This window comes from Asparagus officinalis, chromosome 4, assembly GCF_001876935.1.
Source record: "Asparagus officinalis chromosome 4, Aspof.V1, whole genome shotgun sequence".
Lineage (NCBI taxonomy): Eukaryota > Viridiplantae > Streptophyta > Magnoliopsida > Asparagales > Asparagaceae > Asparagus > Asparagus officinalis.
The window spans coordinates 33,971,101-34,115,279 of NC_033797.1; the positions used below are offsets into that span (position 1 = coordinate 33,971,101).

Consider the following 144,179-nt stretch of genomic DNA (forward strand, 5'->3'; position numbering starts at 1 on the left):
TCTACATGAAGAAACCAGAAGGACTTGATACTCCAGCTGGTAAGGTATGTAAACTTGTTAAGTCTTTATATGGACTTAAGCAGGCACCAAAACTCTGACATGAGAAGTTTGATGGGGTTGTTCGCAACAATGGGTATCAAGTCAGTGAATCTGACAAGTGCCTATACATCAAGGTCGCTGAAGGAAAGGTGGTGATCATCTGTCTTTATGTGGATGATATGCTCATCATCGGGAGTCATTTGGAGATAGTAACATCTACCAAAAAATTTCTCTCGGCAAAGTTCAGCATGAAGGATCTTGGACCTGCGGACGTGATTCTCGGAATCAAAATCATATACTCTAAAAAAGGTATTGGATTGTCTCAATCTCATTATGTCGAGAGCATGCTAAGAAAGTATGGCTACAACGACTTTCCAGAACTATCAGTACCATATGATTACAACAAGAAGCTTTGACCAAACACTGGAAGACCAGTAAAGCAGCTAAGGTACTCAAATATCATTGAGAGTCTCATGTACGCAATAAGCTGCACAAGGCCAGACATTGCATCGCTCTAGGAATGCTTAGTAGGTTCACAAGTAATCCTGGAAAGCTTCATTGGGATGCTGTCCAGATATTGATGAGATACTTAAAAGAAACTATAGGTATGGGGCTATTCTACACTGGATATCCGGCTATAATCGAAGGCTATTCAGATGCGAGCTGGTGCTCAGAACCTGATGCGTTCAGATCTACTGGAGGATTTGTCTTCACCATGGGTGGAGCTGTCGTCTCGTGAAAGTCTAAGGAGCAGACCATGATTGCACATTCATCGATGGAATCTGAGTTCTTCGCACTCTGTGCTGCAGGAGATGAAGCTGAATGACTCAGTTGTTTTCTCCAAGACCTTCCATTGACAGAATTACAAGGCGCAATTATTATCTATTGTGATAATCAAGCGACGAGTGTTGTGACAGCGAACTCGTTGTTCAATGGAAAAAAGCGAACCATTTGTCTGAAGCATGACTATTTGAGAGAGCTCATTTGTCAATGAGTTATCTCTGTGATTGACGTCCGATCTTCAGAGAATGTGGCTGATCCTTTGACTAAGGGTCTGAAAAAGGACATAGTCGAAAGGACGTCTGCTGGAATGAGTCTCAAAGTTTTGTAAGTCTTACAAATACTTACCATGTTTATTACATCAAGTTATTAGTTCAAAGCTTATGCTACTAATGACAAGATAAATGGTTCAAAAGTCAAGTAAGATTTACAAAGGGAGGGTTCAAGTTTTCTTGGATTAGTCGGTGTCTAAGGTAAGGTTTGGGGTTACGTAACGTGCTCCGCAAGGAACGAGGTACTTAATTGATCTTTGATCTACCTCTAATACTATCCTTACCTGGCTGAACTACCCAAGTAAAACTTTGATCTTTTCACCTAGAATTCTATCATGTAAAGGGGATGGCTATTAAGCCTTAATGAGTCTAAAGCATTTCGGATGCGGGGTGTTAGATAAGAAACACACCTAAAGGACTCACCTAGAATCCTATAATAAGAGAGGATGCCTATTAAGCCTTAATGAGTTCAAAGCATTTCGGATGTGAGATTTTTAATAGGAAACATGTCTAAAGAACTCACCTATGCATGGGTGGAGAGTTGGTCGTCTCCTATGGTGTTTTGTGAAAAGATACCTAGAGCCCTAGCAGAAACCAGGACATGCACAGAGTCATACATGTACAAAGACAAAGGCAAAGGTAAAGACAAGTGTGGTTCAAAGTGAAAACTACCACAGATAAGTTTGATCTTGTGTGATCGTTGAATTTTTAGACATGTGTTGGTTCAAGTCTCTGTGACACCATGCACCTATCTTTTATTCAGTTGGTCTAAGGGGATTCAAGTCCTTGTGACATCTACCTTATGCATAACGATTGAAACAACGGCACTGCTACACGACACTAGTTTAAAAACTTGTGGGGAATTATTGGATAGTTTTTAATTTTGATTAGGCCCCATAATGTTAGCCGTCCATGATGTTAGTCTAACTTTGAAAGCTTAAAATAAATAAATAAGCATGCTCACAGCCGCAAAGAAGGGAAAATAAAAAAATAAGGTGGGTCCCACACAATTTAAGAAAAATGTGGGCTGCTAAACGTTGAAATATTAGGACGTGGGCCCCACATGCATAGTAAAATAATATTATTAGTGTATAGTATTTTTCCAAACATTATAAATAGACTACAAATCCTTAAAGAAAATTCATTTTAAAAAACAACAATCAATATATATAGGAATAGCTAGTGCTCGTAGGAATAGTGCCTAGACCGAGAAGGTCTTATAGATCGAGGAGATGAGATCTTTGCCTGATAGATCGAGGAGATCTTTACCTTATAGATCGAGGAGATCTTGACAGTACTGGGTCGGTGCACACCAGAGTACTGGACTGTTATTCCTGGAAGCAATTTAACCTTGAGATCTTTGCATCGGAATAGGCCAAATAATGCTTTAAGCACAGCGTTTTACAAACGCACAACAGCTGAGTTAAAAATTTTTAAATTAATGTACTTCAGCTTTCTTTTAGTTATTTATTGTTTTATATCTGTATTATTCCAGATTTAACCACAGGCGCCAACATAATATTGGTCGAAGGACTGTGTAAGCCCGGATATGAAACTAAAATTAAGCATAAGCATGTTATAAATTCTTTACTTTTAGAGCACTATGATGTTAGTTTAGAGAGCTGTGAGACTGAATTTAATGTGATAATACGAGGAAAATAACTTGACAATTTTCTAACTGCACATTTCCATTAAGTTGTGTACTGCAATGTATAAATAATAACAATATCCAACCTAATTCCATCCAACTTGCTGTGTTTTTAAGTCAGGTTATAGAAGAAACAGATGGATCTTGAAAACTAGGATATGGCGCATGCAGCATAGACTGCGAGCACCCAATTCTAGCTGCTAATGAAGGATGTAGGTCATCTATACACTTAACCCATTTTGTGATCTTAAAAGCGATAGCTTAGTTGTGGAAGGTATCAACCACATGCATTTTTGCACATATAATTAATAAATAATAAGTACGATTCCAATACACACTGGATATAACTTAGTTACACACATTAAAAATATATGTTTGACCATCGATATTAAAGATTCACATCGTTCATTGTGATCTATGCATTAAAAACTTCATGGAGATAAAATATCACACACATTCAATATCTCTAGTTTATACATCTAATGAGCTAAAATGAATGGTCTGTAATTCTCTTCAATGTTGGTCATTTTGAGTTGCTTGAATTATAGGATAGAAAATTTTAAATCACATGATTTTTGATCCCATTACACTTGATGACATGTAGATAACAATGAACAGTGTGGATCATTATTATCGGTAGGCAAAAGTGTATTTTCACTGGTGTGTTACTAAGTTAGTTATAACCTCTGTGTATGGTAACCCTACACAGTTAATATATGCACATATATTTGAATGCACACATATATAAGGACATGTATGCAATAGATACAAATATGTGCGGAAGTCACTTTAATACTTACAAAGCATAACTAAGTTACTTATATCCACTTACAAAACTACATGATATGCCATTAATTTGGATGGTTTAATCATTTCATTTTGACCTACATATTTTGAATAGTCTAAAATAAAAAGCGGCTTTATGATATAAGATCCCAAATTTTCTTCATTTCTATATTAGACCCCCAAATCTTGATAATTCTTAATTAGACCCTCAAATCCTTTTAAGTTAATACAAAAAAGACCTCCTAGGTTCGATATAGCCTTAATTGCAAAATTTCTCTCTTAATGTTAGATATTTTTATTTATAGACCATTATGCCCACGCTCATACAAGATTTAGCACATTTAAATGGTTGTGTTCTTCCCCAACTCAACTTTCTCTCTCAAACTCATCATACTCATTATCTCTCTCTTATATTTCTCTTTCAATATAGTTTCTTCTCTCTCTAACTCCTCATACCCATTGTCCCTCTCATTTTTCTCCTTTAATCTACTTTATCTTTCTCTTTCAATATAGTTTCTTCTCTCTCAAAGTCCTCATATCCATTGTCCCTCTCATTTTTCTCCTTTAATCTACTTTATTTCTCCTCAAGTCTCTCTCTCCACGCTCTCCGGCTCTAGCAATCTATGAGAATTGAGTCCTTAAAGCTTAATAGGTTTGAGATTTTCCAAGGAAATAAGGAGAGATTAGGGGAAATATAGAAGAGAAACAAAGGAATTGAGAAACAAAGGTAACAGGAGTTTGGGCTCCAAAGGGTTATTATTGGTATTTTACTGTGTAATTAAGATTTAACATGCTTAGGTAAAGAATTTGGATGGTAATCATTCATGAGGTTCTTTTTCTAAACAACTAAAAGGAATTAGGGATCCTATTTAGAGATACCAAGTTTTGGGGGTTTAATATATAAATAAAGAAGATTTGGGTGGTCTTATTTCATAAACAAAGTAGGCACATTGATTTCTAATTATTCATACATCAAAAGATTGTAAAATTAATGTCTTACAACAACACAACTAAAGTTATTTGTCCAAAAAAACTACATTATAGCATGAAACATGGACTAGAAAGTCTTAAAACATTAATATTTCTCATTTATAGATTTTTTTAAGAAAGAATAGATCATCCATTGGAATAACCAAATTCATACACCGAGAGATCTCTTTAGTGTATCATAGGAACTAACCACTTAGACATGGATAATGTATGCCTAATTTCATGGTCCTTTTAGGAATGAACTTTTTACGAAATGTAGATAAAATTGACCAGAGTTGGTCATCCAATTATTGCACAATACACGTTTTCTGTAAGAGGGCATGACTCATGTAGTTATCCAAGGAGTAAGTATCAAGCTGCTCCTTATATAAATACATAAATAAATAGATAGATACATTGAGTCATCGACACCCACACACAAATAGAACCCTAAACACATGTATAAATGTGCATACACATAAATGAGTGCCTACGTGTGACTATTAGTTCGCATACATGTACACAAAGTGCACATAGGGGATGAGTTCAAACTTGAAATACAAGTTTGGAATTAAATATAATTTGAAATTATTATTTTTTTAATTCTAACTAGGGCACTTTTCACCTCTCTAAGCTGAATATTAAACTTCGTTTGGCATTTTCATAAAGCGACTGCTAACTAGGTGGATAGCTAGATTTCATCAGATGAGATGAGAAAGGTCAAACAAGAAGATGATTGAGAAGTACCAAATAATGCCAGAAACCTAACCCAATTTTGATTGGAAAATGCCCAATGATGCACAGAACCCTTACCTCAATTTTAGATCGCAGATCTTATTGGCTAGCTAGTTCCCTAGCTCACTCCTGAGGTTTCAAACGGAATCAGCATCAACTGCCGAAACATAATATAAGTTAAGAGAGAACAGTTATTTAAAGCTAGATTGCAAGGAATAAATCTGTATACATGCAAGTCTGCAATGCATGTAACATTAGTGTCAGATGACCATACAATAGATTAAAGTTAATGTAAACATCAGCATGTAGATAAGAGAGGCTACCGAAAAGCAATCAGAATTGTGAAAATTGAAAAAGTTCCGCGTGTTGTTCATATATTTATTCAATCAAAAAGAAAAAGAGTTTGGCATAATTGAAGAAACCATCAAAATCAACCCATAAATATTATATTTCCTAAGAAACTAGACAATATCATGAGATTTAAGACTTTTTTTACCATCAGGATTCACTCTATTCAGTATTTTAAAAAGCCTCCGCCTAGTCCGTCTAGGCGTACGCCTAGGCCTAGGCGGTACCTAGGCCGCCTAACTAGCGTCTGGCGCCTAGGCAGCACTTACGCTGCCCACCTAGGTTTTACGAATGTTTAGGGGAGCATTGTCTACTTACGTGGACTGCACCCTGTAGGTCTTGATTGTGATTTTATGTGTTGCAGCCTACACGTCCTCCAAACTCCATTAACCTCCAAATATGAACAGCTCCACTACCTCCTCTGACCTTCAGCAAAACCTCCTCGACCACCACTTAAATGAAGAAAGAAATCCACCTAGAGACCAGTCCCACATCTCAGCTTTCTATAACATCGACATTCACTATCAATTATTGTAATTAAAAAATAAAAAAAGAAAACGTCGTAGGCTCCAGCCTTGTTATTTATTATTTTGGCTATTTAGTATTTAAGTAGACATGATTTATTATGGAACTAAGATTGCTATCTTTTTTTTGGCAAATTTATATGAATTTAGTACATATTTTTATTAATTATTATTATTAAATAATTTTAAAAATAGCCAAATGCTTAGACGCCGACGCCGCTTATGGTTTAGGCTAGGGTCTAGGCGCTAGGCGCTCACTCAAACGTCTAGTCCGCCTTGCGTCTTCTGTAACATTGTCTCTATTGGACATGATGAGTAGGTATAGACACCAAGTGATTACATATTCCAAGTTTACCTTACATGTACCTAGTATGTAACAAGGACACTTAGATGGTCTTCATGACAATAAAGGTATATTCAAACATGGTATTCAAGACAATAAAGGTGTATTCAAAATATTGTTCACATGTTACAAAAAGAAACAGTTAAATCACATTGACACTGCTTTAGTGCTTTCCATGCTCAAGCTCAAGTTTAATAAGCAAAATCGTCACTGAAAGAAAACCGTGTGGAGTTCAATGAAACAGGAGGGAGAAATGCTCATACCAAGCAACGGCCAAAGCTTCCACGTCCAGATGCGCTCTCATAAGACTGCTTCAGAACTTTCTCTATTAACTCTTGCTTATGCAATAGTGTATCTTGCCCATGACTAATGATATATTCGGTATCCAATGCAAATAACTGAAAAAAAGATTAGATATTGCTTTAAAACTAACTTACTTAGATAAATTCAAATGCAGAATGCATAAAATATTTGAAATATAGATTAAAAGAACTTTTTTCCCATGATCTTTGAGTTTCAGGTGTCCGTAATACAAGCAGTAAAGTGGAAACGACAGCTATGAAAAGTAAAAGGTGCACATGGCATGCAGAAGAGGGTGTAACCATAATCACAGTATTCTTTAATAATTTGGGAATTCGTGAACAATAAATGAATCACAATATTAAGGGGCTGTTTGGTTGATGTATTTGGCATTGGGGATTGGGCAGAAAGCCTGCCAAAATAGCACTTTTGGCAGGTTTTCTGCCCAAAACGCCTCTTTTTAGAGGCGTTTTGGGCAGAAAGCCTGCCAAAAGAAAAAGAGGCGTTTTGGGCAGAAAACCTACCAAAAGTGCTCTTTTGGCAGGCTTTCTGCCCAACCCCCAATGCCAAATACATCAACCAAACAGCCCCTAAGCAACAATTCTACTTATGAATAATTTGGAATAGCTGAACTTTCAGGGAAGTACTTGTAAACAATGCAGAATTTAAATGTTAAATCCATGATTTTTTCATGATTTATTTCATAAGGATATGCAATTGAACATGCTTTTTGTTGCCATTATAATGTACTAACCATTGTTCTACACAGATAATTGTTACTAGGCATAACTACAAAGAATAATACTCCACAATATTAGCACTGAACTACTCTCAAATAATTTTTGGTCTTCTTAATCTTTCGCAAGTTCTGAACTTTTAACCTTCACCTAATAAATTCCCAAACACAGGACTTGTGACTATGAGTAATAGAGAGTCAGAGAGAACTTCTTACGAAATGAAGCCATAGCAATGTGGTTATGCTTCCTACTAGTGTGAAATGTGATATTGGCTAAAGTCTTCAAGATCTTGGCAGGGATAGATTCTCACATCGTTACAGTTGAAACCTCATCCCATTAAAATGCAGACGTCTGAGGACAATGATTCGAGTATGAGAAAGCTCCAGAAAACTAACCATTCGAATGAAACTGGCTATCCATGTGATTATGTTGTAGAAAGGATCATAGCCAGAGGCAACCATGGGCAGAAGAATGTGTCATAAATCTTCAAAAGCATGTTGAACAGTTAGTTTTCAGGTGCAGCCAAACAATTTTAGCGAGTAGGCTTCCATTAGCTCCCAATTGAAAGTTGTATTGATTTTAAGATTCCTCAAAAGGATATTTCCTGTTCAGGCATTGTTGTTGCTGATGGATCACTCGTTGACTTTTGTGACATTAAAAAAATCCACATAAACCTGCATGTTTGTGCAAAAAGCACCATAGATTTGAGCTCTTCGGGATAATTACTAGTTTGGTTTCATAAACCTACAAATTGGCACATACAATTAGATTCCACGCCTAGATCAAGTGGACAATGGGTATCTACCAAGGGTCCATGAGCATACCTTGCCCGAGCCATCCAGCCACACTAGCTGGCTCCACAACTACCAAAGTAAACATATTTTTCAATATAATTACATCCGTAATACTCAAAAGTACAGAAAATGGGAAAATCACTTTGTATCTAGCTAGCATTGAGTTGCTCTAAGAGGCTTGGTTAAATTGAGATTCTGAAAAATGGGCTCCATAAACAGGTCAACTGAACTGCCAAGGAATATTGGTATTAACCTCAACCTATCAAAAGCATAGTATCTACAGTACATTCTTTGCACGATTGGCTGATCAGTAATTACAAGTCCTTGTTTCAAATGAAACAGGGGTGTCCCCCCATGAATAAAATGCCACACAACTTATTAGCTATTGTATAACTCCTTTCAGCAAGGATTTAACAGTTTATTATTATATGTATTTCAGTGAACAAGGAATCAGACTTCCAGTATCTTCACTGTTTCTGAAATTTCCTATTTATGTAAGAGGTGTATTTCTACTATCAAATAACTAAATGTTGCCAAGTGAAGACAGAAAACTTGTAGCTAACTAGATTACCTAATTAATCCTCAAATATATAAAACCATCAAATCCAAAGCCAAGTTGAAAAAAGTTGCACACCTGATCAAATAAAGCTTTGTTCAAATTCACATTGTAATCTATATGCATATCTTTTAAACCACTGCTTAAAGCTTTGCTAAGTGGAAGTGCCCATCTCCAAAGATCTGCATTTTCAATAAATTTAAAAAGCCTATTTACCCTTTCCAGATCACTGTCTGGAACAAAGTTAACTCAATACCGGCACCTATGTTGCACGGAGACGGGTGCCGACACGGACACGGACACAGCTACAGACACGGGACACACCAAAACCGTAAAATTTAGAATACGAGGACATAGCTATATACATACATATTAGAATTAATAATCCATACAAGGTCAATCTTATTTTTCATGCACATGTTATGAGAACTAAAATCCTTATACCAAAATCCATATACCACTTGTTTTTTAACTAGATACCCAAGCGACCTTTTTAAATCATACTTATGAATTGGGTACATGCCAAAACGAGTCTGGTCGAGTCCAATGAGTTTTATAAATTTAAGATGAAATGCATGCTATATGTATCAAGAAGCGTACCACAATGTTTTTGAATTAAAGCGTGTTATATAATTGAGTACATGTCTGAGTTAATGTATGTATATTGATTCAAAAAGTGTCCAAGAGTGTCGGACATGGATACGTACACATACACGGACACGGGAACCTAAATGAACCTAAATGAAATGTCCACGTAACCTAGACCGGCACTATCACCCACTCTTGAAACATCAGCTTTTCCTAAAAGCTTTTCTTTGAAGTAGTCATAGGCAATTGTAGCCCCACTTCTCATCATATCGATTTACCTTAGTCATATTTGTGCCAATTGAAGCATTTTTAGATAAAGCTTCAAATGCAGTTTTATGATGGTCTAGGATTGATTCAAGAGTGTCCAAGAGTGTTGGACATGGATACGTACACATACACGGACACGGGAACCTAAATGAACCTAAATGAAATGTCCACGTAACCTAGACCGGCACTATCACCCACTCTTGAAACATCAGCTTTTCCTAAAAGCTTTTCTTTGAAGTAGTCATAGGCAATTGTAGCCCCACTTCTCATCATATCGATTTACCTTAGTCACATTTGTGCCAATTGAAGCATTTTCAGATAAAGCTTCAAATGCAGTTTTATGATGGTCTAGGATTGATTCAAGAGTGTCCAAGAGTGTTGGACATGGATACGTACACATACACGGACACGGGAACCTAAATGAACCTAAATGAAATGTCCACGTAACCTAGACCGGCACTATCACCCACTCTTGAAACATCAGCTTTTCCTAAAAGCTTTTCTTTGAAGTAGTCATAGGCAATTGTAGCCCCACTTCTCATCATATCGATTTACCTTAGTCACATTTGTGCCAATTGAAGCATTTTCAGATAAAGCTTCAAATGCAGTTTTATGATGGTCTAGGATTGATTCAAGAGTGTCCAAGAGTGTTGGACATGGATACGTACACATACACGGACACGGGAACCTAAATGAACCTAAATGAAATGTCCACGTAACCTAGACCGGCACTATCACCCACTCTTGAAACATCAGCTTTTCCTAAAAGCTTTTCTTTGAAGTAGTCATAGGCAATTGTAGCCCCACTTCTCATCATATCGATTTACCTTAGTCACATTTGTGCCAATTGAAGCATTTTCAGATAAAGCTTCAAATGCAGTTTTATGATGGTCTAGGATTGATTCAAGAGTGTCCAAGAGTGTTGGACATGGATACGTACGCATACACGGACACGGAAACCTAAATGAAATGTCAACGTAACCTAGACCAGCACTATCACCCACTCTTGAAACATCAGCTTTTCCTAAAAGCTTTTCTTTGAAGTAGTCATAGGCAATTGTAGCCCCGCTTCTCATCATATCGATTTACCGTAGTCACATTTGTGCCAATTGAAGCATTTTCAGATAAAGCTTCAAATGCAGTTTTATGATGGTCTAGGATTGTCACACTATAAAAAAGAGGGAAGGAAAAAAAGAATTAATTAATTAATTAAACTTAACATAAACAATAAAGACCTCAGAATTATAAACTACATTATTGTAATAATGTAACTTCCACATGCAAAACAGTGAGGATGTATACATTACACTATTAAATTAACTGGCATTGCTCTTAGTGCTGTTTGAACCTTTAGATGAAGGTTGTAAACTCTAGTACATGCTATTAGAACCTTTGAGCATGTACAAGCAATTTACGCTACTAACTTAATAGACAACGATAACAGTGTTACAAGATTGCTTCAAGTAGGCTATGATATGTGTGTGATACGCATCATAGAGAAGAGTTGAAAAAAATGGAAACAAGGATTAGGAGACAAACCTCTCAACTCTGTAGATATTTTAGCAACAAAACCAAAGTGTCCAACAGAATCTAAGAGATATACATCACCAAGCTCATCCACTGGAAGATTCTCAGCCCTGAAAAGAAAAGGAATAGTTTGAATTTAAGTTAGATCAGAAGTTTGGGCAATAATAATAAGGGTTATTTTGATATTAGCCCTCTAGATCTTCAATATTTCGATACCAGGCCTCCAAATCTTTGAAATTGATCTCAGGCCCCCCAAATCCTATTAGTATATTGAAATAAGACCTCCTAGTGAAAATGAGGTTAAAATGAGGGGAATATTCTGTTTACTTTAACTTTTTTGGTGATTTGTCAGTTATATCCCTCTCACACAAAACCAAACACATTAACCACTTTAACTTATATCCATTAAACTACTATGTTCGTTTAATAAAACTCTAACCCCAAAAATATTTTCCATTTTACCTTCCCAAACGTCTTCCCCACCAGCTCCCAAATTTGCAACGCATAGATTCCCGTTGAGGAAGATGTTTCAGAAGATGAAGTGGAAAATGAGTTCGAGTTAGAGTTTTATTAAATAGATTTGGTGAGCTTAACAGGGATAAGTAAGTTAAAGTGGTTAATGAGTGTGGGTTTGTGTGAGAGGACTATAATTGGCAAACCATCAAAAAAACTAAAGTAAACAAAATGTTCCCTCCAGTTTAACTAGATTTTTACTTGGGGGTTATTTCAACAATTCAACGTACTAATAGGATTTGGGGGCCCTAAGATCAATTTCAAAGATTTGGGGGGCTACTATCAAATTATTGAAGATTTGGGGGGGGGGCTAATATTTAAATAACCCTAATAATAAAGCTCTGTTTCAGTACCAAGTTTATTATCCTATAGTTGTACCACGTAATATAGCTGTAACACTCATTAAACTACATAAGAGGATGCTTTTCTTGTCATGGTGAAACTGATACACTTGTACATTTTACTTTATTGGTAGCTTTATGTTGGGCAGGTTCCCCAATGTGCAATCATTTTTCAATAAAAGGCATGTCATGGTTAAAGAGTTCTGGCAGGTTTCCATCATTGTGCTCTGATTCAAGATCCCATAAAAAGCATGGGTGGAGTTACATGGGCATCAGGTGGGGCATTTAGGGGCTGTTTGGTTAGAATTTTTTTTCTCTTGAAAGCCTGCCAAAGTGTCACTTTTTGGTAGGCTTTCAGCCCAAATCACCTTTAAAAAAGAAGATTTTGGCTGAAAGCCTGTCAAAAAGTGACATTTTTGACACTTTTGACAGGCTTTCAAGAGAAACTTTTCCTTAAAAACAGGGAACCAAACAGCCCCTTAGTACGTCGGACTCAGGAAAGATCACGCCAAAATTGAGAGCCTTAATCTCAATATCTAGATCTCGGCCAAATACCGAGCAACTTCATTGTTCGCCGCGGCCGCCGCCGATGCCTCCAAAGGCTCATGGTTGTTGTCTCTGTCACGACTCATGAACGACCATTGGTATGCCTCTATAAGCCTAATAAAATCCTCGCACGGCCCCTTGTGTGTAACAAACGCAAAGTCGAGATCACATGCAATGCAATAACTTGTCCCTTGTCCACACTGGCTCAACTCATCGTTGACCACCACATTGAATCACCGAGCCAACTTTACCGTTTTAGGCTTTATTTTTGTGCACGGTAATAGTTAGGTCTACGGGTTCCTAAGATTCGAATTTCAAAATTTCCGATCGACTTCTGGACAAATTGAGGAAAAATTACGTACTTGATGGGGTCATAGACAGTGTTGGGGAAGAAAGCGACGGGCAGAGACGCGGCTTTGAAGTAGAGATGGGCCGCTAGGGCTGCGAAAGCTCCGTCAGGGCACGGGTAGCGATACAGCACCGCTGATTTCTTCGCCGCTTTCGTGGCGAAATCACCAGAATTCGGGCCAATTTTAGCATTTATTGGTCTTTTGATTTATTTAAAACAGGGATTTTGATCCCCGACGGTGACGACGAAAGAACAGCGGTACGGATCGGACGCCGGGGCTGATGAAGCGGGCCGGATCCTTGTCGAACGGTTTAATCACTTGATTATTCGTACCCAATTTAAAACAGGGATCTTCTTATCGCCGCCATCTTTTCCAGCTATTTGCTGATTATACGAAGTTCTAAAGAGTTCTTTACCAGGGAAGCAAGTAAAACTTGAGGCGCCGCTAGAAGAATAATCTCTTTTCTTCAAAAAGCAACTTTTACTTTTATGTTTTTGAAACAAGTAGACGCGGTCCTTCATCCTTACGGATGCTATATATGCTTTACACTCTTGTTTTGATGTTTGGAGCTACGGGGGGCTGTTTGGTTGGTTTCCTGCTGTTTGTTTGCCTAAAAAAAAGAGGGAAATCAAAGAAAAAGAAACCTATTTCTAAGAAAAATAGGTTTTGGGATTGTTTGGTTGGCTAAAAAAAGAAGAAAAATCAAAGAAATGAAGATGAGATGAGATGAGTTGTCACCTTATTATAGGATGATGTGAGTGATTTTTTAAGAAAACTTGTTTTGATGTTGTTTGGTTGACGGAAAAAAATAAGAAAATGAATTATAAGAAAACTATTTCTTGTAATAGGTTGTTTTTTTTGTTTGGTTATTTCTTAAAAATAAGAAAATAGATGAGATGAGATGAGTTGTCATTATATTATTGGATGATGTGACCCACACTTAGGGAAATTGTTTTCTTAGCTTTTTGGGAGGAAAACAAAGAAATGAAATGTTAATGAGATGAGATGAGTTGTCACAATCTTATTGGATGATGTGAGTGATTTTTAAATATGAGATGAGATGAGTTGTGGATGAAAATAATCTTTTATTAGATGTGGTGGATGTGATGGATGAGTTGTTGGATGAAAATAATATTTTATTAGATGTGATGGATGAGTTGTTGGATAAAAATAATATTTTATTAGATGTTGTGGGTGAGTTTTAGGGATGGAAATGTGTGAAATTGTACTTTTTGAGATTTCTTGATTTTTATTTCTATTTTTTGGTTTTTTAGGAAATAACCAAACAGGCCCTAAAAAAAGGAAAATGGTACATGAAAATCAATAAAATATTATTTTTATCCATTTCCATCCCTAAAACTCATCACAACATCCAATAAAATATTATTTTTATCCCACAACTCATCTCATATCATCTCCTAAAAATAAACCAAACACAAGAAATTGGTCACATCATCCAACTCATCTCATCTCCATCACATCTCATCTTTAAAAATCACTCACATCATCTAATAATATGGTGACAACTTATCTCATCTCGTTAACATTTCATTTCCACACATTTCCTCCAAAAAAGCTAGGAAATCGATTTCCTTAAGTGTGAGTCACATCATCCAATAATATAATGACAACTCATCTCATCTTATCTATTTTCTTATTTTTATGAATGGACCAAACACAAGAAAAGAACCTATTACAGGAAATAGGTTTCTTATAATTTATTTCCTTATTTTTTTAGCCAACCAAACAACATTAAAACAAATTTTCTTAAAAAATCACCCACATCATCCAATAATAATGTGACAACTCATCACCCATTCTTTGATTTCCTTTTTTTAGCCAACCAAACAATTTCAAAACAATTTTTCTTAGAAATAGGTTTAATATTCTTTGATTTCCCTTTTTTTTAGGCAAACAAACAACCCCTTTGTGGAAACTTTGTTAATTTGTTGTTTGATCATGATGGATAATGAATTAATGATGCTTTCTTGTATAGTGTCTTTTGGGTTTACTACACTACTATAGAGAACCTTGTGAACCTCTGGGGAGTTGCAATAAACTCCATCAACTTTCTTTTGGGTTTACTACACTACTATAGAGAACCCTGTGAACCTTTGGGGAGTTGCAATAAACTCCATCAACTTTTTTTTTTGTTATCAGACAAATTCTCTCTGGACTTTGGAGTTATTGCACATATCTCAATAAACTATTTTATTTCGCTAAATTTTATACGAAAAATTCATTATTTTTAATTGTCATATTAGCACCATTAGCTCTGATATGTCAGTGGTATGCACATGAGGGGAAAAAAGGAGATGAAAATTCGTTCTTAGTTGCGAAAAAAGCCTTTTATTAAAAAAAAATTTGGTAATTTTTTGGAACTAATGAATTATTTTCATTTTTTAGCGCATGCTTGTGAGTGGGGGCCACAACCACATGAGGGCCACAACCACGTGATAGCCCCTTCCCCGCGTGAGTTCTCTTTCCATGTGAACAGACGCGCACATGTATACCGGGTACATGTGTTTCGAGTTTAATTTTTTTGACTGCATCTAGGCTATACATAGGAACCTGGTCTTTCTCCTAGGGTTGTGTGCAAGGAGAATTCGTGAGCAGAGACTTGGCGGCTGCAGCAGGTGGAGAAAAATTGCAGCAGCTTTTGTTAGGGTTTTGAGCATCCATTGGTGGAGATATTTGTGAGAGATTTGAGAGTTTGTGTGAGGGTTTAACTTGTGTGATTGTAAACCCTATTTGCATTTCTTTCTCTCTATTAGTAGATCTCCCCCCTCCTTGCCCCGTGGACGTAGGTAATTTGTCGAACCACGTAAAATTAGTTTGTCTCGCTGTTTGTATGATTTGTAATAGCTTATTTAGGTTCCCTCGACAGGTCAGTTCTAGAACTGATGAGACGAAGAGCTGATATTCCACTTTGTTGAGATATTTTACTTTTAGTTCTTGTTTCCTTAGTGAAACAAGAATTCCTGTTGTGATCTTACTCTCTTGTTACGCCGATGTGTTGTCAAAATTTCCACTGTGCATAACAGTTGGTATCGGAGCCCAGATTTCAGATCTAGGGTTTTGAAATTAGGTGGAGGAAGATTCTTGTGTGAAGCTTGGTTCTTGGAGTTCTATGCTTCGGTGGAGATAGCATTAGGAGTTGTCATTAGAGATTTCGCTTTCTTCGTGTGGACAAGAGATCTATTTGGAATCCGATCTATGGTTCAGTTGGGTAATTCTTAATTTCTATCAAAGTTTTGATTCTTTCTCTACAACTTGGAGTTAGTTTGCAATGGGAGAAGAAGGTGAAAGCAGCAAGATGATGACGAGTACAGTTCAAGTTGGTTTTCAGAGAACCAAAATTAGTGTGGTGAAGTATGACGGTAAAATCAACTTTGGTTTGTGGATGAGCGACGTACAGGATACGCTCAATGCTCAGAACTTAGAGGAGACTATCATGGTCCATGAGAGACCATCAAAATATGAAGAGGCGATATGAGAAAAGATGAATAGGAACGCTTGTGGGGTGATGAGGTCATGTTTGGAACATGAGCTGAAGTATGATGTGATTAGGGTGACGTCTGCGATGAAGATGTGGGAAATTCTCAACAATAAATACCTTACAAAGAGTGTTGAGAATAGGTTGTATTTGCTGTGTATGTTATTCAGATTCCAGATGTTCAGAGGCACCTCGCTTGCGGCTCATGTGAACAACTATACGAAGTTACTGTCGGACTTGACGAATGTTGATGAGAAGATTTCGGATGAGTACAAGGCTATTATCTTATTGGGCTCCTTACTGGATGAGAAGTATGATACATTTGTGCTTACTTTATTAAACGGAAGATCTTCTATCAGCTATAGTGAAGTTACTATTACATTGACGAATTATGATTTGAGGAGGAAGGACAAGAAGACTTTCTGTGCTAGTACTTCTAGCGAGGCTTTGTCGAAGAGAGATAGAAGCCCATATCCGAAAGGTGGTAATAGAGGGAAATCAAAGTCAAGAAACCATCACCAATTAGCAAAGAACCAATATGCATTCTGCAAGGAGCAGGGACGTTGGAAGAGAGACTGCCCGAAGCTCAAGGAGAAGGAGAATGACAAGAAAAAGGGCCCGATGGCCAATGAGGTGAATATTACGAAAGGCGATGATTCCGATGATTCGAGCTTTTCTCTACTGATTACTCCGAAGATGAACCACTTGGATGTATCAGATTGGATGCTTGATTCCGGTACTACCTATCATGTAACCCCTAGGCGAGATTGGTTTGCATCTTTTGAGAAGCTCGGTGGGGGAGTTGTAGTCATGGAAAATGATCAATCATGTGGTATTTATGGAATAGGTACCATGAGGATTCAGATGTACGATGGAGTAGTCTGTGAATTGAAAGAAGTGAGATGTATTCCTCAGCTGAAAAAGAATCTTATCTCAGTTAGAGCTTTGGAGGCAAAAGGATTCAAGGTGACCTTTGAAGACGTTGTAGCAAAGATTACTAAGAGATCTTTGGTGGTGATGAAGGGAATCCGCAATCGAAACCTGTATTATCTGAAGGGGAGCATCGAGATTGGCCAGGTTGCTTCAGCTATTTTAGAGGCGGACATGAGCAGAGGCTATTGAAGGGAGCCAAGAGTGGTAAAGTGGAGTTCTATGAGCATTGTGTACTTAGCAAAAAGACAAAGGTGATGTTCGGGACTACTATTCATAGGACGAGGGGCATCCTGGATTATGTGCATATAGATGTTTGGGGTCCCATCAAGACTGCATCACTTGGTGGTCGACATTGGTTCATCACGTTCATTGATGACTATTCTAGACGATGTTGGGTGTACACCATGACGAAGAAGAGTGAAGTCCTAGATTTTTTTGTGGAGTGAAAAAGAGATTGGAACTGCATACTAGGAGAAAGATCAAGACGTTACGATCCAATAACGATGGTGAATATACTTCAGACCCCTTTCTGCAGCTATGTCGAGACGAGGGCATAGAGAGGAATTTCACGGTTAGTCATACACCGCAGCAAAATAGGGTGACAGAGAGGTTAAATAGGTCTTTGCTGGAGAAGGTTCAATGTTTATTATCGCAGAGTGGTTTGGAGAAGATCTTTTGGGCTGAGGCACTTACATATGCGAGCCACCTCATTAATAGGTTGTCTTCATCTACGATTGAGGAGAAGACCCCTATGAAAATATGGTCGGGAGAGCCAGCACATGACTATGACCAGCTCAAGGTATTTGGGTGCCTTACATTTTATCATGTGAGAACAGATAAATTAAAACCACGAGCTAGAAAGACCATATTTGTAGGATTCAACCATGGTGTCAAGGGATACAAGCTATGAGATCCATTTGATAGAAAGATTGTTCTGAGTAGGGACGTCACATTCGATGATGCTTCTATCTTAAAGCTTCCTTGCTCTCATCAGGTGGAGAGTGACCCGATAGAGGAGATATCGCAGGTGGTGGAGATCGATGCAGCTCCACAGTGTCCAGATGGTATAGTATCCATTAGAGTGCCGACTGAGGTGACACCAGGCGAACATGACGGTGATATGGAGGATACAGGTACTGATGTTCAGGATCAGGGACCGACGGCTCAGGTTTAATATTCTATTGCGGTTCGGAGACAGAGGAGAGACATACAGATGCTAGCACGGTATACCGATACAGTAGTTGCATATGTACTTCCGGGGGAGAGTATCGATGAGTTGGTGCCTACTACGTTCAGAGATGCCGAGCAGAGTTCGGAGGCTGATTTGTGACAGGTATCTATGCAGAAGGAGATAGAGTCTCTTCACAAGAATGATACGTGGGAGCTTGTTGAGCTTCCAAAGGGGCAGAAGGCAATTGGTTGCAAGTGAGTATACACGAAGAAGGAGGGCATTGAAGGCACTTCATTGAGGTTCAAGGCTAGATTGGTTGCGAAGGGCTATGCACAAGAGGAAGGAATAGATTATAATGAGGTTTTCTCTCCGATGGTAAAGCATTCTTCAATTCGGATTTTGCTAGCTTTGGTGGCACAATATGGTTTGGAGTTAGATCAGTTGGATGTGAAGACGGTATTTCTTCATGGTGATCTTGATGAAGAAATATATATGACTCAACCATTAGGATTTCGAGCTGCAGGGAAGGAAAATTGGTTTGCAGATTGAAGAAATCGCTATACGGTTTGAAGCAGTCTCCTCGACAGTGGTATAGACGATTCGATGGTTTTTATGATTGGTCATTGATACACTCGGAGCCATCCTTACGTATATTTTCACAAGTTAAAAGGAGGTGCGTACATCTATTTGTTAATTTATGTTGATGACATGTTGGTTGCCTCTATTTTCAGATCTGCTATAGATGAGTTGAAGGCACAACTTTCAAAGGGGTTTGAGAAGAAAGATTTGGGTGAGGCGAAGCGCATTTTAGGGATGGAGATCGACAGAGACAAGAAGAAGAGCATAATTTATTTGACACAGGTGATTTATTTGAAGAAGGTTCTACAGCGATTTCATATTAGCATGGATACGAAGTCAGTTAGTGTACCATTAGGAGCCCATTTGAAACTTTTAGCTGATCTTTCACTGAAGACAATTGAAGATCGAGAGTTGATGTCGAAGACTCTATATGCAAGCGCGGTTGGGAGCTTGATGTATGTAATGGTATGTACGTGACCAGATTTGTCACAGGCGGTGAGCATGGTTTCGAGATACATACACGATCTAGGAGTGGGTCATTAGGATGCCGTGAGATGGATTTTGAGGTACATTCGAGGTACGCTCAATGTTGGGTCATTAGGATGCCGTGAGATGGATTTTGAGGTACATTCGAGGTACGCTCAATGTTGGTTTAGTTTATGAGCGGGACATTTTGAGGTACATTCGAGGTACGCTCAATGTTGGTTTAGTTTATGAGCGGGACACTACATGTGGGCAGTTATGTATTGGCTACGTTAATTCGGATTATGCCGGTGATTTAGATAAGCGCCGGTCTATGATGGAGTATGTGTTTACTTTGATCCGTACGCCGGTGTGTTGGAGATGCACTTTACAGTCTACGGTGGCTTTGTCTACGACGGAGGCAGAGTATATAACGATCACGGATGTTGTGAAGGAGGCTATTTGGCTTCGAGGACTTTTGGAGGAACTTGGTATATCGTAACGGTCTGTCACCATTCATTATGATAGCATGAGTACTATCTATTTGGCGAAAAATTAGGTTTTTCATGCGAGGAAGAAGCACATTGATGTTCGTTATCACTTCGTTCGGGATTTTCTTGAAGATGGCGATGTGGAGATTGTGAAAGTCCATACGAATGATAATCCGGTAGATATGCTCACTAAGGTGGTTCCGAGCAACAAGTTTGATCATTATCGAAACTTGTTGCATATTCGTGATTGTTGAGACCGTTGGCGGCCATTTGGGTGAACTATGTGAGGTTTGATTCCTTGTGCAAGAGGATATGTAGGCAGTCTTTACGATGTAGCCGAATTGGATTAGTTGATTTTGATGGGGGTGAGATTGTTTGGATTCTCGTTCGGGTTCCCGACATGTTGTGGATTGAGTCCATTGTCGTGAATTAACTTCACGACGTACTGGACACAACATGTGGGACATTTGGATGCTTTGGTGTCGGCTTAGTTTTGGAAGAAACTTTACCGAGGTGGAGAATTGTGAGTGGGGGCTACAACCACATGAGGGCCACAACCACGTGATAGCCCCTTCTCCGCGTGAGTTCTCTTTCCATGTGAACAGACACGCACTTGTACAACGGGTACATGGGTTTCAAGTTTAATTTTTTTGACTGCATCTAGGCTATAAATAGGAACCTGGTCTTTCTCCTAGGGTTGTGTGCAATGAGAATTCGTGAGCAGAGACTTGGCGGCTGCAGCAGGTGGAGAAAATTGTAGCAGCTTTTGTTAGGGTTTTGAGCATTCATTGGTGGAGATATTTGTGAGAGATTTGAGAGTTTGTATGAGGGTTTAACTTGTGTGATTGTAAACTCTATTTGTATTTTCTTTCTCTCTATTGGAAGATCTCCCCCTGCCTTGCCCCGTGGACGTAGGCAATTTGTCGAACCACGTAAAATTAGTTTGTCTCGCTGTTTGTATGATTTGTAATAGCTTATTTAGGTTCCTTCGACAGGTCAGTCCTAGAACTGATGAGAGGAAGAGCTGATATCTCACTTTGTTGAGATATTTTGCTTTTGGTTCTTGTTTCCTTAGTGAAACGAGAATTCCTATTGTGATCTTGCTCTATTGTTGCGCCAATGTTCTACCGAAATTTTCGCTGCACACAACAATGCTTACCGCATGAGATGCTAGAATTAATGGTGTTAATTTAAAGATCAAAGAAAAAAAATTCACATGAGATTTAATAAAATAGAATAGTTCATGGGTTACATATGTGCAACAACTTCTAAAGTTCATGAGGGTTTAGTGTGATAAAAAAAAAGTCAATTTGAGTTTACTGCAACTTCCCAAAAGTTCGTGAAGATTTTCTATGTTTAACCCTTTTTTTAACCTTCAGAGCTTGATCATTTCATTTCGATGTTATTCAGTTAATTATTATTTTTCTTTTATTGAAAGTTTCATATGCCAATCCCGGCCTTTAAGGCCTGTTTTGCAACCTCCTAAATGGGAATCTGAATGTCCGTCAATTGAGAAGAACCACGTTTGGGAAAAAAAATTGAATCAGTGTTAGATTTGTTGTCACCTTTTCTTTTTAACATGTTATATTTTTCTCGTGAATAAATGTAGTTTGTCTCCATTGTCTATATACCTTGTGGATTTTGGTTCGGAAATTAGCACATAATAATAACCTCTCCGCTCCCGATCATAGCAAAAACATCATTCTACATCCTCTCTGGAGGCTTTGGCCATTATATCAAATTGCTTAAATCTACTATTTATTCGCACATCAGTTATATGTGTAACTAGATGGGGGTTTATAATGGATTTGGGTTCCCTCCCTCTACAAATTAGCTTTTATGGGTGAGTTCCCTGAGCTCCCCTACAAATGGTATCAAAACCAACCGCACCTTCTGGTTGCAATCAAGCGGCACGGACGGTGACATTAGTATTGCAGTGTTTCTTACAGCGTTCAACCGGAACTAGATTAGTGCAAGGTCATCCCGCGTGGGTATCAGGATCGGAAAAAGGAAAATGACTTAAGGATCCAAAATATAGGACCAAGGGAGGGAACAAGTGAGGTGTCCCCTCCCTATTGCATAATGAGTTGGTCATGCCAACTCATTATGCAATAGGGAGGAGACACCTCACCTGTCTTCTCCCTTGGTCCTATATTTTGGGTCCCCGTAGCAGCACTCTATGTCAGGGTCATTTAGTCCCACATCAGTGGGGGTTTATAAGGGATTTGCGTTCCCTTCAACTACAAGCTAGATTTTAGGGGTGCGTCTCCTCAGTCCCAAATCGCCGTATTCACTTATGTTCTCCGATTTCATCAACCATCTAGCACTCCAAATTTAATCGTGCAAGACGATGCTCTTGAATCTTGATGTGGTGCCCAGCAACATACGATACCTTCTTATCGGCTAAGACCTTTATGTCCATGAATCCCGATTTAACATTCACTACTGTCACCATAAAACCCCAATCAAAAGGAAAAAAGCCTTAGCGTCAAATCTGAACCCCACCACAAAGAACATTATGCACAACTCTGAACATTGAACTGGACCCATCCATGTGAATTACAATTTAAATGTCTTACAATCTCTTGCTGGGTCAATAAACATAATGATCACAAATGGTGAGACATACTCTCACTTGAGAACAGATATCACCAATGAGCGCACAGAAATAGAATCAAAACATCGCCTTTGAAAGCTACTTTAAAGTACAGCATAATGCACAAAATCACATACTCCATCAAAGATGCATCCAAAACTGATGAATTTTTTCTCCTGGTAATTTCTCATAGTACAATAGTAATGAACAAAAGCATTATACATATTTAATTAGAATGGAAATTGCTTGCCGGTGTAAGTTTTGCCAAAGGTCCAATCTCTAGGTGCAACATTATAAGAGGAGAGTGTGACGCCATCGCTAGTTGTGAGCTCAAAGGATAGAGATTGGCCCTTGAGATCCGCGCTTATGTGCCAATTCTGTCCCCAATTTCGACCCATTTGAAGCCAACCTGTCATTGAACCTTTAATCTTTACTGCGGTCACATCTCCAGCTCCAGCTACATTGCTGATCAGAACGGTGTAGAAGAATTTACGGCCATCAATAGTGAATCGGACACCACCTTCTCTTATGCACTTTATTCTGAAATTGTTAAGCATATTCTTTCCAAGTTAATGATAATCACCCAAGAAACTTAATTGCACATTGTTCTGAAAATTTTAACGTTTTTTTGCATATTGTTTCCAAGTTAATGATAATCACACAATAAATAACATTTAGGCAAGATTCTTTGACATTTATTAATGTTTCCTAAGGATTATATTTATTGGTGTCAATTGAATGTTTACTGGCCTGCTAGCTAGGTGGAGAAAATATCAAATGACCCTAGGTGCATGGTATTAAATGTGCACCAAATAGATGTCAACCGTTAGATCATTGGACATCGCGATTCATGCATGTGATCCAATTGTTGACATCCATTTAGTGCATATTAAATTCTACGAACCATCCCTACTGGATACTTTCTCAGGCAGTGAAGTATCCGAGAACAAGTAATTACTAATTAGTTAAACTAGCAAGTAGCAACTATTTCCATGATTATTCAACTAAAGTAAGAAAGTTGGCAGAAAAGAGAGAGCAGGCTTTGAACATCTATAACCTCCTAATGAGCAAGGAAAAAGAGGTAATAAAAAAGATTAGACCTCAGCTTTTCATTTCTGGAGGTTTGGGTGAGTAACTTCTCATGTTGCTAGACCAAAAGTCTCGCTTCACTGAAAAATTGCTGCCCGACCACCCAATTTTAAAAGTTCCTTCCAGATCTCAAAACATGACCCTACCTGTAATTTTACACAACTGGCATTCCACATCATGGCATCTCTTAACATGAAATATGCATTTGGCAACACGGTCAGGAGTTGGTGGAGATTCGATCAATTCCGCTCACCAAGAGAGAGCACTTCAATTTACGTTTCCCTTAATCTAGACAGTTTCCCCCCCTCTAATGTGGTTTTGTGTCTATGAGAGGCGGTTCGAAGAGTGCAAATGGAGAACATTGTGTTGTGTTGGGTTGGGAAAACTTTAAAGTTTAGTAACATGAATCCAGCTCGATCTCTAAAAGGGATACGGGTGGATTGATCATGATCAAGTTTAATTGGGCTGGATCAGGTTGCAATGCATACCACTAAAACAGATGTTCTTTACCATGCAAAAATAAAATAGAGAAAATCTGCGAGTAATTGCATGTTTCAGAAATCAAGGTAAAACTCTCAAATCCACAACCTCAGATTGTATCCTCAAAATTCAAATAGAGATGAAAAAAAATCAGGTGGTTTGCTTTGGGTCAGTGATGGATCGGTTTCAGACATGATTCCCTTGGATTTCATGTCAACCCTCAGTCCAAACACAATCCAGAGTTTAAAAGCTTTAACCTAAACTTACCAATGAAGAGGTTGGCTTGGTTGGGTTCTAATCCAGCCAGACCATAAAGGCCTAAATGAATAGTTTCTTGTAGCCTTCTCATTGAGTATTCACTTTGTTGCTATGCCTCAACCATTGGCTTATCCATAGGATCTTATAACAATTTTCAACAAGGCAAGTTTGACAACATATAATTTAGGAAGTGACTGCTCCAACTTGCGGCAAAATGATGTGACATTCAAACGATAAGCTAAAGTAATATGAATGCAGCCTCTGTTCCAAGGCAGATGATACCCCTTTTTTATAAATGGTTTTTTAGTGGAAACCACCTTATATATACGGTCAATTTACATAAACCACCTTATATTTCCAATTTATACCTAAACCACCTACAAAACCTGTTTTTCATCCAATCAACCACCTGATCCCTATTTGCTGCTTTCATGAGATTCCAACAATATCCTCACATAATCTGACATGAAAAGCTTTCAGAGCACCAACAAGAGAGATTATGTGCTTTACACGTGAGAGTAAGTGAGGATATTGTTGGAATTTTAGGAAAACTTAAGAAGCAAAGTGGGTCAGGTGGTTGATTGGAATAAAAACTAACTCTGCAGATAGTTTAGGTATTAATTGAATATATATGGTGGTTTACATAAATTAATCTTAAAAATTTTCAGTCTGTGACCAGAAATTCATTTTTTCTAAGGTGGTTTTTAGGGAAAAAAGCTAGCTGGAAATAGAACTCTCGATGAAAAGGGTTTCCTGTGCATGCAGCAATTTGTAATAAAATATGCTCATCCCTTTAGTTGTATGGTAGATGGCCAGATAGGAACTGAAATATTTAAATTTCCCTCACCTCCGTTTTAAGTTATTAATTGTTAGGTTATAGAGATGATGTATTAGATATTACAGATTTTCCGTCTTAAAGTGGTCATGTACAACGCATGTAACCACAAATTGTTCGATGAGGAAGTACATCTTAACATAGTCACTTGGAACACGCGCAACTGCAGCCTGATACCAAAAGATCTACATGCATAAATGAACTTAAAACCAGGTTTCAGAAAAGCTGATGCAAAGAAACAGCTTAATACTGAAGTTCCAGCTGTTACGAGTCACAAAGAGGCTTTGAATCTTGATTTTAGCTCCTAGATCATTGAGCATGTGCATGTTCATGCTTTATTACACAGATTTAGATGGGAGACAACACTTTTATAAAAGTGTTCCATTGACTTTTACCATGTGCACCAGTTTCCCTATTGATAATCAGAGTAATTAGGGTAATAAAGGACTTTCTAGCAGTCAAAAAAAATGATCCTGGCTACTTTATTTCTCCTAGTGATTTTGAAGTCGGAAATGGGAACTTCATATCAGTCAAAGATGTTATTTATTTCGCTGAGGAGTTAGTTCATGTCAGAAGCTTGATGAAGATCTGTATGGAACTGAAAGATTATGGTGCAGCTTGATATGCAAAACATTTAGGTGCTAATCACTTTAATATTAAAGGGTCAGGATATACGTAAACAGAGAGGTGCCTTGTAATAGTGATCAATCCATCCTTCAGATAAGACAAAGAGAGGAAAGCCTAAGTGCTATAAACATATAATGCACATCTACAGTACACAGATGGCTGCAAAATAGTAGTGACTGTACATATTGTTCAAGGATATGCATGTTTTCTGGATATGGAAACAATCAAGCATACATGTGATGTGGGTATGTTAATGCCCATCATCCACAACATCAATGAATAAGAGTAGAATGCTAAATGAGCAGAAAATTTGTTATGTAATGAAAATCTGTGCTTACATGAATAATAGCCAAGATCCTTCCAAGAAAAAATTCTTACCAAGGAAGTGGAAATATTATAAAAGAAGTAAATACAAGAATCAAACAGAATCATGAAACCAAGTAATTTTGGGTGCATCTTTGATATCAAGGGTATGCTATAAAACACATCAGAAGTAGCATATGATAGTTGACCATCATGTTAGCAACAGATGTGTATCAAGGAATTAGATATAACTTACGAGTGAAGTGCTGCTCACTCAACCAGCTAAAGTACTTTGGCCCCAAAGTTTCTCTCCAACCCAGCATTCAGTCAAAAAAAATGCTCCGGGGCATTTTATTTTTGCTCGGTTTTAAAATAGGGGTCGGCTAAGTGCAAGGCTGAGTTAAACCTTAGGGCGTGTAAGTGCAATTTTAAGAAATTGAGATCTCACCGACGGTACTGAATGGGGATAACCCCGGCTTTCCAGATAGCGATCTTCTCGAACGCCGCGATCGGCATGACGAAGTGATGATTCGGCGGGTTACAAACCCCCCCCGGCGGTTAGCAGAACTTCTCGCTGGGCCGCGTCGCGCCGGCATGCCGAATCGGCGGTCAGCGGAGTAAGTTGGTGCGGCGTGGAACGAGTTTGTCGGGTCGGCGGCAGGGATGCAGTAGCTTGAGGGCTGCAATCGACGCACGGCTGATCTCGTAGGCAGCCCACAAGGCCTGGCGCCTTTTCGTACAGAGCCTCGCTGCAAAACAGCCGCGCCGTGCGCATTCCGCGTACACCGCTTTTGGCCCAGGATACCGCCGTACCGCAAGCTCCTCCTTGCGTTTTCAGTGCGAAAGAAAGAAAGCAAATAGCGGTTAAGTCTGGCGGTAAAAAGGTGGGGGTCCTATTTGGGGGAGGTTGGGGCAACCGACGTACTACCCTAGCGTGTCGAAACGTGGGTGCGGCGGCGCTAGTAGGTGGCACGTGCGGGGGCGCCACTCGGTGAGGGCGGAGGAGGAGTAGGAGGACTGGGCTCGACGCTATTAGGAGAACCAAGAGGGAGAGGAGGAGAGCCTTGGGGTTTTCGGACGCTGGGGGCCTCATTGGAGAGAGGCGGAGCTCCGGGGGCCTGGGCTCTCGGCGGTTCTTGAGTGTGGAGGAAGAGTAAAGGGCAGCAACTGGGGAGTGGGCTTTTACTTTTGGGTAACAATTCTCTCGATTATTAGCCCTTTGAACCTTTTTAATACTTTTGAAACTAGTACCTCAAATCAATCAGGTTCCCGACACGTCCGCGACTCTACTCGTGTCTTTCTACTGCAAGTCCTGACAACAGGAATACAAATTCATTAATTCCTCCTGAACCCAAATAGGTAACATAAGACATGGAACAGATGATGTGTCACTATCCGGTTGCATAAAATTTTTGACTATAAATAAAATAGTCAAAGCTTACAAACTAATCCTCTAATCCGATATGAATGGTATATATCACGCAACTCTACGCAAGTGTTCTCATAAACTCTCTCTATGATGAAAGGATTTAACTTTGATACGAATCATGCGAGCCGTGAGATATATCATTAATCCGAATGATCCAAGGGACTAATTTTGAAGGAGCTTATAAGAATTGTAGGACCTATAGTAATTGCGATGAATTCAGGACCTGATTTCATGCTACTAAAATATTTAAGAGGCTAATATCTGCTATTTATGGGCTATCCAGTGATCTGGCGCCCATTTATTAGTTGGATGAGATTAATTTACTTTACTTTAATAGGATATAAAATAATAGTGGGGCAGATAAAGGGGGTGCAAAAAGGAAAGAGATGTTGGAAGAAGAAGGTTGTGAAACGAGCTGCAATCATTTTGATTTAGTAAAGATGACAGATGAGGTGAAGTGAGGGCGCCAACAAGGTGATCGCAGACCGATAAAAGAAAGAATGGAGATGGAGAAAACAATCACAGAAAACAGAGATTTAGTTAAGATGTGACAATCAATGTGATTATTTGTGTTCTTAAATTATCACCAGGTCACAATTCCACTAATAATCAACAAATGATTGCGACAAAATCTCTAGAACACTCATTTCACAGTATAGATTCTATCAAAACACGCTTATGGAAAAGGATGATCTACGTCATTCACAAATAGCTGGACGGTTAGTTTGAAAATTTTAACTCTGTTGTCTATGATGCAGACCATCTCATTCTTATAGTGATAATTTTGATAGGATCCTTAGTGCTAATATCACCTCTCGGTCACTTTTGTTTGTCTCCGTAGAATGCAAAAATAGTAGGCGACTAAAATACATATCTATAGGCTAAAATATCAAATTGGTATTTAAAATAGACAATCTTAACCATAAGGTATTTAAAAAATCTCCGGCGACAATCGTGATATTTTATTTCATCCCCGTTTAGCTTAAAATTCCGCGAGGGGATTTCGTCCACCATTTTCTACATGGAAACTAGTTCATTTTCAACAGTAAAATGAACATACCTCTTCTTTTTCTCCCACCATTTTCTACATGGAAACTAGTTCAATTTCTACACTAAAATGAACATACCTCTTATTAGGTGTCCCCTTGTGCTCGACTTTGAATGGTATCCTCGGTGGTGAATAAGTGAGAAGAGTCCAGAGAAGCACTTGTTTTGGCCAAAGTTTTCTCGGACCTAACACAATTCAGTTGAATCTGAGCTCAAGTGGGCATCCAGCTTCGTTTCTAGATCATGGCCATGACCCAATTCGTTCACTAACACGTTCATATCCATGTCCATTGTCACGGCATTCTATAGTTTAAGTTTGGTTGTATGATTTGGAGAGTGAAAGAAATTATTTGTTTTTTAATAAATGAAAAGAAATGGGGGGAAAATAATGAAAAAAGAATAATTTTAGGTGTAGATTTAATAATTTTGAGTGGTCAAGGGTGGAAGAAATTTTCCCGCCAAATTTTCGAGAGAAGGGTCTTATTGGTAAACCAGGCCAAAATAAAATACCATAACGTCACCAAAGGTTTTTTTAAATAACCTATTGGTAAAAAAAGGTCTAGTTTAAATACCAATTTCATAGTTTAGCCCCTATTTATAGCATAATGTCTCTCCATAGGACCGAGAATATATTTATGTTTCTATCCATACGATCGAAAATATAAAAAATATTCATACCATATCAACCGTAAATTAAATTTTGCTTCCAAGGGTGCTAGCCCCTGAATCCAACTGTTGATTGGCCAAAGGATTGCACAAATAGATAACAATGAAGCCAAAAATCAAATGAGAGGGGATAATAAAGGGTAAATTACACTAAAAGTCCCATGAACTCTCGGTGTTTTGCACTAAATCCATATGAACTATCAAAATCACACTAAAGACCCCAATAGGTTTCTGCATTTTGCGAATAACCCCCATAAATTAGAACTAGAAGACAACATAAAAAGGCATTTTGAAAGTTATTAGGGATTTAGCATAATTCATCCAAAAGATATAGGGGTTTCTCTACGAAAATTATTGGGGTTTAGTACGATTTTGAAAGTTCATATGGGCTTACTGCAAAATGCGGAAAGTTCACGGGGGTTCAGTGTAATTTACCCTATAACAAATCTAACCAATAGATAACCACGAAATTAACAAAGTTTTAAGTTACATTTTGACCAAAGTGTGTAGTTAAAAAAGAAAAAGAAAAAGAAAAATCCAATGAGACGGGTACGATGTATTTAACTAATAGACAACAATGAAATAAAAATACAGACTGGCAAGCCAGTAGGCTTGTTGTCCACACTTCTACATTTTGATTATAGAAATAAACATTAACATTGAAGACAAGAATCCTACTTTCCATCCCTCAAACTTCCCTGCAGCCAACATGAACTTGAATTCTGATTCCGAAACCCTCATGTTAGACCCCCAAATCATTGTTAATTCTATATTAGACACCTAAATCTTTGTTAGTTCTATAATAGACCGTCAAATCGTCATATTAGTGCGAAATGTGGGTCTGAGATTTGGGGGTCTAATACATAATTAACAAAGATTTCTGGGTTTAATATGACAAAAACCCTTTTTTCCCATTCTAATTATTCTAATCAACATTGAGGTTCACCTCCAACTTTCCACCGTTCAAACTCCTGTGTGTCCAGCATGAAGGAACTTGCAGTCCTGTGCCCACCGCCTCCATATTCCTGTTCATTTAAAAATGTGAACAAATATTATGAACTATCTTCGTTATTATTCGAAGCATGAGTTCAAACTGAGAAACATGGTCAATGGACCTGTGAAATCGGTGTTGTATCTTCCGAGTCCAAACTTCTGAGGCTTATTTTCAGTATCCTGTCATTGTTGATCTCAGGTACTTTATACACCACAGCTCCAATACCCCTATATACAAGTTATATAGAAAATGCTAAACAAAAATGTGCCTAGAAAGTTTCGAGTATATTGAAGGTAAACATTATGTCATACTGGTCGAAGGACTGTGTTGCCTGCAGGTTAAACTAACCTTAAAACATAAGCATGTGATAAATTCTTTCCTCAGAGCACTATGTTGTAGTTTAGAGAGCTATGCGACTGCAACTTAATGGAAAATTACAAGGAAAAATGATTTCCATTTAGTTGTGTACTGCAATGTATAAATAATAACAATCCAGCCTATTTTCATCCGACTTGCTGTGTTTTTAAGTCAGGTGGCAAAAGAAACACATGGATCTGGAAATCTAGAATATGGCACATACAGCATAGATTGCGGCCAACTCAATGCTAGCATGCTAATGAAGCATGTAGGTCGTCCATTCAGTTGACTCATTTTGTGATCTTAAAGCGACAACTTAGTTGTGGAAGGCAGCGACCATAAACACTTTTTCATATACAGTTAACAACAGTTTTGCTCGTGCTCGCACGGGTGTGTCTTACATGTATGAACTACGGAGCTTTTACCAACCGCCGAAGTCTTCTTACATTTCAGTTTATTATAAAGATTTTTTCAGATTTGGTATGATTTTTTTTGCTTTTCAGCCTTTTCGTTCTCTTTCTTAGCTCGCTATGCTACCTTGAAGTTAGCTTTCTCACTAGTCTTAGCTGGAATATGAGATGAATGAGGGCTGATGCATCTCTTTTTGCTTTTCAGCCTTTTCGATCTCTCTCTTAGCTCTCTTTGTTACCTTGAAGTTAGCTTTCTCACTAGTCTAAGCTGGAATTTGAGATGAGCTAATGAGGTGTGATGCATCTGTTTTTGCTTTTCAGCCTTTTTCGATCTCTCTCTTAGCTCTCTATGTTACCTTGAATTTAGCTTTCTCACTAGGCTTAGCGTGATTTCAGTTAAAGATTTCTATTCATAGGCTTGTGGGCAGTATGCGTAGATCTTTATGCCTAAGTAATAATTTACATTCATCAGATATGGGCATGACAGTGGTAGCGCTTCAGGTAGATGATTTCGATATTTCTACCTAAGTTTCTGGCTTGGTTGCTGAAAAACACGGTGCATATTTACTGTCTGACTGATCACTGATATAGCAGACTAGTGTTCCTTGTTTTTTCGTATATGTAAACATGGTGCAAATTGCCTATGATCTTTATATGTTTGGTGTTGAAAGGTTCAATCTATTAAGATCTGCATTATCAATCATTCACATGTTAAGTACTGTATTCAGCTTTTGGTTGTCCTTAACTATTGCATGCAATTCATTTATTTCATATGTCTAGTCTCAATTTCCTAGCATCATTAGAAACTAGGCATCCATCCAGAAGTTTTTGCTAATCCTGATCCAAATCATATACGTTATCACATAGTGCTGCTAGCCTATTGGTTTGTCTGGTTTATAGTCTTAAAATATCCCGACTGCTTGAGGGAACCTACTCCACTCCCTGTTGTGCACTTTTTTCTTGAGTTGCTTAATTCTTTGTTGTTATGCATCTTTTTGTATATCATTCACTTCTTTGTTAAATTCCTGGTTCTCATGGTGCGAACATTTTATGCAATTTATGTGTCGTCTGCATTATCTCCTTTTACCAAGGTATGCTTATTTGATTCCTTTGCCTTATGCAATTTCTTACTGGATTAAAAATGAAGTTCACTACAATTGTCAGTAGGCCTTCTGGTGTTCTGGTTACCAAAGTTTTTGTCGACGAACTATGAAGTAGTCATTGTTCATTGGATATCATTCATTTTTCATCACTATCAAGTACTAACACATTAATATAATCTAAAACAATCATGCTTAAAAGCTAATTATCACATAATTACAATTTCATTAGAAAAGTATATGTGGTTTTAAAAACACTTATCCATAAAATAATCCTAATAACTCAATTATTTATTTTTAGAATAATCCTTAAAATCTATTAGAATTTCAAACTAATAATTAGAGAAAATAGATAAGATAGGGGGAATTCGAAATAATATATTGGGTAATTTGCGCATTTGATTTGTTTATCCTTTTTTGCGCATCTCAGAGAATATTTTTATAATAGGAAAGTTCTTAATTTTCATAGAGTGAAATAATTGAAGATCTTTACATGCTATAGGTTTTCTCAAAGATGGGATCTTGTGTTCTACTAATATTTTAATTTAAAGAGGGACACACATAAACTATTAATCCCTCTTTATAAAAATCACTAAAGACAGGATATTGAATCAATAAATACCAAAAAACATTTGACTAATCCATCAACTTTTTTAAGAATAAGACGAATCCATCAACTTTAAATATAGATTGACATGTGTATAATTTTGCATATATGATTTTATATAGAGAGACTCTCTCTCTGAGTTTTTTCTCCTTTAATTAGTATAACTAAATATATGATTACGAGATTTTTTTTAATTATGCATAGTTTAACTTGATTAGGATTAGCAAATATTTTATTATTATAATATTATATTGTGGATCGTTTTAATTAAATGAGGATTATTAATTAGGTGAAGATAATATTAAGCGCTCACATGTTATCTTCTGATAGGATAGAGAGGACACGTGACTATTTTTTAAAGACATATGTCAGTTATTTTGTACATTTAGGTGACACATGTCATTTTTATTGTTTTTAGGAGTATTACCAATTTCCCAATATATATAAAAGATGGCATATTATATATGTAGACGAATTTACATATACACATAAAATGACATATATGCAAAACATAAATGCATATATAGATACAAATATGCGGGAGTGCCTTTAATACTTCTGAGGCATAACTATACATGATACGCCATTAATTTGGATGGTTCAATCTGTTCACTTTGATCTACATAATTTGAATAGTCTACTATAAAAAAAGGTTTTATATGATATAAAACCCCTAAATCTTCTCTATATCTATATAAGACCCCAAAATCTTGGTATTTTAAATCATACTACAAAATCCTTTATGGCCTGTTTGGATGGAGGGATATCATTTTAGTTTTTTGATTTGGCCCAATTTCAATGTTTGGATGCAAAAGAATTTGAAAAAATTGGAATTAATACAATTCCACATTAATTTTAAAACTACAATAAACCTGCTATTTCAAATGACAACTAAATTAGGGCCATTTGGAAATTTTCGTGACTTAGCTCTCTTACTTGCTTTCGATCACTCCTTTGACACTCTCCGCCCCCACCCCCCAAAAAAACCTCTCTCTACCTCTCTCGACCCCTCCCCTGGAGCAATCCTCTCTCCTCTCTAACCCTAGATCTAATCCTATCTCTCTCCCTCAATCGATCCATGGCTAAATTCTCCCGTGAGCCCTAATCTCTCCTCCAGCGAGGCGACAATAGCAATCCTTGGTGACAGTGAGTCCTTTTATAAATCCCCCCCCTCCCAACCAATCTTCTTTTGAGGGCAAATATTGGAGAACTAAAGTTGAATTTGCTTAGTAGGTAAAATTTTCAGTAAGAATTGCCCTATTATTATTATTATTTATTGGAGATTGTCCCTAGGTAAAATGGCTAGATGATTTTAGTTCGATTTTAGCCCTACGTTGTCACCAAAGTACACATAAAATATAGATTTTGACTATAACTGCATGATGGTAGTTGTTGCTTGTTAAAAGTTTAGAAAAAGATAAAATTTTAGAGCTTAGGAGTTCAAGTCTATCTTGCTACAATCATTAATTGCAATGTCTTATTTTGATTCTTTTTATGATTGAATGCATGGACTTGATATTCAATGCCAGTCTTCTACGCACTTGATATGCATTAGTGTCGAATACTTACTTGAGCTTCGGTCTGTCTTCTAAGGATCAACTCTTTTTCTTCCTTTTTTGCCCTTTACAGGCAACAATTAGTTATACCATATCAAATTGATTGCTTTTAATTCTTTCTTTCTCAATTTAAAGGTAAAAAGAAATAACTAATTGCTACGAAAAGGCATTTTGATAATGAAGCATAGAAAGATTTGATAGGCAACATAAATGAGATGAAACAGTTCACTGGTTTAAAGTTCACCTTCAATGAACATATCATGAGGAATTTCCATGAAGAAATTATCCACAGGTGGATTTACAATGCACTAAGCTCTAGATGAAACCACACCTTGAGTGCTTTTGTAATCCAAGTCAAACTAGCTGAAATAAATAAATGCTCATACATTAAGTGTACTCTAATTGCTTGGTTATTTGTAGTAGAAATTTCGTATCCAACACAATTTTATATTTAGGAAATCACAACATTGATCTCTAAAGTAAATTGTTATCAGCAACACACATTCATTTTCATAAATTTATCAACTGTAAAAAATATTCTATGGATTATTTGGAAATCTAAACGTATATGGTTTTAGATTAACGCTTATTTTCCCAAGTTTTTTTCTGTTGACATATATAAGTACAAGTAGCAGTAATAATAAATATAAAACATACAAGAATACTTCCTCCTGTTTGTTGTAATTGCATTATCTTCAGCATATGACAATTAGGTTACTGTCTGAAAATCACAAAATAATAGCATGAAAAAGGAGCTTGTCCTAGTCTGGTGAAAGGTAAATAAGATAAAATGGAGACAAGCATCGACGACTTGTTCATTACATCCTACTCCCTTATCCATATTAAAATATTTGAACAGTACCTTTTTAATATTTAATCTTATCCCCTTCTTTTGTTCTTAGTTTTTCTTTAAGTTATCATGATAGTTGTAGCTTGAAGATTTGACATGTTTCTTTCTTAATTTTTAACCTTTGTTGCAACTGGTGTTATTTATATATTGCTAGAGGTGTTTTGATGTTTGGATACCTCTAAATTTACTGTGTCAGCAATCACAAAATAGGACAATTACATTTTCTTCCTCACCTTTGCAGTTACCAAATTTGTTTAAATGAACTATGCATCAAAAATCACAATATAACATGTATAGTTTCAGTCATTCAGCCACAATCAAAATGGATTCATATTTATTAGATCCTTCGTGTGAAGGATAAGCACAACATATTTTAGCACTTATTTTCCCTCTTTTGACTTTCTAGATGAATTAACTTATGAGATGTTAGGTCCCAGCCCATTTGTTTGCTTAGATGGAACATTTAATAGAAATATTGCTTTGATTAGTGGACTTGAAAACTTTAGTCTCCACTTGTTATTACCGGTTGTATTAGTTAGGAAGTGGTAGGTGATGCATCACAACTTCGCAAAATCAAAGGAAATCCTTTGTGCATTAAGACACTAAATTGTATTCAAATCCAATACTGAAATTATTTTCATATAGCTCAATTGTCATAAAACAAAGGTACATGTCTCCAACAAAACTTTTAAGCTTCTTCCTTTTACTATTGTAATTGTTGATTTTCCAGCAATGTTGCATGTTTGGTTGGGTGTCTTTAATTCTGAGAAATGAATGGTGTCTAGATTAGTGTTTAGGTTCGCTTTCTTGAGTAGGCAGGCTACCAAGGGTGATCATTGGGCAATCATAGGTTTATAAGAAAAGAAAAACATTCTATATAAAGTGGGGTTTTGTTTGAAGAATGGCTTCTGTTTGGAGATTGATTGGGAATCAATTGTCAATGATATTCAATAGCTGTTGCAGATAGGGTTAAGACATTTGCAGCCTGATGATAATATTTCTTCGATTGTTTGGTGTTTGGTTCGTAGTAATTTGTTGTATTTTTTAGTGTTGTAGAAAACTTTCCTGATTTACTAATTTGTTTTTGTATTGGCAAGTACCAGGATGGTTATATGGTTAACTCATATCTATGCATGCAGTTGTCTATGCAATTATGAATCTTATCTAGTTTTCAATTGGTCTTGTTTTATGGGCTTAAAATGTCTTCAATATTCACTGAGGGAGAGAATTGATATAGAGTGAATGAATTATATGTTAGTAACATGATCAAATTATAACAAGATGAAACAAGGTTTAGTCTAGAAACTTAAAATTTTGAAAGGAGTATGGTAAAGCAGGTAAGAACTGCAACTTTTGATGTTAGCAGCATGTCCAAGTTATTGTTCTCTAGATTATCACCTGTATAAAATTTCTAAAAAGGAATACATGAGTCAGGAATATATAGTAATTTTCATCTTGTTTGATCTTTAGATAGATATCATGATAGGTTTCTTTCTAGCTTGGTTTGGCTTTATTGAACCTTTAGCCAGTTCACACTAACCCCATGTGAAACGCGACTGATAAGGAGATTTGAGATGCCAGTCTGAACTATTTTGTTTTTCTCTTATGCCCTTGAGAAAGACTCACAATGGTGAAAGATGATTGGTCTATTGTTGTTGTTTCAGGTGATTGAAGACCTCGCAGAAGTTGACATGCCTCTGAAACCGAGCAGAGGAAGCAAAAATGGAGAAATGTATAGTGAAAGTACGCAAGAACTTGGAAGAAAACTTTTATTTAAGTCAAATGGAAAAGGAGCTTTAGAAAAACTCTGCTTATGAATAATTGTGTGAGGCTACTTAAATTTGTCACTTATGGTAGGGATATATTTACTTGTGTTGGTATCTATGTTTGTTGGATGCTTTAGATATTTGGTTTTGTTGAAATGTTCAATATAATGTTTGAAGCTTCGGCTTTAATAATTGATATAGTTGTATGGTAGTGGATGAATTTATAGAATGATATTGATGCTTAACGTTGGTCGTTATTAATATAATTAAATCAAAATTTCAAAGTTGAGGGAGGGTTATCTACGATGCCCTCAAGCTTGAGAAGGGTTTACTCAAATTAAAACAGTTAAGGGGTTTTCTGATACATCCCCATAGTTGGGATTTTTTTTTCTAAACTTAACCCATTTATTATGGCGATTATTAGGTTAAACCATTTGAAAATTCTAGAATTGGAATTCTAATGTTTTCCAAACAATAAATTTAGAATTGAGAATTCTAGAATTGAAATTCTAATGATTCCCAAACAGCTGAATTGGATTTACAGATTTTAAATTCTAGAATTGAATTCTAGAAGTTCAAATCAATTCCTTACATTCAAGCACAACCTTAGTTGTTTCAAAAAAGACCACCTAGGTTAGATTTAACCTTAATTGCAAAATTTCTCTAATAATGTTAAGAGATTTTCATTTATGGACCATTATGCCCATGCTCATGCAAGATTTAGCACAGCTTAAATGGTTGCTGGACCCTCCTCCCCCCCCCCCTCCCCCCCCCCCCCCCAAACCCTCTTATTTTTCTCCTTCAGTTTCCGTTCTTTCTCCTCAAGGTCCCTCTCTCACACTCTCCCGCTCTTACGATCTATGAGTATTGGAATCTTAAAGCCTAACAGAATTGATATTTTGAGAGGAAATAGGGAGAGATCAGGGAAATTAGAGAAGAGGGACATAAGAATTATGAAACAAAGGTAAAGGGAGATTGAACTTGGGCTTCGAAAGGTTATTACTGTATTTTACTCAATATGGAAAAGAGTTAACCATTTTTAGGTAAAGAGTTTGGATGGTAATCGTTCATGAGGTCCTTTTTGAAACAACTTAGAGGAATTGGGGGTCTTATTTTGAAATACCAAGATTTGGGGGTCTAAAATAAAAATAAAGAAGATTTAGGGGTCTTTTTTATTAAAAAAGTAGGCACATTGAGACATCAAGAGGTTGTAAAATTAATGCTTTACAACAATACAACTAAAGCTATTTGTCAGAAAAAACTAAATTTATAGCATGAAACATGGATTACAAAGTCTTAGAATGTCAATATTTCTTATTTATAAATGCTTTAAGAAGTGCAGATCATGATGAACAAAATGGATCATCTGTTGAAATAACCAAACTCATACACTAAGAGGTCTCTCAAGTGTATCATAGTAACTAACCACTTAAACATGGATATTATATGCTTAAATTTCATGGTCCTTTTATCAATAAACTTTTTAAGAAAATAAACTTTTTAAGAAATGTAGATAAAATTGAACAGAGTTGATCATCCAATTTTATTGCACAATACACATTTTCTGTATGTGGGCATAACTAAGTTAGTTACCCTAGGAGTAAGTAAGCTGCTCCTTATATACATACTTAACTGCATAGATGGATACATCAAGGCATCGACACACACAAATAGAACCCTGCACAAATGTATAAATGCACGTACATAAATGACTTTGTGTGACTATTAGTTCGCATACATGTTCACAATGTGCACATAGAGGACGAGTTCAAATTTAAATACAAGTTTGGAGTTGAATATATTAGAAATTATTTTTTTAAGTCTGATAAGGGTACGTTTCTGTTATCTAAGTTGAATATTAAACTTTGTTTGACAGTTGCATAAAGCGACTGCTAACTAGGTGGATAACTAGATTTCATCAAATGAGAAAGGTTAAACAAGAATATGATTGAAAAATACCAAATAATGCAGAAACCTGACCCCAATTTTGATTGAAAACTGCCAAATGATGCACAGAACCCTCACCTCAATTTTAGATTGCGGCTCTTATTGGCTAGCTGGTCTCCTAGCTCGCTCCTGAGGTTTGAAATGGAATCAGCATCAACTGCCTAAACATATTATAAGTTAAAAGAGAACAGTTATTTGGATTTTGGAGCAAGATTGCAAGGAATAAATCTGTATACATGCAAGTTTGCAATGCATGTAACACTAGGGCCAAAGGAACATACCATAGATCAAAGTTGAGGTAAAACGTTAGCACGTAGATAAGAGAAACACTACCAAGGAGCAATCAGAATTGCGAAAATTGAAAAGGTTCCATGTGTTGTCCATACATTTATTCAATCACAAAGAAAAAGAGTTTGGCACAATTGAAGAAACCATCAAAATCAACCTATAAATGTTATTTCCTAACAAACTAGACAGTAACATGAGATTTAAAGCATTTTTCTACCCATCAGGGTTCACTCTATTCGACAAAATGAGTAGGTATAGACACCAAGTTATTACATATCCCAAGTTTATCTTACATGCTCTTAGTATGCAACAAGGACGCTTAGATGGTCTTCATGACAATAAGATATATTCAAAATATTGTTCACATCTTACAAAAAGAAAACGTTAAATCACATTGATACTTCTTTGAGTTCTTTCCATGTTCAAGTTCAAGTTTAATAAGCAAAATCGTTACTGAAAGAAAAGTATGTGGAGTTAAATGAATTAGCCACAAGAATGTGCATACCAAGCAATGACCAAAGCGCCCACTTCCAAGTACAATCTCATAAGACTGCTCCAGAACTTTCTCTATTAACTCTTGCTTGTGCAACAGTGTATTTTGCCCATGACTAATGATATACTCAGGATCCAATGCAAATAGCTGAAAACAGATTTGAAATTGCTTTAAAACTAATTACCTGGATAAATTCAAATACAGAATGCATAAAATATTTGAAATACAGATTAAAAAGTTCTTCCCATAATCTTAGAGCTTTCAGGAGTCTGTAATACAAACAGGAGACAACAGCCATGAAAAGTAAAAGGTGCACATGGCATGCAAAAGCAGCTGTAACCATAATCACAGTATTCATTAATAATTTGAGAATTTGTGAATAATAAGCGAATCACAATATTAAGGAACAAGTCTACTTGTGAATAATTTGCAATAGCTGAACTTCAGTGAAGTACTTGTAAATAATACACAACTTAAATGTTAAATCCACGAATTTTGCATGATTTATTTCATAAGGATACGTCACACATCCCAATAACTGAACAAGCATATTCATTGCCATTATAATGTACTAACCATTGTTCTACATAGATAATTGCTATCAGGCATAAATACGAAGAATAATACTCCTATACAATAATAGCACTGAACTACTCCCGAATAATTTTTGGTCTTCTGGATCTTTCGCAAGTTCTGAACTTTTAACCCTCGCCTAATAAATTCCATACACAGGACTTGTGACTATGGGTAACAGAGACAACTTCTTACAACAAGAAGGGCGAACCACAATACACTACTGGATGCAGACCAACAAGGATCATGTGACTATATGAATATAAAAGGAAAGAAAAAGTGTGTTTATAGATCTTATAAATAGGGGCAGAAAGGGAATAAGTTCCAGTCAAGAAGGAACAATAGCAAACATCACAATTGTGAATCACCAAGATCATAGGGATGTGGTCATGCTTCCTACTAGTGGGAAATGTCATATTGGCTAAAGTCTTAAAGATCTTGAAAGGGACATACTCTCACATTGTAACAGTTGAAACCTCCACCCACTAAAATGCAGATGTCTGAAGACAATGATTCAAGTATGAGAAAGCTCCAGAGAACTGACAATTTGAATGATACTGGCTATACATCTGATTAAGTTTTAGAAATAATCATAGCCAAAGGAAATCATGGGCAAAAGAATGTGCCATAAATCTTCCAAGGCATGTTGAACAGTTGGTTTCCAGATGCAACCGAACAATTTTAACGAGTAGGCTTCCATTAACTCCCAACAGAAAGTTGTGTTGATTTTAAGATTCCTCAAAAGGATCTTTCTTGTTCAGGCATTCTTGTTGCTTATGGATCACTCGTAATGTTAACCTTTGTGACATCAAAAAAATAACAAAAAAACTGCTTTTTCCAACAGAAACCTGCATATTTCTGCAAAGAGCTTGATAGGTCTAAATTCTGAAAAAATTACTAGTCTAGTTTCTTAGACCTACGAATTCGCACACACAATTAGATTTCATGCCTAGATCAAGCAGACTATGAGCATCTACTAAGGGTCCATGAGCATATCTTGGCCTAGCCACCAACCACATATAGTTGGCTCAGCAACTACCAATGTTACCTGGGTACTTCTATCATGAAGCCGTAGCCGTGCTCGTACCCGACACGTACCCATACCCAAACCTCAAGCACACTCCTTGGATATATGCAACATTTATTGAGGCATGTGCTCAACTACATCATATATGTTTTAATTTAAAAAACTTGTCATACACTTCTTGGACGTATGTCCTATACTTCATGTCCATTTCTTGAAATTCGTTAGACATGGTTCAGGTTTGTTTTCCAACCCATACCAAGATAAAAGCTATGATTTAAAATGGTGGTTTGAATGACAAGTTAAAAAATGAGCAGTTTCCAAATTATGCTAGGAATTTAAATTCAAATAGCACTTGAATTGAAAAATACCGATGATCTCTTGTAAATTATTAATTTCAATACATATATATATATAAGGAATATGGGTATGCTTAGACCAAGCACAAACTTGATGCTAGGTAGTGAGGTTGCTCATTCCCATCCACTTATTTAAAGAGGGAACCACATTCACATTGGTGCACATGGGTTAGATAATTAAAGGATGGTTATTTTCAAATAAGACCGTTTGAAACTTAGGCATGTCTCTATCTATATATATATAGGCATGTCTATGCACCTTGCATTTCACCATTTTGCCATGTGGCCCGCATCAGTACCAGTACCCATACTCATTTCCATGAAACTTAGGCAACTACCAAGACGAACATATTTTTCAATATAATTCTAGTTGTAAAGTGCAGAAAAGGGGAAATCACTTTATATCTAGCTAGTTGTCATGACTCATGGACTTAAGCTTTTTTCTAAGCTCACGTGCGGCACTTAGCAAGTCTCTCACTAATAACTGACTAAATTCAGCCTTTGTATCACTTACACAAGCAAACTAACTAGATGAACATGAGAGCAAAGCAAAAGAGGAATAAATGGGACACTTATACTCAAGAGAGTTTACAAGCTTTGGAGGGATGGTTTGACAAGTGAGACTCCTCTCCTATTTATAGCCCTCAACCCTCCATAGTTGGAGTTCTCTAGAACTATGTACACCTCTTCTTCTTTCATACTTTTCTAGAGTTTTCTACAACATGCTATTACATTCTACTACACTCTGTTTTCTTTTAGTACACTCTACACTATTCTAGAACATTCTACCATATTCTAGAGGACTCTCCACATTCCGGATTGTTCCAAAAGGCTCTAGAACATTCTAGACACTTCCAGGATGCTCTAGATTATTCTAGAAAATTGTCAAATTACGTATTTGACATGCTTATGTGACGAAAATCTTAGTTTTTAAGGTGGGATGTAACATAACATTGAGTTTCTCCAAAAGGCTTGGTTAAAATTGAAATTCTGAGAACTGGGCTCCATATAACATGTCAACTGAACTGAAAGGAAATATTGGTAGTTAACCTCAACCCATCAATAGCTTGAGCACCTGAGAAAGAACAAGGATTCAAAAGCATAGTATCTATAGTACATTCTTTGCACGATTGGTTGATCAGTAAATTACAAGTCCTGGTTTCAAATGAAATAGGGCGTGTCTTTCCTTGACTAAATGCCGCAGAACTTATTAGCTATTGCATAACTCCTTGAGCAATGATTTATCAGTCTATTATTATGAGAATATGTGTATTTTCAGTGAACAAGCAGCCAAAAACTGGACAAACCTTTTGTGTCCCAGCATCTTCACTGTTTCTTAAATTTCCTATTTATGTAATATGTAATGTCTTCTATAATCAAGAAAAATTCGGCAAATAACTAAATGTTCCAAGTGAAGACAGAAAAATTGTAGCTAACCAGATTACAGCAACGATAATGCAAGAAAACCTAAGGAGTCCTCGGATATATACAACCATCAAATCCAGAATCAAGTTGAAAAGAGTTGCAAACCTGATCAAATAAAGCTTTGTTCAAATTCACATTGTATTCTATATTCATATCTTTTAAACCACTGTTGAAAGCTTTGCTAAGTGGGAGCGCCCATCTCCAAAGATCTGCATCTTCAATAAATTTAAAAAGCCTATTTACCCTTTCAAGATCACTATCTGGAACAAAGTTAACTCCAATACCAGCACTATCACCCACTCTTGAAACATCAGTTTTTCCAAAAAGCTTTTCTCTGAAGTAGTCATAGGCAATTGTAGCCCCACTTCTCTTCATATCGATTATCTTAGTCACATTTGAGCCAATGGAAGAATTTCCAGATAAAGCTTCAAACGCAGTTTTGTGATGGTCTAGGATTGTCACACTAGAAAAAAGAAGGAAGGAAAAAAAATTAATTAATTAAAGTTAACATAAACAACAAAGACCTCAGAATTATCAACTAAATTATAGTAAGAAAATAATTTCCAGATACCAAAACATAGAGACTATTAAATTAACAGGAACTGCTCTTAGTGCTGTTCGAACCTTTCGATAAAGGCAATAACTCTAGTGCATGCTATCAGTACTTTAGAGCATACACATGCAATTTACTGTAAAACCTTAAAGACAATAATTACAGTATTACAAGATTACTTCGAGTAGGCTATATATGTGTGTGATACACATCATAGAGAAGAGGCGAAAAAAAATGGAAACAAGGATTAGGATTTAGGAGACGAACCTCTCAACTTTTGTAGATATTTCAGCAACAAAACCAGAAGGTCCAACAAAATCTAGGAGATAAACATCACTAAGCTCATCCACTGGAAGATTCCCAGCCCTGAAAAGAGAAGGAATAGTTTAAATTTAGGTTAGATCAGAAGCTTGGGCAATAATAATAAAGCTCTAACATATCTATTCTTATGTTTCAGTGCCAAGTTTATTATCCTATTGTATCAAATTACAATGGAAGCCAACCTAAGTAATATTTATAACACTCATTAAACTGCAATAAGAGGATGCATTTTCATGTCACTACAAAACTAATACGCTTGAAAATTGACAGTTTAACATTTTACTTTATTGGTAGCTTTAGGTTAGTCAAGTTCCCCGGCATGCAATCCATTTTCAATAAAAGGTAAGCTGATGGGGAATGAAAGGCACCGAGAAAAATTCCAAGATAAGCAGTAACCCGAGTGAACAGTAATCACGGATGAACAGTGACTTTCCCTCTTTTTATTTAATTAAAAAAAACAAACTAAAGAAAGATAAAAGAATGGTTAGATCGGTTTCACACACAGACATCTAACTCGGAAGATTGTTTTACGCCTTGAGGAATCACTTCAAAATCTCACGTACATAGTATTTTATTAATCATAAACTCTCTACTACATTACAAAAATCTCCTCCATCTTTTATAGAGTTTGGAATTCTCATCTGAAAGAAATTCAAAAAACTTACCCTATCTCTAAAATCAATTCAATCTTAACCATGAAATAATTCAACATACTCAATCCTAACACAATTCAAATCAAAACAACTAAACAAAATAACTAATTCTCACCTATCTAAAGCCAAAGACAAATCTAAAATCATAACAAATCTATTTGCAATGTGAATCAAATCTGACCAGTGATTGTGTCATGCATCATACGTCATGGTTGAAGAATTTAAGATCATTGTGCTCTAATTCAAGATCCCATAAGAAGCATAGGTAGTGTTACATGTGCATCAGGTGGGGCACGTAGAACACTGGACTCAGAAAAGCTTATGTCTATCAGAGAAGTTTGAGGTCAAGCCATCGTAATATGTAATACAAGTGGTGCCCCAACCTAAGCATTTTAAACCAATTGCATTTTATTGGATGTTGCAATTAAAAGGTTAACTCTGGTTAGTCTAACACCAATGAGAAATTAATTCGGAAGAAAATAAGCTGAACTGCATCATTTTGTTAACAATATTTTATAATTCATTTATCAAATAAATATAACATGAGATCCTGCAAGTTATCTGACAATAGAGGTTCATATGATATCATTACAAAGATCATCAACTCAAAAAGTGTGCATTTCAAGAAGAATAACACATTTTTTATTTTTTATTTTTTAAAATACATTGCCAATTACCATGAGATTAGTGTCTTCATTTTTTACGCATGTTTGCATTTTGTATAATACAGGTGAAAATAACAATGAGATGACTTCATTTAGACTTCAAAAGGGCTAAGTGTTAATAAAAGAGTTAAGTGGTAACCCGCTATAATAAGAAGGTCTACCTAACACTATTCTATTGCACATAAATATCAAACAATATTTTTTACAACTTTCACTTCTAGTTTTCTTTCCTTTATTTCTTTATTTCAACTTTTGTTATTTTTTAAATAAACGGGTTTTAATGATAAAGTCCTTAAAACCTAAATGTTGCCCTCCCACTTCACTTTGATTTTCACATTCCATAATAACTCCACTGTATATGGAGGCTGAAATACAAAGGGTTACACATATGCATCACCAAAATTCAACACTAATTTCCTAATCCAACACCGATAAACTTTGTTTGTCAACCAAAAAACCAACCTTCTTATGTGTTAATTGGCTCCACTTGGTATTTACTTGGTATTCGTTGTTTGGAGCCAACAACAATTCAAATCCACATCAATGTTTTTCCCTATAAAGCACCAATATTTTAGATTTGTATTACATTAGAAATATGGTAGTTGTATCGTCAAACATATTATACCAAAGTAACCAAACACCAAACTTACTTTTACTATATCTCACATGAAAAGCTTCTCATGTAACTTTTCCAGTCTATGACTCCTTAGGCATGGTTTGGTAGGAGGTCATGAGGCAATGTGAGAGACAAAATTAAAATTTTATATCTGGTTGAGAGTTTTTGGAGGGAGAGGTGAGGTGAGGGACAAGACAAAGAAAAAAAACTAAAAAGTTAAGAGAGAAGAGTGCTCCCAAATTGAGAGGACACGAGAGAAAATGCACTAAAAATCATTCACCTCCTCTCACCCTTCGTCCTACCAAACGTAAAGGCTAAAAGGGATGCACATTCCTCCATCTTATTGCACCCCATTTAACCTCTCCTCCTCTCCTTAAACCTCCTACCAAACCAAGCGTTAGCCACAAGCCATGAGAAAGTCGTATCTCATATCTAGATCTCGACCAAATAGCAAGCAATTTCATCATTCGTCGTCGATGCCTCCAAAGGTTCATGGTTGTTATCTTTGTCACAACTCATGAACGACCACTGGTATGCCTCGGAAGCCTCCTCCACTGCTCACCAGCAGTTAAGTGAGGGGAAGCTCACTGAAAATCCTCCCATGGTCCTTTGTGTGTGACGAATGCGAAGTCAACATCACATGCAATAACTTGTCCCTTGTCCAATGGCTCACCTCATTGTTGACCGCCATATTGAATCATCAAGCCAACAACCTCCTGCAACATGTAACAGTTGTTCATGATTACCATTCCTCACGGCACGACCTCTAATATCCATCCACACTTTGTCAATGCCACCATAGGCCGTTCACCGCCTCAATGCCGCAAGCTATGTACATGCATATATCACTACATCAAAAAGTGCAACAAGCTATGTACATGCATATATCACTACATCAAAAAGTGCAACTTGCGACACAAATATCTCCACACAAATAGTTGTGTGGCTGGAGAGCACCAGCGGAAACAAAAAGGCTTCACCCGCGGATTGGCTCGTTGACTTCGAACACACACTTGTTTGTGTCGTGAGATGCAAACTAGAATAAAAATCAATAAAAAAATGGTAATTGACACTTGCGACACAAATTTGTGCCGAGCTTTTAGACCTTGAGAACATAATTATGTATACACCAATGGGAAATTAGTCCCATATCATTCAGCCCCAACGAAATTAAGTTGTTTAAACTTGATTGATAAGATGATATTGGTCAGACAGCTAGATGCATAAACAAAGTCATTAGGCGACTTTATTCAAACCGTGAGGTTACTCGGTGATAACTCTGTCGTGATTTATGTAAGTGAGCTTCAATTAGAATGGTGATAGGTTTAAGTGGGTTGGGCCCCATTAGAGATGAACTAATGGGATTAGAAAATCAAATGATTTATGAGCGAAAAAATTTGAAAATAAAAATATGAGTAGACACATGTTTGTGTCGCCATTCTCGACATATAATGCATGTGTCGGGGATTTTGCGACACATTCCCATGTGTAGAAGAACCCTCTGCACACATGCTCTACTCATACTTTCGTCTTGTGTCGCTCTTCATTTATGTGAAACGAAAATGTGTCTCGAGATGGCAAAGAAAAGTATCGCAGGTCACAACTTTTGTTGTAGTGTATGTTTCCACTGATCACCATACTGCTACACAACATCTGCATCCCCCAAATAGCCGATATCCCTTGTCGCAAACTCATGTGCCACCCTTGCATTGCTAAATCACTACCTAAACACCTTAGCTGATCCACCATTGGAGCAAGCGCTGAATGTGTTGTCGTTTGATCATGAACCTAAACCTGCTACATTTGCCCAAGATCCTTATAGCGGAGCTGTTTCGCACTCTTCTGAAACCAACCTACCTCCGGACAACCACTGTTTTAAATATCGGCCGATAACCGATATTATCGGCCGAGTTATCGGATTTGGGAGCTCTCCGATAGGATAACTTGGATTTTTAATCGGTTATCGTTTTTGGCAAGTTATCGGGGAGTTATCGGTGTTATCGGTACTTATCGGCCGATAAGTAAGGTTTTTTTATCGGGATTATCGGCCGATAAGTAAGGCTATGCAATCGAATGGTTTCATCGTGCGGTCAAGATGCAAGTTTTGCTTTCTACAATTGGTTAGTGATTATAAACATGATGATTTACATTTTGGTATGTTTATATTTCATTAAGCATGGTTAGATTATATTTTTTAGTTATTATATTATATATATACACCATCTAGTATATCACTCCGATAAATACTACTTATCCCCGATATATCCCCGATTTCCGCTATCCGATAAGAATTTTTTTATTGGTAGCTTTAGGTTAGTCAAGTTCCCCGGCATGCAATCCATTTTCAATAAAAGGTAAGCTGATGGGGAATGAAAGGCACCGAGAAAAATTCCAAGATAAGCAGTAACCCGAGTGAACAGTAATCACGGATGAACAGTGACTTTCCCTCTTTTTATTTAATTAAAAAAAACAAACTAAAGAAAGATAAAAGAATGGTTAGATCGGTTTCACACACAGACATCTAACTCGGAAGATTGTTTTACGCCTTGAGGAATCACTTCAAAATCTCACGTACATAGTATTTTATTAATCATAAACTCTCTACTACATTACAAAAATCTCCTCCATCTTTTATAGAGTTTGGAATTCTCATCTGAAAGAAATTCAAAAAACTTACCCTATCTCTAAAATCAATTCAATCTTAACCATGAAATAATTCAACATACTCAATCCTAACACAATTCAAATCAAAACAACTAAACAAAATAACTAATTCTCACCTATCTAAAGCCAAAGACAAATCTAAAATCATAACAAATCTATTTGCAATGTGAATCAAATCTGACCAGTGATTGTGTCATGCATCATACGTCATGGTTGAAGAATTTAAGATCATTGTGCTCTAATTCAAGATCCCATAAGAAGCATAGGTAGTGTTACATGTGCATCAGGTGGGGCACGTAGAACACTGGACTCAGAAAAGCTTATGTCTATCAGAGAAGTTTGAGGTCAAGCCATCGTAATATGTAATACAAGTGGTGCCCCAACCTAAGCATTTTAAACCAATTGCATTTTATTGGATGTTGCAATTAAAAGGTTAACTCTGGTTAGTCTAACACCAATGAGAAATTAATTCGGAAGAAAATAAGCTGAACTGCATCATTTTGTTAACAATATTTTATAATTCATTTATCAAATAAATATAACATGAGATCCTGCAAGTTATCTGACAATAGAGGTTCATATGATATCATTACAAAGATCATCAACTCAAAAAGTGTGCATTTCAAGAAGAATAACACATTTTTTATTTTTTATTTTTTAAAATACATTGCCAATTACCATGAGATTAGTGTCTTCATTTTTTACGCATGTTTGCATTTTGTATAATACAGGTGAAAATAACAATGAGATGACTTCATTTAGACTTCAAAAGGGCTAAGTGTTAATAAAAGAGTTAAGTGGTAACCCGCTATAATAAGAAGGTCTACCTAACACTATTCTATTGCACATAAATATCAAACAATATTTTTTACAACTTTCACTTCTAGTTTTCTTTCCTTTATTTCTTTATTTCAACTTTTGTTATTTTTTAAATAAACGGGTTTTAATGATAAAGTCCTTAAAACCTAAATGTTGCCCTCCCACTTCACTTTGATTTTCACATTCCATAATAACTCCACTGTATATGGAGGCTGAAATACAAAGGGTTACACATATGCATCACCAAAATTCAACACTAATTTCCTAATCCAACACCGATAAACTTTGTTTGTCAACCAAAAAACCAACCTTCTTATGTGTTAATTGGCTCCACTTGGTATTTACTTGGTATTCGTTGTTTGGAGCCAACAACAATTCAAATCCACATCAATGTTTTTCCCTATAAAGCACCAATATTTTAGATTTGTATTACATTAGAAATATGGTAGTTGTATCGTCAAACATATTATACCAAAGTAACCAAACACCAAACTTACTTTTACTATATCTCACATGAAAAGCTTCTCATGTAACTTTTCCAGTCTATGACTCCTTAGGCATGGTTTGGTAGGAGGTCATGAGGCAATGTGAGAGACAAAATTAAAATTTTATATCTGGTTGAGAGTTTTTGGAGGGAGAGGTGAGGTGAGGGACAAGACAAAGAAAAAAAACTAAAAAGTTAAGAGAGAAGAGTGCTCCCAAATTGAGAGGACACGAGAGAAAATGCACTAAAAATCATTCACCTCCTCTCACCCTTCGTCCTACCAAACGTAAAGGCTAAAAGGGATGCACATTCCTCCATCTTATTGCACCCCATTTAACCTCTCCTCCTCTCCTTAAACCTCCTACCAAACCAAGCGTTAGCCACAAGCCATGAGAAAGTCGTATCTCATATCTAGATCTCGACCAAATAGCAAGCAATTTCATCATTCGTCGTCGATGCCTCCAAAGGTTCATGGTTGTTATCTTTGTCACAACTCATGAACGACCACTGGTATGCCTCGGAAGCCTCCTCCACTGCTCACCAGCAGTTAAGTGAGGGGAAGCTCACTGAAAATCCTCCCATGGTCCTTTGTGTGTGACGAATGCGAAGTCAACATCACATGCAATAACTTGTCCCTTGTCCAATGGCTCACCTCATTGTTGACCGCCATATTGAATCATCAAGCCAACAACCTCCTGCAACATGTAACAGTTGTTCATGATTACCATTCCTCACGGCACGACCTCTAATATCCATCCACACTTTGTCAATGCCACCATAGGCCGTTCACCGCCTCAATGCCGCAAGCTATGTACATGCATATATCACTACATCAAAAAGTGCAACAAGCTATGTACATGCATATATCACTACATCAAAAAGTGCAACAAGCTATGTACATGCATATATCACTACATCAAAAAGTGCAACAAGCTATGTACATGCATATATCACTACATCAAAAAGTGCAACAAGCTATGTACATGCATATATCACTACATCAAAAAGTGCAACTTGCGACACAAATATCTCCACACAAATAGTTGTGTGGCTGGAGAGCACCAGCGGAAACAAAAAGGCTTCACCCGCGGATTGGCTCGTTGACTTCGAACACACACTTGTTTGTGTCGTGAGATGCAAACTAGAATAAAAATCAATAAAAAAATGGTAATTGACACTTGCGACACAAATTTGTGCCGAGCTTTTAGACCTTGAGAACATAATTATGTATACACCAATGGGAAATTAGTCCCATATCATTCAGCCCCAACGAAATTAAGTTGTTTAAACTTGATTGATAAGATGATATTGGTCAGACAGCTAGATGCATAAACAAAGTCATTAGGCGACTTTATTCAAACCGTGAGGTTACTCGGTGATAACTCTGTCGTGATTTATGTAAGTGAGCTTCAATTAGAATGGTGATAGGTTTAAGTGGGTTGGGCCCCATTAGAGATGAACTAATGGGATTAGAAAATCAAATGATTTATGAGCGAAAAAATTTGAAAATAAAAATATGAGTAGACACATGTTTGTGTCGCCATTCTCGACATATAATGCATGTGTCGGGGATTTTGCGACACATTCCCATGTGTAGAAGAACCCTCTGCACACATGCTCTACTCATACTTTCGTCTTGTGTCGCTCTTCATTTATGTGAAACGAAAATGTGTCTCGAGATGGCAAAGAAAAGTATCGCAGGTCACAACTTTTGTTGTAGTGTATGTTTCCACTGATCACCATACTGCTACACAACATCTGCATCCCCCAAATAGCCGATATCCCTTGTCGCAAACTCATGTGCCACCCTTGCATTGCTAAATCACTACCTAAACACCTTAGCTGATCCACCATTGGAGCAAGCGCTGAATGTGTTGTCGTTTGATCATGAACCTAAACCTGCTACATTTGCCCAAGATCCTTATAGCGGAGCTGTTTCGCACTCTTCTGAAACCAACCTACCTCCGGACAACCACTGTTTTAAATATCGGCCGATAACCGATATTATCGGCCGAGTTATCGGATTTGGGAGCTCTCCGATAGGATAACTTGGATTTTTAATCGGTTATCGTTTTTGGCAAGTTATCGGGGAGTTATCGGTGTTATCGGTACTTATCGGCCGATAAGTAAGGTTTTTTTATCGGGATTATCGGCCGATAAGTAAGGCTATGCAATCGAATGGTTTCATCGTGCGGTCAAGATGCAAGTTTTGCTTTCTACAATTGGTTAGTGATTATAAACATGATGATTTACATTTTGGTATGTTTATATTTCATTAAGCATGGTTAGATTATATTTTTTAGTTATTATATTATATATATACACCATCTAGTATATCACTCCGATAAATACTACTTATCCCCGATATATCCCCGATTTCCGCTATCCGATAAGAATTTTGGTCGTCCGATACATTCCCGATAACCGATATTTAAAACCTTGCGGACAACCCTGATCTATCTCCTCACCAACTAAATCCAGTTTAGTTTCTTTTCTTATTTCTTCTTCACCTTGATGCTCCTGCAATTTTTCCCGCTATTTGCACTTAAATATTCCAAAGTTACACCAGTTTTAACTTTGATAGTCTGAAGTTTTTTCTTTGATCAAAAAATACCCCAATGTTCAAAAAAGTCATCTTAGGGTATCAAAAGAAATTAACTTTCCCATTCTCAAACCCAAGTCCATGGATTATCCAGTTAAAACAGCTACTTCAAAAGCAAGCTAGGGTTTAGGTTTTAGTTTTGTGCGCGCTAAGAGTTTGGTTTACGGGTTCCTAAGGTTCAAATTTCAAAATTTTCGATCAACTTCTAAAAAAATTGAGGAAAAGCACTTACTTGATGGGATCATAGACAGTGTTGGGAAAGAAAGCGACGGGCAAAGACGCGGCTTTGAAGTAGAGATAGGCCGCTAGGGCTGCGAAAGCTCCGTCAGGGCACGGGTAGTGATACAGCACCGCTGATTTCTTCGCCGCTTTCATGGCGAAATCACCAGAATTTGGGGCAAATTTAGCATTTATTATGGTGTGTTTGGGAGTTTACTACAAGAGAAGGGAAGGGAAGCTAAACAAAGGCAAGGGAAGCGAAGGAAAGCAAAGAGAATTGTTATAAGTTGTTTGGGAGTTGAGTAAGATGAATTAATATAACTTGTTTGGGAGTAATAATGGAGGGAAGGGAAGGGAATGAAATATATGTAAATTTACACAAATGATCTTATATTAATAATACATTAGTCTTTTTATTTGTTTTGATGGGGGTAAGATTATCATTATACCTTTCACCCTCCTTTACCCTCCTCTACTGTCAGAAAAGGGAGGGGGGGGGAGAAAACCAAGCAATTTTACCCTCCGTTCCCTTTCCTTCATCCTCTCTATCCTCCTTACAAAAACTCCCAAACAGGGTGAAAGCTACATTTCTCTTCCCCTCCCTCTCTCTATCCTCCATCCAAACAGGGCATTAGTCTTTTTTTAAAATTTATAACATGGATTTTGATTCCAGAATATGAATGGACCTGGGGCATTGGAGTTTGGAGTTTGATGGAACGGGTCGGATCCTTATCTATCGGTTTTATCACGTAACAACATTCGTACCCGGTTCGACCCTGTACAGTTTGTCTCCATGAACTAATAGGATTGGTTGGCTAATGGTAAGTTTACTACATTTTTCATACTATTTTGTCACTGTTATACAAATAAAAGAGCAAAGTCATCATGATATTTCATCACTTTTTTATTTAGACCATCTCCAGCAGGTAGGCAAATTTTTACCTATTTTGTCATGCCACATCAGCTTATTCATCCAACACATCATTCAATAACACCCATTTCCCTTCCATTCCTGCAGCAGCTAGTTTTTCAGAAAGTTTTTTACTTTATTAGGGACCCACATGTCTCCATCATATACCCCACCATATTTCTCCACCATATTTATTCATTTCTTTTTCCCTATTTGATATATGTTATTATTATTATTAAAATTATTATTCATATATTTATAATTATTAATTTTTTTAATAATGCAATAAAAAATATATAATATTTAATAATATATTTTTAATTTACTTTTTTATATCAAAAATTCAAAAAAAATAAAAACAAAACACACGATATTATTAATCACACCCAATACCAAACATACACGAATTATTAAAAATATTGAAGAAAACACATAGTAAATTGGTAAATCTAATCGAGGGTTGTTCCAAATTTCTGCCATATGTGCTCCACCAGATCCTTCTTCAACTGAATATGTTGGACCCTATCTCGCAGATCGGCTCTAGTCGGAATATTCGAATCGGACCGGCCTTGAACATGCACTTGAAACTCAGGCAATACTTCTGTTTGAACATTGAAAGAGGCACTAGAGCCTGATGACTGTTCGAAGTCTAGATTTTCCCAGTTTCGGGAATACGTATCTCGTTCATCCTCTACTATCATGTTATGTAAAATAATGCACGCCCTCATAATTTTCCCTAAGACATCAAGGTCCCACATTCTAGCTGGTTGGCGGACAATAGCAAACCGTGCCTGGAGAACCCCGAATGCGCGTTCCACGTCCTTCCTGCATGACTCTTGTTGTTTGGCAAAAAATTGCTGTTTGTTTCCTTGGGGCATTTGAATTGACTGGACGAAGACAGGCCATTTAGGATAGATTCCGTCAGCAAGATAGTATGCAAGATTGTATTGTCTCCCATTCACAGTGAAGTTTACCCTTGGAGCTTCACCCGACTCAATGTCGTCGAAAACTGGCGACCTATCTTGTACATTTATGTCATTTAATGTACCAGGCAACCCAAAAAAAGCATGTCATATCCACAAATCATATGAGGTAACTGCCTCAAGGATAACTGTTGCTGTTCCCTTGTGTCCACTAGTAAATTGCCCTTTCCAAGCCTTTGGACAATTCTTCCATTGTCAGTGCATGCAATCGATACTTCCAATCATCCCAGGAAAACCACGATCATGGCCAACTTGGAGCAACCTCTGCAAGTCATCCAAATTTGGCCGTCTTAAGTATTCATCTCCAAAACAGGCTATTACCCCTTCACAAAACTTGCGAGTACACTCAATTGCAGTGGATTCCCCTATCTTCACGTACTCATCACAAGTATCCGCTGCTACTCCATATGCAAGCATGCGTATGGAAGCCGTACACTTTTGGATCGGCGTTAAACCAAGCTTTCCCACATTATTGCGTCTTTGAATGAAGTAGTTGTCATAATTTGATATAGAGTCCACAATCCGCAAAAAAAGTGGCCTCTTCATTCGATACCTCCGTCGGAATTGTTCGTCAGTGTAGGTGCATGACTCGACAAAGTAGTCGGCCATGAGCCTCTCATGAGCAGCATGGTGATCTCTATATATTGATTTTCTCTTATGGGGTTGTTCGCTTCTCCTTTGCAATTCTTCAAGAAGTTCTTGCTGCCTATCAAGTATTTTTCCTTCTAGCTCCCATTGTCGTTGGAACTCTTCGAGATCAAAGCCATTTGGGGGTAGATCCATTGGGTTGTTTGAAGAAGAAGGTTTGAATTGCTAAGTGTTGATAGTGAGTGGTTTTCATATGATGTGTGATACATTATTTATAATGAATGACCTACGGATTCCAATAAGTTGAATGAAAGGATTAGGTATGGTTCAATTTCAGAAGCTAGTTGGTAGATATGTCCAGATTCATTTTTGTAGTAAAATTCAGAAGCTAGTTGGTAGATTTGGCCAGATTCATTTTTGTAGTATAGTGGCTAGACTTGTCACTTTTAATTTCAGAAGCTAGTTGGTAGACATGGCCAGATTCATTTTTGTAGTATAGTGGCTAGTCTTGTCACTTTCAATTTCAGAAGCTAGTTGGTAGACATGGCCAGATTCATTTTTGTAGTATAGTGGATAGACTTGTCACTTTCAATATCAGAAGCAAGTGGGTAGACAAGTCATTTTCAATTTTCAGAAGCAAGTAGGAAGACATGGTCAGATTAATTTTTGTAGTATAGTGCATAGACTTGTCACTTTCAATATCAGAAGCACGTTGGTAGACATGTCACTTTCAATTTGAAACAGTAAAACATACAATATGGAACTTAAAGATCAAACAGATCCTTCTTCAACGTGTTATAAACATACTCATCTTCTTCATCACGATCTTCTTTGTTCTTCAAGATCATCCACACCTCCAACTTCTTAGCATAAGCAGCTTGTTTCTGACCTGCGGCGTACTCCAACATCGCTGAAACAGTACTTTCCATAGATTGTTGATAGTTTTCACGAGCAGATGCTAGATTGGATAACTCATCTTCAATTTTTCCCCTTGGATATGTAGTTTTCATCAGACCAACCACTACGCCTCTCTCTACAAGCAGTACTGTAACAGCCAACAAAACTGCTTATCTTTCTGTTAATGTCACGGAAATGACTCTGGCATCGAGCTACGGTCCTTTTTTCCCACTATTGGAGTTCTCATTCACGTAGTCTTTAATTTTACCCCAAAAGGTGTCACCTTTTTGATTGTTACCCAATTCACTATCATTGCTAACGTGAAAATAACCAGTTAGCAAAAGGATGTTGTCTTCGGTGCTCCAAGTATCGTAAGTAGTTTTCTTGACTGATTGTTGGGTTGGAGGTAGAAAACTATGGGGAGTATCCCCACCAACATTTCCCAAAGATACCTGGGTGGAAAAATCTGGGATGCCTGTCGATCCACTACTGAAACGAGGAGTCGTTGGCTGGCTCGACTCCAGATTTGGAACGTTCATATGGGAAGGAACATAACTGTTTCCAGAAGATGGTTGATACCCATAAGGAAGATAAGAGTATTGCATGCCAAAATTTGGTTGCATCATATAGGGCATTTGAAAATTGGGTTGCATCCCGGTATTTTGATTATTTTCTGAGCGTTGCATATTTGGATGTTGAGGTTGATTAGAAAAGTTGTAATTGAAGGGGAAATTAGGAAAGTTTTGTGATGGCTCCATGAAGAAGATTGAAGAAAATAGTTTCAGAAAAAAAAGGAAGGAAAATAGGGTGTTGAAAACTCTTTTTTTTTTTGTGTCCAAATAATACAAAGTTAGGCTCTATTTATAGAGCTCGAAAAATTATGAATTATGGTGCAAAAATAAAAAATTAATTCTGAGTAAATTATTGTCAAAATATCAATTAATAATTGAGGATGGGGTAAAAAAGCATGGCCCAATTAGAGGGCAACACGCGTCCGCGTGCAGGACAAGGCTGTCAGCAGCCCTGCACGCGAACGCGTGTTGCCCTCTGATTGGGCCATGCTTTTTTTCCTTTCTTTTTTAATTCCAGCTGCTGTATGGTGGGGCCCGCTTGAGTCAGATTTATGCAGAGAAAACGGTAGGGAAAATTTTCCCCTCTTTGCCTCCGTTTTTCATTTCCCTATCCCAAAAACTACCTGCTGTACCAAAAAACTCTCCCAAAAACCACCTGTTGCGGGTGGTCTTACAATTTTTAAGAAAGGACTCCACTCTTTTATTTGTGGTAGTACCAAAGAAATAATATGTAAGCTATAGTACATTTATCATTTTCCGGATTTTTTATTAGAGTGGGTTATGATTTCAGTTATGAAGTTCTAGCGTTCTTTTACGTTAGATACTACTTGCACATATATGATACCACGAAAACAATATTTGCTGCTTTTCTTTCTAATTAAAAGGGAGAACAAATTTTCACTGTAGACCCAAACCAAGTTTTAATTACCAAAATCGACCCATTTTTTTTAATTACCAAAATCGACCCATTTTATGCCACGTAAGATTAATCACATTTCTTAATTAGTCGATTTTGGTAATTAAAAAAAATAGGTCGATTTTGGTAATTAAAACTTGGTTTGGGTCTATAGTGAAAATTTGTTCTTAAAAGGGAACTTGAATCAGGAACCTATTATTCCATAAGAAATTTTGTTGCTTGAGCTAAGATTATTAGCCAAAAAAACTTCACACTACCACATATTTGCTCTAACGCAACGGTTCAAAACCGTTGCGCTAGCCATGGAACCGTCGCCCTTGAGCAAGTGCGATGGTTCTCAAACCGCCTCATATGCTGCCGTTGTCCTACCTCTACCGTAACGGTTTTGAACTCTATTGCGATGGTTTTTTAAACCGTTGCCCCCGCATCTAACGCAACGGTTTTAAAAGGCAAGCGGTTTTTAAGCCATTGCAACGGTTTTGATTGAGCTATTGCGACGGTTTCTAAGCTATTGCAGCGGTTTTGATTGAGCTATTGCGACTGTTTTTAAGCTACTGCAGCGGTTTTTTTTAGCTATTACAACAATTTTAAAAGACCTAACGCAACGGTTTGGATTGAGCTATCTCAACAGTTTTGATTGAGCTATTGCAGCGTTTTTGATTGAGCTATTGCAACGGCTCCGATTGAGTTGTTCTTGGTTCCCTACGTCAAAATCATATAGTATTCAATTATCTGGACAATCTTTTTAAGAACATGGCCCAAATCAAATTTAAATACACAATATCAAAGTGAAAATGTTGAGCATAATCAACCATAATGATAAGTGCCAACATACATCGGTATAGTATAAAAACTACAAAGTATAAAATCCACACTACCAACATTTCAGCTCAGAAAATATCGTACCGAACTAATATTCAAACAACATCAACATTTGATTACAAAACATGAAACTTCTCGGTCAAAGACTTTATATTCTCTATTTGTTTCCAAAAACTTGTGCCTCAATGTCAAATACTCACTAGGAACCTGTCAGCCTCAATCGCCAATTTCGCCAATTTCACTAGGAACCTGTCAAATACTCACTAGGAACCTGCAATTTAGGGAAGTAATTGATTTATTAATATAAGTGTAAACTTACATAACAAAATCAGAGAATTTCAAAAAGAATTGTTACTTACAAGCAACAAGTAAAAGAGTGCTTATATAACCTTGATTTGCCCATTTGTACCAGTAGCAGCTGCAACTAGCCCTGAACCCCCCTTGGGTAATCGAGAATAAAGTTTTGTTGCATATGCTTTGAGGATTCTTTTAAACACCTGATCATGTAAATGATATCAGATTATATTAAAAGCTACCATGTAGAAAATATTCTGAATGGATCACAAATAACATGCTAAAAAAGTTCATAGCACAAAGACCTGCTGTACTCGAACAATGGATTTGTCCTTTTACAAAAACATACCATAATTGGACATCAGACTCAACAAAAGTGCCCCATAATCAATAAAAGCTTATAAAAACCAAGAACAATCACCTGCACAGCAACGCGCTTCTCACCATAAACGGATTCACCGACAACCCTGTTCTTGGTACAAAGGGCATCTTCCTTCCCCTTGGCAACAAAGACTCCATCATGCCAATGCAGCTGAACCACTACTTTGCTTCCTCCCTTTCATTCCACCTCCACAGCCACCACCGCGACCTCCACCACGCCCTCTTCCACCACCACCTCGACCAGCACCGCGTCCTCTTCCACCACCACCCCGGCCTTCAGGACCACCTCGACCTCCACCTCATCTTCCTCGGCCTCTGCCACCATCACTCCGGCCCCTGAATCCACTACATTGAAAGTTCAAGGGGGAAATGTATGTAGAACTATTAAGATGCGTCTGAAATTGCACAAAGGACAAGAAGAAAAAAAACACTCTTTGAAACACTTTGATAGATCAAGTACGCAAAAGTCTAAGGTGATAATTATACAGACACACAATGATTTATGGGGCAAGTAAAAAAAATTCTTTTAGCATTGATATAGCAAGGTGTAAAGAACATATCCGACAAGATGCTACCTTTTTCCCCTCAAATTCACAAAAAGCCCAAAGAGTTATCTGAAACAACTCGAGGGATAAACCCTAAAACCTACCATAATTGAACAGTTCGTACAACATGTGCTTGAATAATACTTGGCAGATACCATAAGCTTCCTTTTGAGCAACTACATAGTTCATTCAGATCAAGAGAATTGTTTGACATTAGATTTATATTTTATTTCACAGACCTAATATATTATGATTCATAATACTCTTTCAACTCTGATTATTAGTTATTCAAATGCAAGATAATATATAGGCAAAAAATAGATGAAGCTATTTTATCCAGTCATAAAAGAGTAGACCTTGAAAGTTTGTTTACATGATATACTAAAGTTTGTTTACATGTTAAACAACAATCTGGACACTATAAACTCTACACATTCCCTCTATAACTTAAGATAAACCAATTTGCATGTGCACGTACAATGATTCACATGCTAATCAGTGAACTCATATTTTCTAATTCAACATCAATCATATGTTTTCATGCAAAACTGAGATGCAGTTTTGATACAAACGAGAAGATCGGTTTTTACCTGTGTTTGAAGAACAACCTACTTAACTACCTAAGGAGAACTCCAATCCATGAAACAAATATATGTGAGCAATCCGGAAAATAAACATATTCATTGAAATAATAAACTATCATAAACAAGCATAATTTGAACCAGTTCACAGAAGATAACATTTTTTTGACTTTACCTCTTGTTTTCAAGAAATAGCATGTTTGTATTCAATGTCCCGGAACAAATTCTACAGCCTTCCAACGATCTATACATCTCAAGAAAAAACTCACATCTAGTGAAAAAACACAAAGAAATTACTAACAAATTGTGTTTAGACTCAGGCAAATGTGATACTATCAGACTTCTGCAAGATACAAAAACAAGAAAACTCATTATCGATTTATAGGGTGCAATGTTCAAGCGTAAGTCAACAACCGATCTGAAGCCAACCTGATGCAACAAGATGATGGTGAAATTCCTTTCATGCCTATATACTTGCGAGGCACTTAAGAGCAAGTAATGACCATGACCAAAAATAGCTGGAACCATTTTTTTTTCTCCAAGTAACTCAGTTGCGTTAACTACGTAATTACAATTTGACTTGGAAGATAATCTGTCCTGAATCCTGATATAATTGCATGACACGAGTCAAAGGGCCATTAATAAAAAAGGCAGTTTCTTTTTCCTAACAAAGAAACTTTATCTTCTTCATCTGATTCTCAGGAAAATACAGGAGGACTATGTTATAGTTCTTTCATTATGACCCTTGTCCACTTTTAGAATTTCAGATACTGGTCAAAGCACCCGCTGACTTATTTATGAATTTCAACCTAATTTGAAAAATATTTATTATTTTTCTATTGATAGACTTCTTTCTCAATTATCTCAAAGAAAATTCTCTAAAAACCTTCTCCCAATTTCCATAAATTTTGTTAAGAGTTGAACGATAATAACAGGAAGGATGAAGGGTAATTCTCCAGTTCCACTTCTATTCTAGGTCATAATTAATTTCTGACTTTTTCTTTTCATTCACCAAACAAAATAAAATAAAACATGCTGAGACAAAAGGGAAAAAATATTTAGAAGATGAGAATCCCAAACAATTTAGGATTGAGAATTCTAGATTTGAAATTACCTCAAATGATCTCTTCTCTTTTGAACTTGATCTAGAATCACCCACTGCTTCCCTCGCTTAAAGAGACGTGATTAACTAGTAATAAATAAAAAGAATCACATAAGTACTAGATACATGAAAAATAAAGCGTGACATTTGCTTCTACAAAGAACGCCAGTCAGAAGCACAACCATCAAGAACAGCTGAAGAACCCAAAAAAATTTAAAAAAAAGGGAGGGGGGAGGGGGTTACTCATGTATTATCACCCAATTGTAGATGGACCCCCTACAGTTCTATTATTGCATATAGACCCCAGAGAAATTTTATTGGACAGTTTACTCACATAAGAAATTTGATTTTCTGACAAATAGACCTCCTGACGGGAAAAGAGTCAAAAAGATCACTCGGGGAGTCTATCTGCCACAATAGAACTCCGGGGGTCTATCCCCAATTGGGAATAGTACAAGGGGAATATTTGCAATTAACCCAAAAAAATTATAGCATGTAATTGTTCCATAAACAGAACACCCCACTAGAAACATAAACAGAATTATAAGAATGTACAATTTAAGAGAAGTTGTTTACTAACATGTTATAGGCTTGCGTCAGAGTCGAGGTTTTAACGCTTCTAAAGGCCTCTACTAAAATAACTTTCAAGGTGCCTATACTGAAATCTAATGTGGCCTCAACTCTTGCAATGTGTTTTATACTCTGCATTTCGACACCGATGGTGTTGAAGACTAGTCACCAGGAAGACTAGTCACCAGTAAGAGCACGGGGCCTATGTTCGATAGTGTACAAAGACATACCGGTTTGTGAGATAGCTCTCACAAATCCCATGTTTGCTGTCAAAGTAGGAGCATGCCAATAATCCCCAGTTCCGAATACGATTTTGTTCTTTGAAGCAATCTTTCTGGTTGTTGGAAGAACTGCTACACGTTCTGAAGGATTGTCTGGCACAACCCTACCACGTAAACACTAGTTAGAATTTGAATCTGGAACGATGATAGTTCTCTTTAGTAGCTAAGAGAACTATAATATAGATTGTTTAAGTAGCTACCATTGCAGTATTAACAAGTTATGAATAGTGATAACGAGGATGCATTTGTCAAAGTAAAACATGTATAAACTGAAGTCACTATAGGTTAACAAGATCATAAATTCATCTATGTCACTATAGTTAATATTCACTAAGTCGGCTTCCTCTGCTACTAAACCCCGTACAATGATCAAAACATACATCCAAAATCAATTGTAAATGTATATATGTTCATCAGCCTATCTATATCTTTCATCTGAATACACTTCATACCTGTTTCACTAGAAAACCTTAAATCCATCTCCTAAAAACTGCAACCCACTGAGAAATCTTAGTAATAGCCTTAGGATTCATTTATCCCTAGAAGAACATTTTAAGAGTGCAAGCATCAGAAATGATATTAATACCAAGTTTAAAGAGGAGTACAAATAGTAAATAGTCAATGACTTTCTTGAGCAAAACTGCAACCCAATCTTCATTTTATCAGTTTGTTGTTCATTAGCCAAATTAAACATACTGACACTTTTACTACCTAAGACCCACGCTACGGAGAAAAATCAGAATCTGGGTGCAATATATGTACAACAAACTGTAAATAGTTTGGACACTTTCTATTTGACAATCACTAGAAAGTAATGAGGGCTTTCATTTTTGGGTGTGCATAAATTACGCAAAAAAAAAACAAATTAAAGAAAACCGCAAGCTTTTATACAAATTATAAGGAAGTTGAGGGGAGCGAAAGAAGATAGTACAATCACGTGCTCTAAAAGAAAGCAGAAGTTTTGGGTCAAAAGAGCTTTTAAAAAAAAGAAGAGAGGTTTCAAGCAATCAGGATTCAAATTAGTAATGAAGTTGAGGATTAGAAAAGGTGATGACCAGCAAATAAATCACCCATTTTCAAAACCCAAAACCCAATCTATATTCGCATGTCGAAAATCAATACAAAATTTACATAAAGAAGAAAAATTCAAATACGTTAATGGCTATGAAATCAAGAAAGGCAAATTAAAGAGAACGAACCAACAATCCATTGGCGAGGCGAAGGACGACGGTGCCCACAAGCGCATAGGCTGCCGGCTCTGTAGGACCGATATGACCGATAAATGCCTGGCTTATAACGCCGACGCCGAACGTCGAAAAGCGAGTAAAGATTGGTGGAGCTGCAACTACCCATAACTTCTTGTTCTCATCCGCAAGCTTCTCCCTCAAGTTGATCTCCGCGTTGTTCTCTCCTTGCTCCTCTCTCTCTCTAGAGTACTGAAGAAGCTTGGCGCTGCGATTATCATCTCCCATTATTTTTCTCTCTCTCCGAGCTCGACGACGAAACCAACGGCGACGAGATCGGAGAGATCGGAGAGGAGCTTGGAGATGAGATCCGATCCGAAAACAGCGACGAGATCTTGGCCACGGCGATTTTAGGGATCGAAAAATTTTGGAGACGATTTTAGGGATTTAGGGATTTCATTTGAGAGAGAGAGAGAGAGATAGGGATCGAAAAATTTTGGAGACGATTTTAGGGATTTAGGGATTTCATTTGAGAGAGAGAGAGAGAGAGAGAGAGAGATTTGGTTGCGGTCAGACTGACCGGGCTTTACAAACTCAACTCCTAAACCCACTAACAAATATTAAGCCCATGAACAATTATTTGACTTATGGCAACGTTTTTTATTAAATGTTGTATTAGTTACTGTAAACCGTTACGATAGATATCTAACGCAACAGTTAGAACCGTTGCGCCTTAACCGCTGCAATAGATCAATTATGTGGTAGTGTCAGTTGATGAATTTCTCTCAGGGCAAAAAGGCAAAAAGAAAAAAAGAAAAAAAGAAACTTTGAAGATAGCAGTCTTTCTCTTCTTGATAACATTTGAAGTGCGACAAGTTATAAGGGAAAACTTGGATTTCAAAAGATCTGCTTTTTTATTCTTCTTTCTTTTTTTTCCCCTCCTTCCGAGATAATGGGATGGGAAATATATTATCAGGCTTTGCTGCATAAGGAAAGGTGGTTGTATATATTAAGCCATACTTCAAACTCCGAAAATATGGGCAAAGAGCACCAAGTTTTACGTCTTAACCTGTTAACCAGCACAAAAATATCCCCATGGTTACTGCAAAACATATCAAACATTTATTTTTCTTGCCAACAAAGCAACACATCTATAAAAAAAATAAGAGTCCTCCCAAAAGATTAGCATCTGAATCCACCAGATCATCAGCAATTCTATCTCTCGTGCCTGCGTATACCGCCAAACCCCTCTCAGAATTCCTCGCAGCAGCGACATTAGCAGTAGCATCAGCATTCAGTCTCCTGATCTTTCGGCCATCGTATCTCATAGAACGAGCACTGAAAGAAATATTGCATATCTAGCAATGAGAAAACGGTTAGCTTGAGCCAGAACATCAAGAGCATGTCCGGGTTTTTGTGTAAAAATTCCGCTATTTTCTTTCATTCCAAATCACCCATAGAGCTGCACAACAAATAACAGCCCAAAGTAATTTTTTGTATCCGGAGTATTCAAATTCCAAGAGAGACATATAACTGATCCAACCTTGCTATTGTATTGGTCACAGAGGACTTAAAACGGATAGAGTTCTAAGTAGAACTCGCAAAGGGACATTGTATAAAAAGGTGTTCATGATTTTGAGATTACATAGATATATAGCACATATGGGACCCCAACTATTTTAGCATGAGCCTATTTTTGATATTCAGTCTCTTGCGCATTAGTAGCCAAATGAAAATCTGAACTTTATGGGGGTACTATAGGGATTTTCGATATAATATTCACATTGTTAACCCCCATTTTTTCAAAAGAAAAAATGTCAATTAGAAATTGATAATAAAACTTAACAAAAGAAATTATTTGAACTCTCCCAATTCCAAAGTCTTATATCATCCCTATCATTCTCTCATGCACCATCGATAATTCTTCTAAGTTTCAAAAAAGTTAGCACATTCTCTCTAGTTAACTGTCTCACAAAGGTTATTCTCCAATATTGATAAGTATCATTAACATAATTTCTCAAAGAGGAAATTGACGCCCATGGATTAGTAGCTAAAGCAAATAACTCAAGGAAGAAATTAGCTGAAGAGATCTTAGTGACCCATTAATTTGTCTTTCCAAAACCAAGTTTTCTTACCGTTTCCTAAGATTAGATGAGTGCAACAAATAAAGCTATCAAAATTATTGATGATGTTTTTCCAAAATTTTGACACCTACCTGCTATGACACACGCAGTTCAAATTATCCACATCAGATTAATAAGTACTATACACAACGTCTTTCCACAACATTGATGTGTTTTCAGTCCATCTCCAAAGTCATTTACCTCGAAGAGCTTTATTCGTGGTTTGTAAGTCGAGAATCCCTACCCCTCCTTGCCATTTAGGTTTACACACTCTAACATGATTAGACGCTCATTTAATATCTTCAGATCCCGCCCAAAAAAGGACAAATTTTGAAAATCGTCCTATTTACAAAAAAAATTATCAAAACCGACTTAGTTTCAGCCGTCGGGCTGAAACTAGGTCGGTTTTGAGAAAAACAAATCTAAAACTTCATGGGACTTGAAGTCTCGTGATGTTTAGCACCATATAGTAACATTAATTAAGACGACAAATCTTTCACGTTACTTCAAGTCCCGTGAAATTTTTTAGTAGAAAAAAACTTCAAGAAGTTTGAGCTGAATTTCCAGCGCGGGAAGTCTTATGAGTAAAAAAAACTTCACGGGACTTGAAGTCCCGTGAAATTACGCCGCTTAATTAAATGACTGCTAAACTTCACAGGACTTCAAGTCACGTGAAGTTTCAGACTTTTATTTGTCAAAACCAACCCAGTTTCAGCCAGACAGTTAAAACTAGGTCGGTTTTGACAATTTTTTTTAGAATAGGTCGGTTTTGACAATTTTTTTGTAAATAGAACGGTTTTCAAAATTTGTCCCCCAAAAAACCCTCCACCTAAGTTTGTTATTCATATCAATCGCCCAATGAGGATATTCATATAAAGACATTCAAAAAATTTGCTTTTTTCTTATATAATTTATTCTTCCATTGAATTTAGCTCTACAATAAAGAAATCACAAGTTTAAAATCTGACTCCAAAAAAATAGAGAGATCTGAACAATATCCTAGAGAATCCGATGCCCAACTGTTTAACAACCAGACAGACCCATCTATGCGACTAAATTTGCCTTATGACCTACTGAATCTGTAAACATCATCATCATCATCATCAATGAAGCATTATCTAATCTGCGCACAAAAGATCACCAATAACCACACAAAATTATTATATCATAATGCAAAAAATCACATATATACTCTAGCAAAACATGTATCCAAAACTGAGGTAGAAATTTTAATTTATCTGCTCATGTTTTTTTTAGGGAAAAATGCTTCCATCCCCCAAAACCCAAGAAAACGTGCTCACCCCAAGACTTTGTCAACGGGTGTTTTGCCCCAAAAAATAAAGATTTTATTCTCTGAGCCCCCAAAACATACAACCCAAGAGATTAAAATATGTGAAGACCATAATACCCTTCTCTCTCTCTCTCTCTCTCTCTCTCTCTCTCTCTCTCTCTCTCTCTCTCTCTCTCTCTTTTTATCATGATGTACTGAGATGATGGTTGAAATGATTGATGGAGATTATTTTATTAATTTTGTTTTTTATTATTTTAGTTATTGATGAGGGGAACTAACTGTTTTTATTGGGAGATTGTTAAAGTTACGGGTTAATTATTAAGGTTACGAGTTAATTGTTAAGGTTACGGGTTAATTGTTAAGGTTATGGATCCATTTTCTCTCTCTTTCTCTCTCTCTCTCTCTCTCTCTCTCTCTCTCTCTCTGAGGAAACTAATTGTTTTTGTTTGTATTGGGAGATTGTTAAGGTTACAGGTTTAATTGTTAAGGTTACGGATTTAATTGTTAAGGTTACAGGTTTAATTGTTAAGGTTACGTGTTTAAGTGTTAAGGTTACGGGTCGGTTGTTAAGGTTACGGGTCGGTTGTTAAGGTTACGGGTTTAATTGTTAAGGTTACGGGTTTAATTGTTAGTGCTACGAGTTTGTTGTTAAGGTTACGGGTCGGTTGTTAAGGTTACGTGTTTAATTGTTAAGGTTACGGGTCGGTTGTTAAGGTTACAGGTTGGTTGTGAATGTTACGGGTTTAATTGTTAAGGTTACGAGTTGGTTGTTAAGGTTACGGGTCGGTTGTGAAGGTTACATGTTAGGATATATATGTATATATTTTTTGAGTGGAATGAATACTTTGGGTCACTTTGCCTAGTGATAAAGTTTGGGAGTTTGGACAAGAGGTTAGGGGTTCAAACCCCTACAGCGCCACGAGTTGGTTGTTAAGGTTACGGGTTGGTTGTTAAGGATATGCATTGGTTGTGAATGTTACGCTTTGGTTGTGAAGTTACCCTACACAACAAACTCGTAACACTAACAATTAAACCCGTAACCTTAACAATTAAACTCGTAACCTTAACAATTAAACTCGTAACCTTAACAACCGACCCGTAACCTTAACAACCGACCCGTAACCTTAACAATTAAACACGTAACCTTAACAATTAAACCTGTAACCTTAACAATTAAACCCGTAACCTTCACAACCAACCCGTAACCTTAACAATTAAACCCATAACCTTCACAACCAACCCGTAACCTTAACAATTAAACCTCTAACCTTAACAATCTCTCAATAAAAAAAAACAATTAGTTTCCTCATCAACAACGAAAATAAAAAAATAAAAATAATAAAATAACAATTCCCTTTAATTATTTCAACATCATCACAGTAACATCATGATAAAGAGAGAAAGAGAGAGAGAGAAGGGATCCATAACCTTAACAATTGACCCGTAACCTTAACAATTAACTCGTAACTTTAATAATTTCTCAATACAAACAGTTAGTTCCTCTCATCAACAACGAAAATAATAAAAAATGAAAATAATAAAATAATCCACATTAATCATTTCAACTATCATCTCAGTACATCATGATAAAGAGAGAGAGAGAGAGAAGGGTATTATGGTTTTCACATATTTTAATCTCTTGGGTTTTGTGTTTTAGGGGCTCAGAGAATAAAATCTTTATTTTTGGGGGCAAAGCACCCGTTGACAAAGTCTTTGGGTAGGGGAGAAGCATGTTTTCTTGGGTTTTGGGGGCTGGAAGCATTTTTCCCATTTTTTATTCCAGAAAAATACAAGTATTGAATCAGACAGGAAATTGATTGCCGGTGTACGTCTTGCCAAAGGTCCAATCTTTAGGTGCAACATCCTGGGAGGATACAGTGACACCGTCGCCGGTGGTGACCTCAAAGGATAGGGATTGGCCTTTGAGGTCGGCGTTTACGTGCCAATTCTGTCCCCAGATCCGACCCATTTGAAGCCAATCGGTCATTGAACCCTTGATCCGCACGGCCGTCACATCCCCAGCTCCGCCTACGTTGCTGACTAGAACGCTGTAGAAGAAATTACGGCCATCAATAGTGAACCGGACGCCGCCTTTTCTTATGCACTTCACTCTGAAATTTTACTAGTTTTATTAGCATGCTGTGCTCAGAATTATAAGTTCAAACAAAAAACCAATTGATCTATGATAGTTAATAAAATCCATATAGTAGCTTTACGCTGAACTTGTGGTGCATTTAGAGGATTAATTAATTAGATTTAAATTCCGGAAGGGTTGTTTTATGAAATTTAAACATGGTCTGTGGAATTTAAGTTTAACCATCTTACATGCATCAGAAGTTTGGCCTAAACTATCTAAAAACTAAGAAATTTAACAACTACCATAGATCACGAGGTCCTATTTTTGTTGTGACTCGGTACATGAGCGGGTTTCTTAAAAAAATGGGTATAGATGAAGGTGTTTTCCGTAATTTACGCTTACTAATAATAACAGAAGAAATCTAATTGCACACTGGTGTAAACAGTAGAGATGAGAGACGTAGCAAAGTATTTGGGAGCCAGCATAGTCTATGATCAAATTTATTGTCCCACCGGATTTCAAATTTATTGTCCTAGCAGTGAAGAAGAGATGATGGAGCATAGTCTATGACTTTTTTGTGATATACACCTAGGAGCTAGGACCCCACCCATCCCTTTAATAATAAAGAGTTAGGAGCTATATAAACAGATCGGACTTGTTGCGTTGTAATTGCAATCGATCTATTAATCTTGGGATAAGACAAAGACAAGAACGGCTCAGGGTTATAACGCGCATCTGCGGCACACACGTGGCAGCAAAATGGTCTACGATATGTATTTCTTCTGGATACGAGGAAAGTAATCAATCGTACACGTGAGTATGCCAATGCTCTTTATCTACCGCATCAATGTGCAGGCATAGAATGGGTAAATGAGCAAGCAGAATATTCCTTATGTAATGAAAATCTTATCAAGAATTTGGAAATATTGTGTAAATTATGAATAAAAAAACAAACTCGCGAATCATGAAATCATAATTAATATTTGGCTCACCTTCGATATCAAGGATATGCTAGGATACGTCAAAAGGGCTTTTTTTAAGATAAAAAAGGAACTATTGATACTTAAACCATCACGCCCAACAGATATGTAACGAGGATTTCAACTTAACCTATGAGTAACTCCTTACTTCACCAGCTAAAGTACTTTCGCAAGTTTTTTTTTCTTTAAGAATCTGAAAAGGGGAAATTTCTCCTCTCTAATAATAGAGAGAACCTAGTGACCGGGAGAAATCCGACCAACCCTAGACTTAATGGACCTTAAATAAAAAAGGCTAGGAACCCGTTTTTAACCTAAAAATACTCAAGGTAGGAGCCAATTTTTAATCCAAAAGCTACCTCCAACGAGGGACTATCCTCACACTTAAATGCTCTACACTAGAACCTAGATTCACAAAGTGGGAAATTCTATTTTCTAGAAGTCACCTCAACACAATAAAAACCAAAAATGTCCAACATAGTATCCATCATAACCAAATCTACAACCAGCACTATCGGCATCCACAGTCACTAACTCAAACACTACTACGTAAGGAATAAATTCAAAGAAAGTAAGAGCTAGCTCACCGATGATACTGAACAGGAATAACCACAGCTTTCTAGATAGCAATCTTCTCAAACGCCACGATGGGCATAAAGAAATGCTGATTCGGCGGGTTACAGACTCCTCCACCTTCCCCCGGCGCACAGTAGTTCGTGTTGCACGCAGCAGAAATTTCGGCAGTACTTTGACAGCACAACAAGAGAGTCAGGTCGCAATAGGAAATCCTGTTTCACAAAGGAAACAGGAACCTTAAGCAAAATATCTCAACCAAGTGAGATATCAGCTCTTCCTCTCATCAGTTCTAGGACTGACCTGTCGAGGGAACCTAAAAGCTATTACAAATCACACAAATAACGAGACAACTAATTTTACGTGGTTCGGCAAATTGCCTACGTCCACGGGACAAGGAGGGGGAGATCTACTACTAGAGGAAGAGAATACAACTAGGGTTTACAATCACTCAATCTAAACCCTCACACAATCTCTCAAATCCCTCACATAAATATCTCTCTCAAAAGGGATGCACAAACTAAAGAAGGGACTGCTCTTTTTCTTTCTGCACTACCTTGAACACTGCAGCCGCAGAAATTAAACCGAATTCCCTTTGCACAAACCTCCTGCGCGTGCGCTGCCAAAAAGAAAAATAGCGGCCGACTTTATTTTTCTTTGCACGCCCCATCAAAACCTAGGAAGAACTTGTTAATATCAGGGGTGGATACCAACCTCCGGCGGCGGAGGAGCTCCGATGAGCTCGAGGAAGTCGCAGGCAAGCTCGATCCCTGCGAGAGAACGCCCCCTGACCTCGGCGTTTTTTGGGCGAATGTGACCCTGCCGTTTTTTGGGATCCGACCTCGGCGTTTTGGCCCGACCTTGGCGTCCAAGCTCGACGCTCGCGTCTTGACGCTCCCACCATCGCGTCCGCGGGCCGCTGGCGACAGGCTGTCGCCAGCTCATCCATCTCGCCTATAAAAAGCCCCTGTCGCCAGCTCATCCATCTCGCCTATAAAAAGCCCCCTTGATGCCCTAGGGTTTTCTCTGCTCCTCCTCCCCGACATCTTCTCTGGCGGCGGACATTTAACGCAGCAGCGTTCCCCCCTTTTTCGGCCTCCCTTGAAATCGCATCAGCGATTTTTATTTTGATCTCCAGCTCAATTGTTTTGAAGGGAGATAAAGAAAAAGATTTAAGAAGAGAGAGGAATATAAAAGGGGGTTTATATTGGGGGGTTATTCAGGGGAGATAAAGAAAAAGATTTAAGAAGAGAGAGGAATATAAAAGGGGGTTTATATTGGGGGGTTATTCATTTATTCTCAAGAGAGAATTGAAAATAAAGAAAAAGATTTAAGAAGAGAGAGGAATATAAAAGGGGGTTTATATTGGGGGGTTATTCATTTATTCTCAAGAGAGAATTGAAAGTGATTATTCCCTTTAATTATTAACACTGTAGCTACAGTGTTCATTTGAGAAATCTCAGTTTGGGATTTGCTCTTGATTTGTAATTTTTTGTTTAATTAATAAGAAATTGACTGTGTGGCTCCCGAGGACGTAGGCAGTTGCCGAACCTCGTAAATCTTGGTGTACTTTTTCTATTCTGCGTTTCTGTTGCATTAGGGATTTAGGCGTTAAATTCTTAACAACTGGTATCAGAGCGTGAAACGATCTAGAGGAAGTCAGATTCAAGTGGGAGCCATGGCCGCAGATGAAGGAAAAATAAGACTTGAGAAATTTGATGGAACAGATTTTGGATTCTGGAAAATGCAGATAGAGGATTATATGTATCAGAAAAATCTGTATCAACCACTATCGGGGAAGAAGTCAGATTCTATGAAGGCAGATGAATAGAACCTTCTAGATAGACAAGCCCTCGGAGTTATCAGATTGACGCTGACTCGCAATGTTGCGTTCAACATAGCAAAGGAGAAGACCACGGCAGGTCTTATGGCAGCTCTCTCAAATATGTATGAGAAGCCATCAGCCGCGAACAAAGTTCATTTGATGCGACGGTTATTCAATCTGAAAATGAAGGAAGGCGCGTCAGTAGCACAACACCTCAATGAACTTAATACGGTTACAACCCAATTGAGTTTAGTTGAGATTGAGTTTGATGAGGAAGTTCGGTCGTTGATACTTTTGTCTTCCCTACCAAAGAGTTGGAACGCTACAGTCACGGCAGTGAGTAGCTCGTCGGGAAAGAAAAAGTTAAAGTTCGACGACGTTCGTGATTTGGTTCTCAGTGAGGAGATCCGACGGAGAGAGACGGGTGAAGCTACAACCTCTTCAGTATTGCATACAGAGTCAAGAGGTAGAAATTCAACCAGAGGAAACGGACGAGGAAAATCAAACTTCAGAGGTAGATCAAAGGACAGGAGGTCCAAATCAAGGAATCAAAGCAACAGCTCGAAGGCTATCGAGTGTTGGAATTATGGAAAGACCGGGCATTACAAGAATCAGTGCAAGAGTGCACAGAAGAAGAAGGAGGCGAAGGCAGAGGTGAATGTCACCTCCACCTCAGGAGGAGACGACGCATTGATATGCTCTTTGGAGAGCAAGGAGGAATCTTGGGTGTTAGATTCAGGAGCGTCGTTCCATGCTACCTCTCAGAAAAAATTCTTCGAGAAGTATACCCCCGGAAATCTTGGATACGTATATCTTGGTGATGATCAACCATGTGCTATTGTGGGCAAAGGCGTGGTGAAAATTAAGTTGAACGGGTCAGTATGGGAGCTGAAGGATGTCAGGCATATTCCCGACCTGAGAAAGAATTTAATATCCGTAGGCCAGTTGGCTGGCGAAGAATATACCACGACCTTCCATGGAGATGATTGGAAGATCTCAAAAGGCGCAATGACGATTGCCCGAGGCAGGAAGACTGGTACCCTATATATGACAGCATGTGCACGTTGTTTGATCTCAGTTGCAGCAGGCAATGAAACTTCAAAGCTGTGACACCAGAGACTCGGTCATATGAGTGAGAAGGGGATGAAAATCATGCACACGAAGGGAAAACTCCCAGGACTGCAGTCAGTGGAGATGGATATATGTGAAGAATGTATACTTGGAAAGCAGAAGAGAGTCAGCTTTCACACAAGTGGCAGAACCCCCAGGAAAGAGAAGCTAGAGCTCGTTCACTCAGATGTGTGGGGACCAACAACCACCGCGTCCATTGGTGGAAAACACTACTTCGTGACTTTTATCGATGATCACTCTCGGAAAGTGTAGGTCTACTTTCTGAAGCATAAGTCAGAAGTATTTGAAGCTTTCAGGAGATGGAAAGCTATGGTCGAGAATGAGACCGGTCTGAGAATAAAAAAGCTCAGGACCGACAATGGCGGTGAGTATGAAGACACCAGATTCAAAAAGTTCTGCTATGAGCACGGGATCATAATGGAAAGAACCGTGCCCGGCACGCCTCGGCAAAATGGTGTAGCTGAGCGGATGAACCGAACATTGACAGAGAGAGCTAGAAGCATTCGGGTACAGTCAGGCCTACCGAAGCAGTTCTGGGCAGAAGCGATCAACACAGCAGCTTACTTGATCAACCGAGGTCCATCGGTTCCATTGGAGCACAGAATACCAGAGGAGGTAGTTTGCGGAAAGGAGGTAAAACTCTCACATCTTAAAGTTTTCGGTTGTGTAGCTTACGTGCATATTAGTGATCAAGGCAGGAATAAGCTTGATCCCAAGTCAAAGAAATGCACTTTTATCGGCTATGGTGAAGATGAGTTCGGCTACCGCATTTGGGACAACGAAAACAAGAAAGTGATCCACAGCAGAGATGTGATATTCAACGAGAAGGTGATGTACAAGGACATGCACAAGACAGATGACTCAGAGATCGAGTCAATATTCATGGATGCAGATGATGTCCCGAGTAACCTCTCGGAAGAACCCAATGCAGAGGGTCCTCAGCCAGAAGAGCCTGTTGGACAAGATGGTGCGCAGGAGCCCGACACACCAGCTCTGATATTAAGAAGACCTTCTCGTCCTCCTGTACCCAACAGGAGATATATGAACTATCTGTTGCTGACAGATGGTGGGGAGCCTGAAAGCTTTGATGAAGCTTGTCAGTGTGGAGATGCGAGCAAGTGGGAGCTTGCAATGAAAGATGAGATGAAGTCTCTCATATCAAACCAGACGTGGGAACTAGCTGAGTTGCCCACGGGTAAGAAGGCACTCCACAACAAATGGGTGTACCGGGTGAAAGAGGAGCAGGATGGTTCCAGGAGATATAAAGCCCGATTGGTTGTCAAAGGTTTCCAGCAGAAGGAAGGAATTGACTACACCGATATTTTCGCTCCCGTGGTGAAGCTAAATACTATCAGGACCGTGATGAGTATTGTAGCAATTGAAGATCTTCATCTCGAGCAGTTAGACGTGAAGACGGCGTTTCTTCACGGAGATCTAGAAGAGGAGATATACATGCACCAGCCAGAAGGTTTCTCAGAAGAAAAGAAGAAGAACCTGGTGTGCAGACTCAAGAAGAGCTTGTATGGCCTGAAACAAGCCCCAAGACAGTGGTACAAGAAGTTTGACGGCTTTATGCACAAGGAAGGTTTCCAGAAGTGCAACGCCGACCACTGTTGCTACTTTAAAAGATATCAGTCCAGTTATATCATCCTACTGCTGTATGTTGATGATATGTTGGTTGCAGGAGCAGATATGGAGGATATCAGGAGTTTAAAGCAGCAGCTGTCAAAAGAGTTTGACATGAAGGACTTGGGTCCAGCAAAGAAGATCCTTGGAATGCAAATCACGAGAGACAAGAAGAAAAGGTTCTTGCGGTTGTCTCAGACGGAGTACATCAACCGTGTTTTACAAAGATTCAACATGGGCGACGCCAAGTCTGTGAGCACACCCTTGGCCAGCCATTTTCGTCTATCGAAGGATCAGTCTCCTTAGTCAGAAGAAGAAAAAGAAAGTGGCTCAGGTTCCTTACGCCTCAGCTATCGGAAGTTTGATGTACGCAATGGTCTGTACGAGACCAGCATTGGCCATGCAGTGGGAGTGGTCAGCCGGTTTATGTCGAATCCAGGAAAAGCTCATTGGGAAGCGGTCAAGTGGATTCTGAGATATCTACGAGGCACCACACAGAAGTGTTTGCACTTTGGTAAGGGAGAGGTGAAAGTGCAAGGGTACGTAGATGCAGACTTCGGCGGTGAAGTTGATCACCGAAGAAGCACCACCGGCTATGTATTCACCATTGAAACTACAGCTGTTAGTTGGATGTCACAGGTACAGAAGATCGTTACCCTATCCACTACAGAAGCTGAGTATGTTGCAGTGACTGAAGCCAGTAAAGAGATGATATGGCTTCAGGGCTTATTGACAGAGCTGGGATTCAAACAGGAGAAGAATGTTTTGCACAGTGATAGCCAGAGTGCGATACACTTGGCGAAGAATTCAGCATTTCATTCTAGAACGAAACATATTGCGCTTCGGTTCCACTTCATCAGATCCCTGTTGGAAGATGACGTGTTGAAACTGGAAAAGATTCCAGGAAGTAAACTGGAGTTGTGCGTAACTTCAGTTGGCCTTCATGCATAGATGATGAGGGCGGAGCCACACATGAGAGAAGCTTGATGAGATAGCCCGTTAGCGTCGGTTTGGTCTCCAAGTGGGAGATTGTTAATATCAGGGGTGGATACCAACCTCCGGCGGCGGAGGAGCTCCGATGAGCTCGAGGATGTCGCAGGCAAGCTCGATCCCTGCGAGAGAACGCCCCCTGACCTCGGTGTTTTTTGGGCGAATGTGACCCTGGCGTTTTTTGGGATCCGACCTCGGCGTTTTGGCCCGACCTTGGTGTCCAAGCTCGACGCTCGCGTCTTGACGCTCCCACCATCGCGTCCGCGGGCCGCTGGCGACAGGCTGTCGCCAGCTCATCCATCTCGCCTATAAAAAGCCCCCTTGATGCCCTAGGGTTTTCTCTCCTCCTCCTCCCCGACATCTTCTCTGGCGGCGGACATTTAACGCAGCAGCGTTCCCCCCTTTTTCGGCCTCCCTTGAAATCACAGCAGCAATTTTTATTTTGATCTCCAGCTCTCAATTGTTTTGAGGGGAGATAAAGAAAAAGATTTAAGAAGAGAGAGGAATATAAAAGGGGGTTTATATTGGGGGGTTATTCATTTATTCTCAAGAGAGAATTGAAAGGGATTATTCCCTTTAATTATTAACTCTGTAGCTACAATGTTCATTTGAGAAATCTCAGTTTGGGATTTGCTCTTGATTTGTAATTTCTTGTTTGATTAATAAGAAATTGACTGTGTGGCTCCCGAGGACGTAGGCAGTTGCCGAACCTCGTAAATCTTGGTGTACTTTTTCTATCTGTGTTTCTGTTGCATTAGGGATTTAGGCGTTAAATTCTTAACAGAACTAGGTATAAATAGCAGCTGGGACATCCGGGTGGGCCTTGCACAGTTCCTTCCTCAACTCTTTGCACTCGTTTCACTTCATGGCCCCCACGACATCACGTGTTCACAATTCTCCACCTTGGCGAAGTTTTCCCAAAACCGAGCCGATACCAAAGCATCCAAAAGTCCTACTTGTTGTGTCCAGTACGAACTGAATCCACAACAAGTCGAGAACCGTACGAGAGTCCAAACAATCTCACCCCCATCAACTAATCCAAACCGGCTGCATCAAGCATGACTGCCTACGTATCCTCTTACCCAAGGAATCAAGCCAAACGTAATTCACCCAAATGGCCGTCAACGGCCTCAACAATCACGAATGTGCAACAAGTTTCAACAATGATCAAACTTGTTGATCGGAACCACCTTAGTGAGCATATTTGCCGGATTATCCTTCGTGTGGACCTTCACAAGTTCCACATCACCATCTTCAAGAACATCCCGAACGAAGTGATAACGAACGTCAATGTGTTTCGTCCTCGTATGAAAAACCTGATTCTTCGCCAAATAGATAGCACTCATGCTATCATAATGAATAGTGATGGATCTCTGCGATATACCAAGTTTCTCCAAAAGTCCTCGAAGCCAAATAGCCTCCTTCACAGTCTCCGTAACTACCATATACTCTGCCTCCGTCGTAGACAAAGCCACCATTGACTGTAAGGTGCATCTCCAACACACCGGCGCACGGTTCAAAGTAAACACATATCCCATAGTAGACCGGTACTTATCCAAATCCCCGGCATAATCCAAATCAACATAACCAATGCATAGCTTCCCCTTGTAGTGTCCCGCTCATAAAGTAAACCAACATTGAGCGTACCTCGAATGTACCTCAAAATCCATTTCACGGCGTCCCAATGACCCACTCCTGGATCGTGCATATATCTCGAAACCATGCTCACCACCTGTGATAAATCCGGTCTCGTACATACCATCGCGTACATCAAACTCCTAACCGCACTCGCATATGGAGTCTTCGATATCAGCTCTCGATCTTCAACTGATTTTGGTGAAAGACCAGCTGAAAGCTTCAAATGGGCTCCCAAAGGTATACCAACTGGCTTTGTATCCATGCTAACATGGAATCGCTGTAGAACCTTCTTCAAATAAGCCATTTGTGTCAAACAAATTCTGCCCTTCTTCTTGTCTCTGTCGATCTCCATCCCTAAAATGTGCTTCGCCTCGCCCAAGTCCTTTATCTCAAACTCATTTGAAAGCTGAACTTTCAACTCATCTATAGCCGACCTGGAAATAGAGGCAACCAACATGTCATCTACATAGAGCAACAAATAAATATACGCACCTCCTTTTAACTTGCGAAAATATACACAAGGATCAAACTGGCTCTGAGTGTACGAATGACCAATCATAAAACCATCAAATCGCCTATACCACTGTCGAGAAGACTGCTTCAAACCGTATAGCGATTTCTTCAACCTACAAACCAACTTATCTTTCCCTCTACAACTCGAAATCCCAATGGCTGAGTCATATATATTTCTTCATCAAGATCACCATGAAAAAATATCATCTTCACATCCAACTGATCTAACTCCAAACCAACTGTGCCACCAAAGCTAGCAAAATCCGAATCGAAGAATGCTTCACTACCACAGAGAAAACCTTATTATAGTCAATACCTTCCTCCTGTACATAGCCCTTCACAACCAACCTAGCTTTGAACCTCAATGGAGTGCCCTCAATGCCCTCCTTCTTCGTGTATACCCACTTGCAACCAATTGTCTTCCGTCCCTTTGGAAGCTCAACAAGCTCCCATGTATCGTTCTTATGAAGAGATTCTATCTCCTCCTACATAGCCACCTGCCACAAATCAGCCTCCGAACTCTACTCGGCCTCTCTAAATGTAGTAGGCTCCAACTCATCGATACTCTCCATCGGAAGTGCATACACAACTGTGTCGGTATACCGTGTTGGCATCTGTATGTTTCTCATCTGTCTCTGAACCGCAATCGAATCCTGAACCTGAGTCGTCGGTCCCTGATCCTGCACATCAGTACCCGTATCCTCCGTGTTACCGTCGTGCTCGCCTGGCATCACCTCAGTCGGTACTTTAATGGATACTGTACCATCTGGATAATGTGGAGCTGTATCGATCTCCACCACCTATGATATCTCCTTCGTCGGGTCGCTCTCCACCTGATGAGAGCTGGAAGGCTTCAAGATAGAAGCCTCATCAAACGTGACGTTCCTACTCAGCACAATCTTCTTATCAATTGGATCCCAAAGCTTGTATCCCTTGACACCAAGCTTGAATCCTATAAATATGGCCTTCCTAGCTCGAGGTTCTAACTTATCAATTCTCACATGATAAAATGCAGGGTACCTGAATACCTTGAGCTGGTCATAATCTCGTGCTGGCTCTCCCGACCATATCTCCATAGGGGTCTTCCCCTCAATCGCAGATGAAGGTAGCCTATTAATGAGTTGACTCGCATATGTAAGAGCCTCAGTCCAAAAGATCTTCTCTAAACCACTCTGCGACAATAAGCATCAGATCTTCTCTAGTAAAAACCGATTTAACATCTCTGCCACCCTATTTTGCTGCGGTGTATGACTAACCGTGAAGTGCCTCTCTATACCCTCATCTCGACATAGATGTAGAAAAGGGTCTGATGTGTACTCACCACCATTGTCGGATCGCAACGTCTTGATCTTTCTTCCAGTCTGTAGTTCTAATCTCTTCTTCCACTCTACAAACAAATCTAGGACTTCACTCTTCTTCGTCATGGTGTACACCTAACAACGCTTAGAATAGTTATTTACAAAAGTGACGAACCAATATCTACCACCAAGTGATGCAGTCTTGGTGGGACCGCAAACATCTGTGTACACGTAGTCCAGGATGCCCCTTGTCCTATGGATGGCAGTCCCGAATTTCACCTTTGTCTTCTTGCCAAGAACACAGTACTCACAGAACTCAATCTTTCCACTCTTGGCTCCCTTCAATAGCCCCTGCTTGCACAAATCCTGCAGTGACTTTCCTCCTGTGTGCTCTAACCTGTAGTGCCAAAGCCTGCTCATGTCCGCCTCTGAAATAGCCGAAGTAACCTGGCCAACCTCGGTGATCACCTTTAGATAATATAAGTTCCGATTGTGGACTCCCTTCATCACCACCAAAGATCCCTTAGTAACCTTCGCTACAGCATTTTCAAAGGTCACCTTGAATCCCTTCGCCTCCAAAGCTCCAACTGAGATAAGATTCTTCTTCAGCTGAGGAACGAATCTCACCTCCTTCAATTCACGGACTACTCCATCGTGCATCCGGATCCATACAGTACCTATCCTACAAATACCACAGGATTGATTATTTCTCATGACAACAACGCCCCCATCGAGTCTTTCGAACGATGCAAACCAATCTCGCCTAGGGGTCACATGATAAGTAGCACCGGAATCAAGCATCCAATCAGATACATCCACATGGTTCACCTTTAGAGTAATCAGTAGAGAAAAGCACGAATCATCGGAATCATCGCCTTTCGCAACGTTCACATCATTGGCCTTTGAGCCCTTTTTCTTGCTATTCTCATTCTCTTTGATCTTTGGACAGTCTCTCTTCTAATGTCCCTGCTCCTTACAGAATACACATTGGTTCTTTGCTAATTGGTGGTGGCTTCTTGACTTTGACCTCCCTCTATTACCACCTTTCAGATATGGGCTTCTACCTCTCGTCGACAAGGCCTCGCCTAAAGTACTAGCGCAGGAAGTCTCCTTATCCTTCCTCCTCAAATCGTAGTTTGTTAAAGCGTTAGTCACTTCACTATAGCTGATAGAAGATCTCCCGTTCAACAAAGTGAGCACGAAGGTATCATACTCCTCATCCGGTAAGGAGCCCAACAAAATAATCACCTTGTACTCATTCGATATATTCTCATCAACATTCGCCAAGTCCGATAACAACTTAGTGTAGTCGTTCACATGAGCCGCTAGCGAGGTGCCTCTGGACATCTAAAATCTGAAGAGTCTTCGTAGCAAGTGCAACCTGTTCTCATCACTCTTTGTGAGATACTTATTGTTGAGAATTTCCCACATCTTTATTTCAGACGTTACCCTAATCACATCATATTTCAGCTCATGTTCCAAACAGGACCTGATCACCCCACAAACGTTCCTATTTATCTTCTCCCATATCGCCTCATCATATTTAGGTGGCCTCTCGTTGACCATGATGGTCTCTTCTAAATTCTGAACATTGAGCGCATCCTGTATGTCGTTCATCCACAAACCAAAGTTGATTTTACCGTCATACTTCACCACACTAATCTTAGTGTTCTGAAAACCAACTTGTATTATACTCACCATCGACTTGCTACTTTCACCTTCTTCTCCCATTGCAAACTAACTCCAAATTGTAAAAAAAAGAACAAATTTGATAGAAATTAGGAACCACCCAACTGAACCCTAGATCGGATTCCAAATAGATCTCCTATCCACACGAGGAAAGCAAAATCTCCAACGGTAACTCCTAATGCTATCTCCACCGAAGCCTAGAACTCTAAGAACCAAGCTTCACACAAGAATCTTCCTTCACCTAATTCCAAAAAACCCTAGATGTGAAATCTGGTCTCTGATACCACTTGTTGCACGCAACGAAAATTTTGGCAATACTTCGGCAGCACAACAAGAGAGTCAGATCGCAATAGGAAATCCTATTTCACAAAGGAAATAGGAATCCTAAGCAAAATATCTTAACCAAGTGAGATAACAGCTCTTCTTCTCATCAGTTCTAGGACTGACCTGTCGAGGGAACCTAAAAGTTATTACAAATCACACAAATAGCAAGACAACTAATTTTACGTGATTTGGCAAATTGCCTACGTCCATGGAGCAAGGAGGGAGAGATCTACTACTAAAGGGAGAGAATACAACTAGGGTTTACAATCACTCAATCTAAACACTCACACAATCTCTCAAATCCCTCACACAAATATCTCTCTCAAAAGGGATGCACAAACCAAAGAAGGGGCTGCTCTTTTTCTTTCTGCACTGCCTTAAACACTGCAGCCGCAGAAATTAAACCAAATTCCTTTTGCACAAACCTCCTGCGCGTGCGCTGCCAAAAAGAAAAATAGCAGCCGACTTTATTTTTCTTTGCACGACCCATCAAAACCTAGGAAGAACTAGGTATAAATAGCAGCTAGGACATCCGGGTGGGCCTTGCACAGTTCCTTCCGCAACTCTTTGCACTTGTTTCACTTCGTGGCCCCCACGACATCACGTGTTCACAGTTCGTCGTGGTAACCACGATCGACGTCCCGGGTATGCAGTACCTGAGCTCATCAGCGCACTTGATCTCATAGAAGGCTCCACAAGCCTGGCCCTTTACAAACAGAGCCACGCTCAAGCCCAATGTCGCCTTCCCGTACCCGCTCTTGCCCAGATCCCCATACCCGCACGCTCCTCTTCCATTGCATGAAGAAAATAAATTTGTTTAGCTTTTGTAAAGGTTGAGTGTTTTTCTTCTTCTTCTTCTTCTTTTATTGTAAGTTTTATTTTGTGTCTTTGGGTTGATGTACTGACCAACGGTGACTCCGGGGTCGTCGGGGGCGTAGTAAGAGGCACGTGCGGGGCGCCACTCAGTGAGGGGGGGAAGAGGAGTACGAGGATGAGGAGCGGTAGGCCGATACTTGGCTCAATGGGCTTGATGCCAGTAGAAGAAAGAAGAGAGAGAGAGGTTTGGGGTTTTTGAATGTGGGGGATCTCATTGGAGCGAGGCGGAGTTTTGGGTTTTTGGGTGGTCGGTTGTTTGCTTGGGTGGTGGAGCGTGGAGAAAGAGTAGGGATTGCAACTTGGAATGGGGTTTTTATAGGGTAAATTCAAATATCAGAACCCCGCTAACTTTGTACGATTAACGGAAAATTCTAGGACCAATTGCCCATTATTAGTGTTAATTGCCAACTAAGACTCCATAATCATTGCCCATTATTAGTGCTAATTGACAATTAAGACTCCTTAATTTGTGCTTATTATCATATTTATCAAACTCAACTGTCTATTATATATAATTTGTGCTTATTATCATATTTATCAAACTCAATTGTCTATTAAAAAACAGCATATTCTGGACATCATTAATAATGAAAAGATACTAAAATAGTAAAGAATACAATTCCCATCTAAAGAATACAATTCCCATCTCTCTTGTCTACTTTTTTCAAATAATATTTTCCCTCCAAAAAATATAAAAGAAAAAAACTTCATTTTCTCTTCTTTTGTGTAATAATAAGTATTATAAGTTAAGCAATATAAAAATTATTTGTGCATATGGTCATAGTTTTCCTTTTTTTCTTCCAATCTATTTAAATGCTAAAAAGATAAAATATGAGAAATATGATAAAAAGAAGAAATAAGACGCCTTACAATTATATTCAAATAATAAAGGTCGGGGTCAATGATGTTTGACTAAATAAAGTTTAATAATTTAACTAATTCTTTTGATTTGTTAAAGTTTACAAAATATAGTTTCTAATTAAATTGAAATTAACTAATCATATCCGGAATATTGAGAAAGAATAGCGAATGGTGTTATTTATGGCATTTAAGCTATTGTATTAGCAATTAATTCCTAACCTTTAGGAATAGACTAAATATGGTATATCTTAGCCAAATTAACAGGTGCCTAAGGGAACCCGTTAGAAAAACCATTAGATGAAATACAGTTTTCAAAATCAACCTACTTCTGATTAAACTGGCAAAAATAGGTCAAAATGGTAAATAAATAAAAAATAGGTCAAGTTTTATAATTAAATATTAATGATTATTTTAAAATTTTATCCTAAAAAATATTTTTATTTTGAAGTGTATTTATTTGATGTAATACTCAAAAGTATGTGAATAGTAAAGTATGTTTATTTAGTTAAAGATACTTTTATTTGATTAAAAGTTTGATTCTCTTAGTATTACAATTATGAGGTATAAAACAGCAATTTGAAATTTGATTTAAATTTTTTTGTGGTTATTAAATCTCTCAAAATAAATATATAAGTTAAAATAAAAATAATTTAAAATATTAAACATAGACTTTTGAGTGTTTAGAGAGGAAGTAGAAGAAATCTCAAAACTCTTGATTTTGAAACTAAACAGGATACGTTGAGCTATGTTATTTTTTGACGTTGCAATAACATCTCGAACTACTATTTATTGTCTAGACTCAGGTAAATAACACAAGTATTGTAATGCCTTATAAATAGAAACTGCGATAGGTAACATTGTATATACAGGTCAACTCTTGGTCGTTTGAGTGAAGACCCTAAGCCCCAATCACCATGTCACTTGCAGGTGGTGAGTAGCTAGGTTGATTTCTGTGAGGAAGCAAGTTAATTTATTTGTTTTAATGAATAGTTACCCAGCGATATCCTTAAGTACAATAAAAAGGTCCTAGAGTGCAGGGGTGGATCTATATACAGTCCAGGTGGGGCCACGGTCCCCGCAAAATTTTGGAAAAAAGATAGGGTGGTTTTTGTAAAACCTCCTCTCTTAAAAATTAAAATATATTCATTCTTTATCTCAAAACCCATTCGTCACGACTCCAACTTTGCTCTTTTCCTCAAGAACAATCTCCTCAACCTTATGAAAATTTTAAGGAACGTCGAATTCCTTTTAGTTAGAGAAGTTTTAGTTATAAAAAAATTAGATGATGCTTATTTAAATATTTTCTACATAATTTTTGTCTTCCTCTTTTAAAATATTTTGGAGATATTGACATTAGCTATTCTACTCGTTTTGTTAGGGTTATGATGTATCTCTTATGAATAAAATTACATTAAGAAAATTTTTCGTCTATCTTTTGTACGCGGCCCCCAAAACTGAAATCTTGGCTCCGCACCTGCTAGAGTGCTATTTGATTCGTTAGGGCTGCTTGCTTCTTTTTTCATGGGAGGCTTGGGAGTAGTGACTTTTGAGGCACCTGCTTGCTTAAATGCTAAATTTGGAGGGACCCAGCGAGTCGCGTGGCTAACAAGGCGTCTTCCACCTTCGTCTTCGTACGGCTTCATCACAGCCCCTTTCCACCGGTCAAGCCCACTAAGCCTATTAACAAGGCTCAATCACCTATTTTCCCCCTATCATTTTGATTCTTGAATAATATTTTCATGGTTAGGTATTGTTGATAATAGTGTATTGTAGTAGGTTTTAGTTCCACATTGCTTGTGAGAACACACCTTACCCTCCTCTACTTGTATAAATATTTGTGTACACTCAATATTTAACTCAAGGAAATTTTACCCAAGATTCTCTCTCTCTTACTTTAACATGGTATCAGAGCTAGGGCTATTTCCCTTCTAATAAAAATTTCTAACGCTTCTACGTTCTTTTGCCAAATGTTGGCCTTGTTGCTTTGCATCCGTTTAAACACTTTTTTTTTACGTTCATCTACCAGATTTTTTGGCCTTGATGATTTGCAGCCTCTTAACGCGTTTCACATTCCCGTTTAACCTTCGGGTTTCATTCTAACATTCAGGTTCTATTTTAAACCTTCGGGTTTTATTCTAACATTCGGGTTCTATTTTAACGACATTGTCATTTCAAGACTGTCTCTCGGTCTTAAATTAACGGTATCGCCGCTTCAAGTCGTCTCCTGACCTCAAACGAACAGCGTTGTCGTTTCACAGTCAGTAACGACATCATTGTTTCAATCCATCTCGACGTCTTAACGTCTCAACATTATTGTTATGGCTCCTTCAGAGAAGATTCCCAAACCACCTTTACCCCTCAATGATCAAAGTGACTGGGCAAGGTGTCCACCATGATCACCAATGCCTTACATGGTGCTGGTTTGCTTGATCATCTCACCAGTACGGAACCAGTTCCACCGTCCATCACCACTGTTGCTTCATCCAGTACTATTTCCTCTGACAGTGGTGATGTCGATCCTCAGACTGCTCATACTCTCTATGTCAAGGAGAGTTCAGACTGGCAATTACAGGAATTTTGTGTCATGGATTATCTCACTCGCTGTGTTGACTCTGGTCTCACTGTCAAGATTGGCTCGCTTCCCTCTGCTCGGGCCATGCGGACTCGTCTCACTGAGCATTTCACTGAGTGCTCGGGTGCACGGGAGGTATATCTTCTGCAACGTATTGCTCTACAACGCAAATGTAGTTCATCTCTACAGTCCCATTTTTGACAAATGCAATCTTTTTGGACAGAGTTATGCTCCATGCTTCCTGACATAATTCCACATATGAAGACTGACTAGCCTGGTACGAATGATATGAGGTACATCAATTATTTCAGTCCCTTCCTAAATATTCAACTATGGCTGATCAACTACTTCATCAGCCTTAATTTCTGACTTTGGCCTCAGTTATAGGAGCTCTCACTGCTTATGAGACCCGACAGCAAATAACACGACTCAATTTGTCAACAGACACTCCTACCTCTTCACTCGAGACTGTTCTGTCTATACCTGTCATTGCTCCTGTTATGAATCATACTTCTCCACAGGCTCCCTCTCCACAGGCTCAATCTAAGCTCTCTTGCAAATATTACAAGAATGAAGGACACCGTATTGAGACATGCTTTAAGCTTCATCCTGAGTTACATTCCTCAGGTACTGGTCATGGTCGGCGACCCCCTCAGTCTCAACCCTCTCGTACACCAGGATTGCTAGCCAATGCTATACCTTCTACTACTTCAGACTCTACTATTCAAGCTATTGAAAGTCTTCACCGTCAACTTGATGCTTTTCAACATATCACCTCTACATCCGCCTCACAACTCTCTGGTATGCATTTTGCTGGTCCTTCAGCTAATCTTTCGGTCCTCTGGTATGAATGATCTCTAAATTTTTGACTTTGGCTGTTCTTTTCATATGACTTGTAATGCCTCACTTTTATCTACTATCTTTACTTCATCCTCTCTTCCCCTTATCTACACATCTGCTAGACAACCATTGTCCATTACTCAGTATGGTTCTATTACCCCATAAAATGATTCATCTGGTCATCTAACACTTGGTCCCGTCTATGTGACTCCTCAGCTGTGCTTGAATTTAATTTCTATTAGCTCTTTATGCATGGCGTGCCTGTTTGTCTCATTTTCTTTTGATATTTGTATTGTGCAGGATCCACAGACGGGCAAGACGGTTAGGGCGGGTCGTAGAAGGCACAAACTGTATTTTTTGGCATATCTTCACCTTTCAAAGTCCATACATCCATGTTTTCTTGTTGCTTCTGTTCGTTCGTCAAAACCCTCTACCTCGCTTCCTGCCAATTTATGGCATAGACGACTTGATCATGTGTCTAATAATAGGCTGAAGAGTCTTATTCAGTCTGGAGTACTTGGTCCTGTATCATCTAGTTCTAGTATTAAGTCATGTACTGGTTGTAAATTGGCTAAATTCACTGCTTTACCATTTAAAATGAGTACATTCGTATCCACTTCCTTATTTGATTTAGTACATTCTGATATTTGGGGGCCAGCTCATTTGCCTTCTTCATCTGGCTACTTATATTATGTTAGTTTTATCGATAATTTCTCTCGTTTTACATGAGTTTACCTACTTAAGAATCGCTCTGATGTACTTACTGCTTATCAAGCCTTCACTGCTATGATTTTTACTCAATGGCAATCTCGTATTAAAGTTTTTTGTTCTGATTGTGCCAAAGAATACTTATCCTCTACCATACGCTCTATTATGTCCTCTCATGGGACTATCTTTCAACAGTCTTGTCCCTACACTCATGAGCAAAATGATGTTGCTGAACGCAAACATCGTTATATCCTCAATACTGCTCAATCCATGCTCATTTCTTACTCTATTCCTCGTCGTTTCTGGGCTGAGGCCATTCTCACCGTGACTCATGCCATTAATATCACTCCATCTAGCTCTCTTTCCGGTGCTACTCCTTATAGTCATGTTTATACTCATCCTCCCAGTTATGATCTAGTCCGCATTTTTGGTTGTCGATGTTTTGTTCTTCTGCCATCTCACGAATGTGATAAATTGTCTCCCAAAGTTGTTTCTTGTGTTTATTTAGGAATTAGTTCAGAACATCGAGGTTATCGTTGTTATGATCCCACAACTCATCCAGTTCATATATCGCATGTTCAGTTCGAAGAGGATTCTCCATATTATTCTGCTTCTGATGACTTTAATTTCCTTCACTCTACTGATCATGCTTCCCCGTTAACTGCATCATCCACTTCTTCACCTCAGTTTTCCTTTCGAGATCTCCCTGACATCTCTCCCTCTCCTTCTGTTGACTCTTTCTCACCCAAGCTTTCTCTTACACCATCTAATCCTTATCCCGTTGACACAACTCTCACTCCAAAAAATACTGTTGATCTCCATGCACCTGCGCCAACATCTCCCCCACCTGAGGTTCCTCTTGCTCTTCATTAAGGCAAACGCCCACATTTCATGCCTGCTCGGTATGCTTCGGTTACTTCCTATTCACCTATCTTTCATAACTTTCTTGTTGTCATTCATACTACTGTTGAGCCAAAGTCCTTTCAAGAGGTAGTTCAAATTCCAGAGTGGTGACAGGCTATGGCTGAGGAATTTTAAGCCTTTCAGCAAATTCATACATGGGATGTTTGTTTGGTGGAAAATTTGTAAGAAAACAATGAAAGAATTGAATGTTTTATTCTATCTAACTGTTTAGAAAAAGAATGTTTACAACTCTCTCAATCTCGATCATAATTTGAATTTCCTGATTATAAAAGAGAAGAGAATTGATCTGAATTCTCCCCTTTGTTTAATTCTGGGTTTTTCACGGTGGCGATGGAGTGCTTCCCTCGAATGCTCGCGTCGAGTTTGCTCTCCATTGACGATCCGAACATCTTGATTCACTAGAATGGTATCTTCTCCTCACGATTTGACGTTGTGAAAAACTTGCAAATAAAGTTTTAGAACTCTGAACGAGTTTAGAAGAACTTGCATATCAAGTTTAAAACTCTTAATGAGTTAGGGAACTCCGAGCGAGTTATAACTCTATGGAAGAGTTGATTGATTTAACCGAAAATCGGTTTGTAAGCCAAGTATGAAGAAAGCTTCTGTTGTTGATCTCCAAAGATCTAGCAATTCCCCTTAAAAGCTAGCTAAAGATCTCTTCTTTGCTGCCAAGTCGAAGGACCCGAACTCAGTTGAGTTTACTCCTATTTATAAGGGATTAAGGGTGTAACCGCGCCCTTAATTCTCTCCATAATGGGGTTGAATATGGTGTAATCGCCCCCTTAATCTACTCCTAAGTAGGGCGAAAATACCTCCAAATGTAGGTTGGGGGGGGGACGGTTTCTGAAACCGTTCAGCTCGTGTTTGAATGAGTCAAACGTCGAAAATGACGTTCTAGGCCCGAACTCTATGTTTTAGATTTAAAACGCAGAGTTGGGCCTGTTTTAGGCTGAAAACGTAGTGTTCGCACAGCGTTATAAATCTGAAATGCAGAGTTGGGACGTAGAGATGAACTCTGCGTTTTGAGTCCACAAACTCTGCGTTTTTAATTGGAACGTAGGGGATGACCTCTGCGTTTTGACTCTGAAAAGTAGGTATGACCTCCGCGTTTTGATGTTGTAACACAGGGATGGCCTCTGTATTTTGATGGTAAAACATAGGGATGACCTCTGCGTTTTGATGTGAAAAGACCATCAATTTGTGGTCTCTTTTGCTAGAGCATTGCAAAGACCATCATCTTATAATCTTCATCTTGGCTCCTTGAAAATATGAGAGTCGTCAGATTGTAACTCCTGATGTTGATTGTGAAGGCTGTAGAACTAGAGCTTTTATCGGTTATTATAAAGGTCGTCAGATTGTAACCTTCACCGATCTATATGAAAGTCTTCAAATTGTAGCCTTTCGGAAGCCGTCGAATTATAACTTCTATCATTGGTATTTGATGGGGATTAGCTATCTGTTGTGATTTTTGGACAGCCTACAATGTTGTTCCATGTCCTCCTGGGATCTCTCTTGTTGGCTGTAAATGGGTTTATAAGATCAAGTTTTATCCTGATGGCACCATTGAACGTCGAAAAACTCGTTTAGTGGCTCAAGGTTTTACTCAGCAACAAGATATTGATTATGAGGAGACCTTTACTCCTGTTGCTCAAATGCCCATTGTTCATACTCTCCTTGCGGTCACTGCTATTCATCGTTGGCCCTTATACCAGATGGATGTCAAAAATGGTTTTCTTCATGGCTCTTTATCAGAAACCGTATATATGCAACCGCCTCCAGGGTCAAATATTCCTCCAGGACATGTATGTCTCCTTCGCCGTGCTGTTTATGGTCTCAAGCAGGCACCTCGCGCTTGGTTTGAGTGTTTTCGCGATGTCGTGCTCAAAGCAGGCTTTATGGAAAGTCATCAAGATACTTCTCTGTTTGGTCGCACTATATCGCGTGGCAGAGTTTTATTACTCATATATGTAGATGATATGATCATTATAGGTGATGATGTGGCATGTATACAATACATAAAATCTCAGTTGCAACAACAGTTCCACATGAAGGATCTTGGATCTCTTCGGTATTTTCTTGGTCTAGAAATTTCTCAAGGCCCGCGGGGTGTATTACTGTCTCAACAAAAGTATCCTCGGATAATCTAAATCAAATTGAGCTTGTTTTCAGCGAAAGTTGTTTCCATTGCAGATTCCATTAAAACTTCGATCGTTTACAAAGAATTACAATGAAAATAAAAGAAAATACAACTCTCGAGAAAATAACACAGAAATTGTTTATCAACTCCTGCTTTTGTGGGACTTTGCCTGTGCCGGGAATGCTTTAATTCGTGGACCACCGATTCGTAGATCGAGAGGTTGTTTAAGGATCTCTCCTTCGTTTATCGAAGTAAAGATCTGAAAACGAATATCTTATCGATGTAAGATGTCCGTTCTTCCAAAGATCAAGTCTGAGCTTAGATCTCTAGGATTCACCAAATGATGCTTGTCAGAGGGTGAAAATTCTCTCTTTCTTTCTCAAAATCACCAAAGACTCAAGTATCTTCTGCTCCAAAAATGCTCTCTGGAAAATGCTCAGCCCTTCTAAATGATGGCCATAGGGGGGTATTTATAGCCTCCTTGGACAATAACTGAAGAAATAGCCGATCAACGACTATCCCTTTGACCGCGACACCCCGGACTGCAGCGGCTATTGGCGCGGCAGTGGACTGCAGCGGCTATTGGCGCGGCAGCATGGACTGCAGCGGCTATTGGTAGACTCGTGTACCTAGTTGGAGTATTCAGGTTATTCTTAAGAATATTCTGAGTGATATTCTCCAGAAACTTCCTGTTGAGATTAGGGAAATAGTTTAGACTCGTATACCTATTGGAGTATTCTGGTCTCTTGTTTGTTGGTAGAGATGAACCCGGAATCGGAGAGGAAGAATTTTATATTCTATCTCCTGGTCTCTTGTTTGTTGGTAGAGATGAACCCGATGATGGAGAGGAAGAATTTTATATTCTATCTCCTGGTCTCTTGTTTGTTGGTAGAGATGAACCCGATGATGGAGAGGAAGAATTTTATATTCTATCTCCTGGTCTCTTGTTTGTTGGTAGAGATGAACCCGATAATGGAGAGGAAGAATTTTATATTCTGTCTCCTGGTCTCTTGTTTGTTGGTAGAGATGAACCCGATGATGGAGAGGAAGAATTTTATATTCTATCTCCTGGTCTCTTGTTTGTTGGTAGAGATGAACCCGATGATGGAGAGGAAGAATTTTATATTCTATCTCCTGGTCTCTTGTTTGTTGGTAGAGATGAACCCGATGATGGAGAGGAAGAATTTTATATTCTATCTCCTGGTCTCTTGTTTGTTGGTAGAGATGAACCCGATGATGGAGAGGAAGAATTTTATATTCTATCTCCTGGTCTCTTGTTTGTTGGTAGAGATGAACCCGATGATGGAGAGGAAGAATTTTATATTCTATCTCCTGGTCTCTTGTTTGTTGGTAGAGATAAACCCGATGATGGAGAGGAAGAATTTTATATTCTATCTCCTGGTCTCTTGTTTGTTGGTAGAGATGAACCCGGAATCGGAGAGGAAGAATTTTATATTCTATCTCCTGGTACAAAGGAAATTTAAATTGGGATTTCTATTCAGAGAATCTGAATAAGGTTTGATCAATTGAGATTGGAAGCAATCTTAACTTTTATAGTTTTGATTGCACAAATCGAAGCTGGACCTCTCGTTCATGGAAGGAATCGAAAGGGGATTTTGGTTTTGGTCCTAACTGTAGTAAGGTTTGACCAAGTTGGAGTTTTGAGACGATCCTAACTGTTTAAAGGTTTGATCGTTCAATTTGTGGACCTCTCGTTCATGGAACGAATCGAGAGGGGATTTTGGCTTTGGTCCTAACTGTTTAAAGGTTTGACCAAGATGGGAATTTGAGACGATCCTAACTGTTTAAAGGTTTGATCGTTCAATTTGTGGACCTCTCGTTCATGGAACGAATCGAGAGGGGATTTTGGCTTTGGTCCTAACTGTTTAAAGGTTTGACCAAGATGGGGATTTGAGACGATCCTAACTGTTTAAAGGTTTGATCGTTCAATTTGTGGACCTCTCGTTCATGGAACGAATCGAGAGGGGATTTTGGCTTTGGTCCTAACTGTTTAAAGGTTTGACCAAAGGAGGGTTTGAGAGGGAAGATTGATCCAACGAAGTGATCGAATCTCATCTCAGCAAATGAATATTCGGAAATCACCGTGGGGATGTAGTGTTTAACACTTTGTTTGTAATGATCGGGTTATTCCTAAGAAAATTACATATAGCATTCTTTCGGGAACTTCCGTTACATGAACCATCCACCCCCAGCTTTTTCTTGTGAAACTGAGTTTATCATTATGTTTAGCTATATGATCGGGTTATCCTTAAAAGTACCATGCATGGCATTCTTCAGGAACTTCCCGTGAAAGAAAGGAAATAGTTTAGACTCATATACCTGTTGGAGTATTAAGGAGCAGTTTATACTCGTATACTTTTCGGAGTGAGGGGAAACAGTTTATACTCGTGTACCCAATGGAGTTTTATGGTCGTCTTTACTCGACTTCTTTCGTCGTTATGACGCCGGAGTCAATTAGGGCTTGGATCTTGTTTTTGAGTCCAAAGCAAATCTCAGTGGGATGAAGAACCCTTCTGTGGTACGCACAGTAATTTGGATCCATAATCATTTTAGCACCATCCTGATCTTTAATAGGTGGTAGCTCGATTTTGTCATTAGCGAGGAGGTATTCCAAGATGGCTGGAGCTTCATCATCTTCGAAAGAATATTCCTTTTGAAACCTCGGATCGAGAGTCGCATTCTCAATGATTGCAGATGTCATTGGTTGGCCTCTCTCAGCTTTCTTTCTTTTAAGAAAGTGCTCAGCTTGTTCACCCCGAGATTTTAACTCCTTCCAAGTTGTGGATGGCACGACCCCCAGAGCTTCCAGGACATCGATGGAGAGGTTATTGTGGCATGTTTGCAGGATGAACTCCTCTGTAATAGGATCTCTGCAATTCATCGCCATGTTACGGAAACGCTTGACAAAATTGTCGACTGACTCTCCGTCTTTTTGCTTCTCATCCAAAAGAGTTCCGATTGACACTTCGGTGTCATCATCGAAGAAGTTGCTGAGGAACAAACTTTCCATGTCATCCCAGCAATTGATGCTCCCTGGCTTGAGCCGTCGGTACCAATCGAAGGCGGGCCCACGAAGGGTGCCAACGAATGACCGGATCATTAAGGCCTCGTTTCCAGAGATTATGCCCAAATGAGACTTGAAATAAATCAAGTGTTGAATCGGCGAACTCTTCCCTTCAAACGGTGTGAAGTTAATCAGATTGAATTTGGTCGGGTATGGTATTGAATCCCATTCCCTCGGATAAGGACATGGAATACCCGTCTTCTTAACTTCTTGAGCCGTCATCAAAGCATTGATTTTGTCTTCAAGTTTTTGCATTTTCCCGTCATCGTCTTCATTTCTTTCTGAATGATGTCGAGTAAAGATAATTGGACCACCCCCAGTGAGAGGTGCTATTGAACCACCCCCAATATCGTTATTGGGAGGATCCGTTAAACCACCCCCAGCGTTATTGTCATTGGGAGGTGTATCAGCCATAATGACTTCATCCACCTCTGGATCACTGTCCTCTACAACATTCCGAGTGTGGTGGCTGGATTCAAGTCGCTGATTGGACTCAGGAGGTTGAGGCTGTTGAGTTAACAGTTCTCTCATTTGTTGGATAGCCAACTTCATTTCTGTCTTCACTTCAGCTCTAATTTCTTCACGTTGTTTGGCTAGAGCTTCCTGAAGTATTTGAGTGAACTGATCAGCAGTGATTGTGAATACTTCTCTGATTTGTCCTGTGCTAGACATTGTATCATCAGAAGCGATTGCAGAATAAGTGTCCGAGAATTCATCCTCCGAGGACATTCCTTCTTGCATTCTCTTGTAGTCTCTGCGTCTGATAGCTCCTAATTGGAGTCGAGACATCCTTTGAGCAATTCTTGGATTGACTTTTCCTTTCGGGGAAAAGTCGGGATTTGAGTCACTTGAATGCTGTTTAGACTTTCTTCTATCAGCTACGTTGATGGTGACTTCAGGGAATTCATCATTTTGGGCAGCTGATTTTCTTTTGCGGAAATGTCTCAGCTTAGGCTTTGATAATGCAGAGACTTTTCGTGGGATGATTTCTCGTTTGAAACAGTCACATTCTGATAATGCTGTTTTGACGAGTCGTGCACAGGAACAACGAGAGTTTATCTCTCGAATAACTCTCTTTCGAAAATTATTCACAACCTCAACTTGATAATACGATTCATCGGTATGATTGCCAAAAAATCGTATCGTCTGTTGGTATGATCTCCCAGGTATGACGATATCATTTGGTGAATGCGTCTTCTTCTGGGAGTATAAAACCTTGTTGGCATTCTCAGGACAATTTATTTTTGTCTTTAAGCGATCCAAGGTTATGTCGGGAGTCGCACGTTTAGAACCACCCCCTTGTGGGTATGGAGTCTTAACGGGCTCCGAATGCTGATTTTGCATAAGTCCAGACTTCAGAATCCAAACTTGGCGGAGTTTTGGTGATTCTTTGGTCACCGTTTCCTTCCTCCTTTCTCGTCTTTGTTGTAAGAGAGCACGGGCATGAACAACGTTTGCACGACGTTTTTGTATACGTTCTTGGAGGGTCGAACGAGCCCTTTTGATGAGTGTCCATTCCTCCGTTGTGAATTGTGCAGAAACGTGAGTAGTTCGTCGTTGCGTTGAACGAACCACTTGTTGTTTCCTCGACTCTAAGTCCGCATAATAACGAACTCCGTCGGTTTGTTCAAATGCCTTAGCTATTTGACGAGCAAGACGCTGACGCTGTCTCTGACGAGCTCTTTTCGTCAATGTCGTCGGGCTTTGATTCGATGACTCTTCAATTAGATAAGAGCCATTTTGAGCAGAGGTGTTGCGAGTGAAATTCTCAGCAACAATCAAGCGAGAGTCTTCATTTTGTGCCTTCTTTGGCATGCAACTCTTCCTCAATTGTGAGATCCTCTTGTACTTGCGAGATAATGAAGATCTTGAAGAGGATGATGAGAGATATTCCTCAAACTTGGTCTGGTCGAATTCGTATTCGACCATGGATTCAACTGGAATCTTGATCGGCTGCGACACGACGGTCTCGGCAGCGAGACCGTTGGCTCCCACTGTGGTCGCCAGCTTGTTTGCGTCAAAAGTTGGTTTCGTTGTGGAATTCATTATATCTTCGGTCGATTACAATAAATTCAAAAGAAATAGTCTTTTTATAAGACTTCTTTTACACAACAAAAGGAAAATTACAACTCTTGAGAAACAAACGCAGGACCGTTGTTTGGATCGCTGCTTGCGTGGGATCTTTGCCTGTGCCGGGAGCGCTTTGACTCGTGGACCACCAAATCACAGATTCTGATTGAACCGTGAGGGGTTTAATGATTCTTCCTTCGTTTATCGAAGTAAGAATTTGAAGCGAATATCTTATCGATGTAAGATGTTCACTCTTCCAAAGATCAAGTCTGAGCTTAGATCTCTAGGACTCGCTAGAAGCTTCTTGAGGATGTTTGTGAAGAAGGAAGACTCTCTCTCTTGCTCTAATTCACCAAAACTCAAGGCTCTCTGCTCTAATCTCTCTGGAAAATGCTCAGCCCCCCGTCAATGATGTCCATAGGGGGGTATTTATAGCCTCCTTGGACAATAACTGAAGAAATAGCCGATCAACGACTATCCCTTTGACCGCGACATCCCGGACTGCAGCGGCTATTGGCGCGGCAGCATGAACTGCAGCGGCCACAGGGGCAGTTACCAGCACGTTCCATCGTGCTTGAAACTGTCCTCCCACGACTTTTAACCACCTTTTTCGTGGTTTAACTGCTTGTACACGTCAGCACACGTTCTATTTCTGATACGCCGCCACGTAGACTTCACATAATCATCACATAACTACCTCGTAACCGCTGTAGCATCCCCTATAGTAGCCGCGGCACCATGGATTGCCGCGCCCAAGCCGCGGCACTATGAACTGCCGCGTCTTAGCCGCGGCACTATGAGCTGCCGCGCTGTAGCCGCGGCACCATGAGCTGCCGCGCCCATACGCTGTAGTTTGCATTGTTCTGTGAATTCACATTGTTTTGTGTTGATTCACAAATCCTTTTGCTTCCTTTGGGCTTGTATGATCTCCCATGACTTAGATACTGATGTTTATCACCTTCTCTTTGTCTTGAGTGATATTTGGATGTCTGTAAGCATTTTTGACGTCTACAGAGCTAACTGATGATGTAACTGTCGATACTCCACTCCAGCAGAATGTCAAACTTTGGCTCTACTGATGGTGAGCCTCTATCTGATCCTACCCGATATCAACATCTTGTTGGCCAGTTGGTCTATCTGTGCATCTTTCGACCAGATATCTCTCATGTTATTGGCATTGTTAGTTAATTTGTTAGTGCCCCACGTTATGTACACTATGCTGCCTTATTACGGATTCTTCGGTACCTCCGGGGTACTAGCACTCACTCTCTTTTATTTTCTTCTACATCTAAGTTAGAGCTTTGTGCACATTCTGATGCTGATTGGGCTGGTGATCCCACTACCAGAAAGTTTACCACAAGTTATTGTATATTTCTTGGTGATTCTCTTATTTCCTGACGAAGTAAAAAACAAGATGTTAATTCTCTTTCCAGTACCGAGGCAGAGTATCATACAATGTCCATAACAGCTAAAGAGATTATTCATCTTCGTCGCCTTCTCAGTGATTTTGGTATTTCTATTATAACTCCTACTCCTCTCTATTGTGATAATAGGAGTGTCATCCATATTGCTAATAATCCAGTATTTTATAAAAGGACCAAACATATTGAGATTGACACTCATTTTGTCCGTCACCAAGTTATCAAGGACAAGACAATTCTACTTCCTCATGTCTCATCCACCGACGAGCCTGCAGATTTCTTCACAAAGGCCTTACCTGTTCATCGGTTCCAGTTTCTTATACACAAACTCACTTTGTTTAATCCAACATGAGTTTGAAGGGGGCTGTTGATAATAGTGTATTGTAGTGGGTTTTAGTCCCACATTGCTTCTGTTGATAATAGTGTATTGTAGTGGGTTTTAGTCCCACATTGCTTGTGAGAACACACCTCACCCTCCTCTACTTGTATAAATATATGTGCACACTCAATATTCAACTCAAAAGAAATTTATGCAAGATTCTCTCTCTCTCTCTCTCTCTCTCTCTCTCTCTCTCTCTCTCTCTCTCTCTCTCTCTTACTTTAACAGGTATTTAAGTAAAGTATTAGGAATTTTAGCCATGGAGTATAAGAAAACAGACCTGATTAAAGAGGAAAGGCTGTTTGGATTGATATTATAGGTCTTATTGGCCACCATTCACTTGGGCTTAGGGGCGTTTCTTAAATAGAAAATGAATCTAACATTGTGCAAGTGGCCTTTTTACGAAGTGTGACAGTACGTATCATTAGGCCTCGCAAATAAATTAATATAGTGTTTGATTGCAAATAAATTATTATTGAATGTAAGACAATTAAAGATTGTGTGACAACATTATTATCAAAGGTGCATTCAGTTTGGATATGGATCAAATACGATACTTATAAAATCCATATCCATTTACCATTCACAGATAAAGATGCAGATACAATTATACTTTGGTAGGGAAAACTCATGTCCATATACGTTTACCAATCACGGATATGGATACATGTATGCCTTAGTAAGGAAAACTCATATCCATATCTGCCAAATTTGGATATGGATACATATATACATGCCGTTATATATGCAGATATATATGTAGATACAAAATGGATATGAGAAAACCATACAATATTAAAAAGGGAAAATGCTTCCAGCCCCCATAACACAAGAAAACGTGCTCCCCCCAAGACTTTTTTAACGGGTGCTTTGCCCCCAAAATCGCTCATGATTTTTTTTCAGCCCCCAAAACGAATCCTCAGGCGTAACTCCATTTAAACCCCTCTCGAAATGCCCAAAATACCCTTTCGTTTAAATGTGTTCGTCTCCCTCTCACGTCGAAAATATAGCATTTCGACTGTAGGCATTAAATGTTGATTAGAATGCCTTTTTTTTGGGGGGGGGGGGGTCTAAAATTATCACCAGATATATTCCCCTTCCAGCCGTAATAAAATCACTGAGTTCCTCCCCATTCTATTACCTCAACTAATTTGTTCCTTCCACTTAATTCTCCTCAATAAAAGCCTTTTCGATTCTTCAACTACTCCCTGTAATAAAATAGCGTATGGATCTCTTCTATGTGTGGTAATGAAGGCAAAAAGCAAGAAAGGTGGTGACGGTGTATTCGTCGTTATCAAAGAGAATACAGAAATAATCAGCTTGACATATCAAGTGTCGGAAAGGGTTAAAATACCAATGCTATCTCTTTCACTGAAGTTTATATGTGAAAGGGAAAAGAAATTTAGTATTTCAATTGACAATGACGATGACTTAAATTTGCTGTTCGAGTATTGTCGGTGTAATGGATTTACAGACGCGAATTTGTATGCTACCTCCGTTGGGGAATCCTTAACTTCACGGAACACGCAGACTACACCGGAAACTGTGTGGGAATTACACTCCAAATTTCTTTTTGAGTTCACTGATAGGTTTTGCCATTAGTTGTTAACCTTATGCATTGGTTGCTTAGGTAATGTGTTGGTTGTCAATGTTATGTTAAGGACTGGTTGTTAAGGTTATTTTCTCGCTGTTATGTATACTAGTTTGTTGCTACGATAAGGTGTTTGATGTTAAGTATATGCGTTTGTTGTTAAGGTCACGAGTCTGTCCTTACGTATAAGGGTTAGTTGTTAAGGATATGTGTTGGCTGTTACGCTTATGAGTTTGTTGTTAAGGTTATCAGTTCGTTGCTGAGGCTATGTATTTTTATTACTACTTCAGGACAATACCGACAGAAAATTCACGGTGCACAGATACCACGTTCACCCAAACCTATAATGATGAGCGTATTCCTAATGATAACCCCACCGACGACTCGACCATGCTGCTGGAAGACATGCTTAATCACCAAACAAAGATCCCAACTGAGTGGCACACCTCCATACGTAAAGTTGGTCAGAAATTTGATAGTGCTGCTGAAGTTAGATTAGCACTTCAATACTATTCAATTGCTAAACGGTTCGAGTATGATTTTTACCACAATGAACAAAGGCACATAAGAGTCTATTGCCGATTCAAGCACACACATGGTTGCCCTTGGATGTTGTTTGCTTCCCCGCTCAGAAATTTGTCTATCATGTCCATAAAGAATTTTGAATCTACCCACACCTGCGGTCAACATGGAGAAAATGCTGGCAACTTAAGGGCATCAAGGAAGTTCATTGCTAGCCAAATACAAGCTGTTTTGAAGGTTAGGTCAGATCTTCGTGCAGTTGATATCAAGAACGATATGCTCTCTAATTTTAGCATCAAGATTAACTACAGTAAAGCGTGATAGGGCAAGGAGACAGCTCAACAGGACCTGTTCGGTGACGGTGATGAGGCTTACGATTCACTGAGATGGTCCGTATTTTTTTATTCTTCTGAAATCACTCTTACATTTTGGTTGCTAACTATACGTAGTAGTTGTTAAAGTTGTTGGTTCGTCGTTAAGTATACGTGTTGGTCGTGAAGTTTGAAGATCAGTTATTATAGTTATATCTCCATTGCTAAATCTACTGCTTTGTTGTTATATTCATGCAGGTATGAATCCATGGTGCATGCAACTAATACAGGAAGTCGTGTTGTTATTGATGCTGATGACAGGAGGTTCAGGCGATTATTCATTAGTTATAATGCCTATATTGAAGGGTTCATTGCTAGATGTAGGCCTCTATTGTTTTTGGATGGAACATTTATTAAAGATCGTTACAGAGGCATACTACTTAGTGCTACTGGGTATGACGGCAACCAGTGAATATTTCCCCTTGCTTATTACGTATGCGACCAAGAGAATGAGGTTAACTAAAAATGGTTCTTATAAAGATTATGGACGTTACTGTATGATAGGGAAAATCCTTACCAACCTCCACATCGACTGATAGTGATTTCCGATGCTGACAAGGGTATTAGAGCAACAATCGAGGAATTCTTTCCAGATGCATTCCATTCAAGGTGTGTTCTACATCTAGTTGAGAATTTCAAAAAGAATATGAAGGATTTTGGGCACAAAACAAATGTCGCGACTACGTTGGACGAGCTGTTACAATCTGCGGCTTATAAGTTCACAATATCTGAATAGGATGATGACATGAAAGAATTAGTAGCGATCAATCACAGGGCTTACGTCACTGTAATGGAATACTCCCCGGAGAGATGTGCAAACGCGTATTTTCCTGGTATAAGGTAAGATAGCTTGGTTTTAACGTTATTTTATTACAACACCGTTATAGTTGTTTAGGTTAGAGTTATCCTATAGTTTTCTGTTAAGGTTAGATTTTTATTGTTATGGTTAGAATTATTCTGCTAGGGCTTTGTTGTTAAGTTTAGAATATTTGTTGTTAAGGTTAGGCCTTTAATGTTCAGTTTGTGGTTTTATTGTTAATGTTAGTATTTTGTTGTTAAGGTAGGGCTATGTTACTTCAAACGTTGCTGAGTCCTTCAACAGCTGGATAAGAAAAGCACGATTGTTGCGAATCTTACATTTGGTTGAGACCATACGGAAGTAAATAATGGAGCGCATGCATGAAAGGAGGCTAGTGGGTCAGAAATGGTCTGGATACTTATGCCCGGAAGCGGAGATGGTGCTGTGTGATAATATTCAGCATGGTAGCTGCTTGGCGATTAAACATTCGACGGAATATATTATGGAGGTCGAGTCCAATAAAACTTGCCGTGTAGATTTGAAGAATCGGACTTGTTCTTGCAGGTCCTGGGACATCACCCGCATTCCTTACAAACATGCGTACGCTACAATTACATGGATGGGACGAGAAATTTAGCAATATTGTGATTGGTACATGACTGTTGACGTATTCAGAGCAAGTTATGCACCGATCATTTTTCCCATCCCAGATTATGAGAAGCGCTTTGTACCGTCAGAAGAGCGAGTATTAAAGACTCCTCTCACTAAAAAAAGACGTGGCAGACCGTGCACTAGACGAATAAACAACAGATTGCTGAACACCCGTCCTGTTAAGTGCTCTCGATGCAACGTGGAGGGTCACAATCATGCAACCTGTAACGAGCCTATATAGTTTAGCATTTTATTGTCGTGTATATGGATTTGTTGTCTTGTATATCGTTACAAGTGATAAGGTCATTGCTTGGCTGTTAAGGTTACTATTTGGTGGTCAAGTTTATGACTTGTTTGTTGAAGTTTTGATTTGGTTGATATGTTTATCGATTGAATATTAAGTTTACTGTTATCCACTTGCACTTGGTTGTTAGTGTCACCGATTGTTAAAATTGTCAAGTATATCGTTAAAATTGTTAAGTTTTATGGCTTGGTTGTTACTGTTATTACTTGGTTGTCAAGTTTATCACTTTAATATTAAAGTTTTGACTTGGTTGATATGTTTATCGATTGAATATTAAGTTTACTGTTATCCAATTGTTATCTACTTGCACTTGGTTATCAGTGTCACCGATTGTTAAAATTGTCAAGTATATCGTTAAAATTGTTAAGTTTTATGGCTTGGTTGTTAAGGTTATTACTTGGTTGTCAAGTTTATTACTTTAATATTGAAGTTTTGACTTGGTTGATATGTTTATCGATTGAATGTTAAGTTTACTGTTATCCACTTGTTATCCACTCGCACTTGGTTGTCAGTGTCACCGATTGTTAGAATTGTCAAGTATATCATTAAAATTGTTAAGTTTATGGCTTGGTTGTTAATGTTATTACGTGGTTGTCAAGTTTATTTGTTTGTTGTTAAGGTTACTATTATTCACTTGCAATTGACTGTTAAGGTTACCGAGATATTTTTGATTTGACTGCATTCAATGCATTTCATAGTTCCCAAGGCAGTAGAGTTATATCACCATCCCTCAGATTGTTCCAATACAGAACAAACCTATATAACCTCTCTCCTCACATTTACATCTTCTTTATCTTCCCATCACCGCCACTCTATTTGCCCTCACTATTTTCTCGATCATCCTAAGCTCTCCCCTCTCCAATCTCATAAACCAGAAGATCACGGCTAGCCCTCACGCTGATGAAGACATCTTAATATTTTTGGGTTCTGACCATATAATAGCACCAATCTTTTTTGAATATTATTACCTTTATCTATTCTCCACTGTCATTTTCTCTAAGTTCCATCAGATGGGCTTGAATAGCAATGGCTTTCTCCAAAGAGCTTTCTGTGAACTTAACAGGCTGCTGGAAAGCTCTTTGGTGAAAGCCATTTATATTCAAGCACAGGTTATGGAACTTAGAGAATTGACAATGGGGAATAGATAAGGTTATTAGCATTTAAATGGTTGATGCTATTATACAGTCAAAATCCAAGAAATCTCCGCTGTAACGAGCCTATGTAGTTTAACGTTTTATTGTCATGTACATGGATTTATTGTCAAGTATATCATTATAAATGTTAAGGTCATGGATTGACTGTTAAGGTTACTATTTGGTTATTAGGTTTATCGATTGAATGTTATGTTTACTGTTATGTCCCTTACTGTTATTCACTTGTGCTTGGTTGTCACGGTCACCGAGGTATATTCTCTGCTACTGTATTTAATGTTCCTCCTAGTTCCTAAGGAGTAGAGTTAATATAACCTGGACTCCTACCTATCCCTACATCCCACGTGGCAACATCACCATCCCTTCGCCTGTTCAACTACAAGATAGCACAGATATCCTTTCGGCATAATCTTTCCTCGATCTCTCCATCGCCGACTCTCTGTTGACCCTCTATCCTTTATATCTGAAGCCCGAGCTTATACCCTCTCCTCAAAACCTTTAAGTTCTCCTTTTGCCATTAACTAGAAGATCAATGCTAGTCCTCATGCCGATGAAGGTCATGGCGACAAGGTTTGCGCACACTGATGAAGATCTTGGATATCCCTCACGCTGATGAAGACGTTACCCCCTTATGTTTTTGCTCTTAGTTCCATTAGCTATGGGTGAATGTATGTGGCTTTCTCCAAAGATTTTGTACATTAACGCCCATTTATGATTCATAAGTGTAGTGAATACAATGAATTCAGATGGCTCATACGTGAATCACATGGGAAGGCAAGCATATGCTGGTGGAGATAGTCATCTGGCTTACGTTAAACCGTATAGCTTATTTGTTTGTTTTAAGGTTGTAGCATGATTGTAAAGAAAATTACTTCTTGATACAAGGTTGTTTTGTTAAGTTTATCGTTTTATCAAAAAGATTATGGACTGGCTGTCACCTTTATTGACTGGTTGTTAAGTTTATGTGTTTATTGTTACGTATGGAGTTTTATTGTTAAGCTTATGGATTGGTTGCTAAGGTTAGCGCTTTGTTGTCAAGCTTATAGAATGGTAGCTAAGTTCAGCTCCTTGTTATTATGTTTAGCTCTGTTGTTTTGCTTATTTGTTTGTTGTTAAGGTTGTAATAGTCGTCATCGTGTTGTTGAGCTTAGGGAATTGTTAAGAAGATCACGAGGTTGTTGATAAGCTTATTTTTTGTTTGTTAAGGTTGTTGCATGATTATAAAGAAGGACGTGGCATGATACAAGGTTATCTTGTTAAGTTTATGGTTTTGTTGTTAAGATTATGGACTGGCTGTCAAGGTTATGTGCTATTTGTCAAGCTCTCCGATATATTGTGAAGTTTGGCGTTGTATTGTTAAGCTTATGGATTGGTTGCTAAGGTTAGCGCTCTGTTGTCAAGCTTATAGAATGGTAGCTAAGTTCAGTCTTTTAGTTGCCAGGTGATCAAGAGAAAAGAGAGGGTTTCTCTCTGCATTAAATGCATTCCATAGTAGATTATATTCCCAAGACAGGTAGTATTATCACCTGGCTCCTCGCTATTCCCAGCCACCACGCGGCAATTACCCTCTTCCCTTCTCCTGTTCAATGACAAGATCATACGACGCAACCATCAATCTTCCCATCATCGCTATTCTCTACGTCAGGTTTGCGCACAAGATAAAACCCTTCTATCCTCATCCCAGCCTCATTATCAACTACACGACCTTTGTTTCAAAACTAGAAGATCATGTCTCACGATGATAGCACGTGTATCCATTGCCATGGCTCGTGGCATATCTCCCGGGATTGCCCTCATGGTCTAAGAGCAAACGCCTCCCCACGATTACTCCTCGTGCTAGATAATGTCGCCAGCAACATTCAGGAGCTTTCTACATTCGCTCTCCTCACTATTGAGGTGGGTCTACCACCTTTAGAGGAGCTCAGAGAGATGCTAGGGTATCGCTTTAACTTCTGGGATTGGACTTATAAGATCAAGTGGGTATCTGTAAATAGGTTCATGGTTAAATTCCCTTCTGATGAGCTACTAGATCAAGCCATCAAGCTCAGTCCTGTAAATCTTGGGTCCTTCGTGGGCAGATTCAGGCTTTGGAGGGAGGACCTCAGGCTAAGAACATTGCCCAACCCCATGTTTACGTGGGTTCGCCTCTTCAATCTCCCCTACCACCTCTGGGAGTGGGAGTTTTTCCAATCACTATTCAAGGGCATCGACCAATGTGTGTACTGCTCCGCTGACGTCACCACGAAAACAAACTTCAAAGACTGCAGGGTGCTGCTAGAGATTAGAGAATATTCGGATGTCCCTAAGAGGATTAGGTTTTATTACACCTCTCCTATGGACCTTCGTCTGATGGAAGGTTTCGTCATCACTCAGATTGTAGGTCGGGACGGTGAGCAGCAGACAAACAATGAGGCTGGTCCCATCGACATGTCTGTTGACCAACCTCAAAGCCAGCGTACGCAGCCTCCCCGTGCCAACCCGGAATTGATTGAAGTGACTTGGACGACAGGCAAATAACTGTGGAGAAAGAGCTCTGGCAACGATTTCTCTAGGCCCAAGGTGTTGGGGGGTCTACCCTTCCTGGCGACATGGGTTTCTCCCACGATTGCGCTTCGAGCAAGGGAAGCAGGGGAGGAGCAATCAGCCCCTAAGTTATCATCAATTGTAAATTCCCTTATGTTTTACTTAACTTGATGATGATACGCTCTGTTATCAACCTATTAATTTTTGATACACTTTTCGGAATGATTATACATTTGTTAAGTTTACGTGTTTGTTGTTAACCTCATGGGTTTGCTGTTAAGGTTACCCCTTGGGTGTGTGATGTTAGGTCAGGAGCTCACTGTTTTGCGTTGTGTTGTTGAGCTTATGGTTCCTTGATTGTTAGGGTTACGGGGTTGCTGTTCCGTTTTAGCCTTTTGGCTTGACATTTGTTTTAAGGTTAGTATGTTGTTAAGCTTTGGTGTTTGTTGATGAGGTTACGGTTTTGTTGTTGAACTCATGGGTTTGCTGTTAATGTTATCCCTTGGGGGTTTGTTGTTAAGCCTTGGGCTTATTTTACGTTGTGTTGTTGAACTTATAGTTCTTTGGTTTGTTGTTTGTTGAATTCTTAGGTTTGTGTTTGAGGTTACAGATTGGGTTTTAATTTTAATCTTTGACAACCACGAGCTAAACTTAACAAACAATCCACAAACTTAACAATACAACGCGAAACATAACAATAAATCGGTAAGATTGACAACCAAACCTAACATCACATATAGATAATAAAAGCTACCCTTGCGATGTTAACCTTTATATTTATAATATTTATATGTATATTGTTATTAACAAAGAATTGTAATATATCATTTATAAAAAATCTATATCTCTACGTCATCATCGTCAAGTTTTCCCGTATTTTCTTTCCTCTTCCTGCCTTCAATCAGTAAATACGCTGCTAGCTTCGCACGTACCACCCATGTGTTATGCTCTACGGGCATGACGTGTAGGACATCTCTACTTTCAATAATTGCTTGTACGAACTAGTAGACGTAGATCCTACAGTCATACTTACACACAAAAACAATCTTCAATTGAGACCACTGTTGCTTTCAAACAAAACATAATAACAAACTCGTAACCTTAACAACCAGTTTCCAACATTGAATTCCATCAAGGGTTCTGGTAAACTTACGACTCCTTTTGCTCCTCGCATGGAACTTTGATTGGGTCGAATACGCTACGTAATTGGTTCTCATCGAAGCCAGCTTTATTATAGTTGAAGGCTTTGACGATATTAAGCACAGGCTCCCAATATCCAGATCTCTCCTTCAAGGAGTCGTAATGCCTGGCAATATCATTTTCGACATCAAACTCCAGTAGATGCCAATGATCGCCCTAGACAATGGGAACTAAGAGGTTAGTACACCCTGTATCGACCAAGTGTTTGATGTAAATCATACAGTTCTTGGTAATCTGGTTTCGCCACATGTATCCGGTGCTACAATAAAGAATTAACCCGATCAGGTTCCTTTTAACATAGATTATGACTTGATAGATAGGAGTACACCACGCTAGACATAAACTTACACTAAACCAAACAGGGACCACCCCAAATTTTATACTGGACAGCAGCGTATCAACAAGCTATAATAAGTTGACAACAAGTAATTAATAATAGTATTGTTAAATATGCTAATGAATAAATACCAATCAAAAATCTTACCGCATCATCCAGTCGCCTACCGCGTAATATATTAAGGATCTCAAGCCGGATAATAGACCCCGTTGATCCGGTGTACGCTTTAATAAAACTACAAACATGGACAAAAAAAATTTATAGTTAGCAACTAACAATTAGCAGCAAGAACAAACCAGTAAATTTAACAACAGATCCGTAACTTTAACAACAAATCAATAACCATAACAAAAAAACCCGTAACCATAACAACAAACCCGTAACCTTAACATCAAACCCGTAACCTTAATAACTAACACGCAACTAACACACAACCTTAACAAAAAATCAATAACTATAACAAAAAACTCTTAACCTAAACAACAAATCAATAACCATAACAAAAAAACCCGTAACCATAACAAAAAACCCGTAACCTTAACATCAAATCCGTAACCTTAACGACTAACACGCAACCTTAACAACAAGTCAATAACTATAACAAAAAACCCGTAACCTAAACAACAAATCAATAACCATAACAAAAAAACCCATAACCATAACAACAAACCCGTAACCTTAACATCAAACCCGTAACCTTAACAACTAACACACAACCTTCACAACAAATTAATAACTATAACAAAAAAACCCTTAATTAACACCAAACCCGTAACCTTAACAACTAATATGCAACCTTAACAACAAATCAATAACTATAACAAAAAACCCTTAACCTAAACAACAAATCAATAACCATAACAAAAAAACCCGTAACCATAATAACAAACCCGTAACCTTAACATCAAACCCGTAACCTTAACAACTAACACACAATCTTAACTACAAATCAATAACTATAACAAAGAACCCTTAACCAAAACAACAAACCCGTAATCTTAACATCAAACCCGTAACATTAACATAAAACCTGTAACCTTATTAACACAGGAGGAACCCTAACAACTAATTGATAACCTTAAAAGCGAAGCAGTAAAAACTTGAGATATGAGGTAAATACTTATTTGTTACATCTACAAATACAAAAATGGTTGAGAGTTTTTTCCTCCTCTTCCGTCAGCAGTGCGGCAACATCTGCTGACACCTTATAATTATGTACAAATATCTCCTTGCCGCCCAAAAACTTGATGATGAAGCCTCCTGGAAAGGGAATCCCCTCGTTCAGCTTATTCCTGTACATTTATGAAGCCTCCTGGAAAGGGAATCCCCTCGTTCAGCTTATTCCTGTACATTTCTTCTTCTGAACTCATAGGGGAACTCATGTGTTTTTCCCAGATAGAGTGGGGGTCACTTTGTAGCCGAGCAGGAGCCAACTCTGCTACCTTTTCTTGCACCTACGCTTCCTCCTCCCCAGCCACTTCTATTATAGCCTTGTCCCCCTATGTTATCCTTTTCTTTCTTCTTCTTCCCTTCAGTGTAAGGGGTGACTACCCACTTAGAAGGCTTCACCACTCTTCTGCATCTCTTCCATTTAAGGGGTGCAGCAACGGCCACCTTCTCGCGTGCCCCCCTTGCACCCCTCTTTCTCTTATTCAAAGCCCTTGAAAACCTACTAGGAGCATTTTCATCATCAGTTGATGTGTCAGGTGTTGGTGGAGGGGCATCCTCTGATTGCTTTATTTCCATCCTAGTGTCCTCTCTTAGAGTGTCTGTTTCCAAATAATCCATTCGAAGTATAAATATTGAGAAAACTTAGCCCCTTCTATCTAAACTTAACAATTTCATAGTAACCCTAACAACTGATACCTAAACACATGGTAAAAAAGTTGCTAACCTATACAAGTTTACGTTTCCGTATCATGTCCTGCAGAAGGGACATCAACCACCGGCGTTATTTCCCTTCTAGTGTCCTCGTGTTGAGTGCCTGTTTCTGATAATATTCAGAGTATAAATAATCAAAACTTGACAACCAATACGTAGACATAACAACCAATCTCTAACGTATAGTGCAAAAGCAAGCTGACCTGTACAAGTTAGCAGCTCCTTCGCTGGCGGGAACACCTTCTCTCCCTCGTTTATTTCTGCTTCAAGAGCCGTATCAATGCGATAGTTCTCTGGTGGAGGTACTTCTCCTGGCGGAGCATCTTCACTCTTCTTGTGGATATCAGTAAAAAATGGTTGTGGAGAGACGCTCCCTGTTGGAGGGTCCTCGCTCTCCTTATTTGCTTCATCAAATAATGATTGATTAACATCCCCCTCATACTATATATCAATGCCACCCATGGTGTCTGGAGTGTCTGATTCAAAAAATAAACAAATGAGCTTAGGTACTTCATTGTCAAAAAAAATATAGCATCTCTGGAGTGTCTGATTCAAAAAATAAACAAATGAGCTTAGGTACTTCATTGTCAAAAAAAATATAGCATCAGTTACATAACCCTAACAACTAACCCAGAAATGAGCTTAGGTACTTCATTGTCAAAAAAAATATAGCATCAGTTACATAACCCTAACAACTAACCCAGGTACTTAACAATCAATCTCTAACCTTGGTAATAAATCTCTAACCTTAACATTAGATCCGTAAAGTTAACAATAAATTCTTAACCTTAAAAAATATCTATATACTTAACAATCAATCTTTAAACATAACATGCAAACGTAATTGCAAAACACATCTAACCAGTACAAGTTTGCGGCTCCATCAATGAGCCGGACACCAATCCTGTAGGGCTCTTATCCTTATATACATAGAGGGTTCTGGATCGTGCTTCGCTTAGTTTCTCTCTCAGTCTTCTATTTTGAGCAGACAACTTAGCCACCTTCACAGAAAGAGCACTTATCTTTACACGATTGACAGCAATTATATCCTTGAATTTATTCTCGTTTTCATGACGTAATGCTTGGTTAATTGCCGCGATGCTCTTCTAGTAGATAACTTGCTAAGGCCATTCCATTTGCTTAACTGCATCATTTGACTGCTCGATGTCTTTATCAATATCCTGTGGCATCACCTATGCAATGGATAGAGTATTATTAAAAGGATTAATTAATTAAAAAACAAATAAAATTCACAACTGCTAAATTCTTACATCTGCATCAATTAAGATGTCATCTTCTGCTCCCCTCTTCTTCTTGTGAAGAAGGTGTCTTGGGCTACGCGCTTTGCCGGCATCTACTGTAGTCGGACCCTTAATCCTCCTCTTCTCTCTCTCCCTCATCTTCTCTTTCTCTTTCCCCTACTCCTTCCCCCACAAACCTCACTCGATTCTTTGAAATTAGCCATGTTGTTGTGGAAGCTTTATCGTAGCTTTGCTTGCTTTAGCTACAACAGTGGCCAATCTCAAAGAACCAGCAACCTCTCCAAGTCTCACCCAATTTGTGAGGGGAGGCCTCACCGTACATCCAACTGCTAGCTTCTTGATGCCGGTAAGTTCATAGTACCACAACTGCACATTAGAGAAATAAAAACTTAACAAACACTTTTATCCTTAACAATTAATAAGTAACCCTAACAATAAAAACGTAACCTTAACAACCAAACTGTAATATTAATAACCAAACTGGAACCTTGATAACCAAATGTAGGCGTATAAAACTGCCTATAGGTCCCTTAACACAGCTCGGCACGGTGATTCGATAAATCAACGAACCATCTGGTGACGTTTCTAAACACGATCGTTAGTCCACAACACCGAGGCCAAGTGACACGCGACGAAGCGGATTAACAAGGCTACGAGGCTAACGAACCGCACGCAAACAACGGAATAAATCCACTCACGTCCGGAATCAAGCTAACGGATCGGTGAGTCAGTGAGTCATCCAACTGTGGAACGGATTCGAACTCGAACACCGATGCGGATTTACTGCCAAATCAGGATCCGAACTGCCAAATCAGGGTCCGGACTGCCAAATCAGAGTTCAGATCAACAACGAAGATTGGATAAACCGCGAAACCGAAAAACAGGCGCGAAACCAAACACCTAGAGGACTCGGCCAAAACCGAGCCACCTCTAGGTGGCTCGGCCAAAACCGAGCCACCAAGAGGTGGCTCGGTGGCCGAGCACTACGTGGCCGAGCCACCTAGGTGGTCGAGCACAGATCTGAGCCTATAAATAGATCTGGATGGCTCATTTTTGAGAGGTGGGAACTTTTGGAGCCGAAACTCTGCCGGATTGAGAACTGAATCTTGGAGTTTTGAAGCTTTGAAGACTTGGACATTTTCAGATCTGGTTCTTGGCGAGCATCCACGTCAGAAAAGGTAGGAGTTCGAGAGAGAGAGATCAGATCTGAGATCCACACGGTAATACTCCGGATCAAAACTTGGTTTTTGATCCTGAGAAGGCTATTATTTCCTTGGTGAAATAGTACCCTCGGGTGAGATAACACCCGCTATACCGTTTAGATCCGACCGGATCAAGATCGCGCGGTGGTCCACGGATTAACTCCGGCGCAGGTGAAGAACCCACAAAAGCGAGAGACCGCAAAACAAGATCTCGTGATTCGTTCGACAAACAAGGAAAGTTGTAATTTTCTTTTTATTTCTTTGATTTTGTTGTAACCGGATCTTATAAAAAGACCGGATCTTTGTAACCGATAAACTGTTAACAAAGTAATCAATGGAATTGAAGAAAGTAATTTTTCCCGCGAACAATCTGGCGACCACAGTGGGAGCCACCGATCTCGCTGCCGAGATCGATGCGTTGCAGCCGCGGATCTCAATCCCGGTCGAAGAGGAGGTCGAGTACGAATTCGACCAACAGAAGTTCGAGGAGTATCTGTCATCCTCGTCCGGATCCACCTCCCCCGCAAGTCCAAGAAGTTCTCCTCCAATCAACGCTTGGCGCGGCAACTCGCAAAGGCGATGGAGTCCACCGACGGAGTCCGCTATCACGCGGATCTGAAGAACAGGAGAGGCAAACAGCCTCAACCACCGATGAATGGCAGCTCTTCTAAGACACCAACGAACGAATGGGTCCGTGTCAAACGGAATCGTTCGACACTCGAAGAGCGCATTCGCAAGCGCCACGCACTGTTAGCGCAAGCACGAGCTCAAGTCCAGGAAGCCCGCAGGAGATTGCAGAAGGAGGTGGCGAAGAAGCCGCCACCAACCCGCCAAGTTTGGAGGCCGAAGTCTGAATTGACGATTCAGGCTAAAAAGTAACCATTGCAGCCTCCAGCAAAAGTTCAACCTCCGGCAAAACACTCTAAATCGCCGATAGTTTCCATGGCTACTCCGGGAGATCACACAGAATCATCCCGAAGAAAGAAGTCAGTTTTGGAGCGCCTCAGTCCACTTCCCGATGGACAATACAAAGCTCCAGTTCAAGAACGTTTGGGCCCGATGAAGAAGCCCCAAACGACTCAACATGCTGGGGGTCGCCGCCACCCTCAACATGACAAAGAGATCAGGGCAGCTAAGCGCACCAATTTGCGCATTGAAGTTCAGGAGCCCGCCGAGAACTCACGCCCACAAAGGCATGTTTCGAGGCGCGTAACTTTTGAAAGCCCAAAGAAGGCAGTTCGCCCTCAGAAGGAAACATTATCGTCTGATGACGATAGTGTTATACCTGAGAAGTCGTGCCAACACACGATAGGTTACTCCGACCTTCAAGCAGACGAGTTGTACTATCGTGCTGCGGGTACGAGTAAAACCAGGAAAAGGAGTCCTCGAAAACAAGAAACTCAATGCCCCTGTTCCAAACTCATTCGGACAGTATTGTCTGAGTGTAACTGCATCAAGACAGTTCCTGAAAGAGTTTCGGCTTTCGAAAGACTCAGTACCGAAACGCCAAAACCAAGGCCTAGGCGTTTCCGACGAAGGAGAACGGTGGTTGAAGACGGAGAATTTCCGAGGGTCACCACTAACATGACCAGCAAAGGGACATCGACACAGGATAATCCCAAGTCAATTCCGGAAGTATCCCGGCGTATAACCCGTCTGTAGTCTGGAGCCATCAAACGAGGAACTTACGGTAGGGTTCGGACAAGATTACCTTCAGAAGATGAAGAATCAGATGCCGGCTCGGCGGTCGCATCAGATAACACGGTATCCAGCGAGGGACAACCCTGTGAGGCACTTATGATAAGTACGGAACAAGTGGCCAAGATGCTTGAAGAGACCATGGCTAAACAACAGGAGAGCTTCAGGTTCGAAATGCAGATGGCTATGCAGAACATGAGAGAAATGCATGACCAACAAATCCAAGCATTGACGAACCAGCAAGGCGAGCCAAGTCGTCGTAACCAGGTTAATCTGAAAGATGAGGACACAAATGCAAATGAGACTCATAATGCCAATAATCCTCCCGTCAATGCAGGGGGTGGTAACGAGAATGCCAACGAAGACTCGGGTGAAAACTTGGCTCAAGAGATGAAGAAGACGGGTATTCCTTGTCCATACCCAAGAGAATGGGAATCAATCCCATATCCGGCAAAGTTCAATTTAATTAACTTTACGCCGTTTAATGGGATGGGTTCGCCCACTCAGCATTTGATTTACTTCAAATCACACCTGGGGGTTATCTCTGGTAATGAGCCTCTGATGGTACGGTCCTTCATTGGTACTCTTCGTGGAGCCGCCTTCGATTGGTATCGCCGCCTCAAGCTAGGAAGCGTGAATAGCTGGGATGACATGGAGACTAAATTCCTCGCTAACTTCTTCGACGACGACACCGAGATATCCATCGGGTCGTTGCTTGACGAAAAACAAAAAGACGGGGAATTGGTTGATACCTTCGTCAAAAGGTTCCGGAACAAGGCGATGAACTGTCGGGACCCGATCACTGAGGAGTTCATTCTACAGACTTGCCACAACAACCTTGCAATGGACGTGTTGGAAGCAATGAGGACAGCACCGTCCAAAACATGGAAGGATTTGAAGGTCCGAGGAGTGCAAGCCGAGCGATTCCTCAGAAGGAAGAAGGCGGAAAGAGGCCAACAGGCGACAAATGCTCCGCAACAGAATTTTGTCCCACGAGGGAAAGGTAAGGCACATGCTAATGCAGTTGATGCTAATCAAACTTTCCAATTGCAACCTCAGCAACAGCAACAGCAAAGAGCGCCACAACAATCGCAGCCGCAATGGCAACAACGGTCTCAGAAGCAAAGATCTTCGGAGCCAAGATTTCCTAAAGTGTATTCCTTCAAAGATGACGAAGTTCCCGGCATCTTTAAGTACCTGTTGGAGAATAACAAAATCCAGCTGCCGGCGATCGTGGATCAAGAAGGGGCTAGCAAAGTGACGGATCCGAAGTATTGCACATACCATAGAGCGGTCCATTACCCTACAAAGTCATGCTACCATCTTAAGGATAAAATCCAGGCTTTAATTGATGTAGGCGTCATAACCCCGAAGCCGTCCAAGAATGTTGGAGCAAATGCGGTTTCAATCAGCTTTGGATCGGTGCCCATAGCATGGTTTAAACCAGAACGCATCACCAAAGTAGGAATGAAGATGGTAAACGACGACCCACATGGACAGCATCAAAAAGGACTTGTGCCACACACAGCCCCAAACGGCGAAATCCTCTAGGTTCATCCCGGTCTAATTGAAGACGATCAGTGGACGACTTCCTCGACCAAGAAGGGTAAAGGCAAGTCTTGCAATGCTACCTCCGCGATCTTCGAAGAGGATGGTAATGAAGCTCCTACTTTCCCGCTCTCCGAAGAAGAACAGGAAGTCTTCGCCACTAGAAGCGGAAATGAGTATCACTTCAACTACCCATCTCCTAGTGATCAGTTAGCTGAGCAGGGGGTGACTAAACGGGGACCAGCCAAAACTCTCACGGAGCTGGGTGTAATTGCGACTCCTAGACCGGTTGAAGAAGCTCGACGACAGCCGGTGGATAAACAGAAAGAAAAGAGGCCCCAGGAGGTTCAGAATCCGAAGCAGTCTCGTTTCAACCGTCCGATTGGAAGAGATAAACCGGAAAGCTCGAACACTCCGCACGTCTTCGATATTATGGCTCAACTAGCTAACATCCCAGCGCGGATAACATTGTATGAGTTGCTACGGTTGTCTAAAGAAACAAGGGAAGCCTTGCAAGAAGCCTTGGCCAATTCAGAAGTGTTCCTTACTCGGATCAGGCCGGCACTTGAAGAGCCAGAACTGTCAACTCAACACTGCAATATAGCGGCTAAAAACCTTCCCTGCATTACCTTCACCAAAGAGGACATGCAGACAAAGAATTCAAACCATGATCGACCCCTATATTTCGTTGGGTACATTGGCTCCAGCAAGGTCAACCGAATCCAAGTGGATCCGGGTTCTGCTGTGAGTATTATGCACTGATAATAAGGTTAGGACGGTGGTCGCGGATAAGCAACCATTCAAAGGGTATGAGAATTATTTCACTGATTCTCTCCTTTATGGTAACGAATCCGATACTGAATCATCGGCCCATGGCACGGACAGCGGAGAAGAAGCTGATACCGAAGCCGGATTTGATTACAATGGAGGTTATGTTTTAAACGACATTGTACCCTTTGTAATCAACCTTGACGATGAACAATCGTCAGAGGGCAGTTGTAACTGGCAACTTGCCAATAATGAAATAAATAACGATTTAGAGTACTCCCTGTCTCTTGATGATGTGATAAAAGAGTTGTATGATAATCCTGATTTGTATATGCCGCTCCGATCGTCCTATGTAACGAAGGAACACCTCCAGCATTCTTTCGGAACAACCCTGGTCATCCCGACCAAAATAGGAGGTGAAAAAGAAGTGATTTACGGTAAAGGAAAAAGCTCTCTATTACCAGATCATTTCTTAAAGAAAGATGAGAATGATGATAAACCTGGCCGGCATTTATCTAAGTATAGCCCGGAAGCGCGCAAGCTCATGGAAAAACAGGGATATGATTTCACACTCGGAGAAGGTCTATACTTCGATCGAGGTCCTCGTATTCCAGCCAAAGCGGCATATGTACCAAAAGGGAAACCGGATGATTATTATAAATTCAGACGAGGATTAGGGTATGTCTCTTCTTCAGAAGACGAATGTTGCTGGTTAATCAATGACCAATCATCAGGGCGATACAAAGATGGAAATTCATCAGATGCCCTGGAATGGGATTCCGATACAAGTCTGGGGGAAGCATTCAAAGCCCTAATGGCTAACATGGCTACAGCTGATCCGTCCACAATGGAGAACGATGATCAAATGCCAACATGGGAAGACCCGTGGGTTCATCACCTGAACATGCAGTATGGTGATAGGTTCGAACAGAGGGAACCCCCCACTGAAGATAAAATAGTCCAAGTTAACATGGGTGACGAGGCTAATCCAAAGCCTATATTCATCAGCGATAGTCTTCCCCCAAATGAGAAGGAGGAATTAATTGCTCTCATCAGGGAATATATTGACGTCTTCGCTTGGAACTATGAAGATATGCCAGGGCTCGACCCCAATGTGGCAATGCAACGCCTCGATATCAAGTCGGATGCCAAACCTGTCAAGCAACAGCAAAGACGGTTTCGTCCATAGATTATGGAAGCCATTGAGGCAGAGGTTAAGAAATTGATCGAATCAGGATTTATCCGAGAGGAACAACATCTAGACTGGTTAGCCAATATCGTTCCAGTCATGAAAAAGAACGGTAAAATCAGGATTTGCATCGACTTCAGGGACCTGAATACGGCATGTCCAAAAGACGACTTTCCTCTCCCAATTACAGATGTCATTATCGACAATACGTGCGGATTTGAGATAATGTCTTTTATGGATGGCTTTTCAGGATATAACCAAATCAAAATGCACCCAGATGACGAGAAGCATACAGCGTTCAGAACGCCCCTTGGTGTCTTTTGCTACACGGTGATGCCTTTCGGTCTAAAGAATACAGGCGCCACGTACCAGCGAGCAATGACTAAGATTTTCCAAGAACATCTCAGGAAAACAGTCGAGTGCTACGTTGATGATTTGGTTGTAAAAAGCCGCAACAAAGAAGATCACATCAAGGACTTGAAGACGATGTTCGATCTCATGCGGAGTCATCAATTAAAGATGCGAAAAATTCCTTGGATTCGTCGTCACGACTAAAGGTATACATATCGATCCTGATAAGGTGAAGGCGATACATGAACTGCAACCTCCTAGAAATCTAAGAGAACTCAGAGGATTGCAAGGGCGTTTAGCTTACATCCGACGGTTCATCTCGAATCTTTCTGGGAAATGCCAACCATTCTCTAAGTTAAACAAGAAAGGGGTGTCATTTATTTGGGACGACGCCTGCCAAAAAGTATTTGAAGATATCAAAACATACCTGACAAATCCTCCTGTTCTCGTCGCACCAAAATCAGGTAGACCGTTCTTGATTTATCTCAAGGCGATGAACCACTCGATAAGTGCTTTACTAGCACAAGACGATGATAATGATCATGAACAGGCAGTCTATTACCTAAGTCGGACCTTGATAGGCGCCGAGTCTCGGTATCCGATGATTGAGAAAGAATGCCTCGCATTGGTATTCGTAGTGCAAAAGATGCGGCATTACCTGGTTGGACAGACGATCTACGTCATTTCTAACGTTAATCCAGTACGGGTATTTATGACGCAACCGGCCTCTATGAATTGGCGGTTAGCAAAGTGGGCCCTTCTCTTGTCCCAATATGATTTGTACTTCAAACAGCAGAAGTCGATCAAAGGACAAGCGATTTGTGATCTTTTGGCGACAAACCCGACAACGGATACGGCAGAAGTATATGATGACTTGCCGGATGAAACCCACGAGGTTAACACTACATCACACCAACAAGTATGGCAATTATACTTTGATGGTGCTTCAAGGGTAGTTAATAGGGCAATCACCCCGGGATGTCCTAAAGTCTCCTCTGGAGTTGGGGTGGTTTTAATATCCCCGGGGAAGCATGTGATGCCTCGGGCTTATTCACTGACTAGCCCGTGTTCTAATAACGTAGCTGAGTACAATGCGCTTCTCATTGGACTCAGTTTCGCCAAGGAGCTGGGGGTCTAATATCTCGAAGCTTTTGGGGATTCTCAATTGATAGTCAACCAAGTCCGTGGAGAGTATGAAGTCAGGAACCAAGACCTGATCCCGTACCACCAGGTGGCCATCAAAATGGCAGATTCTTTTGAAGAATTCTTTATTGAATATATCCCTCGTCTCCAGAACGCTTATGCGGATGCACTGGCAGCACTAGCGGTATCACTTGCGCAACCTTCCGAAACTGAACTATTAGTCACAGTAAGGACACATCAACTCTGCATACCCATATATGATATGGATATTGGGACACATCAACTCTGCATACCCATATATGATATGGATATTGAAGAGGAAGAGGATAGAAACATAAGCGCCAATGAGATGAATTCAACTCAAATTGGGTCTGAGTCCCGAGATTGGCGTTTTCCTATCATTGACTACGTCCAATATGGTATTTTACCAGAGGATGTAAAAGAAAGGGAATCAATCCGCCGAAGAGCACCAAGATTTTTCTATAATACCGAGACCCATACATTATACCGTTGAGGATACGATGGTTTGATGCCTTTCGAACAGAGAAGCAAATGAAGTTCTTAAGGAAGCACACGAAGGAGAATGCGGTGCGCATTAGCCCGGTCCCAAACTGTATGATCGCATCAGGAGAATGGGATATTTTTGGCCAACGATGGTTCGTGACGCAATCGAATACGCACGAGAATGCCACGCTTGCCAGATACATGCGAATTATATGCATCAACCGCCAGAGCAGTTGCACACGTCAACCACGTCTTGGCCGTTCGAGACATGGGGTATGGACATTGTCGGTCCTATTTTTCCCCCTTCAGTCAAAGGTGATCGATTCATTCTCGCAATCACAGATTACTTTTCAAAGTGGGCTGAAGCGATTCCGCTTAGAGAAGTAAAGACGAATAACGTCATCAATTTCATCAAACATCATGTCATATACCGACACGGCGTGCCAAGACGGATCATTCATGACAACGGTCCACAGTTCATAAGCAACGCATTCGTCAGGTTTTGTGACAAGTTCAAAATTCAAGATGTTTCGTCAACAGCTTATTATCCAGCTGCGAATGGATTAGCTGAGGCGTTTAACAAGACGATCATTAAGATCCTGTCAAAGCTCGTAAAGACTAATAAACGAGACTGGGACGATAAACTCGGTGAAGCACTCTGGCTTATCGCACCACCATACGCACACCTACAGGGGCCACCCCATATTCGTTGGTATACGGATGTGAAGCTGTGCTACCATTAGAGATCCAAATCCCATCCTCTCGCAACTGAGATGACGACAGAAGAACAGCATCAAAAACGTCTCGAAGAACTCGAGAGGTTGGATGAAAAGCGCTTGGAGGCTCAACAACACATTGAGTTTTATCAAGCCAGAATATCTAGGGCTTTTAACAAAAGAGTCCGACAGAGAAGCTTCAAGGAAGGAGATCTGGTCCTCGCTGCTCGCCGACCGATAATCCTCAACTCCAAGAAAAAAGGTAAATTTAAACCCAAATGGGAAGGACCGTTTGTAATAGACACAGTCTACTCAAACGGCGCATATCGCCTGATTACTCAAGAGAGCGCCAGGCAATTAATGCCAATAAATGGGAAGTTCCTAAAAAAGTACTATCCCTAGTACATTCAGGATAACCCATTTACCGGGAAGTTCCTTGAAGAATCTTACACTTAATATTCTAGAGGTTAACCCAAAATCATTTTCACCACCAAAATCCCTCACTGATCAATTTCAATTCACAGTGAGTCCACCAAAAGTGTCTTTCTGGCCCTCTTGACTCTTTCCATGAACAAGAGGTCCACTTTCAGTTCAGAGTCCCCTTTCGATAAACGAAAGAACTCCCTTCTTTTTCTCTTTGGTTAAGCCTTCTCATGGTTATAACTGAAGTTGAAATTTCACTTCGATAAATGAAAAAACTCATTTTCAGATTAAGATTCTCGGAGTGGAGATCCCACTTCTAGTTTCTTTTGCGCTAGAAATAGAATATAAAATTCTTCCTTTCCAGAATCAAGGAATAGAATATAAAATTCTTCCTTCCTTGTATTCGGGTTCGCCTTCACCCTAAAAGAAGACCGGGAAATAGAATATAAAATTCTTCCTTTCCCACACCGATCTTTTCCAAAATTTATCAATCTAGGATTCATCCTAGGAAGTTTATCCCGAATCCTAAGTAGGGATAAGTCTGCGCCTCACACGCGTTGCCGGTTTAGTCTTCTTCCGTAGAAAAAGACACCAGAGTTCGATTCTGGGGTATTCTATCCTGAAACCTAAACAGGGATAAGTCTGCGCCTAACCCGCGCTGCCGGTTAGTTCTTAACCGTTAAAAAGAACACCCGCCCACATATTTAACATTGTGGCATATTGTTATTAATAACACCAAAATCCATGCCTTACACGAATGGGGAATTTCATCCTGAATCCTAAGAAAGGATATGCCGACACCTAACACGCGTCGCCGGTTTAGTCTTTCTCCGTGGAAAAAAACACCAGAACCTGATTCTGGGGACTTTTATCCCGAAACCTAAGTAGAGATAAGTCAGCGTCTAATACACGTTGCCGGGTAGCCTATTCCCGTAACAATGACAAAGTCTATGTATTCAACATCATAACATAAAGTCTCGGAGAATTCACTCTCTTAGCACAATGTTACATGCAGAACGGATTCAGACAATCCGCATGCTAGCCCGATTCAAACGGTAGTCGGTAAAGACTTATCAAACCCGTTGAAGGCTGGGGGTTGGCCAAAAATCCTAAAGTCAACACCTAGCACGTGTCGCCGGGTAGCCTATTCCCGTAACAAATGGTAAAGCCTATGTATTCAACATCATAGCACAAAGTCTCAGAGAATTTACTCTCTTAGCACAACGTTACATGCGGAACGGATTTAGACAATCCGCATGCTAGCCCGACTCAAACGGTAGTCGGTAAAGGCTTATCAAACCCGTTGAGGGCTGAGGGTTTGCCAAAAATCCTATGAGTATTATGGTCAATCATTTCAAACGGAATAAGGAATCATAATAAAGATAAAGATAAAAACCAGTTTCACTAAGAGAATCAAAAGTCAAAGTATTCAGCAAATGAAATCATACATCAAGCCCATGACTAAAAATCTGCTGACTAAACTTAGACAGCTTCTCATCATAAGCTTGCCTAAGCTCATCCTGCAACTCGGCTCTGATGGACTCTTCAGTCGCGGCTAAAGTCTTCACAGCAACCTCCTCTGTCTCGACCAGCTTCTGCTTTAAGGACTTTAGCTCATTAGATAAAGCAGTGTGTGCTTGCTGATCCTGTACCTTCGTCATCTGAAGAATACTCAAAGTCTCCTCTTCTCCACGGAGTTCTCTTCTGAGCTGGTCTATCTTGGTCTCACAAGAGGTAATAGAAAAATCAAGCTGGTCAAGTGAAGATGATCTAGTAGCAAGGTTGGCCTCAACTCGGTCTACCCGATCCCGCTGCACCTAAATCTCGAACTCAGCAAAAATTCGAGTATCGCGCCATGTCTGTACGCGAGCATCCAAATGGGCAGCAATGAATGAGGAAGAACCTGCATCCCGGAGCTCACGAAACATCTGAAGCTCGTGCTCTAGACAATCAAGGTCATCAACTATAGCCTTCGCCAGATCCGGGTATCCTGCATCCCTCATCGAATTTATTCTAGAATCAAGGAAAGGTTTAAACTGGTGAAGGAAAAGTCCGCCGTGGAAGAGTTTGCCAAGCATAGCATTCACGAAGGAGAAGAAAGAGCGGACTTCTATGCAGATGACGATCTTCTCAGGGCCATTGTCCGATAACAACTCCTTCACAAGGACATGAAGCCGAGAAGAAAGCCCTACACAAAAAGGAGAAATTCGTCAAAAGCCTTAATGAGGAAATAAATGACATCTCTCAGTTGCTTAATTTATACCTCCTTCCTCTTGAGTCACTGGGGGTAGTGGGGGTGTAATGGCTGTGGATGTATCGGCTGGTGTAGCTGGTCTCACAGCCGGCTTAACAGGATCAGTCTCGACAAAAGCTCCTATCGAACACAAAACAGAATGCTCAAATGCATCACATTATAGCTGCATTAGTCAAAATTGGCTAGTCCTATAATTAACTTGAGAAGAGGCACGTACCTTCAGAAGGACCATCCTCAGGATTCTTAGGGAATGTAGACTCGGGAAACATATCTTCAGGCATTTGGTCATCAATCTGAGGAGAGCCATACATGAAGTGGAGCATAGGAGTGTCCACAAGCAAACCTTCCTCGTTAAAATCATCAGTCGAGAAATCTGACACAAGAGAATATAAGTGTGAAAGAAGAATAAAGAGACTACGACCAATAGAAATGAGTTACCTCTTATGGATGTGTTAACCTCTCTATTCCCAAGATCCACGTTTGCCTCCTGCAATTTATCTAAAAAAGCAAGAAGCATAGAGACAATTAGGAAATGCACGAATTCTGAATCGTTCAACTCCTTTGTGTGCCATCTAAAAGGTACATTGTCAATGATAGATGTACCTGGATTCGCTGAATCGGGTCCTACATTGATAGTCTCCCTAACGTCGGCAGCTTCTGCATGCTTTTCTACCTGGTATGGTGAGTCAGGCTCACCAGAAAATACACAATCATGAGGAGCAGGATCAGGACTCATCTCGCTATCCCCACGCTCTCCTACATAGAGATGGAAAAGCATGAGTCGAAGTTCTAAATGATCAAAAGGATGATCTATAGGGTAGATGTTACCTCCGTCGCTAGCAGGATCATCACCAGCCAAATCCATCTCAGATGCTCGCGAATCTGTATGCGGCTTGTGGGCTAATCTCTTCCGCCTAGCAGCAGGGACAACAATCGAAGGTCTCGCCTAGAAAGAAGGACAGAATTCTTCGTCCTTGTCAGCCGCGGTCCCTGAAACATCAAGCCATTGTCAGGATTAATAATTCTGGAAGACAGAAGGAAAAAATAAGTAGTTAACCTCGCTCGGAACAGTCCTCATAATCTTCAAAATCTCCGCCTAAAGCTTCATCAGCAGAATTGAAGATCTTTTTTCCTTCTTTGTCAATCTGACGAGTCTTGCTCTGCGTCCTCTATGACCGAGCACCTTCCCAAATCATGCGAGAATCAGCCTGAGAAGCCACCTCAGCCACTAACTCTGCAATCGGCTTCACGGGGACAGTTTTATTAGCTGCTAACAACCATCTGCAGCTTAAGAAGGTGAGATTCAACTGCCGATCAGCACTCGAGAGACTGAACTTAGCACCAGTACAGCACGTCACAGTCCACAACCATACCCAAAGACCGTCCACCAAACCTCCATGAGTCCGAAGCTGCTGACGTGGATTCCCGACATAAAGCTGATCATAACCAAACTGGCGGGCGAATCGGCAGGGTAGATATGGCTCTATAAAACACTGATTCCTCACCCGGAAGGTCAGATAACCCGGCCCTATGAAGGAGAAAAGAAGCTCTTTTATAATGTTGAACCAGGCTGAATCGCCATATCGGCTGGAGAACTGCGGAAAACAAGTGGAAAATGCCCAACACTTGTGGACCTGTAGCTACTTTCTGATGTCAGGGAATCCTCGTCCCTCCCACTTGCCATTCTCAAGCAACTGTAGTAGGGGAACAGAGTGGTCTGTGGCATTCAGTACCGACATCATATCAGAACGATGAAAGACGAACCAAGCCATCAAATAAGTGTATGGAAGCTCCACCTTAATAGTAGGAATCTGAGCCGACAGTTCGCCTTCTTTCCGTGTAAAAGCACTAGAAATCTGTCGAAGCCCTCGATGAATGTTAGCTACCATCACCGGACGCATTTCTTTAACCAGATAGCGAGGTAACCGGCAAGAAGGGTCATCGGCTGAATCGATGCGGTCGCATGCTATAAGAACGATTTAAACTTGGTCCCTGCAGGAAAGCCATTCTCGGAACTGCTAATGGTATAAGAGTGAGCGTCGGTCTTCTTCAACAGACCATTAACCTCTGAAGGAGTAAGCGGTGCCAGTTCGCAAATAGCCTCGCCAGAATTACTCTCTAGATTTCTGAACAAATAAGACGCGAACTGCTTCAGGCTCACATGTGATTTAGTCCTCTTCGCTAAAGGCTCAAACTGCGCCAAAGCAATATGATAGTGACATGTGAGATCCCATAAAGTCTCATAGCGGTCGGGCATACGGTCCTTCAGCTGACTCAATTCATGGTTGGAAGGAAAGTACTTTCATTACAACTTCGATCGTTACAATGAAAACAAAAAAAAGATTGTCTTTTTATAAGACTTTTACACAATGAAAACAAAAGTTTACAACTCTCGTCAAAACAAACGCAGAGGACGTTTATCACCCGCTGCTTTGCATGGGATCTTTGCCTGTGCCGGGGTTTATCCGTGGACCGCCTTAGATCTGGATCCGGTTGATGGAAAATTCGGCAGAGCTTCGCCTTCGCCGAGTAAGTATTAGATTTGAAGCGCTGAAATCGACCAAGCAAAATCAGGGCTCTTCTCGAGATTAAGACCAAGCCTAATCTCAAGGGACGGACGGGAACGGGCGTCGGATCTCTCGAACTCTCCTTCTTTATACCGAAGAACTCGCCAAGATCTGTCAACCCTCGCTGAAATTCGTGCTCCTTTGACTCCACAATCCGGCAGCACCTCCTTGTCTTGATAATCAATCGCCTCGCTGAAAGGAGAACCTAGGCTTGTATTTATAGGGCTTCAGAAGCGGTTATTTGGATAAGAACAAGTGATTTGGCTCTATCTTCAGTTAACAACAGCCTAACCACGTTTGGGGATGATATCAGGTCAGTTAGAAACCTCTGGAACTGAAAAGATCTCCGACCCGCGCCGCCGCGGGTCGGACTTGGCCGACCCGCGCCGCCGCGGGTCGGACTTGGCCGACCCGCGCCGCCGCGGGTCGGACTTGGCCGACCCGCGCCGCCGCGGGTCGGACTTGGCCGACCCGCGTGGGCGCGGGTCGGCTTTGTCCGACCCGCGCCGCCGCGGGTCGGCTTTGTCCGACCCGCGCCGCCGCGGGTCGGCTTTGTCCGACCCGCGCCGCCACGGGTCAGACTTGGCCGACCCGCGCGGGCGCGGGTCGACGCGGTCCGACCCGCGCGGACGCGGTGTTTCGAATTTTTGCTGAGCTCTGGTGTTTTCTGGTCTTTCCGGGACTTGTATTTTCTACCGTTTTGCGTAATTGATCATCTTGTTGACTTGTACGCTTCGTTGCGGAATTGACCATCGAACGCGTGTTGATTGACACACACATGTTGATTGACGCACGCATGTTGATTGACGCGTGCAAGCTGATTAACGTGCGCGTGTTGATCGACATGCCCGAATTGATTGTCACGTGCGTGTTGATCGACGCGCATGAACTGATTGACGCACGCGTGTTGATTGACGCATGCGAGCTGATTGGCGCGCATGAGCTGACTGTCGAGCGTGTAGGTCACTTGATTTGCCGTTTTGCTTCAGGCGCTTGTCGGCGTCAGATAATCCTCTTAGACTCGGATAATGATGTTCGTCATCTTCTCTCTGTCTCAAGCTGTGTACGGACACCTATAGGCATTTTTAGACGCCTACAGATACCCCCTCCAAAGTATTCCAGACTCATTCTTTTTTTAAGGAGTCTGGAATGCTTTTGATAAGATAGGCCATCTCCTCAATTTCGTAGAGTGGCCTTGAACTATCTCAATTCTTAACTTCTTCAGTCTTCAATCTATTCATTGTTTCGTCGAATAGGTGAAGTTCTTCCGGCGCTGCGTTTATCGTCTGACCGTTGTCGAAATCTTGAACTGAGATTGGTGTGTAACTTTCTGAACTTAGCTCGTACCATTGAGTTGACTTTGAACTGATCCTCTCCGTCGGGAATTCATATCTGATTGTAACTGGAATCCTTGGAGTCATCTTTTGCCTTATTTTGGCAAAATTACTGATGCGTTGACCGACATCGATCTTTACTGTAACGCATTGACCGGTGTTAACATAGTTTATACTCGTACGTTTGCTGGAGTCTACACAGTTTAAGCTCTTAAGGCATTGGAGCGTGACGGTCCCGAATGTTGGGCTGCAGGACCAACTATTAAAGCTGATTCATCTGCACGTGTGGATCTTATCCTGAAGTTTGTTGGATGTTCAAGTCATGAGACCAACTAATGAAGCTGATACGTCAATGACTCGCATTTATAGAATTTTTGGCAAATTCTCAGCCATCAACGGGTTTGATAAGCCTTTACCGACTACCGTTTGAGTCGGGCTAGCATGCGGATTGTTTAAGTCCGTTCTGCATGTAACGTTATGCTAAAAGAGTTAACTCTTTTAGTGCTACGATATTGAATACGTAGACTTCGTCTTTCTCTTGTGAAAAGACTAAACAGCGACGTGTATCAGACATAGACTTTAAGGTTTTTGGCAAACCCTCAGCCTTCAATGGATTTAGCAAGCCTTTACCGACGACCGTTTGAGTCGGGCTAGCATGCGGATTGTTTAAGTCCGTTCCGCATGTGACGTTGTGCTAAAGGAATGAACTCCCTTAGACTTGATGCTACGATATTGAATACGTAGACTTCGCCATTGTTACGGGAATAGGCTACCCGGCAACGTGTGTTAGACGCTGATATATCCCTAATTAGGCTTCGGGATAAAAGTCCCCAGATTGGAATTCTGGTGTCTTCTTCAATCGGTGAAAGACTAAACCGGCAACGCGAGTTAGGCGTTGACTTATTCCTACTTAGGGTTCGGAATAAAATTCCTCGCACGTGTGAGGCGCGGATTTCGGCGTTATTAATAACAGCCTGCCACAATGTCGAATATGTGGGCTTTTGTCATTTTCACGACAAAAGACTAACCGACAACGCGTGTTAGGCGTTGACTTATCCCTGCTCAGGATTCGGGATAAAATTCCCCATACATAAAAGGCATGGATTTTTGTTGCTACGATGCTGAATACGTAGACTCGGTCGTTTTTATGGGAACGAACCACCCAGCAACGTGGGTTAAGCGCTGAGTTATCCCTACTTAGGCTTCGGGATAAAATGCCCCAGACTGGATTCTGGTGTCTTTTTCAATCGGTGAAAGACTAAACTGGCAACGCGTGTTAGGCATTGACTTATCCCTACTCAGGATTCGGGATAAAATTCCCCGTGCCTGTGAGGCACGGATTTTAGGAGTTAACAAAGTAATGTCTTCTCTTGGGGCAAAGACAAACCCGATGTGGGAGAGGAAGAATTTTATATTCTATCTCCCAAAGCTGAAGAGGAAGAATTTTATATTCTATCTCCAGTTAGAAAAGGAAACTCAAAGTGGGATCTCCGCTTCAAGAATCTGGAAAGGTGAAACTAAGAGTGGGATCTCCACTCCGAGAATCAAAAAAGATTCGGATAATCCTAACTGTCGGAAGGTTTGATTACTCGATCTGAAAATTGACCCCTCGTTCATTGAAGGAATCAAGAGGGGATTTTGGTTATGGTCCTAACTGTAGGAAGGTTTGACCAATGTGAGAGTAGGAGTGTGAGATGACCCTAACTTTTATAGGTTTGATCACTCGATTTGTAGACCTCTCGTTCACTGAAAGAATCGAGAGGGGATTTTGACTGTGGTCCTAACTGTAGGAAGGTTTGACCAAGTGGACAGTGGGAGTGGGAGTACAACTCACAGTGTGAGTGTTGACTTGTACGAATCACTCAGTAGGGGTTCTTGGTGTTAAGTGATAAGGACTTAACACGAAGGGGTTTGATAATTTGTCAAGGATGGACAGATTAAAATTCCAAGCATTATATCCGGACTCTAACTATGAAAGTGTTGAGTGCACGAACATAACGGAAGTTTGAATAGGTTAAACCAGAAAGAATTTTAATGGACCCACTGTCAATAAATTTGATCAGTGAGGGATTTTATAGTGGAAGACTATGAGTCGTCGAACACCAATGGGAGTTTTGTGAGGGAAGATTGATCCAATGAGGTGATCGAATCTCGTCTCAGCAAAAGAGTGTTCAGAAATCACAATAAGAGTTTAGTGTTTATCACTTTATTCATAATGATTAGGTTATCCCTAAGAAAATTACATATAGCATTCTTCTGGGAACTTCCAATTACATGAATCATCCACCCCCAGCTTCCTTCTTGGAACTGGGTCTGACTTTGTACTCCGTTACATGACCGGGTTATCCTTAAGAATATTAGCGTAACATTCTCCAGGAACTTCCCATCAATGGTAGGAAACAGTTTAGACTCATATACCTATTGGAGTATCATGGAGCAGTTTAACCTCTTACACCGGTCGGAGGATTAAGAAGCAGTTTATACTCTTATACTTGTCGGAGTGTTCATTCGGCTTAATTGAGTGATATAACGCCGGCTTCAACCAAGGTTTGGATGCTATTCTCAAGAGCGAAGCAAGCCTTGGTAGGATAAAGGATCCTCCTGTGGTACGCACAGTACTTCGGATCCGCAGTATTATCAGCTTCCTCCTGATCTGGGATAGGTGGTAGCTTGATCTTGTTATTTTCAAGGAGAGACTCGAAAATAGCCGGAACATCTTCGTCTTTGAAGGAGTACTCTTTTTGGAGTCTCGGATCCGAAGTCTTTTGCTGCCTTCGGGGTTGTTGTTGCGATGTCTGGTTAACGTCTACAACCGCTGCATGTGCCTTTCCTTTACCCCGGGAGGCGAAGTTTGAGTTCGGAAGATTCGCCGTCGGTTGGCTCCTCTCGGCTTTCTTCCTTCGGAGGAAGCGTTCGGCCCGCTCTCCGCGCGTCTTCAACTCTTTCCAAGTGTTGGACGGTGCGACTCCCATAACTTCTAATATCTCAATAGATAGGTTGTTATGACATGTCTGGAGGATGAAGTCCTCCGTGATCGGATCTCGGCAGTTCATTGCTTTATTCCGGAAGCGTTTGACGAAGTCGTCGACTGTCTCGTCATCTTCTTGTTTCTCATCGAAAAGTGTTCTGATGGATACCTCGTCATCGTCATCAAAGAAGTTACCAAGGAATGAGTTCTCTATATCGTCCCAGTTATTAATACTTCCGGGCTTGAGACGGCGGTACCAATCGAAGGCCGGCCCGCGAAGAGTGCCAACGAATGACCGAACCATCAAGGCTTCATTGCCGGAGATCATACCCAAGTGGAACTTGAAGTAGATCAGATGTTGAGTGGGTGAACCCTTCCCGTCAAACGGCGTGAAGTTAATCAGGTTGAACTTCGCCGGATACGGGATCGAATCCCATTCTCTTGGATAGGGACATGGAATACCTGTCCTTTTCACCTCTCGAGTAGACATTAGAGCGTTGATTTTACTCTCGAGATCTTTCATTTTCTCATCCTCGCTCGTATCGGGCTTTGGACTATTCTTAAGAGGAATAACGGGGCCACCCCCAGCGTTGTCGTCTTTAGTGGGGCCACCCCCAGCGTTTTGGTCAACGGGAGGGTCATCAGCATTGAGACGTTGGTCATCAGCATTGATGGACTATTCTTAAGAGGAATAACGGGGCCACCCCCAGCGTTGTCGTCTTTAGTGGGGCCACCCCCAGCGTTTTGGTCAACGGGAGGGTCATCAGCATTAAGGCGTTCATCCACATCTGAATCGCTACCTTCCACATCTGAATCGCTGCCTGCTTGCATCTGATGCTTCATCATCCGATGATTACTGGTAAACAAAAACAATAAGAATTGATTAAAAACATCCGGTTAATGGATAAAATTTTTAAAAATATTATAGATTAAAAATTATCGGCACTATATAAATTAAAGTAATTTCATATAATTTTAGTAATAAGTTGGGGTAGCCAAAATACATTCGTAACATTAATTGATAGATGTTTAAATCCATAGAAATGATAAAACACTATAATATTATACCTTAGCATTAATTGATTTTAATTTAGAAACTTTAATCTTTGACGTTAATAATATTTATAGGGTAAAAGAATACAAGGAATTACATATGGAGAAACTATTAGAATATTTAGAGATAACTTTAAAAGAATTGAGTTATTTCCATTGCAAATGGGAAAGTGATGGAAATAAATCTAAAATTCAGAAAACGTCAATGAATCACTTGAATTGGCATTAACATAAGACATATCTATTAATGAAGCACTGAATGAGTTACATTAAAAAATAATTTAATAACTTTATCCTAATCAAAGAAAAAATCTCCATGGAAGACATAAGAAAAATTAGTAAGTATTCATAAATTCCATACTGTGTTCTTCAAATTAAATATTAATATTATAATCTAAGAGAAATTGGTAATGAATAATGCAGGTATTTAGTTTAGATCTTTATGGAAAATGACAGGGATAGAGCAAAGGTAATATTATTGAAATAACAGAAATTCTTATTGGATGCACATCAGAAGAATTCATTTTAGAGGAAAATAAAGAGATAGCTTCTAATTTATTTAAGTAATAAATTAGGAACACAAAGAATTTTATATATATGAAATTAATATTTATTCTCATTGAAATAGAAAAAAAATCAAAGTCTATATTTTGAGCAGTTTGTGTTGAACATCATAAGTACATTTGACTTCTTTGTAAAGTTAAATGAGATGATAAAAAATTAACGAGCCTAGGAAAGATAATAGCATAAAAAATACAAAATTAGCCTGATGTCACAATTGATGTAGATGATGAAGACAATACTCTAGAATTGTCCGAGAAATGATAAATGATAAACCTGAAGAAGGATTGATCTTAACTCAATAAAAAATAAAATAGAAGAAATAAAAAACAATATTTTTTTAATATTTTATAGAATAGTTTAATTATTTTGAGTGAAATTAGGAATCTTTAGAAGGGAGTTTCATGAATTTTTTTCAGTACTTTTATATTCTTATGTGGATGTTTTTATCATATAAAAGTATACTAGAGTTAGCATTAATCTTTAATTTATATTTTTTTATGAAGTCTATCAATGATTAGGAATAAACTTCATATTCTCTTTTGCATCGTTTTAACATACTTTAAATCAATCATTTTGCCATATTGGTTTTAAATATTCACCTTCCTTGTATAACATTATTTTAATATTTTCACTTTGCAATGCTATACTTTCTTAAATAAAGCTTAGTTTCATATCGGTCAAAGATAATATGAAAATTTAAATTATTTTTAAATTATATTTGTTTTTTGTCAGTTCAAATATCAACATGAAAATTTAAATAGGGTTTATCTCATTTAAACAAACATAAAAAAATAATTGGCATGTAAGAGTTTAAAAAAAAAATGAGCACAAACTGCCAAAAATACTTAATCATGGTATTAAATCACGTGCATTGCACGTGTGTAAAAACTAGTATCTATTAAGGTCATGGGTCTGTATTTGGTTTTGTCCATCTTTATGGTTCTGTAATGAATTTAGTTATGGGTTCCTTTTTAAAGTATGAGCATGTGATTAGCGTATGAATTATTTGATTTATCAAATAATTTTTTTTAAAAGTTGTAGGCCTTTAACTATTGACCTCTCTATGCCTAATTAATAAGGAAAAGTAATTAGGTTTAGATTTTGGTTTAATTTAAATTAAATTATTTAAGTTGAATTATATTGGGAGTTAATCAATTTTTAATTCAAATAATATAACACTAAGGTATTAAGATTATCTCTCATTCTAAATGATTAATTGAAACAAGATGTTGCCAAAGTAATCTCTCTTGTGTAAATTATTCGTGAGGGATGTTAGGGTTGTTGTTTTAGTCGTTACAATGAAAACAAAAAAAAGATAATCTTTTTTTATAAGATCTTTACACAATGAAAACAAAAGTTACAACTCTCGTCAAAACAAACGCAGAGATCGTTTATCGGTCTTCTGCTTGCGTGGGATCTTTGCCTGTGCCGGGGTTTATCCGTGGACCGCCTTAGATCTGGATCCGGTTGATGGAAAATTCGGCAGAGCTTCGCCTTCGCCGAGGAAGTATTTGATTTGAAGCGCTGAAATCGACCAAGCGAAATCAGGGCTCTTCTCGAGATTAAGACCAAGCCTAATCTCAAGGGACGGACGGGAACGAAGCCTAATCTCAAGGAACGGACGTACGGGCTTCAGATCCTTCGAACGGCTTCTCCTTTGTGCTGAAGTTCGCCGGGATCTCGCTAACCTTCGCTAAAATTTCATGCTCCTTCACTCTCCAATCCAGCAGCACCTCGTCCTCTTGATAAAATTCTAGATCCCGTAAATGGAGGCCTTTGGCTCATATTTATAGGCCTCGAATGCGGTTATTTGGATGAGAACAAGTGATTTGGCTCTATCTTCAGTTAACAACAGCCTAACCACGTTTGGGGATGATATCAAGTCAGTTAGGAACCTCTGGAACTAAAAAATCCTGAGAAAACTGTCAAAAAACCGAACATGGGTTGAAGTAGCGTGCGGGGGCAAGTCTGACCCGCCGCGGGTCGGACTTGGCCGACCCGCGCGGGCGCGGGTCGACGCGGTCCGACCCGCGCGGACGCGGTGTTTTGAATCTTTGTTGAGCTCTGGTGTTTTCTGGTCTTTCCGGGACTTGTATTTTCTACCGTTTTGCGTAATTGATCGTCTTGTTGACTTGTACGCTTCGTTGAGGAATTGACCGTCGAACGCGTGTTGATTGACACACACGTGTTGATTGACGCACGCATGTTGATTGACACGTGCAAGCTGATTAACGTGCGCGTGTTGATCGACATGCACGAATTGATTGTCACGTGCGTGTTGATCGATGCGCATGAACTGATTGACGCGCGCGTGTTGATTGACGCATGCGAGCTGATTGGCGTGCACGAGCTGACTGTCGAGCGTGTAGGTCACTTGATTCGCCGTTTTGCTTCAGGCGCTTGTCGGCGTCAGATAATCCTCTTAGACTCGGATAACGATGTTCGTCGTCTTCTCTCTGTCTCAAGCTGTGTACGGACACCTATAGGCATTTTTAGACGCCTACACTCCTGATATAACATCTGACCCATGGGCAAACCAGAAATCTTGTGCATCTCATGGAGAGCCAAGCCTAACTCTCAGTGCCTAGTCAGAAAAGTGTTCGAATCTGGGTTATAGAGCTCGCACAAAGCAAAGAAATGCTTAGCGCTGACGGGTAAGCCATACATGGTGGAACGAATAGCTGCATATAGACCACAAGCGTGCAACTCCTCGCTCCATCGGCTTAAGATGTATTTCGTCATGCGAGTCCACCAAAGCTTGTCTAAAGAATGGACCCAGCCATAAAATCTATGACGCGTCGCAGGCATCTCCCGTCCTAAGTCAGCGAGGCGATTCCTCAAAGTAGAAGCAGAGGAAAGAAACTCGTTACGTGGCGGTGCATCTAGTCCCAGTACTCCAGGACGCAATCCAATGATATGATTCCTGCTCGAACCAGGAGCTGCCTGATGAGTGATATAGCCACAGTGAATGCTCTCATGCTCCTCCGTCAAGCGCCACGACATCCCCCGTGTCACAGCCTGACGCCTGAGCTCAGTCAACGAACGGTGTCGAGGAATCTTCGGCAAATATATGAAACCACCGCTATTCTTATGAAGCCACTGCTCGGCGTCAATAAACACTGCATCCGGATCTCTAACAGAGTCGCCAAATAAAAAGTCAGTCTTCCTGAGAGACTGAACATAACTGACATCCTTCACAAATCATCGGAGGTTGAGTAATACTCGTCACGACGTCTGTCCACTGCATGAGATGAGAACGCTCTAGAGGGATATTCCACTGAAAACAAGCAATTAAGTGTTTGTTAGTTTCAGTTATAAAAGGAAGTTGAACTCATCTTACAAATGAATAAGATAGAGTCACTGCCTTATAAAGGGTGAGACGATTTGGCCACATTATGCACTTATAAGGTAGGATATATCAAAAACATATCCCTGCCTTATAAGGCACAATGCAGCGTCAAAACGCCCCCTTTATTTATTTTGAGATATGGTTTTGACCAAGCAAAACCCATCTTTAAAGTGTCGATCCTCACCAAGGAGAATCAAGGCTCTTCCCGATTGCCTCACCAAGGAGAACAAAATGGGGATAAAGGACTAATCTGCAAATACGCCAAAAAGAGCTCACCAGCATACGAGGGAAGCACGCCATCAACCGACGCAGTAGGGGAGCAACCTCTCGGGACACGCGACATGATGATCTGCAAAGTAAATCAGGGGGTCAGATACAAATTTTTTTTTAGTTAGGGTGACAAACTCTAACCCTAAAATTTTATCCCCTCTTTATTATAAATAAATCCCTCAGACTCCAAATTCTACCCCCTGAAAGATGAGCTCGAGGCGTCAAATCACAAACCCTAACCCTCATATGCAATCCCACAAATTCATGTACTAAATTAAACATGAAATATGCCAAAATTATGGAGGATTTACCTGAGGAAAAGCTCGAGGATCCGACAAAAAAATTAGATCTTGAAAGAGGCTTGAACCACGTGCTCGAGGGGTCTGAGAGAAATTTTTATATGAAGATTTTTGAAGGATTTTTCAGTCTAAGATCAAAAGGAAGGATAGATCTAAGACAAATATGAAGATTTGAGGGAGAAAGGATGCAAGAGGGAAGAGAAAAGCAAAAAATAGGAGGAGGGGGTGGCCGGCCCTAGGAGGAGGAAAAAGAGGCTCTTTTATAGTTGAACCAGCCTTGAACCAGACTGGACCAGGCTGAACCAAACCAGACCAGTCCAAATCAGTTCAAAGGAGGCTGAACCAGGCCAAACCAGGTTGAACCAGGCCAAACCAGACTGAACCAGGCCAAACCAGGTTGAACCAGGCCAAACCAGACTGAACCAGACCAGACCAGGATGAACCAGTCTGAAACAGTCTTGAACCAGTCCTGAACCAACCTTGAACCAGGTTGAACCAGTCCTGAACCAGGTTGAACCAGTTTGAACCAGATTTGAACCAGAATTCAAATTGAAGCTGAACCGAGCATCGAAACGACTTCAAATCGACCGAGGGTTCAGTCCTTTGTTTATTCTTTCCTCTCCCACACATTCAGAAGGGTCGAAAGATTTTTTGAGCCTAATTACTACCTTTTTTGGGTCATTATCAGGCCGGTTCAGCTCATTGTTAGGCCGGTTCGGCTCATTCGGATATGAAAAATACTCCAATAAGGTATACGGGTATAAACTATTCCCTATTTTTTGGTTGAGAAGTTTCTGGAGAATATTTTTCTAAAAATATTCTTAAGGATAACTCAACAACACTACGCCGGACAACGCGTCGCAAATAAAGACTCAACGCCAACAATCGATGGTCAGTTCTATGTTGAACTAGCAAACACGAGCAAAAAGATCAGAAAATCAGGAATCGACTTCAAGTTCAAAATTCCGACAACGGTCAGACAATAAATGCAGCACCGGAACCCTTACAGACATTCGACAAAGCACCGAATAGCCTGAAGGATTGAAGGAATCAAGAACAGAAGCCATTCCAAGGTCCCGTTACACCGACTGAAGGTTGGGACAATCATATCCAAAGCATTCCAGACTCTTCTATAAAAGAACGAGGCTGAAATACTTTGGAGGGGGTATCCGTAGGCGTATAAAATTGCCTATAGGTCCCTTAACACAGCTCGGCACGGTGATTCGACAAATTAACGAACCATCTGGTGACGTATCTAAACACGATCGTTAGTCCACAACACCGAGGCCAAGTGACACACGACGAAGCAGATTAACAAGGCTACGAGGCTAACGAACCGCACACAAACAACGGAATAAATCCACTCGTGTCCGGAATCAAGCTAACGGATCGGTGAGTCAGTGAGTCATCCAACTGTGGAACAGATTCGAACTCGAACACCGAGGTGGATTTACTACTAAATCAGGATCCGAACTGCCAAATCAGGGTGCAGACTGCCAAATCAGAGTTCAGATCAACAACAAAGATTGGATAAACCGCGAAACCGGAAAACGGACGGGAAACCAAACACCTAGAGGACTCGGCCGAAACCGAGCCACCTCTAGGTGACTCGGTGGCTCGGCCAAAACCAAGCCACCTCTAGGTGTCTCGGTGGCCGAGCCACCTCTAGGTGGCTCGGCCAAAACCGAGCCACCAAGAGGTGGCTCGGTAGCTGAAAAAAAAGGTAGGAGTTCGAGAGAGAGAGATCAGATCTGAGATCCACACGGTAATACTCCGGATCAAAACTTGGTTTTTGATCCCGAGAAGGCTATTATTTCCTTGGTGAAATAGTACCCTTGGCTATTATTTCCTTCGTGAGATAACACCCGCTATACCGTTTAGATCCGACCGGATCAAGATCGCGCGGTGGTCCACGGATTAACCCCGGCGCAGGCGAAGAACCCACAAAAGCGAGAGACCGCAAAACAGGATCTCGTGATTCGTTCGACAAACAAGGAAAGTTGTAATTTTCTTTTTATTTCTTTGATTTTGTTGTAACCGGATCTTATAAAAAGACCGGATCTTTGTAACCGATAAACTGTTAACAAAGTAATCAATGGAATCGAAGAAAGCAATTTTTCTCGCGAACACCAAACTGTAACATTAACAACTAAACCCTAACATTCACAATCGGTAATAAAAGACATGATTACTTACACAAACTAGAGGGTACACCCTTGCAGATATAAAGTCGTCTTCCCTGGCTCAGGACCTTTCAGTGCCCTCTCTATCGCGTCAGATGTCTCACTGAATATATAGGTCCCCCAAGCAGTATTATTGACTTGTTCGATGCTGTCGACGTACTTGAATAAATGCCTAGGAACGCCGGAAACACTGCTTGGACATCAAATCATGCTCAGCTGATAGAAGATCTGTAGCAGGACAAAGTCCTTCACATCTCGGCTATCAGCCGATAGTACCAGCTTTAAGAGCAGTTGCTCCATATTGCGTCTGGTGGGGCCTCCTTTGGGGGGAGCTATACTGCTGGAACCCTCGGCCTCGGGTTTGTCAAAAAACCTGGACCAAATCCTATTTTTCCTATCCCGATTGTGGTTAACATGAAGCCCCTCATTTGAGAACCATGTATGCTCCATTACCTATTCAAGGTTGAATGAGCAGGCGATCTCTTCTCCATCATTCCTATCGGTGAAGACGCATTTCTTGCTTTTCTTGTCCCACTGACTCAAAATGTGCTCAAAGGTGGGAAGATCGACACCAGGTAGGCCAAATTGGACGTAGTGTCTGAATACACTATCTTCGTAGGCCGCAAAATACCTTGGCTCCATACGCATCACCAAATTCCGCATGAAGTCATGATAGGCACTGAAGCTGGCGATGGGCCGTAATGTAATAGTTGGCTTTGCCCTTTTTCTACATAACAAAAACACAAGACATAAGCATTTTTGAGTATAATCAGTAAACATAACAACTATGCTGTAAACTTTGCGGATAAACCAACAACCTTAACAACAACCCCATAACTTTAACAACCAAAACCTAACATTAACAACCAAAGCCTAATCTCAACAACAAAACAACAACCTCAACAATAAAAGCATGAACCTTGCATGTTAACAGTAACCTCAACAGCTAACAGACACCCGTAATTTTGGACCTTCTCACCAGACTAAGAACATTATCAATCAAACCATAACCTTAATGGCATAAAACTTGCGGTAAAAATTACCTTTTGGGTGCTGCTACATGCTTCTCTTTTTCTCCTCTCTGTAGACCAAGGAGCGCTCTACTGGCATCGTTGGACGCGGCGGTGGTGTCGGTGCTGCCCTCTAGACCTTCATGGGGCCCTACACTTAAATTTTAAGGTGGACTTCTGGGTTGAGAATGGCTGGTTGTGATGTCCTCTAGAACATTAGCAATCACAACTTCAGCATCAGATTCAGTACGCACTGCAGTTGTCTGGGCTCTTTCTGAGATTTTGAACTGCTGGGTGTCATCGCTTTCGCTGTGGTCCGCATAGAGGCTTGCTTTGGGGGTTGAATCACCATCCATTTTAATCCATTTGCTTTGATTCGGTTTGCGTAGGAGTCGGTTGATTTAGGGCTAGGGTTTTGAATTGGGTTTCTGGAGTCGGTTTGCTTGCAGAAGAGAGAGATGACAAGGTACGGACGAGGAGGTAACTCATAACGGGAAATTTTAAACGGAAGGGTATTTTGGGCATTTAGAGAGGGTTTAAATGGAGTTACGCCAAGAGATTCGTTTGGGGGCTGGAAGAAAATCGCGGGTGATTTTGGGGGCAAAGTACATGTTGAAAAAGTCTTGGGGGGAGCACGTTTTCTTGTGTTTTGGGGGCTGGAAACATTTTTTCTATTAAAAAATGTATATAATTCATATTATGCAAAAGAGGTCACTAATATGTTCATTATATCTAAAAAGCTATGATGAAATATCTTCATCATCAAATTTCATGTATGGGATCACACAATCAAATAAAAGGAGTTGATTAAATTGATGGAGGTCCTCTAACTCTCCGAATGTCCGGTTCTTGAGCAAGTTGTTCTTCCCTGCACAAGTAACAAATCATAAGAGGACGGGATGTGATTCCTCAGTTGTTCCTCCGACGATCAAGTCAGTGAGCTGCTTATATGGAGAGGTAAAAGGAACTGCAATAGTTCTTAAGCTCAGAGAGTAATGAAAAAATCTTACCCTGTAATTGAAAATAGCATCCTCTTTTATAGTAGGGGCCAGATGGTAGAAGGGTAATTTCGGTCGAGCATGGGCTGGCGGCTAAGTCAGCTTCAACTTTACAGGTGTCGGCCGACGAGTGGTGAAGAGGTCACTTCGGTATCTAATGCGAAGTGATGGAGGGTGTGCGGTGCCGACGTGATCTGATGCATTATATATACTATTGGGGGTAGAGGAATGATGACGCCCATAATGCATTTAATGGAATTTATTGCGAGGTAATTGGTCATCAGTGCACAGGAAGGGGGCTCGAGGCTCGAGGCGTCCTTTCTACTCGTTGGATGGTCGAGAAGTACCGTCTTTCGAGTCGCCCTCGTAAGGTGTCGGCTGATGAGTCAGCCGAGCGGAGTGGTTAGGCTATGCGCAATGCCTTTTGGGTCGTCGACATGTGACGTCTTTCGAGTCGTTCTCGCAGGATGTCAGTGTGCCAAGTCAACCGAATTGGTCCTCTGATTATCCGGAGGTGCCGATTTGATTATGCATAATGTGGGACACTTGTCTGCCATTAATTAGAGATTATTTTCCATCACTAAAGCGGCTATAATAAGTATAAAGATTAAAACTACTACAACTGTATAGCCAACATATATTTGGATATTATGGATACGGATCCAGATATTTCTTATGTATCCACATCTTTCATCATATCCTATCCGTTATACATTTTGGTAACCATATCCGTATCATAACGAATATGAACATGAATATTTTCTCATATACGAAATTTTTTGTCAGCCTAATTATATTACATTTATATATTAAATAGTTACCATGTGCAAATAAAATTATACAGTGTTTGATTTCCAATAAATTATGTTTAATATTGACAATGTTATTACACATTGATGTATTAAATAGTTTTAAATATAACTTACTAAGCTTTTTTTTTTGTTTTATATTAATTACATCTATAGCTACGCGAGTAAGGTGAGTATTCTAAGAAGAAATAAACCAATTACATTGTACCTGGTACTTGAATGTAAGTAATTCTATTTTTTAATTGCATAATACTTGTATGCATGGTGATAACATCGGCCAAAATAAGTTTTCACTTGAAAAATTAATTAAATCTTCCGTTAAATCTTTGATATTTGAACTAGCCCCTCAATTGATTTGTAAAATTAATTAGATCTTGGCTTTTATCCAAATGAAGAAAAAATAGGTGTGTTATAATTAGTTGTTTTTTAGGTTTTTTTATTAGTCCCTCAACTTTTGATTTTTCAAACTAGCCCCTTAAATCATTGTAATTGTCATTAGGTTTTTTTATTAGTCCCTCAACTTTTGATTTTTCAAACTAGCCCCTTAAATCATTGTAATTGTCATCAGATCCCCGATTCTTATATCTTGTGATGCTACTTTTAATTAGAGAACCTTAATTTGAAACGTCTTATAAGAATTGGGAGATTAATAGCAATTGCAGTGATTTAAGGACTATTTTTCAATCAACTTATCAGGACATAATTGTAATTTCAAGATGTACTCACTCCAAGTGTTCTTCAAAAACTAAAGTTTCAAACTTGTGAATACAGTGCAAATTCATTATGCAATTAGTCGATAAAATGTGACTTTTGCTCTTTCCACAGTTAGCACATAACATGACATTCATCTTTCTCCTTGCTCCTCCTCGGTAGATACTTATATAAGTTTGTACAACTGCCACACTGGACATACACGTGCATTGCACGTGCCCGTACTCACTAGTCTTGTTTATAAACTGCTGCTGAGGTACCGAATAGATTTTCTTTCTTTTCTTGAATAAAAACCCCAAGCTGACGGCTCCCTATATGGCTCTTGCCCAATGGGCTGAATGAATTTAGCCCATTTGTCCAGTCACATGGCATACTAGTTATATTACGTGACAATTTTAGGCAAATTTTTTGAGGATTTTTCTGAACTTTACCCTTTCTTTCTCTTCTTTGTTCCGTGCATCTTATGAGCTGTCAATCATGTTAATAGGCCGATCATGCTGATTAATGTGAGAAACTGATTTGTTTTGTCATTTTCTTCTTCTGTGTGAATATCCACTACCAAATAATAGGTTTACGGGGACGATTAACCGTCACGCTAGACAATAAAACCATCCTCATAGGTCTAAGAGAACGATTACTCATTCGATACATTTGCTGCCGTAGTCTTTGGTCTAAGGGGACGGTTCATGATCCAAGTGGCGTGGTTCTTGAATTGTTCAAACACATTATGTGCCAGTGATCACTTTTTATGTTCGAACACATGGAAGAATTAAGATGCGTACCGTATCGTCACTAAATCATATAATTGTGAATGAGAAGTTAACACGGGGCCCACCCATGTCAAGCTGCTGCCAAAGCCACGTGAAGTGATAAGAGGTCATGGGCAGCAGAATCCGCGTGAAGAACAAAGCGTGGGGGCCACAAAACGTGTGAAGAGCAAAGCAAAGGCTAAGAACCAGTGGGTTTTTGAGTGCCGCGTGAAGAGATCAGCGGGGAGTTCAGCGGACTAAGAGGCCCACCCGCTTTGCCTCTTATAAATACACACCGATTCTAGGGTTTCGTGTGCAAAGAGAGAATAGCAGAGAGAAAAAGCGGCAGCGGGGTAAAGTGCAAGTACAAAGGAAAATTGCGGTTGTCTCTTCATTGGCTTCATGCAAAGGGAAATCAGAGGAGAGAAGTGGCTGTCCTTTTGAACCGCAGATTGTTTTTCGGCTGAAGCAAGAGGAGAGAAATTGTGAGAGAGTTTGTTTGAGGGGTTTATTTGTGAGATCTTGTGTGGTTATGAACCCTATTTGTATTATCTCTCTCTATCTAATGGTAGATCCCCCCTCCTTGCCCCATAGACGTAGGCAATTTGCCGAACCACGTAAAATTATTTGTTTTGTGTTTGTGGCCATTATAATAGTTTATTAGGATCTCTCGACATGTCAGTCCTAGAACTGATGAGAGGAAGAGCCGATATCTTACTTTGTTAAAATATTCGCTTCAGATTCTTATTTCCTTGGTGAGACATAAATTCTTATTGGATCTTTCTCTCTTATTGTGCACCAGAAACTCTGCCGAAATTTCCGCTGCGCACAACAAGTGGTATCAGAGCTCGGGCTACGCTTGGGCTATTTGGAGGAGTAGATCGATTTGAAAGCTCGTCTAGGGCTTTGTTTGGTGATAAAGGTGGGATCTTTTGGTAAAGACTCTATCTTTTCAGTATTGAATCTATTCTTCATTCGTTGGTGCATTGAGAAAGATGTCGGAGAAAGAAGGTGCTTCGGGTGTCGAGGGTGGTGCTTCGGACGCGAAGATCATTCAGAGTTTGAATATCCACTCTATGAAGATAGATGTGGAGAAGTTTAATGGCACAAACAACTTTGGATTATGGAGATGCGAGATTTTGGATACGCTGAACGCGCAGAATTTGGAGGATACCTTGGAGTTAGATGGCAAACCAGATGATATTGAAGAGAAGGTTTGGAAGAAGATGAATCGAATGGCGTGTGGTGTGATTAGGTCTTGTTTGACTCAAGATCTAAAATATGATGTGATGAATGAGACTTCTGCGAAGAAGATTTGGGAGATTCTCGAAAGTAAATATCTGACAAAGAGTGTTGAGAACTGCTTGTATTTGAAGATGAGACTTTATCATTTCCAGTTGAAGAAGGGAACCTCAATTAGTGATCACATGAACACCTACACAAAGCTTCTTGCGGATTTGGCGAATGTGGATGTCATAATTGAAGATGAGGACAAGGCGTTCCTATTGTTGAGTTCCTTACCCGACGAGGAATATGAGACATTCGTTCTTACTCTGATTAATGAGAAGGCGTCTCTTTCGTATAGTGATGTGACTGCTGCACTTGTGAATTATCAGCTTCGAAAGAAGGATAAGGAGGCTTCAGTTGAGCCGGTAGCAGAGGGATTGGCCGTAAGAGGGAAGAATCCGAACCGAAAGAATTGGAAATCACAGTCTAGAGTAGGGCATCCTACAATTGGAAAAGATCAGTGTGCTTGGTGAAAAGAGACTGATCAGTGGAAGAAAGACTGCCTAAAGTTCGACGAATGGATGAAGAATAAGCAGAAGGGAAAAGGGAAGCAACCATCATCAGAAGCAAACATTGTTAAGGGAAGCAACCATCATCAGAAGCAAACATTGTTATGTCGGATGGTAATATTTCTGATACTTCTATTTATTCGCTTTCTATCAGTCCTACAGGTTGCTATATGGTAATATTTCTGATACTTCTATTTATTCGCTTTCTATCAGTCCTACAGGTTGCTATTCGGAGGAATCCGAGTGGATGTTGGATAGTGGTGTGACCTATCATGTGTGTCCTAGAAGGGAATTATTCTCTAGTTTTGAGAAGCTGGATAGTGGTGTAGTGTACATGGCTGATAACCGTGCATGCCAGATCATTGGGATATGAAGAATTAGCATCAAGATGTTTTACGGAACTGTTAGGGAGTTATATGATGTGAGATATGTTCCTTCTTTGAGGAAGAACTTGATCTCGATTGGAGCTTTGGTTGGAGAGGGTCTGAATATTCGAATTGAGGACATTGTTCTCAAGATTATGGAAGACTCTAAGATTGTGATGAAGGACGTCAGGAGGAATAACCTGTATTACTTGACTGGAAGTATAGTGGCAGGTGGAGAAGTGGCGACTTCTATTGATTTGACTAGACTGTGATATTTGGGGCTTGACCATTCCAGTATTGATTCCTTACATAGATTGAAAGAGAGTGTGAAGACCTGCAGTTTAAAATCCATTGAATATGTTGATGTGAGTAAGAAGACCGAGGTAAAATTTGACACCTCTATTCATCGTGCTAAGGGTCGTTCTGGAGGTGTTGACGTGGATGTTCGGGGGCCTTCCAAAGAGGCATCATTGGGAGGAAATAGATATTTGGTTTCCTTTATTGGTGACTATTCTAGGCGTGTTTGGGTTACAACCAAATCCCCATTGGAGAAAGTCCTAATAGTATCCAACAGATTGAAGAAGTGTGAGATTGACAGAAATGTGAAGGTACTTCATTTAGGTTTTGGTAGGAGGTACAAGATGGACCTGTTTTTGTTTTGGAGCCGAGCTCACGGTATTTCGAGACACTTTGTTGGAAAGAAAATCTTGGGCTAACTAGATAAGATGGCAAATTTGGAGAACCGTATCTTGCTAGAAGAGGATCGGTGTTTGTTATCAAGCAATGGTCTGTAGAAGAGTTTCTGGATTGAGGCTTTGACATATTTGGATCATCCTATTAAAGAGTTGTCAACTGTTGTGATATGAGGTAAAACTCCATTGGGTGTTTGGTCTGGTAGTGTCACTTCTGTTGAGGCTTCGATGAGGGAGCTAATTGACTCTCAGTAGGTGGAGAGTTTTGGACAGACCTTAGATATATCGCAGTGGGTGGAGAGTGATGCTACTCCATATTGGATGGAGAATACTCCACGTACTCTAGATCATACTGCATCGTTTGGGATTCCAGCTGAGGTGACACAGTTTGGGGATCAATTGGTTTTGGATACAAATGATGAGTTGGGTTTTGATTTGAGTGCAGCTGATAGATGTAGTTTGGATATGGTCATTAGTTCATCTCATATGGATGTGTTTGATTTGTTACACTTTGAGGCCATTGGAGGTGCTATCAGCCGCATAGTTGATGATATTAAAGAAGGATTACGAACTCTTCTATTGGATTAAGGTCGCTCACGGCCATTTGGGTGAACTACGTGAGGCTTGATTCCTTGGGCAAAAGGATACGTAGGCAGTCTTTATGATGCAGTCAATTTGATTGGTTGATACCTACATTTGGAGTTTGTTCGCATTCTCATTTGGGTTCTCG

At 39.7% G+C, this 144,179-nt stretch overlaps 4 protein-coding genes and 3 pseudogenes across 13 annotated transcripts; 1 reads left to right on the forward strand and 6 right to left on the reverse strand.

The window, feature by feature from the left end:
* The window catches only part of LOC109838485, a 17,672-nt pseudogene extending 4,188 nt beyond the window's left edge, over positions 1-13,484 (reverse strand).
* On the reverse strand, positions 22,765-26,841 carry LOC109837156 (expansin-A10-like; the record flags this gene model as incomplete). The annotated part of the gene is made up of 2 exons (XM_020405275.1): positions 22,765-23,231; positions 26,732-26,841. Coding segments are annotated over 2 exons (420 nt in total), but the record flags the coding sequence as incomplete, so codon positions are not given.
* On the reverse strand, positions 29,951-53,058 carry LOC109837157. 3 transcript variants are annotated; one of them, XM_020405276.1, is made up of 8 exons: positions 52,784-53,057; positions 43,995-44,093; positions 43,280-43,637; positions 39,806-39,940; positions 39,091-39,173; positions 38,699-38,743; positions 30,541-30,646; positions 29,951-30,450 (listed from the first exon to the last, which is right to left on the reverse strand). In XM_020405276.1, exons 1-8 carry the CDS (start codon positions 52,924-52,926, stop codon positions 30,355-30,357), a joined length of 1,065 nt encoding a protein of 354 aa, XP_020260865.1. In that variant the 5' UTR covers positions 52,927-53,057; the 3' UTR covers positions 29,951-30,354. The 3 variants fall into 3 exon arrangements, with proteins under 3 accessions (XP_020260865.1, XP_020260866.1, XP_020260867.1); XM_020405277.1 differs by lacking the exon at positions 38,699-38,743 and having other exon boundaries at positions 52,784-53,056; XM_020405278.1 differs by lacking the exons at positions 29,951-30,450; positions 30,541-30,646; positions 38,699-38,743 and adding an exon at positions 33,904-34,812 and having other exon boundaries at positions 52,784-53,058.
* Positions 54,034-55,612, reverse strand: LOC109835884 (annotated as a pseudogene).
* Positions 58,420-63,878, reverse strand: LOC109837158 (protein DETOXIFICATION 22-like). Of its 8 annotated transcripts, none has more exons than XR_002246198.1 (6): positions 63,416-63,878; positions 62,162-62,316; positions 61,374-61,448; positions 59,174-59,478; positions 58,818-58,955; positions 58,420-58,729 (listed from the first exon to the last, which is right to left on the reverse strand). XR_002246198.1 is itself a non-coding variant. In XM_020405281.1 (4 exons), exons 1-3 carry the CDS (start codon positions 63,682-63,684, stop codon positions 58,948-58,950), a joined length of 432 nt encoding a protein of 143 aa, XP_020260870.1. In that variant the 5' UTR covers positions 63,685-63,878; the 3' UTR covers positions 58,420-58,729; positions 58,818-58,947. The 8 variants fall into 8 exon arrangements, 3 of the variants coding, with proteins under 3 accessions (XP_020260870.1, XP_020260869.1, XP_020260868.1); XR_002246196.1 differs by having other exon boundaries at positions 61,942-62,316; XR_002246197.1 differs by having other exon boundaries at positions 59,174-60,863; positions 61,942-62,316.
* Positions 68,612-82,562, reverse strand: LOC109838486 (annotated as a pseudogene).
* On the forward strand, positions 99,326-100,564 carry LOC109838487. Its single transcript, XM_020406926.1, has 3 exons — positions 99,326-99,774; positions 100,027-100,221; positions 100,333-100,564. The coding sequence occupies exons 1-3, from the start codon at positions 99,326-99,328 to the stop codon at positions 100,562-100,564; spliced, it is 876 nt and encodes a 291-aa protein (XP_020262515.1).

What these genes read in the sequence shown, in the direction of transcription:
- LOC109837157 (XM_020405276.1), bottom strand. Translation starts at nt 52,926, where the DNA reads ATGAAAGCGGCGAAGAAATCAGCGGTGCTGTATCACTACCCGTGCCCT. An exon ending in GGCGCTTTGGTCATTGCTTG is followed by an intron (nt 39,174 to 39,805) that starts GTATGCACATTC and finishes TAATATGTTTAG; the next exon opens with GCAGTTGATGCTGATTCCAT. An exon ending in TTGATGTATCCATCTATGCA is followed by an intron (nt 30,647 to 38,698) that starts GTTAAGTATGTA and finishes ACTTGTATATAG; the next exon opens with GGGTATTGGAGCTGTGGTGT.
- LOC109837158 (XM_020405280.1), bottom strand. Translation starts at nt 63,684, where the DNA reads ATGGGAGATGATAATCGCAGCGCCAAGCTTCTTCAGTACTCTAGAGAG. An exon ending in GCCTCGCCAATGGATTGTTG is followed by an intron (nt 62,317 to 63,411) that starts GTTCGTTCTCTT and finishes TTTACGTGGTAG; the next exon opens with GGTTGTGCCAGACAATCCTT. An exon ending in GAGAGCTATCTCACAAACCG is followed by an intron (nt 58,956 to 62,161) that starts GTATGTCTTTGT and finishes TTACATGATCAG; the next exon opens with GTGTTTAAAAGAATCCTCAA.
- LOC109838487 (XM_020406926.1), top strand. Translation starts at nt 99,326, where the DNA reads ATGCTGCTGGAAGACATGCTTAATCACCAAACAAAGATCCCAACTGAG. An exon ending in AAGATTAACTACAGTAAAGC is followed by an intron (nt 99,775 to 100,026) that starts GTGATAGGGCAA and finishes ATATTCATGCAG; the next exon opens with GTATGAATCCATGGTGCATG. An exon ending in ATACTACTTAGTGCTACTGG is followed by an intron (nt 100,222 to 100,332) that starts GTATGACGGCAA and finishes ACTGTATGATAG; the next exon opens with GGAAAATCCTTACCAACCTC.